The sequence below is a fragment of the Oenanthe melanoleuca genome, chromosome 1, assembly GCF_029582105.1.
Source record: "Oenanthe melanoleuca isolate GR-GAL-2019-014 chromosome 1, OMel1.0, whole genome shotgun sequence".
Lineage (NCBI taxonomy): Eukaryota > Metazoa > Chordata > Aves > Passeriformes > Muscicapidae > Oenanthe > Oenanthe melanoleuca.
Window position 1 is genome coordinate 79,901,459 of NC_079333.1, and position 102,646 is coordinate 80,004,104.

Below are 102,646 nucleotides of genomic sequence, written 5' to 3' on the forward strand. Positions count from 1 at the left end.
CGGCTGCTCCGGGATAGCCCCGCTTGAGCAGGGAGGCTGGACCAGAGCCCAGTCTTGTCCCTTCCACCCTTACCCACTCTGATTCTGTTTGCCTCCGAGCTACTCGTTACTAACCTTTCTCGTCTAAAACATTTAAAAGCTACCTTTATTTAGAAATCAACAGTAAAGTTTGCAGATGTCCCCTCAATGACTTAAACAACCTTTTTTTTTTTTTTTTTTTTTTTTTTTTTAATCTCTGCATCCCGGCCGTCAGGACGCCCCGCTCTCCGTTGCCGCCGGCGCGGCCCCGCCCGCTCCCCGCCCGCTCCCGCCCGCTGCGGACAGGATGTCCCGCCCGCCGCCGCTCTCCCGATTGGCAGGGAGCTCCGCTGGCGCACGGGGGGCCGGGCTCTCCCCGGCTCCAGTAGCCGAGGAGCGAGGGAGGGACCGGCGAGCGGCTCCGCCGGCGGAGGGGTGGGGGGTGGGCGGGCGAGGGAAGGAGGGGCGAGGATTACCCGGGGCCGAGCGGGCGGCGGCGGAGGGAGAGCCGGAGCTGGAGCCGCCGTCGCTGCCGCGGCTGCCCGGTGAGTGTGAGCGCCCCGCCGCGCTGGGGGCAGCGGGAGGCAGGGGCGGGATTGCCGTGCAGCGGGGGTGGCGGGCGGGCGGGGGGAGCGCGGCCTCGCTCCGCATCCCGGAGCCCCGCGGGAGGGGAGGCAGGCAGCGGCGGCCCCCGCGCCGTGTGCGGGCAGCGCTGCCCTGCCCGGGCGGGGCTGTGCCGCCGCCTCCCGCCCCGCTGTGCCCGGCTGCCCGGGGCGGGCGGAGCGCGGCTGGCGGCCCTGAGGGGCGGTGACAGCGGGCCGAGGGCGCGGGGGTGGGATGCTGCCGGGAGAGGGGCAGCCCCGGCCTCGGCCGCCGCCGGGAGGAGGGGGTGCGGCTGACCCTGATAATCGCTTTATGTTGGCCTGCGGCTTGCGTAATCTACGATCAATTATTTATTTCATGCACCACTTACGGGGCTGAGGGGCAGCGTTGAGGCCTTTGGTGTGGCTCAGTGCAGCAGAAGGGAGGCTTCCTTCCCGCGGGTGTGATGGGGAGGGATGTGGGGGTTTTTTTCTAGGTTCAGGTAGTATTCCTAATGCGTGTCCCTCTCCCCGTGCGAATTCAGGGGATGTGAACGAGGGAGGTTCTTCTTCACGTTACATTTTAAAGATCAAGTAGAAGCCGTCCTAGTCTGAACAAAAATAACCTTGTGTGGTTTACTTCATGTGCTAGATTGTTTTTTTTGGGGTTTTTTTTACATTTCTTTTCCCCCCCCCTCTCTTTCTGTAGCAGGTTGGGCTGCTCAGCCAGCCTGGAGAGAAGGCTGAAGAAGGAAACATGTCTTCTGATTCTTTTTGTCTGTCTGCTCAAGCAAGGTTTGACTCCAAATGGTTGAAGACAGACTTGCAGGTAAGGAGTTTGATGGTCATATTACGTTGTGACCTTTCAGGTGCCGATCAAGGATGCTTTTGGTCCAAAAAGCTGGCAACTCTTGAGGTAGTGTATAGGTTTTCCCAAGTATGCTGATTTATTAGTGGTTTTGAAGAAATACTAAGTTATTTTGAGCTGCAGATAGATCAGTCCAGTCCCTTCTGCCTTGAAATAAGCTGGGCTACATACGTGTGCTATCTGTGTATGTTATCTATGTTATCTTGTGCTGAGTGTCAAAGCCCCTAGTAGATGTGTGACATTTTTGCTAGAACTATAAATTCTTATTTAGAATGTTACTAAATGTCCTGCCTACATATGAGCTAGCAGTTTTAATCACAGGAGAACTGAAGCGAAAGGCAATGAAAATGTAATTTATATTTTGAAGAATTCAAATTAGATTTTACTGTAGTTGTTTGCATTATGAGTAGATGGTTCCTTTAAATTTTGTCCTTTTTGAAGGGAGTTAATTTTTTGTCAAAGGTACAAGGTTTAAATGGAAGTGGTCTTCATTGAAATATACCAGTATCTGGTGAAAGTTTTTTCTTTTTCTTAGAAGATTTCTTCATTTTGCAAAGTTGCGTGATATGGGGAGGAGGAGGATACTAACATGTTCTCCCAATTCAAATTTTATGAATAAGTGGAAAATCTAGAGAAATAGAGTAGTTTGAGTCAGTTGTGTTTGCTTTAGATGGAATAGGTAACTAGATTAAGTACTTGTCTCTTTTTCTCCTTTACCCAGATGTTGCATATAGATCCCTTACTTTGAATAAACTTTCTAAGTTTCAACTCAAAAGTCTTCAATTCTTTTTTGGGATGGGCCAGCCAATGTTATTCTTTTGTTACTATTAGTAACAGTGCTGTTGAAAAACTCTAAAAAAATTCCGTTTTTGTGACTTTATCCCTGATTACCTGCTGATAGTCTACATGCTTGAGTTGAGTTGTTCTTATGGTTAGGCAGGGATTTTTCCCCATGCTACTGTGATTTGAAAGCAGCCTTTCCCCAGTATTTTGCATCAAACAAGATAAATTGGAATCAGAAGTGACAGATATAGCCCAAGAGGTTCCATTATTTAGTTGGTCTTGAATGTAAATGCTGTGAAATGACAGGGCTTGCTCTTGATTTGGCTAGATTAATCCTATTTTCATCTTTTGTTCCTACCAAATTAAAAGTTTTAATCTAAAGTCAGATGTTTTCTCTAATGTAGTAAATAAAGATGCTATACAACACTTTGGAGATAAGCATATTAAATAATATGGAAATATGTTTTTGTTTCCAGAAGGGTGGCTTTTAGATTACAAGTATATTGCTTCAATGATTGTTGAATACAGAAAATTTATCTGAAAAAGTGGCAACCTTTGTTTGTAACACCTGCTGACTATGCATTGCCTTTTTTTCCTTCTGTATTATGTGGGGTGAAAAATGTGGCTGTTCATGTGATTTATCAGATTTTTCCTTTTTTGTAATGCCTTTTTTCTTCATCCCTTTTTTCCTATTTATTTAAATTTATGATAGGAGGGTTTCAGTTGTCATCCAAAGTTTTAAGGGTTATTTTCAGCTGTGTTTATAAATGCAACAAAATTTTTGATTTATGAGACTGTAGTTTAGTTAATGTGTTACAGGACTTTCTTTTGATAATAAAAATCTTCATTTGCAGCATATTTCTATGAATAAATGATCTTACTTAGATGAGTTCTTTATGAGTAATAACAAGTTAGACTCTTAATTGCCAGAGTACTCTTTTTTTTTTTTTTTTTTTTTTTTTTTTTTTTTTTTTCTTTCCCTTCCAATCAAGCTGTAGTCAAAATAATGAGAATAATGAAATAAGGGAACAACAATCATTTGTGATCTGCTGGGCACAAACATCACTTCTCTGGAATCTGAAGAAAAGCCAGGCCTCCTGGGTATAATATAATTTTCTTATTAGGTTACCTGTTTTTGGTATTACAGAGGTCCTCATCACAGGACTCTTAATTGGATGCGTGTGTTCAGTATTTTGGAAAATTGATCTTGTGAATGTTGAGTAGCATCTTTTAATGTATTAAATGGCAAATCCTTTCTGTAAAGGAAAGGGGTTTTAGGCTCTGGGGAATTTTTCTACTACATGAATGATTATTTTAGCTGCTGGTCGGCTAGCATGACCTAGCTGTGTGTGGTTATTTTTTTAATAGGTATAAATCCTGTGTCTTAATCTTTTAAGTTCTGTGTGTACTGAATATGTAGATTTCTTAACGTGCATGCTTTTACTGGCTCAGCTGTAGAAGAGCCCTATTGGTGTTCAAGAGACTGTTAGCTGGAATTGAAAAGGTGAACACAGTGCTATGAGAGGTTTGAAGAAGACACTAAATTTATGTAAAGGGATTAAGATGTCTATGAATTGTTTGGAATTGGACCCTGAAACTTACCACTTTGCAGCTACATTTTTAACTTCTCAGTGTGCAACACTCCAAGAATGAGTTGGTGACAGTCCTTGGAGAAACAGAACTATTCTGGGGAATTACCCGAGGAGACACACAGAGACTGATTAGTTTTTAAAATAAATTCTGCTATACACTTGGGGTGTATAGCTAGGATTAGAAGTAAAATGGTTTCATTTGCTGGCCTAGTAGTCTCCAAAGTACTTTTTAAAACTTTTTTCCTTTGTCACTATTGTCAGAGAGTTTGTTCTTTAGACTTGATAACTGGCAGTTATTGTAGATTAAGCCTATGAAAATTATTGTATTTTTTTTTGTTTTAGCTCCAGAAGATGTTGCATGAATAATGTAATACACAATATTCTAGTACTATTTGCATTAATGAGTATTCTATTGAGGTATTAATACAATAAGAAGAGAATGACATGTGGATTGTAGCATGGCTTGTGTTTAATCACCTGTATGCGTCACTGTTGCAGCTGGTGTCCAGGCCAAATTGAAATGTTCTTACTCAGTTTTGGGATGTTACTGCTGTGAGACAAAGGCAGTGTGATGTAGCATGTTATTACTGTTCTTAAGTGAATATCAAAGGCACGAGTCCTTTTGTAGTAGCAGTGAGCCTCTGGCTTGCAAGATTACCTGATGTGGTGTGCAGTGTTAATGGAACTGTATCTTCACAATATTTTTTGCTTAATTTTTGTGAAACTGAACAATACTATTTTAGGAAACTGAATTTCTCTACAAAGATCCAAATCCAATCTGTAACTGATCTGAGTCTTTTTACAAAGTTTGTAATTATTTGTACAGTTTACAGCTACTAGTGTAATTTTGAAGTGCTCAGAAACATTTATTTTACTTAAAAAAATCTAAATTTCCTGGTGGAGCAAAACAAGGTGCTCTATGTTGCCTGAAAAAGTAAACTGTTACAGCAGCTGAAAAATCAGAGTAGTTCAGCTGAATATGAGAACATCAGTGTACAATATGTAGTATGTTCTCCTGTGACATATGTTAATAGGATGTGTATAACATCACCGTTAATAAAACAGTCCTATGAGGTTATAAAATAGGTGAATTTTAGTGCAGGCCACTTTTTCATGTGTCATTCTTAAAACAGTGTATTATTTCCATTTCTAAGTTATTTATTTAGATTTGAATTAATACATTAAAAGCACTTTCCTATTGATGAATATTACCAGTAGAAACCATCACATTTATAGCAAATACTGTGTGTAATGGGAGATTGTGTTTCAATTACTGTTTCTAAGAAGACATCCTTTATTATAAAAAGGGAATATTAAAATTGTTTACTTAGACCTGGGAACCCAGTTTGCAGAATCAAACTGTGCTTAAAATAATTCTGATTAAATAGATGTACTGTACAACTAAATTAGAATCTTATGCAGAGACCTTTAATTAGTGATGGATGAATAACTAAAAACTAGAATTGCTGTGAGCTAATGGGATGCATGTGTGTGTTCAAATGGAGTTTAATTAGGCTGCTTATTCTGGATCCTGTGGAGATCTGTTGTGATTAATAGCAGGAGTTAGAGGGAAAAACTTTCATTTTCCTGTTGTGTGGAGAAAAACTTTAGGCAACAGTCAAGGTGCAAAAGCTGTCTGCAAGACGAATATGAGGCATTTCCATCAGTTTTCATTGAGTTCATGGTTGGCAGACTATTTCTGTCATTAGCTTTAGCTACAGAGATGAAAATGAGTTTTTAAAAATGAAATAGTCACCTTTAAGAGTTGCACTGGTTAGAAATCTTTTTATCCTTACTTCAAAGTTACATTTGTCGTTTTGATTTTCTTGAAAATCCCACTCTTCTAACATTTAGATTAGTGTCTTTACTTGTGAGATTATGTAAAGAAATGATGTCTTGGCTATTAAATGCAAGAAGTTGGTAAAAGTTGCCTTCTCTATTTTGTGGCTTTCCTGTTAGTCTCATTTGTTTCGATTTTCTGATCAAAAAAATCGAAGGGCTTATTTGGAAGTTCTTAAAGCAAACTGCAAGTGAGGACTCCTTTGTATTTAAAGGAAGTGAACTTTGCAATAGCAATTTTTGGAAGTTCTTTTAAAAATGAAGTAATGCTGTCTCTTTGAAATAAGTGATTTCCAAATGGACGGACAAACACTATATGTGGTGTGATAGGTTTGAGAAATTAGATTTAACACATAGGTATGAATATTTGGGCTCAGACAGAGCTATTCTTGAGATGCATAGAAATAGTTTCTAGGTTTGAGGGAATTGTATAATTTTTCTTTGTGTGTGACTATTAGCTGTTAACTTTTCCAGCAAGTGGAAGACCAGCACCCTGCTATTATGGGGACATTTCTAGTTTAACCCCAAATCTGCTGAAGTGATGTGGGGCTGTTGAACTTTTTGACTTTGCTCTCCAAGCTTTTGGGCACTTTCTAGGTCTAGTGATGTTGCACTGTGCTCTGCATAGGTGTGATAAGCAGCTGTGGTTTCAGGGCATGCTTCGTTCAGCAGGGAAGGAAGGAAGCTAGCACAAAATACTAAGACAACAATAAAAAAGGAAACACAAATTGAATGGATTCAAAAAAGCAAAAACAAAAGAGAGACTTAGGAAAGGACTTTTTGTTCTGTGATTTTCTTCACTTCTACTGGGCTGAAAATGTTTTTCGCTTAAATATTTTTCTAACGAGAAGTTTTTTCATGTAGTCTTTAAAATACAGCCAGTGGCTAATGCAAAAATAACTGAATAAAGGAACAGATTCTCCACTACCCTTGGCAATTCTGAGGTGAAGATTATTTAAGTAGCTTATATTTTAAATCCATATTGATCTTCTGTGGTTATGAAGTCAGTTTCTTAAATTTCCAGTGCAGTTTTATAGTTGGGAATCCTACCTGAGTTAATCCTCATCCTTTTGTGTAATTTTATTTTCCTGGCTTCATTTTCCTTGAATTCAAGTTAACTTTTATGAAAGCTTCTATACTTCTGCAGGGAAGCTTATGAGACCACACTGAGAACATAGTCTAATGTACCGCATAGAGTTTGTCTAATTAAAGTAGTTGACTTCAAAACAAAATCAGAGCTGCTGATTATTCTTAAAATGACTTACTGAAAGCAAAATTGTAGAAGAGCTTTGAGAATTCTCAGGAGCTTACCCAGTTATGGTTGCAAGATGTAATCTTCTTGAAATGGAAGGAAATGTTAACGTCAGTGTCTTACTGTCTAGAGTTAATGGGGATGCAGGGGAGTTTCACTGCCAGCCCTGTTGGAGGTTGGCAGCAGCATATGTCAGCAACCAAACTAGATACCCCTTGGACTTAATCAGATGTTGTACCAGACAGAATAAATTACAGTTCTACTGCAGAGATAAGATTAACAAAAGATTAGAGTGGAGGCAGCCGAGTTTACAGCAGAAGTTCACTTTAAAGTCTCCTTAGGCCCTTGTGTTTTTAGTTTGAGATTAGTGAGCAGGGCTGAGCCTTGGGTCTGCGTGGGAAGTGTGGATTTGTTGAGATCCATGGCTTTCAAGTGCAGAGATCAAGACATGGTCTGGGGATGAGAAAGTGTAGCAAATGATGGAAGAGGCTTGGGGTTTCTGAAGGTGAGATGTGTAAGAGATGGGGATTGAGAGGTCAGTAGATGTCATGGGAAAGGACAGGAGATTTTTAGCCTGGGGAGTGAGTGGGAGGATTAAGAACATGGGCCAAAGTTGCAAGGCAGTGGATAGCAGTAATGGAGTATAGAACTGCTGTTGTCCTGGTCTTTGGAAGGAAGCGTGTAAGTGGTGAGGAAGTACAGAGGTACATCTCTGATACGGTTGTCAGTTGCAAAAGTTCAGTGAAAACTTCATTATTTTTAATTTGTTAATTTACTGAGTTTAAGTTCATCCCTTTAAGCATTTACAAATGAAGTTACTAAATTATTAGAGGGAAAGATGTTCATATGAATCAAGAGAGAGACTTTACAAAACACAAGTAGCAGCTCTTGTGTTTGGAACTCCAGTATGTCAGGAACAATGAAGACACCAAGTATGTTTTTCTTCTCTTGTACTGTACCACCAATTGCCTTGTGAACATTCTTCAAATAATTTAGTGGAAGTACCTTTTTTCTTTTTTTTTTTTTATTTATTTTTTATTTCTTTGGAAACAGGAACCAGAGAAATATTTTCAGATTTGTTCTGAAGGAAGTTTTAGTTCTCTAGTTTGAACACTGAGGTGTGTTGGTAGACTCTTTATGCATGACTGAATGTGAGAGGTATTGGTGGGAGCAAAGGAAGAATGTCATAAAATACTATAGTAAGAAAAAAATGCAGGATTGAGCAGTTAAAGCAGACACTTGATTTTTCTACTACACAGAAGAATGTTATCTTCAGCTGCAAGTTTCACAGGGTCACAAGTGTTTGAGATTGGAAGGGACCTCTGGAGATCATCTGGTCCAAATCCCCTGTTCAAGCAGGGCCACCTAGAGTCCAGTGCCCAAGTCTGTGTTTGAAAGTCTTCTGAATATCTCCAAGAATGTGTTTCCTGGTGGTGAAAGTGAAGCTCCTGTGTTTTAGTTTACACCCATTCCCTCTGGTCCTGTCACTGGGTACCACTGAGCAAAGCCTGGATTCATCTTTTTTGTACCTTCCTTTCAGACTATATATATTTCATTTATATATATATATGTATAAGCTTTCCTCCCAAGCCCTTTCTCTCTGCCTTTCCTCATAATAAGGATGTTCCAGTCCCTTAATCATTTTCATGGCTTTTTGCTGGGCTCTCTCCTTGTTGCTCATATCTCTAACACTGTGCCCAGCACTGGACCTGTACTGATGCCTGAGACTGTTCCTCCCCTGCTGCAGGACTTTGCACTTATGAGGTTCCTGTCAGCCCATTTCTCCAGCTTGCCAAGGGCCCTCTGGGTGTCACCATGACCCTCTTCTGTATTGTCCACTCCTTCCCATTTCTGTTGGCTAAAAGAGATATTTCTCTTAAGAGAGCTATAAATTTTCTATTATGATCATGTAATTTTGAGATAATGAAAATAAAATTGTTTAAATAATTTCTCACTGAAAAACTCAGACTTTTCTTTCACTTTTGGCAATATATATAGAAAATATAGATATCTGTTGAATGTTGAGTAGATTAATAGTCATTTTGTTACGGCTGGAATTAAGTTGTGCTCAGTTATGACAGATGTATTGGTTGTAAATACTGCTTCTTAATTATCCCTTCAGCTGGTTGCTTTGATTATTGCTGTAAAGTCAGTCCAGTGTTTCTTTACTTTCAAATTTGTCTCCTTTTTCCCTTCCTCCTTTTACTGCTGACAGATGTTAACTACAACCTGAGTAGTAGGCAAAATTGTTTATCTGAAAGCTGCTTATGGTATTTAGAGAAGGAGGTGGAACTCTGTGACCCATAGCCTTGGTAGTTGCTCTATCTTTTTGCAACATACCAAGAAAATTACTTTGATAAGACTTTGAACCAAACCCAAGGCCAAAGAAATTTTGTTTACTTTTTCAGTTTTTAGTTGCATGGAAGAGTTGAGTGAACTTTGTGCCATGTAAAAGGATTAGTGGTTGAAGTGGAGAAAACAGTTCCTGATTCTGCTTTATATGAATGCCTTTAAAAGTCATAAGTAAATTTTCTGAAATAGAACAGTGCTACATTATGAAAAATTTGGCATTCAAACCTGGAGACATTTAGATTTTAGGCTGTGAGAATAATTTTCCATACCAAGGTCATCTGAGAATGTAAAGTAAAATGTGTGAAAAAGACAGTTTATTAGAGAAAGATCTTTAATTTGTGAAAACTATAATTTATTATGTAACCCATCTGGAGGGTTGCCTCACTTGCTATTTTCCAAGCTTGTATTTTACCATAGGTTAGCATTTAAGAGGTGGAAGTTTAAAAAATAATCTATCACCACTATATGAACCAAAATCGGTGAAACAGCTGTTTTACTATTTTACACGAGATAAAAACTATAAAAAGTAAATTTCCTAGATGCCCCTCTAAAGTATATGACCACCTCTAAAGAAGAAAAAAGTGATCATCATTTATTGTTGCAATATTCATAGGCTGGGAACAATCAAGAAAATCTGTTAATGGTGAATGATCTTTTTCATTGTTGAAATGTAACTTCAGATTATTCCAATTTTTGAAAAATGGAGTCAAACGTAAAGCTCTTAACAAAACAAATCTTTGGAAAAGCTCCTTATGCTGTTTAACACTGAAGAACAGGGACTGTACCTTTCAGTAAAGGATGGACAGAGTTTGATTCTGATGCTGTACAATTGATAAATCATAGATAAGATTAATAATGTCTAGCTCACACTGCATGATTCTGCCCCGATCAGGTAATAGTAAGTGACAGACATGTACAATGTGTCAACTCATATTTTATGCTGAAAGAAGAATTATTGGAATCATTAATACATGTTGGAGTGGATTTCTCAAGTATGCAATATGAAGTCAAGAAATTACTATGGTCGTTTAGTGTTACAATGGTGTGAAAAGCATTTTAATTCGTGTTAAAAGAAAAAAAAAAAAAAGCTGGGATGAGCTGGAGCAGCAAATGTCTTCCCTGCTGGTGGGTGTGTCAAAATCTGTAAACCTTAATCATTACAATGTATTTTATTTTGAGCTATTTTATCAAGACAAGTGGACTTCTGTGTAGAGGTAAATATTTTGTGGCAGTTGTTGTAAGCCACATCTTTGTGTTACTTCTCAGCTAAAACACTTTGGATTTTAATGCTAGTTACATAACAAAGATGCTTCTGAATAAGCCTTCAGCAGCTGGTGGTTTTAGTTTTTTTAAATTTTTTATTTATTTGTTTTGTGGTGGTGGTGTGGTGTTTTTTTTTGTTTTTGTTTTGTTTTTTTTTTTAATGTGGTCCACTGCACTGCTTTGGTATGCAGAAAGTATTCTGTTTTTCAGTTTAATGTCCTGCCCTCTTCACTTACATTATACAGTTGTGAATTTCAGCCTGATTATTATGAAATTTATTTGGGATGTAGATACCTGTTTTGCAGCATTTTATAAAGCAAAAAAACAACATCCATAGAAGAGAAGTTATCCTGGTCATTAGGATTCTCCAAGGGAGATCCAAATTCCTAAATCATTAGGAGACTTGTGTTACAGCCAGTGCTTTTGTGAGTGGTTCCAGCTAGCTGAGTCTATGTTCTGTTGCCAGTATTTGTCCCCTTAAACACAAAGTGTATTGAGAACTGACCTGGGCTGAGGCAGCCCTTTGCTCTTCCTCTGGGTGCTGCTGGTTTTAGGCTTGATCCATCCCATAATCTGGCTCTTCATGGGAGAGGAGGCATTGTAGCAGTTGGAAAGAAAAGGGACGGTTGTGAGAGATGCTTTGCACAGCAGGACCAGATTGAACTGGCTGAATTCATTTACAAATCTGTTCCTTGATGTCATCATTCTGGTTAAGATGCCCAGCTCTTCAGCTGCTGGTTGGCGAGGGGACTGTATGCTTCTCTGTCTTGAGGTTTTTATGCAGCTTGACTTTGTTTGAATAGCTTGTCCTGTGGAGAAAAAGGACACCTCACACCCTCTCCCTGCCCCCCAGCCCCCAGCTGATGTCATCTTGAATGGGTGGATAGTTCTGAAGTGCTTTTGATAAGAATTTTTCACCAAAAGAAGTTCATTTTGCTGGACTTGAACCTATCTAAAATGTACCATTTTGCAATTTTCACCTGAAAATAGCATAGCTAGACATCAGGGATTCTGAGGATTGTTTAAATCCCTGTCATATATACACATACAATTTCATTTCCAATGAGATGGTTTTCTCATGTGTTTTCTTTCTTCTGGGATGGTATATCAAATCAGGTGTCTTTTAATTGTTAGCTTGAGTTGCCTTGAGAGAAAAGTGTGTCTAACTATATATAATGTATTTTTAACAGCTTGCTTTTACACGAGATGGACTATGTGGCTTGTGGAATGAAATGGTAAAAGATGGAGAGATTGTATATCCTGGAACAGAATTAATACAGAGTGGTGAACTACCTCCAAGAAAAGGTATGAGTTTTAAATTTCTTTTAATTTGTTAATTTTTTTTCTTTCATTGTGATGATGAAAATGGATTTTAGCTTCCATACTGTCACAAAACTTTATCATCACGTCTATACAATTTGCAGGTGTTAATGTTTTGAATTAAATACAATTGAAAGTGTTTTCTAGTGTTCAAGCCTCCAAATGAAGGCTTAAATCTGTTCCAGCCTTGTGAAATTTAACTTTATAACTAGGCATGTTATTATGAGAGAGGCCTGGCAGTGTCTCTTTGTTTGGTATGCTTGGTGTGTTTACAGCTGAAGCCTTTGTTTAAAGGAAGTGGACTGAGGAATGGGATAAAGCTGATACTGCTATTTCTAATTTTGTTTACAATCTTCAGAAAGTAACTGAAAGGTCATCTTAAAAACTGCCTGAGAATGTAGTGTGTGTTTTTTTTTTTTTTTTTTTTTTTAAAGTTTTCCAGTGTACTTGAGAACAGTTCTAACACTGCAAATACTGCAAATGGCAGAGTAATGCATCTACTTAGATTACTTTGGTGGAGGTGGATTTTGTTTTGTGATGGGCAGTGCTGGAATGAGGGGATTTCTGCTCTTGCCTTTTTTTCATCTTCACCCAAAGTGGTGCTCTTTTGACTCTTTACTGAACAGAAGATTAAACTGGTGAAAAAGAAAAATATTTGTTTCTTGATCTGGCTGAAATGGACTCACCAAATGGTCAGATAAGTTTTGTCAGTAATTTGTAAGATTCCTAGATAAATTAGGAGATGGGTAGAAATACTGCCTTTGGTGATAGTGAGCTATTATTTTAGCATCTATTACTTCCTGAACTGTATTGTGGGATAGACATTATATTTCAAACCAATAATGCTCAATTACTCATGGAATTTTCATTCCTATAATATGTCTCCTTTAAAAATAGGAGGAATGGATGTGTTTTTAACTAGAGGAGGTAATTTTTACAGGAATTAAGATACAATAAATAATTTATGAGAGATGAATGAATTATGCATTTACTTATCAAGAGTATAAGCTTTGTAGGTTATTGGTGACTGCGTGCAGTGGTAAAAATCAGGTTATGCTCCTAACTGTTTCAAAGTTAGAAAACTTTTGTCTTCCCTATGCTGCTAGCCCTTTAGAATGTTATTGTTGACACTGGGTGAAAATACAGCTGATCTTATCAGAAGGGCTGCTACAAAGCTGCTCATGAAATAAGTGCAGGCAGTTTACTATTTTGTTCTTTGGGTTGGCTAGTTCCATGTGTATTAGTGGTGGTGTAAACTTGATGCAATAAGGAGAAGGATTACCTCCTAAAGGAATTGTAGGAAACCCTTTCCTGTTCACTGGCAGCTCATGATAGAGGTGTTATTGTGGTTGTGGTATAACAATACAACACACTGTGCTTTCATTTAGAAGAAGGATAACAAACATCTGTAATACTGTAGGGTATAATAAAGTAAATACTTGCTTTGCAAATGAAATTGATGGATTGCTCTTTTTGTGCTGGATACTTACACATTGTTTTTAGAGTTGTACCTGTACTAGTCTTTGACAGAAAACTGTTCTTCCAGTATTTTTATAGCTAAGTAGCTGCAGTGAATTGAGATTTTTAGTTAGTAGTGCTGTAGTGCTTTTAGTAATTCTGAGAAAGCTTATATAAAGATGTCATGGTGTAATTGTTTTTTGTTTTCAGTTTAATCATTGAAATATCAGCTAGGAAAATGCAATCTGTCACTTCTGATGGAAAATATAGACAGCAGTATAAAGTAAAAATCCAGAAGTGCTAAGTCAATCATCTGTGACTTCATGTTTGTCCACACTTAGGACACATATTCTGAACAGTGATGAGAATTTTTTTTTAATGCTGGATGTATGTATGTAAACAGAAGTAACTGTAAACAGTATGTCGTAGAAGGTTCAAAAAGGTGTAGAGTGTTAAAGACTATAGAACACTTATTTAAAAATACAGAATTTTTGACACTTTATTGTATATATAAGGTTTTTATGTTACCCTAATATGTTTATGTTACCAGTCCAGGCTGTGATGAGGCTTTTGAAAGCTTTCTGATATGCATAGTGTGGTGGTGGTGAAGGCAGACTGCCACTTGTTTCCATTGCTGTATTGTGGTGGGTTGACCTTAGCCAGGTGCCCGCCCTTCCAGCTCCTTGCTTGCTGCCCCTCCTCGGTAGGACAGAGGGAGAAAATAAAATGGAAAAGCTTGGGGGTTGAGATAAAGCCAGGGAGATCACTTACAAGTTACTGTCATGGGCAGTAACTCTTGGGGAAAATTAATTTAGTTTATTTTAGTGCCAATTAGGATTAGAATTGGATGGTGAGTAACAAGAGTAAAACTAAAATGCCACCTTCCACTTGTCTTTACTTCTGGAGGAGTTAAGTGTAGGTATTACGTAGCACAAATCACATCTGTTCCTTTCTACAGCTGGAGGGTGTGTGTTCTTCTACGTATTTCTTGAATCCATGCAGTAGTTAAAAAATTTAAATAACAGCTTTTTCAGGCTCTTAACTCTTAGGATTAATGTATGAACTGTGTTTCAGTGAAGTTATTGCTCATAAATGCTATTGTGTTTGCTACAGGATTCTAAAATACAGCCTATTTACCAGGCTTGAATTTTGAGGAAAAAAAGGCTAATCAAGGCTATTTTTGGTCACTATCAGTCAGGTTGTATGTTTGATTTTGCTAGGCAGTAGTGAATCATGGAACCAGAAAAATTGCTGGTCAGTTTTACACCTCTGAACTTGCAGCTCAAGTTGAGTTTCATGAAATTAAAATCTAAAGTATTTACGTCTGTTTAGTTGGAACTTACTTTTTTGCATAAATGATATACAAATATAATTCAAGAGGAGAGGGAAAAGTACATACAAGTAATGAGATATATATAAAACCCAGTAGTTTTATATGAAAAGTAATATAGGTTAATGTCAATATTCAGAGTTTGCTGCTAAATTGACTGAACTGGAGATGAACTAGAGGTTATTTTATGTAGTCCCTTTTATTCAATCTTTTATAAGAAGTTTTGATTTAAACCTATCCACTATAAATCTATTTCTTCACTAGTGCTGTAGCTCTCTGTTGATGCTGACTGGACTGTTCAGAAGAGGCACTTCATTCTGTCAGTGGATATTAGCAGTGGCAGCAGACTGGAAGAACATGCTATTGATAGAAAAAACCATTCCTTTTCTCTCTAGGAAGAATACAGAAGTAGTGTGTTTTTGTTTGTTTTTTTTCTTATGTTAGCAGGAAGGTTTTGTTAGGAATAAGATTTTTGTTTTGAATTCATGGCACTTTAAGAAAAACATGTTTGATAAATGTGTTCAACAGAATGTGTTTGTATGTTTCCAAGTATCATGTGAGGACACAGCTGTGACAGTAGTGATGTCCAAATACAGGTGCACTTGCAGCATTGCATGTATTTCAAAGACAATCAGGCTGCCCTGAGGAAATTTGGATTAGATTAATACCTTGTATATGAGAAGCTATGTTCTGAAAATAATAAAAAGTATTAAATAATATTATTCTTACTAAATTTTCAAGTTAAGAGAATTGTGTGAAATTTTAAGACATACTAGTCTCTTTCAGACATGCAGTTCTCTTTTGTGTGGGTTGCTATTTCTTACTTATTTTTGATTCTTCAAACTTCATAGGTGGAAAATTCTGTTCCAATTAGCTGTTTTAAGTTGCAGGACAAAAATGTAGAATGGTCAGCTTCATACCTCTGTCCTGCCTTTGGTAAACACTGTGGGTGGGCTTCCTCTTCTGTTCCCCCTTTCCTGAAGGTTGGACCTTTCTCAGCCTGGTGCCTCTGAATACACAAACCTCATTCAGTGTTGCACCTGCAAGCAGGTCAAATGAAGTCCAAATGCCACAAGCAATTCCAGAGAGGCTGGCAGAAACAAAATATTTATGATGAGAATAACAGTATGTGGGAATTGGTTATGGTGGCTGCTGTTCAGACCACACTATAAATCAAGCTGTAATAGTGTGTAGGGATGTAGGCTGACTCCTGCTTTGATCCTCTTTTTTTGTGTAAGGGAGAACTTGTTAAAAGTGAGCAGTGCCACTTTCCTCTTCTGCTTCCCCTGACCCAGCTGTGAGCTGTACCCAGTGGCTCAAGAATTTGGTGTATTATGATATTCTCTGCAGGATGGGGAAGTCTGTAGTCACTCTGTTGGACAGTCTGACTTCAGAAGTTTACATTGCTGTATTGCTCAAAAAATAATTTAATGCAATAAAAAAAAATGTAATATACCAGGGAAGAAAAGAAATTTTATTTATGATTAGGGTTAGGAGATCAGAATCTTAACATCTAGCCTAGAAGGCTGTATACATATGGTTTGCAAATAGTGAGGCCTGTATCATTCCCTCACAAATAACTATCAGTTTTTTGTATGTAGGTATATATTTGTGTGTGTGTGTAAAAAATGAAGGGTTTTTGACCGAAAAAATATATTGCCAAAATATTTCCTGTATCTGGGACTGCCACATACTGGTTTAGGGTGGTTGTAAGATATAGCAGGCCTTGGCTAAAGCACACTGTGTGACTTTCTGCCCTGTCAGTGGCAACATCTGTAGGGAAACTGTTGCAGGCTTTCTCCCTCTGTGGAGGGATTCCCAATTACATGAGTTCATTGGCATTTCAGGGCAGCACAAGACCATTCTATAACAGGTGCTGGAGGTGACTGTGCAGTGTCAGGTTTTTTCTTCATTGATTATGAAATGTAAGTTCCATTTTTAGTGCCTCCTTTTTATCCTCTGTTTATACCAGATTAGGCTATGGCTGTGCAAGATAGTGCACACATGGTGAGCTGCTGTGTTTTGATTTGGGAGCTAATTTCTAGTTGAGAATGGTTACTTCAATTACTTAGTTTTGCCTGCTGGCTGTGCCTACCTGCCTCAGTGTAGAGGCATAAGGCTGTAAACTAAATAAAGAGAAAGGTCTTTCAGGCAGATGTTGTGCAGTTGTTTCCCCCACCACAATATTCACAAAATTAAATCATGCTGACACACTGCACTGTATTTTTGCATGCATTGTTTTGAAAACTGTCTTACTACTTGTTACTTTGGTCTGTTCTGGTGTTGCTCAAGATATTTCTCTTCCTCACCCCTCTTTCTGAAAAAAATTTGGGTCGTCCTGTTTTAAAATCTTTCATGAAGCATAATAGAAGTTCCATAATTATGATGTCTGTGTTGCTGCTTTTGATCTAGACTGATACCAGCTTGGTCTGTTATGTGGCAAGTGGTTTTGTTTTTTTTTTTTGGTTTTTTTTTTTTTTTTTTTTTTTTTTTTTTTTTTTTTTTGTTTTTGTTTTTTGTTGTTTTTTTTGGGTTTTTTTTTTTTGTTTTCTTGCAAGATTAGGGAACTGTCTTTATGGAACAATTTAACATGGTCTTTTAACATGATTCTTAGCTAATTTCCTTCCCACTTTTTCTTTCAGTGCTCTTCTTCTTGGTTTATAGAGACAATTAAAAAAAAAAAATCCTCCTGTGGATTTACAGGCCAGAGTTGTTTTTATTCCGTTCAAAGCCTGAGTTCCCACCTGGCTTGGGATCTTCTCTATTTACAGTGAGGAGTTTGATAAAATGACTAAGTTTGTAGCCCTTGGTTGTCATCCTTTGCCAAGGATCTGTTAAAAAGCTTAACAAGTTCTCCTACATCTGCCTGCAGAACTGTCTTGGCACAGCACCCTTCTACCCACTAGCTAAAATTCCAGACCCTGCAAAGTGTGTCTCTAGACGTGTGGGTGAGTGGAGAAACAGTGATTATGGTGTTACTCTGGAAATATTCTGAACCACTGGGGCTGAACAAGGTCCTTGGTCTGTAATGGGTTCTGTTCTTCTAATGTTGTTTGCTTGTGCCTTGAAAATAAACAGCTGGATTGAATCACATTTTGGACATTGTTATCAAACTGGTGACTCACCAGCTGTTCCTCAGTATTTGAGGAACACAATTAGGTTCTGTTTGCTACTTAGAACAGGTATATCCAAATTGCATTTTCCTGTTCTCAAGTGGCTTTGCTAGGTCTTCCTTGGCCTACAATCTCAGTTCTATCATGGATACTGAAATTATGCTTCCTTTCCTTTTTTTCCTGCCCTTCAGTCTTCATCTTCCATCTCCTGAGCACTAGTGTCAGTTATAGGTTAAGAAACAGTGCTTTAATTTAAAATTTGTATAATTAAGGCTCCTCCAAAAAGCTTTGAGAGGTGTTATTGTCTGCAAGTTAAAAAAAAAAAAAAAAAAGAGGCAATCACAGATCCAGTTCCAACCAGATTAAGCATTAATTTTCTGTTAGGCCAGACGGAAAGAATAGTTGAATATTTTTGTACATTGTGATGTATTTTTTACATTCTGAGGTAATGAGAGCCTTTGATCTCACTGAGTGTGATGCAGTCTGCAGTCAGATATTCCATGTCTGGCTACTGATGTAAACCTCTTGCTTACTATTTTCTTCTGATTTATGCTGATACAAATGCATTTTTTTGGTGGGATGTGGAATGAGAGAGGAAAAAAGACAAAATACTAGTGCTTATGTGTCATATTGTGGTTGGGACATTTAGGGAGGAAGTCTCTGGACTACATTGGCACGTAGGATTGAAGGATTGGTGAATCCGAGGAGCCAGGTAAAATAGGCTGGAACTAAACTCTTAATGGACAAATTTCAAATGCTGGACTTGAGAAATTTTGAGTGGTATGGTTTGGAAAGAAGGTCAGGGTGAGGAAGGTCATATGTCCCTCAGTTGCAAGGCCATCTTATGCATTGAACCAGCTGGAGGTGTGGATATGGAAATTCATAGTCCCAATGTCAATGAAGAGAAACTTCCAGCTGTCAGTTCTACGGTGTTTAGAAAATTGAGACTTTCAGGCAGTCTTTGATTACAGAGATAAGTGACTAATATCTGTGTTCTGACTTTGTGAAAGTAGTCTCAAAAGGATTGCACATGCTGTTTTGTTGCTTGGGTAGAAAATGGTTGTATTATTTTCATTACTTGCTAGTAATTACTAAGATGCTAGATGTTTTACAGATGTTGACATACTGCTGCATAAAATTAGTGTAAATGTCAATATATAGCTTTCCTTGATTTTGAAATTAAGGCTATTGCTGTCTGTTCTTATTCTGTTGGAAATGGAATATAAAGCCAAGTAAATACTACAGCAATATGGATAATTGGGAGCACAATCTGACTTCAAGTGCCTCCTTTGCAGTACTGTGTATTGCAAATCCTTTGCAATTCTTACATGATGGTATCTAGATTAAGTCCTCATCCTGAGGAGGTTACAGAGGTGATTTCTGGATTGTAAGGTCACTGTCTTATGAAATGTGAGGCCCAGCACCTGTGGCAGTTAACATGGTAAAATACTACTTCCCCCCCTGTGTTCTCCTAATGATAGACAGTATTTCTGTAAGCTTGTGGGCTGGGGATTTCACCTTTACATTTCTAATCTAGACCTGAATTCCAACCTGAATTGGAGGTAACTTAACTAAGGCCTTTTTTTTTTCCCCTCCCTTTTGTTTTCTTTAGATGATAGCACTGAATGCCAAACTGCATCAAAGAAAGAAGAGCAAAACGACAAAGAAAAGAAAGATGAAGAAGAGACTCCACTGCCCACTTACAGGGCCAAATCGATTGTTGAGAGTTGGGTGTGGGGTAAACAACCAGGTATTACAGCTGTTTTGGTCATTGTCACTGACATTACATATTCTATATTGATCACTACTTTTGGAGCATCACAAAGTATTTGTACTTGCTGATAGATGCATCTGTTAGGCTAGTGAAATAAGCTGGTTAAGTGTGATTGAAGTTAAACATTTGCTGTATTTAATTTCAGGTTTAATTAGACTCTTTACTTGAAAAGTCAATTTGCCCATTCAGGCTGCTTGAAGGCATGATAGACTGACTTGGAATAAATGAAGTTACCCAGTGAAAAGTTCCAATGTCTTCAGAATATTTCTTTTCAGTTGCAAACGTTATAAAGAAATTGCTCGGTTTCTAATGCCTGAATTTTCTGCAGACAGTAATGGTTTAATAGGTGATTTTTCTCTTTGGTTTCATGGTCTGGTAGATAGGTTTGTGTGCATCATGGGAGGAAGGTTGAAATGGTTAGTTCAGTTAACTGTTTTTCCTGACCTTTGCTGACAGTAATTGCACCTGTGGAGGCAGTGGAAAAAACAGTTTGTATGTTCACATCTTCGTTTAGGGGTCTATAAAATACTACTTTTGATACTGAAGCCAGTTAAAGTTTTATTTGTTACTGTAGAGCAGCAGTTCATTGTCTAAAATTGTCCATGTGTAAAAATAGCAGATCAGAAGAAGCCTCAGTTCAGTAGTTTATTTTACAGTTCCTAGTACATGATGTTGCCTGATTCAGATGTTGGCATGTACAAACTTCAGAGACATCTGTTGTGCCACTTGTCCTTTCCCCTCACCCAGAAGCACTTGAAGATCCCTGGGAAAAGTATTACCTCTTCAGTGCCAGAATCTGCATCTGTGTGGCTGTGTTTGCTGGGGGAGATACTTGTTTCTGTTGAGCCACAGGTCAGCTGCCAGTCTGCTGTCCTCTGCTCTGTGCCAACCTGCTTGCTCCCTTTCCTTAAGGGCAGGAGAACAGATGGATTTGCTGTCACTCTGGTAGTGGGACAGAATCTTGCAGTGTATCAGGAATGATAAGAATTGCCACTACAGTGGAAGAGGGAGCGACAATTGAATGTGCTGGAGAGATGTGAGCTGAAGGTCACATTATTTATGTCCTATATTCTTATTTAATGTGTGTTGCTGAAAAGTAAAATAAAACTATTTTACAGAATGGTAATCTAAATGTCAGAAATCTTACCAAATTTCTTCCAGCTGACCAAAGTGTTTTGGACAAGACTTGGCCTTTAAGCTCACCCTCCAGTTATTTTTTAAAAAATTGAAAAAACAGTTTTTCAGAATAAAAAGGATATATGTGTGTTGGAAGTTTTCAGAAAGAAATAGCTTTCTGTCTAATTTTAGTGCTTATATATAGTATGGTTTATTGCCACATGTATGAATTCTAAATCTAGAAATAACGTGTGTAGACTTCATAATTTGTCAGAAATAAATATTTATTCCTTGGTCTCTGTTACCATTTGTGCTTGAAGTTTGTATCACCTAGCTATGACAAAAATCGTTCAACAGTGATATGAACACACTTGTGGTTTATTTATACAATAAATATACTTACTGTATAAATAAACCACAAGTGTGGCTTTTGTTCATGATTGCAGGTTACCTTGTTAATTTTTGTTTTGCATTTGTTAGGAATATAGCTAACAGCTGCCTTTTGAGCCATCCTTGTTTTTGTGGTTTGGTAACTAATTTTGAAAAAACTAGGCACAGTCTCATTTTGATACTTTCTTTAATGTTTCATAAAAAGAAAACTGTTTTATGCATTTCTTCTCTTATCCTTCAAGAAAGAGACTTTAAAATATTTTCTTATCAAAACCATGAATAAACTTTTAAAAAGGAGAATTGTTTCTTAAATATATCATTGCTGATCAAGTAAGAATTAAAGACGTACTATGTCTTCAGTTATGGTTTATATTCCTTTACAAGTAAGGTATAAATCAGAGATGGACATCTGAAGATATATTATCAGAAGAACTGAAGAGGCATTTAAAGTTAGTGTTTCAGGTCAACACACTGAAGTATTTCTACTGAGTTTAATGATTTATAGCCTTACATTATGAAAATAGTAACTAGATATTAGACACTGTATGCTTTAGAAGTGCTGTAATGCAATCTTATTTTGCCAAGTGTGGAGGATCTTGAACTTCAACAGGCTAATCTAGGTCAGTGGGCCTTGTGACACCCCTCCCCCATGAGGGCTGAGGGATTGTGAGACCACAGGGAAAAACCTGCTCATTAAATGTGTTGAGAAAGAGTACTTCATGTGCCCCTCAACTCCAAGCTTGTTTTGTCATCCTGGCACATATTCAGAGAAGCAAAATGCTTTCTCTAGGTCTCTCTTATGCTGAGATTACTGTGCTGTCAGAACATGGCAAAGATATCATAGTTCTTTTCTATCTTTTGTTTTTTAAATTTTGGTAAGGGTCCTACTATTCCAAGTACTGTGAGAATACATAAGATAATAATAAATACATGTGTAGATCATTATTTGTTTTTTTTTCTTTCTCTATTGCATCTTACTGTTCTTCCATTTCATATTCAGCTCTTTCATGATACCACTGTAAAACTGTTCATTTTTTATGTGAATGTTCCCTTAAAATGCCTTCTGCCTACTGTATTCATACCAGGTTGAGTATATTCATAAAGCAGTTCCTCTGATTCTTCCTAAAAATTCTGGTTTACTACCTTCATCAGTTTTCTTTTCTGAAGATATTTAGGTTTTAACATCTTACATGATCTGAGGTTTGGGTGTTCAGCCCTAGGTAGGGGGGGAAAAAAAAGGAAACTCTTTGAAGTGGCTGTTCAAAGCCTACAGAAAATAGAGCAGTATTTTATCTTCTTGGGCTTCTTTTTCTTAGTCATAATATGCTTGAATCAAGCTGTTCGCAGACAGTGTTGCATCTAATTTTTCTGATATTTTTAGTAGAGCTGATTGCACCAAGAAGTGCTTTATAGGCACTACTTAAGAGGCAAGGTTAAAATTAACCATGTGACTTCAGTGAGCTTGTTGAGATACCTGTCATTACCAACTGCACTTGTATTCCTGCATTTGTGTTGTGAGAGGAGACAGGCAGAACTTCCATCCTGTAATGGGCTTTTAGTTACATGGCTAAATCTAAATTTGCACTGTGTACAGAAATAATTAAAAAGTAGTCATGAAAAAACCTTTCTGTTAGCCTTCTTTATTGGGACATTTTTTGCTTTTATCGAATTTCTTGATTCATACTTTCAAATTTAGATTTTGAAATGCTGAGTCAAAGGATGAAAATTGACACCCCCCCTCGTTTTTACATTGCTCAGAGCTCCTTCATCCCTGTATTTTCTTTTACACTTTTTGCCTTTGCATCATCATCCCATCATGTTCCCTCTACCCCAGCTTGAAACTTCTTGCCAGCTCCAAATATGTTTGGTTGCTGTTTACACCCTTAAGGATGTATGTGTTAGTGTGTATTTTTACACACAGGCAGGCATTTAAATTCTTGCTATTTTGTTCTGTGCATGAGTATTAGAACATCAATTTATACAAGTTTTGCTCATGATCTAAAACTTTGAAAATTAAAGAATCATAGAATATGCCGAGTTGGAAGGGACTCACAAGGGTCACTGAGTCCAGCTCCTGGCCCTGGCCAGGACACCCCAATAGTCACACCATGTGCCTGAGAGCATCGTCCAAACACTTCTTGAACTCCAGCAAGCTGGTTTGAGTGCTGTGACCACTTCCCTGAGGAAGTGCGGTGCCCAACCACCCTCTGAGTGAAAAACTTTCCTGATATCCAACCTAAACCTCTCCTGACTCAGCTTTATGCCATTTCCTTGAGTCCTGTCACTGGTCACAAGAGTGAAGGATAAGTACTTGCCCCTCCAAGTCTCCGAACAAAGATGTTGAAGACCACAATGAGGTCTCCCCACAATCTCCTCCAGGCTGAACAAACCAAGTGTTCTCAGCTGTTTCTCATAAGGCTTCCCCTCCAGATGCTTCACTGTCCTGCACCCAGCCACAAAATGAGATGTTTTCTGAATGCACATGCAGCTAGTTGATCACTGTTTCTCCTGCTGAATACTGCTAAGGTGAAGCCTGATGTTCATCTTTTGAAAATGGGAGCAGAAAGCTAAAAGCTAAATGCCCTTTTGGCATAACATTCTTTGTTGGTATAAAATAACATTGAAAGCCTATTTTGGTTTTATTTCTGAAGGAAATTATGTGTATGTGATAGCATTTTTGTTCTTCCCCTCTAACTTTTGAATTTGCTCATTCTAGAGTTTTGAAGGGTTATTAGAAGCCAAACCAACTGCATCCTTTATCTCCTCTTTGTCCAGTGGAAATAGTGTGTAGTAGAAAGGGAGAGAGAAGACAAAATATTAAATTCTCTAGGAAATTAGAGCACATTAGTTCTGCTGGTGACAGGAATGTGTACTCATTATAACAGTAGATTCATGCCAAATTCTGCTTGAAATGTGTTTCCACATTGAAATCTCTCCACGCTGTAGCATCTATATTTGCTGTTATTAAAGTTTGTGAGTCAACCTTGCTTCAGTCTGTTATTGGCATTTTTAAGGTGCCTATCTGTGAGAAGCATGAGGTGTTCCCTAGAACAGCTAATGAAATGAGAGTTAAGGAACCACAAAGCATGGTAATTTATTTCTTTGTGCTGCTAAAATAGGAGCGAACTGCCTTTGGACATGCTACCTATCTTTGGCTTGTCAGGTTGGTGTTCTATCTGTGACTGAGATGGTTTTAGAAGCTTCTGTCTTCACCTGGTTGTTTTGTCCCATTCTGCTCAAATATCTGAATAATGTAACTTCTTAACACTGTGTCAAATAGGCTGGGTTAGACAATTGCAGTGTTTTTCCTTCTAATGCGGAGAACTTTTGGCAGGAGGAATTGAGCAGTGTAGATACCTAGTTGTGTTGTTTGCTGAGGGGATGGAGAGATGTGATAAATTTAAACAGAAGAGGGTAAAACCCTTACCTATCTCTACTGCAGCAGCAACATACCTGACTGTAGCTGCCAGTTAACAAGTGTTTTGCTAATGGTGGTTTGAGAATTTAAACTGGTGTGGTATAATTCCAGCTCCTACAGTGCAGGTGCAGAATAGGTAAATAATGTGTCTCCACCCTTTGCAGAACAACTAGCAAAGCATAGCATTGCAAAGGATGGTTAACATCAAGGGCTGGTGTGGTGACATATGAACAGTTTTGTTTAAAGAGTTCCCTGTAACCTTCTCAGATGAAATTTGAATCGTTACTATGAATAACCTATTCTCTCACTAGACTGTTTAGTTCATCAGTTTATAGAAATGAGTTTCACTGTGTTGATTCCCAGATGTATTTAAACCTTTTGAAAGATTAACTGAATTTATTGTAAAGATAAATTTACTTATGGAATAAGACAAGATTTAAAGTGAGGAAGTGTACAGATATATCTCACTTAAAAATAGTATTACTTTTAATCAAACAAGACAGTCCTTGGTTCAGTTTTTAGGTGTCTGGGTTACAAGGATACTATTACCTATTCCAGCCTTTACTACACTTTGCATATGAACTTTGTTTTGCTTTCTTGAAATACTAAGGAAGTTTATATGAAATATTTACAAGCAGAATTGTTTAATTTTGGTAGGAAGCTTTTTTAAAATTGTAGCTATTTTTAATTGTGAAGGCACAGCCTTCTCCCCCAGCTTTCTTAGCCTCCTGCTAGGTCTGAGATCATTGAAACCTGTTAAACCCTAAACCTTAACAAGGCTATTCTTCTGACAAAAAAATGTATATTTCTTAATTTATGTAACACCTGGATGTCATTGTGTGTGAATGAAAGTGGTTTGAAAGATGTGCAGTTTCAGACTTTCAGGGCAGGTTCCTCCTGAAGTAATTGCTGAAGGATTGGTGAGTGGGTGGTCTCTGCTTGTCCTAAGTGTTTCTTTCTGGCAGTCCATGATGGATTTTGTGTGTGTTTTGAAACAAAGGGCTTTTTCACCTAAGTCTTCAACTCTTAGGAACAATTTTAGAGAGTTTCCACAATTAGGTAACTTGCCAGGAAGGAATAAAGGATGAATGCTGTTGCTCTGTATTACTTGACAGACTGCTGAATCTATCACTCAGTGCTTGTTTGCTGTAGCACCAAACGTAGCCTTTTCCCCAAACATAAGTGTTGAAGTGCCTTATCTTTTCTTCATTGACTATTTCTTTACTTCTATAGATATGAGACCATAATTTGGGAGCTGAATCTGCATGATAACATTATTTATCAAAACAAACAGTGTTAAGCAAAGTATCTTTATGAAGAAGAAACCATGGACATTTTGTCTTTGGTGTTGTAGCCTGGTGGTATTTAGAGAGTGATAGGACTTTAGTGTTCAGGAAGGGAGAAAAAAAATCCTGATTTTTATGTCTTTGAATAGTTTGCCTAGAGGGATCATGGAACTGGAATGTCAGTATTGACTATGTACTGTTGGGGCACTCTGCTAATTTTTTTTTTTTTTTTCCCGTGGTATGTGTTTTTGCTCTGTGCTACATAGTTGTTTGGGAAATTTTGTAGAGCTAAAATTAAGCATGGTATGGCTTTTTGTCTAATTTCATGTTGGTTTTGTCACATTTCTTGCTGTTTGAGTCAGGATGTATAATTGCTGCTGTCAGTTTCATCTGAGAGGTCTAGACTGCAAGGAATATTTTTTGATCTGTTCTTGTTGAAAAAATAAGTCCCTCATAGTCAGGTGGAAAGATGTGAATTGCCTAGGGAAAGGAATCTAACACATTATGAAATGCTGAAATGTGAGTAGCAATGCTGAAAACAGGCTGGGGGTGATGGCTGCCAGCAAACCATAAGTGACTGCAATGTGATCCAGTGGCAGAGAGGACTGCTTGAATTCTTTCCTGGGTACACAAAGATGAGGGACAAAACTTTGAAATACCTTTTGCAGCTGCAGTTGCAAAAGAAGTTTTATGCCTCCTCAGATAAAACCTTTAACCATAGAGATTACCATAATGTGTCTAAATGTCTGTAGTTTGGAGGCACTTGTTGCAAGGAATATGTTGATTTTATATAGTTTTGGGGTTGGTTTTCTGGAATTATTTTGAAATGTGTCCATCTTCTCACAAACCATTGTTACATATATGCAGACATATGTGGGTTTTTTTTTTTTTTTTTCATACTACTTAGTCAGGTGTCATTTAAAACAAAGATACTTCTGTGTAGCTGCCAGGCAACAAATGTGGCTGGCTTAGGAACAAGTATAGTAATGCAGTGCAAAGCAGAGTGGTGTGGCTCAGTGATCAGACTGTTAATGAAGGGACAGAAAAGAACCCCTTTAGGAATGTACATTGTTGATGCTTGTCTTAGAAATTAAAGCTACAGAGTATATAAAAACACAGTTTCCAAATTTTTGTTTTAGAGTAGTTTTTTGTCATCATTTTTGACACTGTACTTCTTAGCATCCATTATTAGATTAATAGAACTTTGGCGTAATTGCTGAGGTGAAGAGAAAGAAGAATTAATATTCTAGCATTGGTACATAAGGCAGGTCTTTTATTTGCTAATAGTACTTGAAAGCATCTTAAATTTCTGACATTACTTGTTTCAGAAGCATAGCAGCTCTTGGCAATGATTCTAGAGCTTCTGAGAGCAGTTTTATGACTTCTGAGGAACTTATATGTATCAGTGCAAAATGAAAGCAAATTCTTGTGGAGACTTGCAAGGGACTTTCCTGCACTTAAGAGAAGTCTGAGGTTGGATTATAACAATTTGTTGTCTAACTTGTTTTATTGAAAAGACAAAATATTTCCTGTGATGCTTTCAGACATGAAATATGGAGGTTTAGATCTGTTTAGACAAAATCAGTTTTGATGATAGCCTTTGTCTAAACACCTGTTTTAAGTATGGTTGTATTTATGTCATACCGTGTGCATTAAATATAGAAATCGGGAGTTTCACTGGGTTTAGACTTCTGGTCAATTTACAGTTTGCAATTTGCCTTTATTTTTCTTGATATTGTATATAACAAAGATAAATGTTCATAAGATGGTATCTCTCTGATTTTCAGACGTGAATGAATTGAAGGAATGCCTTCAAGTACTAGTAAAGGAGCAGCAGACTCTGGCCACACAAACTGCAACGACAGCTCTGTCAGCTATGAGGCTAAAGCAGAGGCTGGTTATCCTGGAACGATATTTCATTGCTTTGAACAGAGCAGTTCTTCAGGAAAACGTCAAAGTCAAGTGGAAAAGCAGTAGTGTTCCTCTGCCTGCTGTGGATAAGAAAAGGTAATAACACATGCATGAACAAGTTAATCCATTAGAAAAGCCATAGAAAGGTTATCAGCATGTCTGTGAGGGCTTAATGTGATTTATTCCTCCTTGTGAAACATTAATGGTAAAGAAACTTATTTCTTAAGATACCTTTACCGTGTTATGTGGTGTTAGCTGCCATCAGTCCTTCTTCTTGCTTGGTGCTTTCTTCCAGTGTTTGTTTGTACTAATAGGATTTTATTGTAGTACATTGCTGTAGATATTCAACTTTGAGCCATAAGTATACATTTATTGAAGTATTTATTTTGTTCTGCTCAGCTAGAAAGTATAGAAACCTTTTACAGAAATGGTGTTGATGGGAATTACATAGTTTGAATAACATTAATGTATTTTTGTCAATAGTTGCTCAGTTAAAGCACAAATTAAAAATACAAAAAAATCAGAGTATAAATACATAAAATACATAAAATCAGAGTATAGAACCTTAGTTTGGGTTAGAAATTATGTAATTGTGCATTTTATATGCAACTATTTAATACAAATACAAGAAAGCTGAACGTGGTTTTCTTTAGTTTGAGTGAGAAATGATGTAATTATGCATTTTATATGCAACTATTTCAAGAGAAGTAACTGACTAAGGAACCATCTGATTACTTTTCATGTCTGGATAGCTATCTAGACCTAAAAATAGAAAAATCTATCAGATAAGGCATTAAAGAAAGTGTTCAGTGTCTGTCTGACAGAACAAGTAATTTGGCTAGGAAAATTTGTTAGATTGTCTCTAGATTCAGATATGAAAGGAGAATGTAAGTAGATAGCACAACTAGTTATTATGGGATTGGAGTTCTGACAAGGATATCTTTCCCTGAATAGACTGTTCTCTTGAATTTTTTTTCAGCTCTGATTAAAAAGAGCACTGATGTGTTTAAGTTATCAGATTGCTGATAATGAAAATGTAACTTCTTGAAAAAGTCCTAAGTTGTTCACTTTCATTGTAATCTCACAACAGAACAAACTAGACTTGGTGGTTCAGTGTTGGGAGTGGTAGGGAATCTCTAGTTGCTGACTACAAAGGGGAGCTTGCCAAAATTAATTTGGTTGTCTGTATTAGAAGTTAACAGAAATGAGTCCAGTGGATATTACCAAAAGTTGAAGCTACCTCTCTCTTCCTTATACAAGTACAGCAACTGCAAAGAGAGATTTTTAGCATTGACACTTGAGTAGAAAGAGAAGTAATGACCAAATGGCTGGAATTATCAATAATTAAAGATGAATATTAAAAAGTCTGCTTAGTTTATGCAGTCCAAGCTGACTAAAAATAGAGACTTCCCAAGTAAATAACTAGTACATGAAGTACCTTATGTTTGTGTATTTTGAGTAAAGCATCATAATTTCACTTTGAGTAACTATAGGCATTTTTTATGGCAGTCCATTGTTCTTGTCTGGTTTATATTTTTCTCTGTGCAGCTTTTTGTTATTGGATATTGAATTGTTTCTTTGAAGTGGTTGAAGTTGAATTTTGGTTGCTGACATTTTGATGTTGTTCACCTTGTTTTTCAAGTCACAGCTATGCTTCTTCACAAATAAAAATTGTGTAATTGTATACGCATGCAAATGGCAAAATTATAAAATCATTGAATATATGTTACACAAAATAATCATAACGTAAATATATATTATTATAATACTAACTCATTGAAACTATTAATACATGATTTTATTTAGCTCAAGGCCTGTAGGCAAAGGTGTGGAAGGACTTGCACGTGTTGGATCCCGAGCAGCACTTTCATTTGCATTTGCTTTCCTTCGTAGAGCCTGGAGATCAGGTAGGTCTGCTCTTGAACATATTGCATACATATTTCATTTGAAGCCAGATGACTCATTAAAGTGTGTGTGTGTGTGTGTGTTAAACATTGGCATAGAACCATAAATTTATGAATGATAGATTTGCATAATTGTGCTTATGTGATACTATGCCCAACAGTGTTGTTGCTGATCAAAGCCACCCAAGCCAGTATCAATGTTGGGTTTTTCTGGGATATTTTATGCTGAGGAAGGTATGTTGGGATTTCTTGAAAAGCATGTATATTTCATGCTAGATTTCAGCAAAGTTAGATTTATTCTTCAGACAAGGTCAAGCCACTATATTATTACATGGTAGTAGCAGCTTATAAAAAGCTTGGAGTGTGAAGCTTGTGTTTAGTTTGTGTACTTGTCAGCTGTTGTCAAATTGTGGAGGTTTGGCAGAATTGTCACCTGTGCCACTAAACCTGCCTGTCTCAGTCTGGACTGTCTGATCAGATGGCAGGTGTAAGATTATTCCAGCCAGCCCTAGTTCTGCTCTTTTCTCTGCATAGTGAAATGAGCTGATTTGGGTTTTCACCTCTCTAAATTTTTTTTTTTTTGAAGATTTCTTTATCATCTTGCAGTCAAATACTCATGTGAAAACTGAGAACTTTGTCTGTAGGGAGTAACTTATGTTGAAAAAAAGCTCCCCAAATTATTGTGTACAACAATTTCTCTAACTTCTGTAAAGGTGGGACTGTAACTGCTCTTGCTGTGTTCCTTAGGTGAAGATGCAGACTTGTGCAGTGAATTGTTACAGGAATCACTTGATGCACTGCGAGCTCTTCCAGAGGCATCCCTTTTTGATGAAGGGACTGTATCTTCTGTGTGGCTGGAAGTGGTAGAAAGAGCTACTAAATTCCTAAGGTCTGTTGTGACTGGGTAAGTTTCTTTTTTTGAGCTGTTGCATCTTGCAACCTTGCATCTCTCAGAAGCTGGTGGTATGAACATAGAAAATTTGAAAGATTTCCTTCATTTTCTAATGTTGTTATACAAGCAAGCAAAAAATTAATGAACTATTGACATGATGCACTTTAAATATGATTTGATGACTTTAACTGCTTAAGAAGAATCTGAATTGGGATATTCTGAATCACTGCATGAAGACTTAGCAAAAGAATTGTGTTTTACAAATGTGAACATATCCAGAGAAGAATACTTTGGTAATACTATATATGTGCACTCCTAATTGTGGCCTTCAAGTATAGTAGAATAACACAGATATTTTGTGCATGAGAGGAAATAAACTCATGTTGGACTTGAAACAGCTTTTCCGTCTTAACTAGGCTTCACGTTGTTATCTTTTCACAGTAGTTACTAGAAATGTCTTTTCGGTACTGGAACTACATCCTTAAGGTGAAAAATCATAAAACATTTGAATTTCACCTGTGAAAAATGTTTTTAATGTTCTTAGCATCTTTAATAGAACTGTAGATAGGTGGTGAATCTTAGGGCATTTTTAAAGCCTAGCTGTCCTTCTAAAACTTGACCTAGTTTGGAATGTGTGAGCTTTACTTCTCAGCTGCTTTCATCACCCCTTTGGTATTTTTCTGTAAGTTTAGTGGTTCTTGGGGTGCTGTAGGTGCTTTTGGTAAGCAACTGTGTATTATTTCCTGTTTGTTAATGGATGTTGTTTGACTTCTAATAGAGATGTGCATGGAGCTCCCAGTACCAAAGGGCCGGGAAACATTCCTTTGCAAGACCAGCACTTGGCACTTGCCATATTGCTTGAACTGGCAGTGCAGAGGGGTACACTAAGGTGAGAAGCACGAGCACTCCAATTTTTAACTGTTACTGCTGGAATGGGCTGACAGTCTTCAGTTTTCATGTATTTGGGTTTAATATAATAATTGTGGCTCAAAGTATGTGCACGTTTTTGGTAAGGCAGCGGTTATTGAGATCTAATACTATCTAGATTGCAAAATCCATTTTTAATATTTTGATAATCTGTTTTAAACAGAAAGCACTGACATCTAATTTTGTTAAACTTAAAAATTTAGAGATTTAAGTGTATGAATAATCTAACCCAATGATTTTAGGGATGCTTATTAATAGAAAATGTTAATTCCCTCTTTCAGCCAAATGTTATCTGCAGTTATGTTGCTGCTTCAACTTTGGGATAATGGAACAAGGGAAACGGATAATGAGCGATCTGCACAGGGAACAAGTGCACCCCTTCTACCCTTGCTACAAAGATTTCAGAGTATAATATGTAATAAAGACATGCCCAATACTGAGGAAGAGATTCAGGTACGTATTCTTGGATTATTTAAAAGGGGCATTATGTTGGAATCAAATCTCATTTGCCTAGCTAAAATAATCATAAAATTATCCAAACCAAATTGGTGGTGTTTTCCATGTAAGATGTATATATACACCATGGTCGTTTGGTTTTCATGTGAGCATTTGAGTTTCTTGAGGTGGGGGAAGAATGTCGCAGCATTATTAGAGGTTAAGCATTGTGTTTCATAGTTAATGCTCATGTGATAATGAATTTAGATGTGGCTAAGTAACTTTTCTTCATATTTGGGTTGTTTTTATTATGTGTTTAAAATTAATTGAACTATGACTCTTAGTGAATATTTCTAAGGTTGATAAAGTGTAATAAATCAATTTTATTATGCTTGTAACTTTCTATTATATGCACAATATTTTGTCAACATTCATGTTTCAAATTTTTCTCTAATGTAAAAAAAAGATGTACAGAGTTAATTTTCTCTTACACTTGTGCAGATAGTCATCTTGTCTAAACTTTATCGTGTATCTGTATGTGTACTCTCATAGATATACCTTGAATGTTTGTCTGACTGCTCTTTTCTCTTTTCCAGCTCCTGACTTACCCTCTAAGTCCAAATGAAAGTTTTCTGAGGTATCTGACTTTGCCACAGGACAATGAGCTGGCGATTGATCTGAGACAAACAGCTGTGGTGATCATGGCCCATTTAGACCGCCTTGCCACCCCCTGTATGCCTCCACAGTGTAGCTCTCCTACATCTCACAAGGTAAGTGTCTGCAATATCAAATACAGTAAGGTGTTTTCCCTAAAAGCATAACTGAATTTCAGAACACAAAGAAATCAGCTCCTAAGATTCTCCAAATCCTGATTTTCACAACATAACCTAGAGTTCTGAAATTTGTCTTACTTGGGTAACTTTAATTACATCAGCCCGTTTTCAGTGAGCCTTAGAGTGCAGTTTTATGGTTTATGAACCATTCTGTCTTACCACACTGTGACTAATTCTGCCATATTTTGAACTGTTCCTTGTGTTTCTCAGAGTAAATTCTCAAGACCAGACTTTATAAATATTGGGGGTCTGATGTACTGAAAAAATAAAAGAACAAAGTAAATGCCAAACTTTCCAGCCTAAAAAATTTCTGAATCTCTTTCCATAGATATTTATTGCTCATTTAGTACCAGATTGAACTGAATATGATGAATGCAAGTCTTTATTTTTGGTGTCTTCTAATTAGTAGGTTTAATTGAGTTTTGGAAAGAATGATGGTCTCAGATTTGAACATATTTGGCATGTAAAAGTTTAAAAAATAACTTATTAAGCTGTGTATTTCAAAATTTGTACTTACAGAATTTCTTATTTCCTAGGGATCACTGCAAGAGGTCATTGCTTGGGGATTAATAGGTTGGAAATACTATGCTAATGTGAGTGGTCCAATTCAGTGTGAAGGACTGGCCAACCTTGGTGTTGTACAGGTTGCTTGTGCAGAGAAACGTTTTCTGATATTATCTAGAAATGGAAGAGTTTATACGCAAGCGTATAACAGCGATACTCTGGTAAGAGTTTTTTACGTATTTTTAAAAATTTGTTCTGTATTACTTTCCAAGTTTCCTCTTCTAAATAGCTGCAATTTCTTAGGAGAGTAGATGGAGACATGCTGATTTTTGTGAGCATTGTGTAGTGTTGTATTGGAACTTTGAGAAATAGTGGTGTTTGTCTCTTGGATTGATTTGATGAAAAGCATATGAATTCTGTAATTTCTGCCAGGCTAGAGGTATTGGATACAATGATAATTGCTTTTATTGATATGCTGGATTTGGTAACTTCAGAAATTGGCAGATATGAAATGTATTTCATTTTATTGATATAACTGTGTCTAAGCTGTGTAGTTTCTCAAACAAAAATATACTGTAAATAGAAGCCTTTGTCAGTAAGGTAGCCTGTAATGTTAAGATAAATAGCATTTTCATATGTACTGAAGACCTGTAAGAATGGGAACAAATAACTTCAAAGCATTACATTTGTCATATTTGACCATTTTTTTTCTTCATGTCTTCACCTCATTAATTTGAGAACATGGACATAGGAAACTGGAAAAAGGAAAACTGTACCTAGTTATGTGATGGAAAATGTCAGCAGACTTTGTAAGAATATTGCTTTTGCTTGGTTTACAGGGGCCACAGCTGGTGCAGAGTCTAGCTTCCAGAAATATTGTGAAGATAGCAGCACATTCAGATGGGCACCACTATCTGGCTTTATCAGCAAATGGTGAAGTTTTCTCTTGGGGCTGTGGAGATGGTGGAAGACTAGGTCACGGGGATACAGTGTATGTATGAAAAATAATCATAACATTTATTTGCAAGTGTTCTGAATTCATAGTAAAGATTATTTTTTTGTGTATATAAAAGTTCAACATTTGACATGTGGCTCTGTTACTGAACAGAACTTACATTCTCCTTGCATATTTTCGGTCAAGAATATTCCCACTTCTCTATTAATTCTACTTTCTGAAATACTTTTAGGTGGAGGGTGTAGTGTAGTGGTGAGCAGTGTTATTAGACCTTTTATTAATGGTTTTATGAATCCAGAGCACATTTTTTTCTGAAACGTTAACAAACATGTTGAAGCAGGGTGTTGTACGTTACTCCGTTTTTCCTGGACTTAACTCTCCTGCTTTTGTGTAGAAGCAGTCTCCTACAACAATATTGTATGGGGGCGTACATCAATACAGTTTAGAGATTTTAAGTGTCTTCCCCCAGTGCAGAATCCCCTCTAAAGCAAGAGAAAGACTACACAAGGGTTATCAGTGTCATGAAATTAATTGTTCAGATACAGTAATTAAAGGTAGTATTTTTAACAATAGACAAACAGTTTTTAAAAAAGTTGCATTAACTCAATTGGAAACAGAAGTTGCAGTTGTTAGAAGTCCCTTCAGTGGTTTGTATATTGCTGACCAATTTGAACTTAATTTTGGCTTCTAACTCTATATTTTGTTACTTCAGACTAATAATAAGGCTTGCAGGTAGAATTGCTGCAATTCTGATGACTATGTCACACTTTTTATCAACTACTTGTCGAATCACCTTTTGTGAAATATGTCACCTTCTCTTTAAACAGGCCTCTGGAGGAACCCAAGATGATATCTGCTTTATCTGGGAAGCAGGCTGGCAAACATGTTGTTCATATTGCATGTGGAAGCACCTACAGTGCAGCCATTACTGCTGAGGGAGAGCTGTACACATGGGGACGAGGAAACTATGGCAGGCTTGGTCATGGTGAGTTAGTTGATACCTTCAAATAAGTTGTTGAAGAATTTGGTGCCTGTCACAGATGATCTTTCATCCCACCTAAATCTGATTTGAGAACCTTATGTGGCTTCATGTGAATTGAAATAATTATGGGAGGAATTGTCTCAAACCCATTAAATTCCCTGTGTTTTCTGGAAATAAGTGATTGGATGGAGAAGAAAAATCTGTGATGTTCTCTGTTCCTTTCCTTGTGAAGCTTAGACTTTTTCATGGGTTAAATCCTTGTTGGCTATCTCAGAAACAATACGGGAGCTTAGTCATGATACTCAGATCTGAAAACAAAACTAAACAAAGCTGCCCTACACCCACACAACGCAACATCCAAAAGCAAAGAAGCAAAAAAACAAACAAAAGAACCTGTCAGGCCTTCTGGGTTTTGCTTCTCACAGAATCACTTTGTTTTGAAGGTTCCAGTGAAGATCAGACCATCCCTATGCTGGTCACGGGGCTGAAAGGACTCAAAGTTATTGATGTGTCGTGTGGGAGTGGAGATGCTCAGACTCTTGCAGTTACTGAAAATGGTTAGTAGCAAAACAAAACTTAAAGTTTTAAGTATGGCTGCCTGGCCTTCTTTTTACTCTGAAGATATTTATACTGCAGATGTGCTTATTTCTAGCAGCTTGAATTCTGTAAGAATTTGAAGCTGAAATTCCTTCTAGGGAAATAAATGTGTATGTTTATGCGTTTTGTATATAATGTTGCAGAGGTATTTCTGTGTGTAGATATGCAACATGTTCCTTATGAATATGTAAATATATTGAGTTATGGTGTATATTTCATGTAAATATGTTGTGTATTTCATGATATGGTGTATTTCATGTAAATGTATAATGGACCTGTAAAACAATACATACATGTGCATGTGTCTAAATTTTATTCATTACTATTTAAGTGCAAATATCTCATTGTCACAAGAGCCAGAATTCAGAGTAGGAAAGCTGTCACTGTTAATGCCTTGGAAGTGTCAAAGAGAAGCTGCATGGAAGTTCATCTTTCCAGCATCCCTGACCAAGGTGCCTGGGATGAGACAAATTCAAAACCTGCATATCATTGCCAGATCAAGCCCCAAAGTCATCTCTTAGAAAGCAGATAGTTCTTTTCCTTTGAAATATAGTTTGTTAATATGATGTACATTATTTAAAAACTGAAATACACTATAAATATTCATGTGTGAATACCCATACAGGAAATGGAAACTCAGATTTTATCCATTTTTCTCTCTTTTTGGTCTCTGCCTAGCATGCATATCAGAGTACCTTAAGGGACTCTGCTTATGCAAGTAGGGAACACAAATACATCAGAATGTAAAATGGGACTTTAATTTTGGCCATGCATGGGTTGCATTCTTGAATCATAATTTTATTTACTGCAGATGCAGAATGACTTGGCTGTTTCTAAGCTCCTACACCAGGACTAAGAGTTAGTAGTGTATTTCAAAAGAACGTGATAAATGTGGTGGTTTCATTTCATTCTGAGAAATGCTTGAATGATACAAACTGAAAATAAAAATAGGTTTAACAGACAATCTGGCCATTTGATGTGGAAAACATTTTGTAAGTTCTTATAAATAATAAAATTAAGCAGTTTTTAACTTGCTTGATTTACAGTAAATCCTATGCTTCATGCATTTTTAAGAGGGACTTTCCATACACGGATAGATTTTCAGTGCATATTATATGTTGCACTTTCTATGTTTAGTTTTTTCAGCTTGAAAAGTTTTCGAATACTGTTCTTTCATATTGTCACAAATGCTTAGAAATTAATTTGGAGCTGCTTTTCTTAAAATAAAATTTAAAATTTATGCTTGTTATAGAATCTTGCATTTTTAAGTACTTGTTAAAACAGATGACTTGATTACATGAAAAAGCAGTCCAATTATTTTTTGTTTTCTTTCTTCTGATTTAAAGGCCAAGTGTGGTCTTGGGGTGATGGAGACTATGGAAAACTGGGAAGAGGAGGCAGTGATGGTTGCAAAACCCCGAAGCTGATAGAAAAGCTTCAAGATCTGGACATTGTGAAAGTACGCTGTGGGAGTCAGTTCTCTATTGCTTTAACCAAAGATGGCCAGGTCTACACCTGGGGGAAAGGTGACAATCAGAGACTTGGGCATGGGACAGAAGAGCATGTTCGATATCCCAAACTGCTGGAAGGCTTGAAAGGTAATTATCAGAGTTGGAAATATTCCAGACCTCCTTCTGTTGGTGCTTTTTACCCAACACAAATTAACTCTACTTTGAGTGATGATACTGTGCACTCTGTCATATTTTATGCCAGTAGCATTGAAAAAGGTGATAATGTGCATTTCTCATCACTTCTGTATTTACACCTACCAGATTTTAGCAGACTTAAAGATACTTCATTATGACTACTTTAAATGCTGCATGCTTTGTGTTCTCTTTATTTTTACTGCTTTTCTTTTATTGGGTTTACAGAAATGGTTGTTTATAGCAAGTATGTTTGCATTGTCATGCAAATAAAAAAAAATATATATAATATAAGCTTAGATTAAGGCAAGTGAATGGAATAAACAAAAATAACAGGCAACAAATAATGTCATTAAAGTTATGTTTGACTTTTGACTTGTTTGTAATAGAGTGAAAATAGTTTCTTTCATTTATGATAAACATGAGGGGGGAAGATGAGAAACCCTTTTTCATGCTTTGTCTTTCCTTTAAATTATTATTCATAGATGCTGAATGATGCAAATGAGAACAACTTTGTGGTCTCTCATCACAGATAGGGAGATGTTTAAATAACTCTTTCCCAAAAAAGTTTCTAAGTAGAAGGGACACAAAGTAGTTTTTTTTAAAAACTTCTAAGCTTTTGTACTTACCTGTGTCTTGGTTTATGTTTTGCTGTACTCTTCCAATCCACTACTGAGGCAGAAATGAGAGTCTTGACATCCATAATATGTTCCTAGTTAAGCATGATTGTAATTAGCGTAGTTTTCATTACCTCTGCTATATTTGTCATTGATTGTAATATCTAAGTTATATTTTCAATATCTAACTTTCCTACCAGGAAAGAAAGTGATAGATGTGGCAGCTGGATCTACCCATTGTTTAGCACTGACTGAAGATAGTGAGGTGCACAGCTGGGGGAGCAATGACCAGTGTCAGCATTTCGATACTTTGCGTATCACTAAACCAGAGCCTGCGGCTCTCCCGGGCTTAGACACAAAGCATATCGTTGGAATTGCTTGTGGGCCTGCTCAGGTAGGTTTTGTTTTTGAATTACTTGGTTTAACCTCCCACTGAGGTTAGTTCTGTATTCTAATCCTGGTCCTTCACTATGCGCTTGAATGACTTTTTGTATTCTTCCTTATTCTGAGTAAATCAAGGCTTTGGAAAAAACAAATCTTGTGCAGTTGTTCTGCCAAAAAGGGGTGATTAGCTTTCCCTCTGTTGGGTGTTCTGAGAAGTAGCTATTTACCTGTTTTGTTTTATGTGATACAGCAATTGAGAAGTTGTCAGCAGAATGTTTCCTGTCACAGAAATAGTGAGGTATCTGGGTATGAGTATGTCAACACACTGGAAAATGTAATGAGGGAGTTCTGGATTTGTATTGGTTTATGTATGTTTACAAGGATGCAAGTGGAGCATTCTCTTTGACAGTTGTGCTGGTATTATTTGCACATCATCTATTACTGTTTGAAGGCAGATTTAGCTTTGCACTCCTATCTGTAGTCAGTGTTATATTTAGAAATTAACTGTGGAACTTTGTGTATTGTTTCCATTTATAGAGTTTTGCTTGGTCATCATGTTCAGAGTGGTCAATAGGCTTGCGCGTACCTTTTGTGGTGGATGTTTGCCCCATGACATTTGAGCAGCTGGATCTGTTGCTGAGACAAGTGACTGAGGGAATGGATGGATCCTCTGACTGGCCCCCTCCTCAGGAAAAGGAGTGTATGGCTGTGGCAACATTAAATCTTCTAAGACTTCAGGTACCTTCAATTTCTTACACTTTGGGCAGTCACTGAGCTTAATGTTTTCACTGAATTGCTTAGATGGAAACTATAACCTTTAATGTGCCTTAAAACACTTTCATTGATTTAGAAAAGTGAAATAACTAAACTATCATTTTATACTCTCTGAAATTTGGCATCTAGTGGTTGTTTGTTGTTCTTGACAGCTTCTGGGTTTCATTAAGAATGATCTATATAAACAATTTCTAAATGGATTAAGCCCTGTATACTCAGATTTTGAGCATTTAAATGAATTTTAAATAGCATTTTTAAAAGTGAATGACCTCTTTAATTGGTGTTTGACAGTCACTGAAAATGTGCTATTTTTTCTAGCATCATTTAATGATGCAGAAACAGTTTAGGTTATTCTTTAGATTTACTTCAGAACTTTGGGGCTTACACCTACCATTCATAATCTTTGAGTATTGGTTTAAATTCAGGATGCAGGCAAGCCAGCATTTCCCTTTAATTTTACAGATTTTCAGGTGGAAGTTTGTATATTGGTCACTGAACTTACTTGCTCCAGGAATGACTTTGAAATTCATATCACTTGTTAATTAAAATTTTTCTTCCCTCCCTCTCTTTTTATTTTTCAGCTTCATGCTGCCATTAGTCATCAGGTGGATCCAGAATGCCTTGGCTTGGGTCTGGGCAGCATGCTGCTGAACAGCCTGAAGCAGACAGTGGTAACGCTGGCCAGCAATGCCGGGGTTCTGAACACGGTGCAGTCGGCGGCGCAGGCGGTGCTGCAGAGCGGCTGGTCGGTGCTGCTGCCCACGGCCGAGGAGCGCGCCCGGGCGCTCTCGGCGCTCCTGCCCAGCGCAGGTCGGTCCTCAGGCTGAAGCCTCTCGCTCTGGGCCTTGCATTTGGACTTCATTAAGAGCTTCTTCCATTCTTAGTTTCAGGGAACGAAATGAATGTGAGCCCTGGACGTAGATTTATGATTGACCTCTTGGTGGGCAGCTTGATGGCTGACGGAGGCTTAGAGTCTGCGCTGAACGCTGCTATTACTGCAGAAATTCAGGTATGGTTCATCAGCTTTGCAGTTCAGGTTCTTCTGCAGGGGACTAGACTAGTTACTTCTAAAATACTAGAGTAAATGTACCTTCCATTATGAACTGTGCAGCAGCTACTGTCATGTGTCCACCATGGTTTCGTGGAGTTCCCTTACTCTTTTTTACCCTCACCGCCCTCATCCCTCCCTTCGCCTTTCTTCTTTCATTGTAATGAAGTTCTTTCATTATAATTCTATATATATATAGAATGAATGAATTCTGTAATGCATCCTATAGCTATAATGAATTCTTTCATTTTAATTATATGACCGTGTGGTTGTTACAGAATATACAATACACATTTTGTTTGGTATGCAAACATATTTTGTTTCATTTTTGCTGTAGGTAAAAGTAACTTGATCTTATTACCATGAATACTTCTTAGCAAAATGTTTCATAATCATAGTGTAAGTTTGTGTGTTTTCTTTTACCTGATTTACTTTTTTAGGACATTGAAGCAAAAAAAGAAGCACAGAAAGAAAAAGAAATTGATGAACAAGAAGCAAATGCATCAACACTTCATAGGAGCAGAACTCCACTGGACAAAGACCTTATTAACACTGGAATCTATGAATCTGCAGGAAAACAAAGTTTACCATTAGTTCAGTTAATTCAGCAGTTACTAAGGTAATTGTTTGGAATTTGTCTTTTACTTTTGTATAGAAAATGTACTTAGACATGCTGTAAACTAGTCAGCTAAACAATGGTTAATTTTGGCTGCAAATGAAGTCTCTTGCCAGCTTTTTTAGCTCCTCAGAATTCAAAATAATTGAGCATTCTTGTAGCCAGTTCTGCTTTGTTATGTTTGTTAAGGAGTAATGTTCTGTATTAAATTACCCAATTTTAGGACTGCCTTGCTTTTATGGATTTTGATAGTTTATCTCTGAAAGAAGTATCTGAAAGTTTTTGTACCAAATGTATGCCAAATGTTTAAAAGACTGTCCTTGCAAAGTGTGAGAATCACTGCAAATTTGTTTAGACTGAGTATTCTGTCCTATTTGTTTAGAATTACCTCAAGGAGACTGTAAGTGGGGAAGGAACTTCAGTTTTAAAATCTTGACTGAGGCTTTTGAATGCATGACCAATTAGGGTGCTAAGAACAAAGCTGCTTTATATCAGCCAGAGAGCTACAGGAGAACTTAACAGAGAATGTATAGCACAAAATAATTATGAATTTACCAAGAAATTTATTTTACTTTTTCACTTAACTGTGATGGCAACCATTTAATTTAATCATTACTGAGATTCTTTTGAGCTGTGTAGTGTCATGGCTTTCACTGCAGCCTCTCAGTAAAGATTGTCAGATTGTGTTTTGTAGTGAGTGATGACAAAAAGCATAAGCTTGAAGTATTTTACAGATCCTTTTAGCTACAGTGTATACGCAAAGCTGTTGATTTTCAGAGTACTGCAATGCAAAGGAGTGAAAGTTCTGCATATAAACTTTTCAGAGGTTTCTTATATATTTATGTGAAATTGTAGCAGAAGCTTAACCCATGGGCTGTCTTCACTGAGCTCCTCTTAAGTGATTCTTTTATACCACTTAGGAACATCGCTTCACAGACCATAGCCAAACTAAAAGATGTTGCTCGTCGCATTTCTTCCTGCATGGACCAAGAAATTTATAGCAAGGAAAGATCTGCTTCTCTGGACCTGTTGCTCCGTTTTCAGCGTCTGCTTGTTAGCAAACTTTACCCAGCAGACTGTGTTAGCCAGGTCCCTAATACATACAGTAAGTTGTGGTTTTAAAAATAAAAGCATCTCACTACTGACCCCTCCCTAAGTATTTCTGTAATAGATTTTGCAGGATAGTAGTTTCTTATTTTAGTTTATCCTCTTGTCTCATTTATCATACTAGTTGCTGTCTGAACAGTATTTGAAAGTAGTTTATTTACATTGTTTTCTGCAAGTGAAATCTCTTTTTTGTTAAGTAATAGAATTTAGATAATAAACGTCTTAAAAATCTTTAAAAAAAGTGATTTCCTAAATTAGTGCTAATATCAAGAGGCATAATTTCAGAAGAGTTTGTCAGCTTTTGGTATTTGTTTCTTAAATATAACTATGTAATGGTTTTCTGTACTTCTCCTTTGTTTTTATACAGGTCCTGACCTCTTAGGTGTTGGTTCTTTACTGAAGAAATACACTGCTCTTCTGTGCACACACATTGGTGATATACTTCCTGTGGCAACCAGCATTGCTTGTACTAGTCACAGACATTTTGCAGAAGTATCTTGTGTCGTGGATGGAGATTTAACAGGTAGATTTTTTATTTGTTGTCCTATTTTCTTCCCCTTCCATGGAATTTCAAGACTTCCTTGAAAGTTCTAAATGGCTAAGAAGGAGTCAGTTTAATTTTTTGGTTAATGGGAGAGAAGGAGGGAAAATTCAATGAGGAAGGCAAGAGTTTTATAACACTCAACCGTAGTCAAAGGCAGAATATATTAATGGCTATTTATTTCTGCAATGCAGGGAATTTAGAGCTTGAACTAATTGTGAGTATCTTCTGTGTTTGTTTTTTGTTTTTAGGCATTCTTCTTCCAGAACTGGTGGTTTCTATAGTGCTACTCCTCAGTAAAAACGCTGGATTAATGCAGGAAGCTGGTGCCATCCCTCTGCTGGCTGGCTTGCTGGAACATCTAGACAGATTTAACCACTTAGCCCCTGGAAAGGAAAGGGATGACAATGAGGATTTAGCATGGCCAGGAATAATGGGTATGAACTTAGCAGCATCTGGACTGCTTTCATAAAGTAGCTGTATAAAAATAGTAGCTGTTCATTAACTACTCTTAGGAAGGGAATCGTACTTCACAGTACAAAGTTTTATTAACCAAATTATATGGCAGTCATAAGACAGTATTTATTTCTGTCAGTACATTCTTAAGGAAGTTACATGTAGTGGTAGCATTAAGCAGAGTATAGATGCAGCTTTTTCACTAATTAGTTCACATCATTACGCATTTTTAGCATGAAAGTTGCAGTGAAAACCTGAATAATACATCTAGGCATTTTATTACTAAATTCCGACTGTAATACAAAGAATGAGTAATGTGAAACTTTGAAATAGGGAATTTTTATTTTGTCAGGGCACTTTGTAATATGAGCTGTGTCTATGGTCAAAAGAGAGGCTTCTTTTATATTAAATTATCTGAATTTAAGCTGAAATGAAGTATACAGCAAATTCCTTGCTTGCAAGTGAGTAATAAAACCAAAGTAATTTGGAGGAAGAAGCGATTTGAGCAGTGATTTAGCAAAAAACTGATTGCTCTGCTCCACCTCCACAAAAAACAGCCATCTAGCTGGGCAATGCTAGGTGACATTGAAGATTAGTGCATAAAAGAACACAGTATTCAGACAGTTTAATTGCACAATATGTAGACAGGAACATAATAATAACCACTTTTACTTTGGAGCATATAAAAAAATAAGCAGCTTTTGAACAGATGTGAAGAATTGGATTAGGCAACTATTAAAATAATGTTCACCAAAAAACCCTTACTTTATTTCCTGTTGATAAATTCTCTTTTCTGTTTTATATGGATAGGTTCATTTTTTACTGGCCAGAGTTGCAGAAATAATGAGGAGGTGACACTTATACGTAAGGCTGATCTAGAGAACCACAACAAAGATGGAGGATTTTGGACAGTGATTGATGGAAAAGTGTATGATATAAAGGACTTCCAAACCCAGTCTTTAACTGGCAGTAGCATACTTGGTGAGAATTGTCATCTGACTTAAAGACACAAATTACTTTTGTTTCAAAACCAGGTAGAATTAACATATTTTTAGATACTGTATTGACTACTTCATTCTTTCATTAGCTCAGTTTGCTGGTGAAGACCCAGTTGTTGCTTTGGAAGCTGCTTTGCAGTTTGAGGACACACGGGAATCAATGCACGCCTTCTGTGTTGGCCAATACATAGAGGTAAAAATGTTATAATGGGTAAATGCTTACTAAAGTCAAGCATTGCTTTGCTGTCAGATTTCTTGTTGGGGCTCAGTTCTAATTGTAAGAATAGCTTACAATTGCTATTTCTTTTGTGCAGCCTGACCAGGAAGTGATTACAACACCAGATCTCAGCACTTTGTCATCACCTCTGATAGACACAGAACGGAATTTGGGTCTTCTCCTTGGACTGCACGCTTCCTACCTGGCAATGAGCACTCCACTTTCTCCTCTGGAAATTGAATGTGCCAGTAAGCAGGATGTCATTTTGAGCTTTAATAAGTGATAAATGTTTGTCAAAAACATGCAAGAAAAGGACAAAGGACAAATAAGTTAACTGAAAACTTAGCACTTCTTTAGACTTGGTATCTTCTGTAGGAGTTCTTTTTTCTTAACATTAACTGCCACACTCATCAAGATCCCAAAAATTTAGCAAGACTTAAATAGGGATTAGATAATTTTGAGCAGTTGAATTCAGAATTTCATAGTATGCAACATAAAATATAAAACAATGCTACACTGTCTCCAATCTCACCAATTTGTTGTCAGTTAAGAGTGCCTGGATCATGTGGTATTGGATGTTTTCTTACAGCGTGTCTTGATTTGGTGAATAGAAAGTATAATTCAATATTAATGGCAGAAACATTTCTGAGGCCCTTTATCTCTAAACATATGATGGCTGCCCTGTTAGATAATTGTTTCTTGGTTAAAGATCTCCTCTTCTTCCCTGTGAACAATTTTCAGCAAATGAGAAACTTGCTTAGTGTTGTTGAAGCCTGTGAATGCATTTTATTAGAGGAAATTGAGTCTTGATAGCTTAGTCTTTGATCAGAATATTCACTCATGTTTTCTTTATTTTAGAATGGTTGAAGTCTTCGATCTTTTCTGGAGGCTTGCAGACTAGTCAGATTCATTACAGTTACAATGAGGAAAAAGATGAAGACCATTGCAGTTCACCTGGTAACACTACCCCAAATAAATCAAAACTATATACACATCGACTGACTTTGAGTGACCATTCACAACCCTTTCTCCAAGCCATTGCAGACAATAATATTCAAGATCACACTGTGAAGGTAAGCTCTCAGTAGTTCTGTGCCAGACACTGTTTCTGGAGGGTGGTAGTTGGTGGTGAAAATTCTGCAAAGGTTAGAGCAAAACAATTGAAAAAGTTATTTCAGAATTATTTTTTGTGAAAGGAATGGTTGAGTATTGCTAATGGATAAAATATGTATATTTCACTTAAGAAATAACATACTGTTATGCTATTCCGAATTTTTGAGTGGGAGAACTAAATAATTTGAACATTCTTACAAAAAATTAATAATGCATTACTTCTCCTGTAAAGTTTCAGTAGCATTGTGAGATCCTGCTCACCTCCAGTTGAACTGAGATGGAGTTTTTTTGTCAAGATGCAAATGTATTTTATGTTTTAGATTCACGTGTATCTTTGTCTTAAAATCCCTTTAGGCCTTGAGGTTCAGGTTTTGCATGGTTGGAATTGTGGATATTGTGAAAAACCCTGTTATTTACATTGATCACTATCTTCTGTGATACATTCTGATTTCTAACCCTCTGAGTTCAGCTCCTTTATGAAAAAACCCTAAGTCTGTCTTTGGGAATAGTGATAATGGTGAATTATGATTTATCAAAAGACAATTGAAAATTGTGTTAGGTGACCTGACTATCTCATGAGGAGATCAAAGCAGTAGTAGCTTCTCTCTTCATACAGGAGCAAGGATGTAGGGTGTTTATAGTATTGGGTTATAGTTGCTGTCTATTAAATTGCACACACTGTATTGTATCTCAGCAATGTTTCTTCAGATTGTGGAGGTTATTCAGTGTTATTTAAATGCTGCCTGTGCTATTTTGAGTCCTTCCATTGTATTTTAAAACCGAAGTTAAACAGAGGCTGTTGTGTGTTTTCTTAGGACTTCTTGTGTCAAATAGAGAGATACTGTAAGCAGTGTCACTTAACAACACCAATCACATTCCCTCCTGAGCATCCTGTGGAAGAAGTAGGACGTCTGTTACTGTGTTGTCTTCTAAAGCACGAAGATTTGGGTAGGTAGGCTTGTGGTGTGTTGTTTTGACCAGTGTAAACTCTGCTTCGGATGGATATGGAAATGCATATTCAAACATTGTCTTTTCCCATTAAGGTCATGTAGCACTGTCTCTTGTTCATCCTGGTACCCTTGGAGTTGACCAGGTAAAGCACAAAACCTTACCAAAATCTGTAGTGGATGTGTGTCGCGTTGTCTACCAAGCAAAATGCTCACTGATTAAGGTAAGCCTCTTAGCTGCTGATGTTAAGAATAATTTTAATTTGAAGTGTTTTATTTAAAAGTTATATGTTTTTCATTTTATTATGTATTATACAATAATTTAATCTTTCCATGTCTTTTGTAGACACATCAGGAACAAGGGCGTTCTTACAAGGAAGTTTGTGCTCCCGTCATTGAGCGTTTGAGATTCTTATTCAATGAGCTGCGTCCTGCCGTTTGCAATGATCTCTCTATAATGTCCAAATTTAAACTTCTTAGTTCCTTGCCCCGATGGCGAAGGGTAGCTCAGAAAATCATTAGAGAAAAAAGGAAAAAAAGAGGTAAGGCAGAATTCATGTTGTATTCTCTTTGAAACAATGGAAATCCATCTTATTTCAAGGCTTGCTGCTATATGGGACTCTCCTTAGATAAAGCATCAAAGCCATTTGATTTCTGTTGCTTTTTCTAAACCATTGGTTTAATGTTTGATCCTACAGCAAGAACTGGCAAACAAAAATGTCAAGTTGAGGTGTGTTTCTTCATATTCCAGTGTATTAAAAAGGATCCTTCAATATCATATCTGATTTGGTTTTAGTAACATGCCACTGGATTTTTAGAAATCATGTTTTATTAAAGTGTAGTCAAAGAGTAACTTAACTGGAAATAAATTAATGTGGTGAACAGACACCGAAGGGCTTTTTAAGTTTGTCTTTAAAGATAAAAGCATATTGCAGATAATACCAGAGTTAAGTTGGTAATAGTTAGACATACAGTTCAGCAAGAATACATTTCCATTTTATTACAGACAGATCTTAAGCATTGTGTGTGCTTAGGTTATCATGCAAACCCAAAAATGTGACTCTGTAAAATCTAATCGGACTGCGTGAAAAAATACTACTTTTTTTTATAGTGCCAAAAAAATCTGAATCTGCTGATGTAGAAGAATCCAAAATAGGAAATGAAGAAAGTGATTTAGAAGAATCTTGTGTGGTACCTCACAGTCCTGTACCTATAGATAAAAAGCCCATACCAATCAAATCACCCAAGGTAGGATATCATATTTTGAATCAAGCTTGTCAGTAAAAATAAAAAGAGAAAAAGAATTAGCTAAAGCATGAATGCTATAACTTGACATTCAATGTTCTGATAATGGAGTTTGGGTTGTATAATTAAGTATGTTAACATGTTGTTTCAGTGAAGCCTGGAATGGCTTTTAAAAATAAGGTTGTACTATATATTTAGTGTATGTAGAGATACTTTCTCTAATTTTTAAATTATTGATAACCTTAGATAAAGTTTCATTTCAAAGTAAAATGTTGTGACGGATTACTTCCTCTTTTTTGAACATTAACACACTTGAAATTTTATGTATCAATAGTAAAAAAGATCATGAATTAAAATAATAAGTTCTTTCCTGACTTTGAGGAAGTTTTCATTTTCCCCCTAGATCCCCCTAGTATTTTAAATTTGGAAATTGTTTTACATGAAATAACTTTATATTTTCAGTATTTTGAAATAGTTTTAGAAGTTTTAACATGCTACTCTCTTGTTTTGCAGGATAAATGGCAGCCAATTTTGAGTACAGTTACAGGTGTCCACAAATACAAATGGCTGAAGCAAAATGTTCAAGGCTTGTATCCACAGTCTGCCCTCCTTAACACCATTGTTGAATTTGCACTTAAGGAAGAGCCAGTGGATGTAGAAAAAATGAGAAAATGTTTATTAAAACAGGTAACATGAACAAAAAATGTGCCACTTACATAATTATGACAGTTATTAACAGTTTACATAAGTATGACAATTTGTTTTTTCTCTTTGACAGTTGGAAAGAGCAGAAGTTCGTCTGGAGGGAATAGACACTATTCTGAAATTGTCAGCTAAAAATTTTTTGCTCCCATCTGTGCAGTATGCCATGTTCTGTGGATGGCAGAGGCTTATTCCAGAAGGAGCCAATATAGGGTAAAACTTCTCGTTGCTTTTGCTTCCACAATTGTTTAATAAGAAAACAATACTTATTTTTGGCGTTGTTTTTCTTTGAAGGGAGCCACTTACTGACTGTCTGAAGGACGTCGATCTGATCCCGCCGTTTAACAGAATGCTGCTGGAAGTGACTTTTGGGAAGTTGTACGCATGGGCGATTCAGAATGTCCGGAACATCTTGCTAGATGCTAATGCCAAGTTTAAAGAACTAGGTGAATCTCATCTTGTTGCTGTTTTCTGTGGGAAAACTGTTTTACATTCATATTACTTCTTTATTTTTTAAAGTTCCCAATAATTAGGATGTTGAAATTTGTTCCCTTGATTTATGTTGAGAATTACTTTGACTTGGTTTCTGTGTGTTATTCTAACCTCCCCACTTTGCCTCCTGTTAACTCACTTTTCAATGTTTGAGTATATTGCTGATTTCCCAGCAACAGGTGACTGATTACTCATTAGTAACATTTTAGCAGTAAAATAGCAAGTATAATCAGTTTTTGGAACTTCTGCTTGTAAGTTCTCAAAGCCAAGCAGGAAATAAAAGATATTTTAAACCATCAATCAAACAAATCTACAGCCTATTCTACTGTAGCTCTCAAATGTCAGCTGACTTTGTTATTTATATTACATTTGAACTAGGTCTGCAGCCTGTTCCTCTTCAAACAATTACTAATGAGAATCCAGCAGGACCAAGTCTTGGAACTATTCCACAAGCACGTTTCCTGCTGGTCATGCTGAACATGTTGACGCTGCAGCACGGCGCGAACACCTTGAGCCTCCTCCTCAATTCTGGCATGCTGGCCTTGACACAAACCACGCTGCGGCTGATAGGTACAGTCCCTCCTTACTTGCAAGACAGCATTTGCTTTACAAATCTCCTGTGTTTTTTACCTGTTGGTGTACCCAAATTACAGAATAACTTTGCTGCTTGAAGATAGTGCTTAATGCTATTTGCCTTTACCCTGATAAAAAAAACCACATCTGCAAGCATGATTGAGAAGGAGGTTAATTTAATTGCAGTCTTTATTCAGACTTTTTCATAAAGTGTTTGCTTTGGCCATACTTTGCTAAAATTTCAGTTAATGTGTAGCTTTGGTGGAACTGTTGCAAATATATTAAAAATAGAAAATTTAAAATGAAAGTAATAAAAACTGCCTGCTCTCTACTCTCCATTTGATTTGTTCTACATATGAAAAATCTTCTCAGTCTGCGTATTTAAGCTTGAAGCTTTCTTTGTTTTCTTATACAAGTTCTCTGGTATCTTTTGCTATGATTCGAATTGCCATGGTTTTTCTCTCTTTGTTTTCTTAGATAATAGCAAACATTTGTTCCTGTAACTTGTGTTTATCTCAAGTGTTTACCAAAAATTTTTCCAAAAACTTTTGTTAGTAGAACCATTGAGCCAATTGAGTCATCATTATTAATGTCTTATTTGTCATTTGTTTTTTCATTCAAAATTAAGTATTTCAATTCCTGTGCATTCAAAACAATTACACCCAATTTTCTAAAAGGTTGTTTGACTTACCACCTGCTAGTCAGCTTTCCTGTTTATTGCTGCTTTTCTATTACAAATTTAAGTGCCTGTAAGTTTATGTGTGACAAAGATACTTATATACACATGTAGCTGGATTTAATCTCTTTCATGTTCGTTCCTTGTTAGGTCCCAGTTCTGATAATATTGAGGAAGATATGATTTCCTCTTCTCATGGGGCTTCTGCCACAGTCCTAGAAGAATCCAGAAAGGAAACTACACCTGTTCAGCTCCCTGTTTCTGGACCAGAGCTGGCAGCCATGATGAAAATTGGTACCAGAGTGGTGAGAGGGGTAGACTGGAAATGGGGTGATCAGGTACAACTTTTTTTCACACAGATTTTGGGTGTGTTATTATTTAAAGTCTCTGTTCAGACTATGTGAAGTTTCTGGTCAATCAAACTTAAGAGCGTTTTGCATTCCAAAAATGTTGAATTAAGGATGTGGTAATTTAACAGAAAATAGATCTTGCATTCCAGCTGGTCCTTAGAGAGCAGAGGGGCTTGTTGCATCTGGGCTGAATTTCTGATTGTAGCTCACTTTGGCATTGTAAGTCTGGCTGAGTTTGGAGGAGAACTTGCATGAGCACAGAAACAGAAACAGTGCAGTTCTGTAGGTCTGCTGGATTCAGTAAGGACTTGCATGATTCCATTTCACAAATAGTGTGGTTAATTAAAGCACCAGAAAAGCAGGCTCAGGGTTGCTGGTGATAAGTGCACTAACTACAGAGTCTCAGGATCTGTTGTGGCACAAAGTGTAATAGGAGATCTAATAGCACTATACACACACATACATATCTGTGTACATGTAAGTTAATATTCCCAATGCTGTTGGAGATGCAAAGCTCACATTAAGGCTTTTCTCTGGGAAAAGAAAAGAGAAGTAGTCTGTCAACAGATTCTGAGCAGGCAGAGTTTTCCCCCTCCAACCCTTTTTGCCCCTGAAACCACTCTTTTACACTGTAAATCTTGGCCTGTCCAAATGGGATGGAGCAATCATGTTATAGGTGGGCTTTGGTGACTTTGGCAATACATGTATTATTACACATCCAATGTTTTCCTTCATCTGCATCCTGAGAGATGCTGAAGTTAATAATAGGGCTTAATGAGGTTACCTTTGTCAGAATTTATAGTTGACAATAGTGGTAGAATAAACCCTTTGGTCCTCCTCCATGTACTGAGGCAGCATTAGGAACTCTCTCACTTTCATCAGAAGGTCTTTGTGTGCATCCTTATCTCCTGAATGAACTGTATTTATACCAAGGCTCGTTTTTCATGGTGAAGGGAGTGTGGCTGTTAATTGGGCCTAGGTGCCCTTCTGTGCCTCACTGAAACAACATCAGTGCATGCGAGCTCTGTGTCATTCGAGATGTCACTCAGTTAGGACTGGCTTTGCTAGAGACAGGTGCAAGATAAGCAAGAGACACAGCTTGTTTTTCACAACCAGCTTTATCAGTCCTTCACTGTCTTACAGCAATGCTGTGCAATTCTGACCATTTACCACAAATTAAAGAGAGAATTAAAATATTTTAAATGTTTGTTTAGCATCATTTTTGGAGATGTTTAAAATTCTCTTTTAGTGAGACTCTACTAATTTACCATTTAACAGGAAACTGAGTAACTTATTTGCTATGGTAGTATACATTTTCAACTATGTAGGACTTATGTAAGTCCTTATGTAAGACATAGTAAAAGAGATTTAATCATGAATGTCCAAGTATGCAGCTTACTGGGGTTAATCTTTTGAAAATTGTGAAATGCTTTCTAACTTTATGCTTGATTTTTGAAACCCCATTGAATGTTTACTGCCTAATCATTAAGTTAGCAGCAAAAAGGAGCAATTGCATTATTATTTTATGAGCTTTGGGTAAGAATTAGTGGTGTTGATTGTGTAACTTCAACCTCTTTTTTCTGTCAGGATGGACCCACACCAGGGTTGGGTCATGTGATTGGAGAATTGGGAGAAGATGGCTGGATTAGAGTGCAGTGGGACACTGGAAGTACAAATTCTTACAGAATGGGAAAGGAGGGAAAATATGATCTCAAACTAGCTGAGCCACCACCTGCAACACAGCCAACAACAGAGGATTCAGACACTGAGGATGATTCTGGTAAAAAAAGATAAAATTGTAAAAGTGGAAGCACAGTTACAGTTGAATTTTAAAATTGGCATCTTGTAATATAAAACAGTTTTCTCACAGGAGCAAGTGCTTCATCAGAGATGATTCATTTAATAGGTGTGCACTTCTGACCAGAATCTTTCTTAATATAACTTTACTGTGAGAAAGGAAGATAGACAAGATAGTGTTACATTTGCTGCATATTCATGGGCCAGACAAAATAGTATTATCCAGTTGAAATTGTTTCAGTTACAGATACCTGGAGGTAAACCTTTTAACATATGTTAATAAAATTCTGAACTGGGATTTTTATATGGCCTAATTATACATTTAGTTAGTGTTTCCTTGTTCTTGACAATAATTCGGAATTTCTTTCAGCTGGAGAAAAACTTGAAAATACATATGCAAAATACCTGGTTTATATTTTGCTTTTGTAGTTGGCAGTACGGAATCTTCATGTCAAATCTTCTCAGAGGAAATATTTATGATGAATCATTCACATAATGTTTGTTTGAGAACATTCACAAAATAAAATAACTAAGTATTGACATATTCCTTTGCCTTTTGTGTCTCCCTTCAGAAGGAGAACAAGTTGAAAGGAATCTCCACCCTACTTCCATGATGCTGACAAGTACTGTGAACCTGTTGCAGACACTGTGTCTCTCTGCTGGTGTCCATGCTGAAGTCATGCAAAGTGATGCTACTCGGACTTTGTGTGGCCTTCTCCGTATGCTTGTGGAGAGTGGAACAATAGATAAATCAGGTATATTACATAGCAGCAGTCTGAGCTGTGTGCTTCTGTGTTGTGTTTTGTTGATTTGTAAGTTTGTAAACCTTTTCTTACTAGTTTTTAATCTTTTAAGGCCAAAGGCTGGAAAATGTGTTTTCAAGGCTTTTAAAATCCTAATTTTTCAAGGCAATATTAGTGGTCCTGTGCATTCTTAGAATATAAACAGTAAAGCAGAAGAAATGCATCAGATATGAATTGTTGGCTTAGACAATTAATTTATTAGCAGCCTTTTTGTGTTTGGCAACTGGGTGTGTCATACTCTTTTTTGTAGCTTTTTTGTAATTTCAGAAGTCATGTTGTTAACTACTTTGAAATGAGGAAACAGCATAATGAGAATTGTTTTAAAGACATATTTTATGAAATTAATTACAGGCTCTAAAATGGAAATTAATATTTTATGTAAAGACATGAAATAGCTTGCTGTTCTGATTTGTCCAAAAAAGCCCCATATAGCATATATAGAACTACACAGCAGGTGAAGAAGTCAACTGTTACATGTATATATATCTTTTTGTTTTTAGCCTCCTTGCCAAATAAATTAGTTTATAAAGAACAGCATAGGAGTTGGTGCACGTTGGGATTCATTCGAAGCATAGCGCTCATGCCTCAGATGTGCAGCACTCTTAGTACATCTCAGTGGATAACTTTGCTAATGAAAATTGTTGAGGGGCATGAATCTTTCACTGCTGCTTCACTACAGAGACAGGTAATGTGTGTATTTACAAATTAATTCAATAGGCAATAAAATGACTAGACTTTAGTTGTCTTAAAACAAAAGGTGTATTTTACAAAACAGCTGGGAGATGTCCATAAATCATTATTAGTTTGTTGGGAGAAAGGTAACATTTTCTTGATATTTAATAATTACTGTTTTAAATTTACATCTCTTGAATTTTGAGCCTTCAGGATACTATGGACTCCCTTGTTGAAAGAAAGGTCAAAATAGTGTTCCAAAATTGTGCTTCAGAAACTCCCATATAATGTTTCCTATGAGTTGAATAAATGAAAGAATAACAGTATGGTTAGGAAGTAGTTACATTTCATTTAAAGTTACCAAATTATGTATTGTCTACTGTCCCTCTTTCCATCGGAAAATATAATTTAAATTAAATCTCTCTTAGGAAGCTACATCTTTGCATCTTCTTTTGGTATTGTATTTCCCTTGTTATCTTTCCCCTTTTCTCTTTTCCTTATTTTCTTTTAATTTTTTCTTTTCTTTTTTTCTTCTTTTGCCATTTCTTAGCATTTTGTTAATTCATGGGACTGAAAATTTATTATGTAATAACTACCAAATTTTAAGGCTTGGGGGCCAAACAATCATCTTATTCTTTTCCTTGATAAACCATCAGCATTTCTTAACTAAAGCCTTGTATCCTAAAGGCCTATTCATTTTTGTGTAATATTCTAGTAAATCCTTGCCAGTTTTACTATGCTGAGACTTCTATTATCATCCAGGACTTAGTGCAATAGAGTCATCTGTACTGTTTAGGGAATACCCAAGAGAAATTACCATTCCTTATGTACCAGCACCTAACTTAAGAACAAGGAAAAGATGAGACCTTGAAGTTCTTGTAGAGACATGTTAATGACACAAGTTTGCAAAGGGAGAGTTCTCTTTGCTGTTAGTTGCTTGTATTGGTCTTCTGGGTAGAAGATGAGTAAGCTCAAACCCTGAAGTGCTCCTACTCAAAATATGCAACCCCCTGTGTTCTTTGATACTGCAGAGCTGCACCTTCCCCTGTCCTTTGTCAGTGCTGCACTGAGTGTTTTGGTTCAGAGATTCAGCCTGTTCTTCTGGACTGTGTTGGAGGCCCTGGTTTCACAGTGGCTTCTTTTGAGGGTCACTGTGCTGTTGTTCCACCATTCAGCTTTATATCTCATGAATTTTAACTATTATAGCTTCTTTGCAGAACACTAGGAAACTTCCATTCTGAAATATATCTTAATTCTAATTTCTGAGTCTCCAATCTGAACAACCTTTCCCATTCTGTATTGCTGTCTTTCCTATTTACTTCTGTTTCTTGGTGTGCATGTGTGTCTCATGTCCTAAGAGATTGATTCACTAATATAATGTACCAGTAGAGTTGTTACTGACTCTGAACTGCTTCCACTTATTTTAAAATATCCCTTAGCAAACTCAAGATCAGTAGCTTTTTAATTTCCACAGCTGGAAAGAAATCAGCATTGTAGAAAGAACTACAAAGGAAAGCAAACTTTAAAAATGTCATTCTGTACTTAGTAGGTTTGAGAGTTTCTTTAGTATTGGATGATGTAGACTAGAATAACACTATTTTTTTTTTCTTTTTAGATCCTTGCTGTACATTTATTGAAAGCAGTACTTCCATCATGGGATAAAAATGAAAGGTCAAGAGACATGAAATTTCTTGTGGAAAAGCTGTTTGGATTTTTAGGGAGCCTGCTTAGTACTTGTTCTTCGGATATCCCACTACTCAGAGGTAGAGGAATTTTCCCTCCGTGGCTTGTTTTTATGTATGGGACATGTGTGCATTAAACTCATAACTGTTGTGCCACTTTTTTTTTATTGTGTTGTCTTTCCAGAATCTACTCTGAGGAGGAGAAAGGCCAGGCCCCAAGCTTCTCTAACTGCCACTCATAGTAGTACTTTAGCAGAAGAGATAGTGGCACTGCTGAGGACGCTGCATTCGCTCAGCCAGTGGAATGGACTCATAAACAAGTACATCAACTCTCAGCTAACCTCCATCACCCACATCTTTGCAGGAAAACAGTCAGAAGGGGTAGTTTCCACGTTTTAAAATAAGCTCATTTTTATAGCAATATTTATTTTGAAATTATAAATACTAAATCTTTGTAAACAATATTAAGCTTAATATTGAAACCATTTTTCTATTTTTATATATATTTGTGTTGTAATTTTTAAGTTGAAATATATGTGATTAACTTTGTATTTTAAAGCAGATAGAAGGGTATATTTTCTCCCTACAGTTAAATTTCATTGTTCTTTGTTAGGCTGTGTTGGATGACTACTTCCCTGACACTGAGAATCCAGAGGTGGGAGCTCTGATGGCAGTGTTGGCTGTGATTGGTGGCATAGACAGCCGCTTGAGACTGGGAGGACAAGTAGTTCATGACGAATTTGGGGAAGGCACAGTGACACGCATCACCCCGAAAGGGAAAATCACTGTGCAGTTCTACGACATGCGAACATGTAGAGTGTGCCCTCTGAATCAGCTCAAACCAGTAAGTTTGTTATATGAAGGCTTTAGTGCTGGAAAGGTTTAAAACTCTAATATGGACCAAAGAAAGCATTTGTTCTTCATTGGCTGAATACACTGACATTCAACACACACAATGCTTTGAATGTAAGATGGTTCTCATACAAACTTCTGGAGGACCTTTAAATCCTCATCATCATTTGCTGGAGAGGTGAAAGAAAAGAGGTTTAAGCTGGAGTTGTTTGTCTTGTGGTAAAATCCCAAGTTATTGTAATTTGGTTTATATTTTCTCTTAGATGAGAGAAGCTTTCTGTTTAACTTGATTTGCTAATTAATGTAGAAAGTTTTGGATATTTGGAATTGAATGTTGATTTGGTTGATACAACTTCAGTTGTTGGCCAAAATGCCTGGTCTACTTCGGAGTCTGGAGTTCTTTCTTGTTCTGACTCTGTTGTGCTTTTTCACCAAGACCTGCAATTTTGTGGTGCAAATGCAGGCTTAGGAGCTGTGTAGGGAATAGAAATCCTGTCTAGCTGTTCCTGGTCAAAAGCAGTAAAACAAATTATACTTTTCCTCTTCTGCAGTTAATAACCATTGAAACTTTTAAATGACTTTGTGAGATTTTAGGAAAATGCTTACCTGTTTTGTTTGTTGGTTTTTTTTTTGTCTGGTTCTTACCCTGCGTCTAGCTTCCAGTTGTGGCTTTTAATGTGAACAACTTGCCTTTCACTGAACCTATGCTGTCCATTTGGGCTCAATTAGTAAATCTGGCTGGAAGTAAAATAGAAAAACAAAGAATGAAGTCTCCCAATCAAGGTCTTTCAGGTACAGTTGAGTGCTTTTTGCTGTTCGATTTCTTTGGAAGTAGATGAATATGCTCTGAGAAAAATACTATTATCAGCAAACATAGATAAGAAAAAGGATTTCCTGGAACCTTACCTGTGTTCTTAGCACTGGATAATAGGCGCTGAAGAGACAAGTTTAGCTAGAGGCTGAATTGCTCTGCACTGCAAGTGAAATGTCTTTGATGGGAAAATGTAAATAAAATTTGGGGCTCTTACTATACTGAGTTATTTAAAATACTGGATCCAAGTAACATCTTAGCTGCACTTCCTGTGTTATAAATCAGCTGTGTGATTGTCCAGGGTGTGAAAAGTAGAAAGATAGTATTTTTAATACCATGAGACATACAATATGTGCACTTTTGATCCGTGTGCTGTTTAAACTGGCTCATGAGATGTGCACAGTGAGTTAAGATGTAAAGTGGTGTTTGGGCTGAGGTTGTATGAATGGTAATCTTTCTTCTCTAATATAAGAGATTTCTAACACTAATGGTTGCTTAATATTTCTGATAGGTCAAGTTGATCTGGATCTGCTGCGGTGCCAGCAGTTAAAGCTGTACATCCTAAAAGCAGGACGAGCTCTGCTTTCTCACCAGGATACACTAAGGCAGATCTTATCTCAGCCAGCTGTTCAGGAGTGTGCATTAAATCCTGCAGGTATTCTGAAATTCTACCTGACTGTGCTGGTCTTTGTTTTGATGGTCAATAGAGTATGTGACCATAACCCTTGCTAGTGGCTGTTGGATGGTAGAAATTCAGTTTGCTCTCTAAACATTAAAAATTAAAATTCGTGTATGTTTTAAGCTCCTATGTTAAAAAGATTTTAACTTTTTAACTCATGATTTGGAAACTCAGAATGCCAGCTGTTTGCAGCTTGAAATACTGGAGTTAGCTAAGTTTATAGGTCTTCTGTAGTTAGTAAGCTTTGTAAGTAACTTTAATATACTTAATACTTTTTGCTGTGGTTTTATTTTTCTGCTTCAAAAGTTAAAATTGGCTATTGATTTTACTTGAAATATCTTGCAGTTTCCAGTGAAACAAGTATGGAAAAACAATTTCTTAAGCACAATATTAAAGGAGTTGAAGGACTTGTAGTTCTAATAATTAGAATTATTTCTTCTACCTGCATTCTACATATAAAAATAAATACAGTAACTGTGTCAGCTTTCAGGATAGCTATCAATGCCTTTGGAGTATTTATTAATTCTTTTTGTATTTGTGAAGTATGCAATATCTTTAAATGTAATAGTATGTTTGCCTTATATGGATATTTCTGTGGGGATTTTTGTCAATTGCCAGATTTTAAGTCAACAGAATCTAAAGGGTTTTTTTTAGGAATGGAGCATGATTTCACTCTTACCATTGTTTTTAAAGGGAAAAAAAAAAAGTAACAGTTTTTTTTAGAAAAACAGAACAACATATGTTGAGGACTGTTAACTGTTTTATTATTGTTTAATGAAGAGAGAATATTTTTGTGTGATAGTCACAGTAAAGATTTAGGAAACACGAATGTTTATGCCAACAGGAATACAAAATTAAATATGAAAGGTGCAGAATTGTGAGCAAATGGATTCAATAAAAGTACCCTGTTTTGAAGGGACAATGAATATCTAAAGGGAGCTCTTCCCAAGAGGTACATTATGGAGAAAATAACTCCAGTAATTAATGCATTATATTTTGAAGGAAATCCAGAAAGCATACACCATGGTTTTGGGATCACTAAAATTCTTGGTTGTCTATATCTAGTGGTTTATCCTGGAAGTACCTCCTACTAATAGTCCTATTGAAAAAAAGGTGGACTCAAAAGATACAAGGTGCAAATCCACTGTCCACTGAGTGGTTTCTGTTAGACATGTCTTAGGTGTATTTTAATAAATATATTGTTTATCTACAAATTTTATACTTGCTTTCTTGTACGGAGATTGTGGTACATATGACTTAATTTTAAATGCATTGTATCTCTGGAGAAGAAATATGTGAAAAATAACAGTAAGCCCTAGAATAAGTCTCCTGATTGACTATGTTACATGGCTTTGGTTAAAATAATGTTTTTCTTTAAGAGGATGGAGCAGTTGCCTCTCCTGACATAGGAGATATGTCTCCTGAAGGACCTCAGCCTCCCATGATCCTTTTGCAGCAACTTTTGTCAGCTGCTACACAACCATCACCTGTGAAAGCCATATTTGACAAACAGGAGCTTGAGGTAGAGTCTGTGTTTTCTGCTAAGTAACCTAAGAAATAACTCTTTATAATTCACATTCCAGTTGAAGCTTATTAAACTATAGCTTTGAAAAAGAAGTGGCACTGAACCCTTTTGGGCAAATAATGTTTAATTTAAGGCATGCATGTTCTCACACACAAACCTACTAAATATTCTAAATATTCTTGTTTTGCTTGGACTGATTTATTTGTTCTCCTCTAGGCTGCTGCTTTGGCAGTGTGCCAGTATCTGGCTGTAGAGTCTACACATCCTTCAACTCCACTGTTTGAGGACTGCAGCTCTAGTGAAGCTACAACACCCATTACAGTACAACATATCCGACCAACAAAAGTGAAGAAACGCAAGCAATCTCCAATTCCACCTCTCCCCATTGTAGTTCAACTCATGGAAATGGGATTTCCTAGGAAAAACATAGAATTTGCACTAAAATCTCTGTCAGGAACCTCTGGAAGTGCTTCTGGATTGCCAGGTATTGTGTTTAGAAAAATTAATAATATTAGAAGAAGAAGAGTTTCAAGCTGATTAAAAGTACTTTTGAGGGAGCAGTTGTTATCCTCTTTTTGGATACAGTCTTAAGGATGTCAGAGAATCCCTTGGAGGCAAACTGAGTTTGTTTTCTGTGTTAGGAGTGGAAGCCTTAGTTGGCTGGTTGTTGGATCACCCTGATGTTCAAATTACGGATCTTTCTGATGCTGATACTATCTCTGATGAATATTCAGATGAGGAAATAGCAGAAGAAGTGGAAGAAGCTGAAGCTGCTTGTCCTGTTGTGAGTATTAAGTTAGTAAACCTAGCTAGCTTCAAATTTTGTAATTCTTCCCTTTTTGGGAAAATGGTGAGAGTACAGGGACAATCTGCTGTCTCAAGCTTTCAAAACAGAAAAAAGGATCATATTTGCCCTGTGTTTCTAAGACATGACATAAAACAAGTGAGAATAATCCATAAATACTTTGTGAGTTATATATGTATCCTTGTGAGAATACAGGTAGATGTTTCACTGGTGGTATCTCCAGGTATCCCTGATAGGTGCTCTTGGTTTCTTCAAAAATAGTTGATGTTATAGTGTAATATTGGTAGAGGAGTTCTCCCTTCTCCTTTATCTTGGTCTGAAAAACAAACATGTTACCTACAAGGAAGGACTTAAGAACTAGTGAATAAATGGAAAAAAAGTCTATTAAATAACTTAGCCTTTTCCTTATAAAAACTTTTCCCACTTATTGATAATAAAATTACTGTTACAGTGCCTATTGAGTGTGATAGCTTTAAAGTTTTTTATTTATATTAGTCTTCTGCTGACTTTCAGAACTGTTTCATAAAAAGACTTGCCAATAAAATTAAATGGGTTTCATATATCTGTTTATCCTTGAAGGACTTAAGTTGAGTTATCTTGCACATATGGGATTTTAAATTAAAATTAATACATTATATTTTGAAGGAAATTAACGTCACAGCTTGTGCTATCTTTATCAGTATTGCAATGAAAATCTGCTATATATTGCCTTTAATGAAAAAAAAATTAATACACAGAACAGACCAAAGTTTTCTGAAAATTCTTCTCATAGCTGGAAAGCAGTAGTTCTCTTAAAAAATATAAGCTAATCAAATCTTGAAAAGAATAATTTTTAATAACTACAATTTTTAAACTTGTTATTTAAAGAAGTACTCTATATCTCATTGTACTGTCTAAAGAAAAGCTGGTAAGCTTTATGTTAGAGATTAGCATAAACCACTTTTTTTTTTTCCTCTCCCAACAAATGACCTAAGAAGAGGAATGTGAATGTGTATCTTCATGGCTAATTAGAGTGGTGACAAATCCTCTGTGTTCTGATTTTCCTTGGCAATCAGGTTTCATAAAAGCAACTTGCAGGTCCTTTCAGACATTTTGAAAATTTGCATCTATATTCCTTGAGAAGTAATTTTGGAAAGTAAGCTTTAATTTAAAATCAAGTAGATCATAAATGTTATTCTTATAGTGAATTGAATCTATTGAAGATTTTTCCCATTTTGGCATGCAGCTGGGATATTGTATGTGTTTATTTTTGTTTGGTTGTCTTCAGTCTTTGCCCAATGATTTTATTTATCTGAACTGAACACAAATTTTGTAACTGTTTCATGTTTATTTTGGACTTTTTTCCAGTCAAGTGGTGCTGTTGTAACAGAGAGCCAGACCTATAAGAAACGAGCTGATTTCTTAAGCAATGATGACTATGCTGTCTATGTTAGGGAGAATATTCAGGTAAGTATGATGATCAAAAGCAATATTGGAACTGCTTTTCTCTTGGTACTAAAGCCTTTACAGAGCTACTGCATTCTGTTGTCCTTTTTTCCCTAGGTGGGGATGATGGTTAGGTGCTGCAGAACCTATGAGGAGGTTTGTGAAGGAGATGTAGGCAAAGTTATTAAATTGGATCGAGATGGATTGCATGACCTGAACGTGCAATGTGATTGGCAGCAGAAGGGTGGTACTTACTGGGTCAGATATATCCATGTTGAGCTTTTAGGTGAGTTCATTTCTGACTGCTTTTTAACTACAAAATTGAATGGTAGACTGAGAGATGTATTTTTGGAGAGGGAAACCCCATTCACTGTACATTTATTCTTGCCTCTTCAGGATTCCCACCACAGAGTTCTGCCTCTCATATCAAGATAGGTGACAAAGTGCGTGTGAAAAGCTCTGTCACCACACCCAAATACAAATGGGGATCAGTTACTCACCGAAGTGTGGGCATTGTCAAAGGTAATGTGTACTCAAAACTCAAAAACTAATAAACTCAAAACTACACAGACTTTCTTCCAGACGCACTTACAAATCACAGTTTTGTGGAGTATTGTATGATGATAGAGAACATAGAGTGCATTTGAAGTCTGAATTCACAGACATGTACTCTGTGGCAGCCCATTTTGTTAGCCTATCCATCTGCTTTTGAGCCACTTTATTTGCACACAGTAAAAGTCTTTAAGCATCTGTGCAGCTTCTTGTTGTAATTCTTTTACACTTTGGATGAACCACAAATGGTTTTCATTTAAGAAGTAATTGTAACTTGGAGGCTTCATAAGGAAGCGAGGAGAAAGTGGCATGTATTGGTGTCAGGCTGGAAGGGATGTTATTGAAGTAATCTGTGAAGCACAGGCTTTTTGAAGAGGTACAAATTTTGGTCATAGTGTATTTGTGCTTAGAAATATATGCTTGCTTGGGACCTGTTTCTAAAAAAAACTAAATCAGAATAGAGAAATTCAAATGGAATGCTAACTACTCTCAGCACTTTCAGCTTTATTTTATAGAGATTTACAACACCTTGTATTTTCTCCATGTTTTTGTCACAGCATTTAGTGCCAATGGAAAAGATGTTATTGTAGACTTTCCCCAGCAGTCTCATTGGACTGGCTTGTTGTCAGAAATGGAATTGGTCCCTAGCATTCATCCTGGAGTCACGTAAGTGATGATTTATTTTAGTGTATAGGGGTTATCCATTATTTTACCATCTTGATTCTCTTACCTTGTCTCTTGTTAATAATTAACTTGTACCATATATGTATATATTGACTTGTTCTTCTCTTGTCAAATCAGGTGTGATGGCTGTCAGATGTTTCCTATCAATGGGCCTAGATTCAAATGCAGAAACTGTGATGATTTTGACTTTTGTGAAACGTGTTTTAAAACTAGGAAGCATAACACCCGACATACTTTTGGCAGAATAAATGAACCAGGTAAGTTTTGCAGTCCAAGTGTTTCTTAGATTAATTTAAAATGCATTTGTTTTGAAAAAAAAAAAAAAAAGTTTTAAATTTCAGCTCCTTAATGTGATGAATTTAGTCTTCAGATTGACCCTGTAGACAATAAAACATTTATAGCACTGCTACAATTGCATGTGATGGACTGCAACAAAACATTAACCCCTAAGTCTTTTTTGTAGTGTTAAAAAGTTTTAAAAATGTCTATGTGACAGTAACTGCATGTCAGAAAGGCATTTTTACCTACAACAAGAGTAAAATGTGTAATTTTCTGATCCTCTTGCCTTTTGCTGTCAGGTTCCATGTGGATGAATGGAATCCTCATGGTGCCAAGGGCAGCTGGCAATACCTAAGATGCCTTATTAAGCCTCTGTTGCTCTTCAGCTATTTTTCCTATCAGTGAGGCTGTTGCCTCATTTCCTCTGTGGTGTGGGCACTTCAGAGGAGTGTGGTGGGAGATGGAAGCCTTTTAAGACTCAGAGTCAGAGTTTTTTTTTCCTAGGGCAAGAACAAGTACAGCCATTTTAGTTCCAAAAATTTTGGGCTTTTCATTTCTTGACATTTCCTTCTATTTCTTTTCCATCCACCTGTCTAACAATTAATCTTATTGTAGTATTTGCAAGATGATGTTGGACTTCTGGACTAAATTTATTTGTAATTACACATTACCAGTGTAATTATTTTGGAAAATGAGTAAACCCGATTCCCCCCTAGTGTTCATAAACATAGATTGCCATGTGCATGATGGTTTGTCTGATGGGCTAGAGAGACATTCCTTTAGTAAGTCAGTTGATATGGCTGTGCTGCTAGAATGGTGTGAATCTATTATCCTTTTCCTTGCCCTGTGTAGGGCAGAGGAGGTACGATATTCTTTTCATCAAGATTTCTAGATGCTGCAAAATAGTGAAGGGAAGTGGAAGTAAGGTTTAAGTGAGGAGATCTACATCTCACTAAACCACCTTCTTCTGGAACAAGATTTGATTTTTCCAGCGTTCCAACTTTCCTATTTCTGTTCTTTGATAGGGGATTTTTGTTGAGGTTTAGTTGCATGTTTTTCATATGCCGTAATGGTGTAAAAAATTTGTGTGCTGTGGGGCGGTATTTTAAATTACATATTGTCATAAATTTTGATCTCTATTTTAAAGGGAATGGACTTTTCAAGTAGCTGTCTAGTCAAGAGCTTGTAAAGTTGAAACTCCTTTTAAAAAACAGGAGCTACACCCTCTAAACATGCGTGTTATGTACTAGACATTGTCACCATGCCGATGTGACATGCACCCGTGTTCTAAATTAAGCCTACATACTCCAGATACTGGATTTGTTACATTTCCTTTCACCCTTTTGGATTGATTTCAAAGAAGGAATTTTCTTTGAGAGGTGCATGCTTAATGTGTCACTTAACCATGCAGGTCAGTCTCCTGTGTTCAGTGGGCGCTCTGGAAAGCAGCTGAAGAGACGGCACAGTAGCCAGCGGGGAATGTTACTGGACGATTGGTCAAGGATAGTCAAGAATTTGAATGTCTCATCCTCAGTGAATCAGGCTTCCCGTCTTATTGATGGTAGTGAGCAGTGCTGGCAGTCTTCTGGTTCACAAGGAAAGGTAACTTTAAACCCTAAATGCTTTATTCTAGTACACTTCATGCTTAAAAGGATCTCCCCTGAGCCTTTCCTTCTCCAGATTGAACAACCCCAACTCTCTCAGCCTGTCATTATAGCAGAGGTTTTTGATTGCTTTAGTGGCCCTCTTCTGCCAGGTCCATGAGGGTTTTTTGTGCTGAGTACCCAAGAGCTGGATACAGCACTCCAGGTGGGGACTCACAGGAGCAGAGTAAAGGGGCAGAATCCCCTCTCTGACCTGCTGGTCACTGCTCTTTGATGCAGCCCAGGATGCAGTTGGCTTTCTGGGCTGTGAGTGCACACTGCTGACCCATGTGCAGCTGTCATCCACTAGAACTCACAGCTCTCTTTCTGTGGGGCTACTCTCCAGCCTCTCATCCCCCAGTTTGTAAGTGTAAAGGGGATTACCCCATCCCAGATGGAGAATGCCACACTTCCCCAGGTTAAATTTCATACTGTTGGAGTTTATGGTTTGCCAGTTTCATTGACCTGCACTAGTGCTTTGTGACCAGCCTAGGCACCAGGATTTGCAGCTGGAATATGTTTTGATGCTCTGTTGATGGCATGCTGAGAATATCTCCAAGTACCCTTTCCAGGTTTTCTACAGACTGTAACCTAATACTTACATTATGTCCCATTACCTAACCTCCAGTGGTACTGTGCTTTCTGTGTTCTCAATGGTGTTGGTCTTGGTAAATTGTTTGCTACAATTGTTTCTCTTGTAATTGGACATAGGACAAGCAAGAAGTTCACGAGATCATTTTGCTTTGGCCAGTTGCCATGTATTGCAGCTGTTCAGTACCATTGAGAGGTTTTCCATTCTTTCTTCAAAAACATTGCATATGTATTCTTGTTAATCATATGGTGGTCATAACAATACTATCTAAAAATGAAATTCTGTGTTTCCATTAGCACTGGATTCGCTTGGAGATTTTTCCAGATGTTCTTGTTCACAGACTAAAGATGATAGTGGACCCTGCAGACAGCAGCTACATGCCCTCCCTAGTTGTAGTTTCAGGTATGTGTATGTTCTCTAAGAAATCACTTTTTTTTTTTTTTTTTTTTTTTTTTTTTGCACCCAACAGCAGGTACTTATTTGGTTTTTGTTAACATAATCATCTGTTTAACATGCACAGTGTGCCTGTTTGAAGCAAACGCCATATCCTAAGATTTTTTCCTTCTCTGTTTTGTTTTCTAGGGGGCAATTCCTTAAATAACCTTATAGAGCTAAAGACAATCAATATAAATCCTACAGACACCACAGTGCCTCTTCTCAGTGATTGTACTGAAGTAAGTGAAGTTCATGTGCAAATTACTCTTGTGTGCAACAGAAAAACATTGTGCTGCAAGAGATGGATGAAAAGCATTGTTGTGATAATTAAAGCCTGATGTTTTATTTTTTTCCTCTTAATTTAGCAGTATTTCTAGCAAGTTAGTAAAGTTTTACCATAACCACAAAGTAACTTTATTATAGACTTAGATATTTTAGAGGGGTTTATGTAAATCAATACATCTTTGAACCAGCAAGACATTACAATAAATTTTGGGGATAATTTTGGATAGCAGTTCTGATCTTTTCTAGCAACAATAAGGAGAAATGCATAATGAATTCTATGGGATTGAAGCTTCTCCTATGAATGAGGCCATATGCTAATGATAAAGCATGAATTATTTAGAGCTAGAACAACAAGCATTTAAGTTACTGATTCATTTTCTTAAAGTGACAGTCAAGCAAAAGTTTTAATTTTTTACTATGTTTGTGAAGTTACATTGAACCCAAAAGATGTCAATAGAGCATTTTTTCTTCTTAGTACCACAGATATATTGAGATTGCAATCAAGCAGTGCAGAAGCTCTGGCATTGATTGCAAAATCCATGGCCTCAGCATACTGGGACGCATACGTGCTGAGGATGAAGATTTGGCTGCAGTCCCTTTCCTGGCTTCTGATAATGAGGAAGAGGATGATGATAAAGCTAACACTGGGAGGTGGGTAACTGCAGTGGTGAAGGCAGGGGGAAGTGGTAAAGAACCTTAATGTCTGTATATTCCTATAACTCTGGAGATGATTGGAGGAAGAACACATTAATTAGGTTGAGTGCTAGTAAAGACAAATCAATATCTTAGTTTATTGGAATTGTAAGTAAATCCTTTATCAGTAAATGCATTCTCTGAGATGATCACTCTGGTGAGGTGTAATATTTTGTATGACTCATCCCCTTTTGCAGTATACTTGGGGTTGGAATCTGAGCTAAAAGCTTGATGTGCTTATATTTAATACATGGCCTGAGGTTTGGTTTCCTTTTTTTTCTTTTTTTTTTTTTTTTTCCAACTGTGGTAGTGTAGTTTGAGTCCTAAAACTGTTTCAAACTGTAAAAATCAGTACCTACAGTAAAAAGGTGCCTATGCTACAACATGCTGTTATCTAATCTGACTGTGTTTTCTTTTCTCAATGTGTCCAGTCTTGTTAGAAAGAAGGCAGCTGGGCTTGAATCAGCAGCTACAATAAGAACCAAAGTTTTTGTTTGGGGACTGAATGACAAAGACCAATTGGGAGGGCTAAAAGGTTCCAAGGTATGTTGTTTTCACACTTAAGTACAAAAGAGAAACAGTGGAAAAATGAAATGTACAAGTTACACAGCTTAAAATTAATTCAGACTTAATCAGAATTTTACAGTTCATTACTGAAAGCTACAAAGGTAGGTTTTGGTAACTTCTTAGTGTCAAGACATGTAGATGTCTCCTGGGTGGAAAATTGGAGAAAATTTGAGTTTTGGTTGGTACTCTGAAATCTGGCTTGATTTTTAGCAGCCACTCAGTCATTTTAGATGGTAACGAACTAATATTTTATTCCTGTTGAGTTTGCACACATGAAATAAAACTTTTGATGAACTTTCTTTTGTATTACTTGTACCTGGCAATTGTACAATAGGAATTTCAGCCCAGTGTGCAGCCATTTACATGTAATTTTGATATAATACAAGATGAGTTTAATTGCAAATGCTTAATCAATTTAAGAGATCATTCATTAATCTGAAAATTATATTAAGAGCCTTTCTTCAATTGATGTGGTAAAAATATAGTTTTTGTATCCATAGAGTACCTTGAAGAATCAAAAAGTTAACCTTTCCTGTATTCTTCAGTTTTCTCAAGAAAACTTTAGTAAAAGGAAGTCTTTGTTTATATTGCCTTTCATTTTCTATCAGGTTTTATATTTATCATAGTTTCAGTATTAATCTTTTAAAAATTGTTTTTGTCCTTTGCCTGGTGTAATATTGATCGGCATGGGTGAAGCATCTGAAAGTACCTCGTAGATTAACTGGTTTATCACTTAAGAGCTCCTCTTTTTAGAATGTAAAACATTAAAGTGAATTGTAATGATTTTTATTTCCTGTCTTCTCTAGATAAAAGTCCCTTCCTTTTCTGAAACCCTGTCTGCCTTGAATGTTGTGCAAGTAGCTGGGGGATCCAAAAGCCTTTTTGCAGGTAACATAAGTTTAAAATAAATAAAATTAATTAAAAACAGAAATAGATTTTTGAATTGTGAAACACTAATGGTGTTCCAAACTTTTTTTCTTCTTTTTAGTGACTGTAGAGGGTAAAGTGTATGCCTGTGGAGAAGCCACAAATGGAAGGCTGGGTTTAGGAATATCTAGTGGAACTGTGCCTATTCCCCGCCAGATTACAGCTCTCAGCAACTATGTGGTAAAGAAGGTGGCTGTTCACTCAGGTACTGACTATTGCTATCCTTATAAACATAAATGTAACATATTAAGCCTGAAAATGGTTGTTTGGCAGTTTTCTTAAGTGCTGTGATGCCCTAGCATATCAGATTATTTAAAAAAAAATAAATACAGGTTATTGAATTCTGTCTGTTGTATACAAAGTCAGATTAAATCTAATGGTTCTGTATTAAAATCTGTGAATTTAGACCATACGAGTTTTCTTATCTGCTGGGAGGTAGCTTTGGTGTTTGCATTTGATTGAAAGAATATGTTTTCATTTTTAATACTTCCAAATGGTGGGTTTGTTTTTCTCATTATTTTTTCTTGCACCTCTGAAAATAGAAAATGGAATGATTATTGGTTTGGTGGGAATTTTTTTTTTAGTATGTGCCAGGAGACCTACTGTCACAAAAGTTCTTTATTTTAAATTAAATCACATAAAAGTTCCAAAGAAAATAAGTAATGTCTGTGGAGCTGAAAGGCTTGTACAGTTGCATTGTAGAAGAACACCAATGTCAAATTATTGCTAAGACCTGCTGCTGCCTGCTTGAAAGCTCAAAAATGTAAATTTATGTTTACAATTTCAGGTGGCCGGCATGCTATGGCATTAACTGTTGATGGAAAGGTGTTTTCATGGGGTGAAGGAGATGATGGAAAACTTGGTCACTTCAGTCGAATGTAAGGATACCAAATTTATCTGTATTTCAGTAAAAGATTTGTGTTGAGTGTTACAGCACAGCTGACCACCACTACTGGCAACAACATTATTTTTAATACAGTAGGAATAAAAAATGTGTTGTAGGAAGACTTTTTTTTTCCACAGCATTTACCAATTTATGGTGTAGCATTTGTAGCAAGCTTCAGCCATTTAGTAAAGAGGCATTTTATCAATTTTATCAATTAATAAAATACTTAGGAAGATGGATAAAGTCTTTACTAGTATTTTCAAATTTCACCGATGAAATTCCATATTTTTGGACATGTAGTTTTTGGTTACTTCGATAAGGTATGGTTTTCAGAGATGCCTTGAGGAACAAAAGCATAGCAATTTCATATTCCTGAGCTGTAAGAGCTGTAACAGTTCATAATTTAAGCCATCATTTTATAGCTCTTTTCTTTAGACTTCCATTCACAGACTTGTTAGCCAGAAATAAACTACTTCCACATTTTAGTAATACATACTTTAATCTTCCACAGCTTGAAGGACAGCTTTGAAAGAAATTTGAATTTTCTCAGATATTACTTTGTATGTATCCACAGAACAGTATCTTGAAAGGAAAAAAAATCCTGATAAACAAAACCCATGTATAAATATTTTTGTCATTCTGATATATTTTGAGGACCTGCCCATAATACAAAATGAAAGCAGATGGTTAATATGGTACAGCAAATAGATATTTTAAGACTGGGTCAGACTAATCAAAAGGGAAGTCCAGATGAGAGCAGTATTACTGTTTATTGCTCAACTGCCTCATGTTTTATGTAATTTTACTGAAAGTGAGATTTGGAACTCCTGAGCATTTCCCAGTAGCAATATTTCCAGAGGTCATGCATAATTTTATGGAGTCTTGTTAATGGTTCTGGTACAGCCAATATTAGAAAATCATGAGTGGAATCTTTTTTGGGAATTAAGAGAACACTGTAACTGCATGAAGAATAAATGTTAGCAGTACTCACATTAATGTCTAACAGTAACTTCTAGTTTTGATTTCTCTATTGTGAAGAGCAGAGTTGGGATGTGAGTGTCATCTCTTAATCTTACTGTGTATCCACTGCTAATAAATCACTCAGCTTTGGGCAGTGACAAGAAATTGGTTTTCACTTTCTATTTTGCACTGTTTAATTGATTCATCACATTGACATTTTGAATTCCTCACCTAAGTTTGGCAGCATATACATAAAATATTCTTTGAAGTACATTAAAGGTGGGTAAATTTTGGATTTATGGTGCTGCTAAAGAGTACACCTTGGAATCAGTGTATGGCATATTACTTTATCTTGAGATTACTGTTAGTCATTGCACAATTTGTGTTGCAGCAGTTGGAGTATATTGTGTGGCCATTTCATGATTAGCACAATGTATTTGTTGTTCACTTTCTCCAGGAACTGTGATAAACCCAGGCTGATAGAAGCGTTGAAAACCAAACGCATCCGTGATATTGCCTGTGGCAGTTCCCACAGTGCTGCTATTACCTCTAGTGGGGAGCTGTATACCTGGGGTCTTGGAGAATATGGAAGACTAGGACATGGAGATAATACCACACAGCTGAAGCCTAAGATGGTAAAATCAATGTTTCTTGTTTCTGATGGAATGCAAACGTTTGTAACGAATGACAACAGCGTGAAGTTAAAGTAACAAAAAACATGCAGGCAGTGTGAAGACACTGTTTTGGAGTGATCTAAATTAGGTTTTGGTAACCATACCTCTAGTGAAAGTGAAGCTATTTCAGAAAGGCCAAAAAGATCCAGTCTCTTTCTTGGGAAGCAATGTAGATTGGCAGATGCTGCTTTCAGCAATCATGTCCTACATCTACTTTGATACATAGCTGGAAGCTTCTAAGCAATGTTGGATTCTGAGCATGGCTGGGCACAGTGACCAAGATGAGTTATAAGACTTTGGAAATGTCTGTAAGGTTGGAAAACATAATTTGTTTGAAAACTTCTGACTTCTTCTGTTTTGTAGGTTAAAGTGCTCCTTGGCCACCGAGTCATTCAGGTTGCTTGTGGAAGCAGAGATGCTCAGACTCTTGCTTTGACAGATGAAGGTAGGAGTGTCTTGTTCCATAAGTTTTCTAGCCCATTGTAGTACTGTGATCATTTTTTGACCTGCAATCTGATGTTTATTAGGTTTGGTGTTTTCTTGGGGTGATGGTGATTTTGGAAAGCTGGGCCGAGGAGGAAGTGAAGGATGCAACATTCCCCAGAACATTGAAAGACTGAACGGCCAAGGCGTTTGTCAGATTGAGTGTGGTGCACAGTTCTCGTTGGCACTGACCAAGTCAGGAGTGGTTTGGACATGGTATGTTACACTTGCCAGGAGGTATTAACAAAGCACTTGCTAACTATGTGCTGTATTTAGTGCTTTTTGACCCCATTTGTGCCCTATCTGTGTGCTTTTTTTAAACTGGCAGTTCTTCCAGGTGAGCTGCACCCATTCAATCACTCTGTGTCTCATAGCATGCTTTCTTGTTTGCTGTACTCTGTTAGAATGCCTGGCTCCTATTGAGTTAGTGTCAGAAGGGAAGATCATTTATTCTCTTGTCACCATGACATGTGTAAAGGAATGTTAAGAGTAGAGAGGAAAAAAGAAAATTTGAGCGCCATAGCTTGGACTATGAAGCCTACAGCTTAAGCAGAGACTTGAGAGAAAGGATGTATGAGAGTAAGTAAGCTGAAATTCAGAGCAGATGGGAAGAGCTTCCTTGGGAACACAGGAACACAACAACAGCTTGTTGCTGCTCAGAAGGCCACTGAGTAATGGTGCCTTGGAGCAAGAATTGGTATGAGATGATCACTGAGAGCTACTCCGATATGGTTTTATTTTTCTCCTATTTGCCTGCTTGCTTCTGATTTGTTTTGAACACAAATCTGGCTTTTTGAATATATAAACCTTCTTGTAAAATCTGAGAGCTTACTTCATGGCACTAATCAGATCAAGGTCTTACCCCATCCTTATGTAATAAGACTGTGACCTATTTGATGTATATCGAAACTAAGTAGACTTAAACCAATAATTTTTGTTGTGTTGTCAGCGGTGGCTGAATAACATGAAGAGGAAATCCTTAAACCTTTCATTTTTATAAGTTTCTACTACTGTTAAAGGGGAGAGAAGTTTTTAACAGATATTGTTTTTCAGAGTGGCCATTGGAAAATGTATTTCTTTCTTGTTCTCCCTCTAATTTTTATTTTTTTTGCAGTGACAAAAGGAACAAGAGCAAAGATAATTTTTTTTTTTTTTTTTTTAATTAAGAACTCATGCCAAAATCTTGTTTGTTCCTTCCTTGCCCTAGTTTTTCTTAACACTTATGTCTAGTCAAAAGTCTACAGCTATTTCATGACATTACAGGTCTGCAAGATTTTTTTAGTTCTGTTTCAGCTGGGAGTGGCTGAATTGATTTTAAACTTTTATTCTTCTTGAATTTGTAATGGTTTATAGAAAAAAAAAATCATCACTTCTGAGTTATAACTTTAGGTATATAACAGTACTCTGTATCATATTTCTCTCCAGCATAATATAACCTTGCTTCAGAAAAAGTGGTGGTGAGCAAAAGAACTGAATGAGTGGTTACTAAAAACATAGTTGGAAGAAATATCAGGGTTTTTTTCTTCTTTACTGACATTCTTGGTAGAGGCATTTTAAGGTGTTTACATAACTTTCGTGTATACTGGATTTTTTTAGTTTATGTATATAACGATTTTGGAAGAATTTAAATTATGGAGGCTTGAGAATATATATTGAGGCTTCCAGCAATGGGAAAAGACTCAATTTTGAAGACATTTTTAGTTCACTCTATTTTTTCCATGGAAACAGACTTCTAGATTAAAGGTTTTGTTGTTAGGTTTCTCCTTAGTAGTTAAGTATGCCTAAGTCTTATCAAACCACATGAATTTTGTCAGTGTTTATAATTGCATTGTTTCTGCAGAAGAGGAAATGAAATGTAATGCCAGTTGCTTTGCATATAAAAAATAGTCATAATCATGCTCTTCTGTATTGGGGTAAGAAACTACAGTGTAACAGAACTGCAGTTATCCTCATTCTTATGCCTTTGGGATTGAGTTTTGAAGAATTTGCTAGTTGATGTGTGTGTTTCAGGCAGCAATAAATGAAATATATTCAGTTGGGAGCCTGCATTGAAGAGGAATGTGTGAACAGTCCAGTTGTTCTGAATGTTATTGTTTGTTGCAGGGGTAAAGGTGACTACTTCAGGCTAGGCCATGGCACAGATGTGCATGTACGAAAGCCACAGGTTGTGGAAGGACTGAGGGGTAAAAAGATTGTGCACGTGGCTGTGGGAGCCCTCCACTGTCTGGCAGTGACTGACACTGGACAGGTAAGTTGTGCATCACCCTCCTTTCCCCTCTTCCCTTGATGCAGAAGGGAATAAACTATGCAGGAAGGAAAGTATAACAGTGCTGATTAAATGAAATAAGAATCTCTAATTTTATGTATTTGCTTTTAAAAGTCTTGCATAAATGTAAGCATGATTGTAATTTAACATGTATTAGTATTTAAAATACTAGTATTGGAGTTGAAATATTTTTGTCATGGTAGCTTTTGTAGTGTTTTCCTTGTATTATCTTGTGATCAGTTTTCTGCTTCTTACTCTGGAAATGCAGCAGCAGTCATAGAGTTCTGGACAGATTTTTCAGCTTTATCATAATATTGTTTCAGATCTTCAATGTAATTACTAAGCAGATAATTTAAACTTACTGTGAACATTGAGTGATTTATGAATCAGCTGATCAATTATGATTCAGAAATAATTTATGAATCATCTGATAAAGTGTTGATTTTTTTTTTTTCCTCTCCTTTTTTAATAATGCCTGCACTATTTAATGGGGCAGGGAAATTTCATGACAATAGATTAAAGTGTCCTAGATTACTAGCACAAATCACAAATACTCCTTTTAGAAATTTTCCAGAAAGCATTTAAATGAGATAAGCAATGAAGATAAATAACATGTGGACATTTTTCCTGGCAGGTTTATGCTTGGGGTGACAATGACCACGGGCAGCAAGGCAATGGAACTACTACAGTCAATAGAAAACCCACTCTTGTCCAGGGCTTGGAAGGGCAGAAAATCACTCGGGTTGCTTGTGGTTCTTCCCACAGTGTAGCATGGACAACAGTGGATGTAGCTACACCTTCTGTTCATGAACCAGTCCTTTTCCAGACTGCGAGGGACCCTTTAGGTGCTTCTTATCTTGGTTGGTATTTGTTGCCTTACATTGTTTTTCCTTTACCGCCATTGGAGTGTTTGTTTTGTGTGTGGTTTAATAGGTGATAGAAACGTGCAAAAGAAAATGGTTAAAAAAAAATAAATCACAAAACAACAAAATATACTTCTGGTAAAAAAAAAAAAAAAAAGTCCAACCAAAACTTCTCATGAAAGTGGAACTTTTAATTTGAAATGTAACATGCTTTCTCAAACACCCTAAGGAGTTTCCCTTTATTGAGATAATGATAGATGAATGCTACACTATTATTAGTCTTCTTGCACGTTACCTCTTGTTTCTAAGGTAAGTGACTTAAGAATTAGAGAATCAAAACAGCAGTGCTTTGTGTTGAATATAAAAGCATCAAACATCTTGATAATTAAGCTTTTTCATGACCAGGCCAATTTGTACCTAATAAAAAATTCTCATTTGTGTAAATAAAACTTGTTTTAGGTGCTGATCACTAAAATATTTCAATCTTATCTTAATCCTCATAAGTGAGTAACAAGATCAAATACTATTTTGATCTGCTTAGGAAAGCCCTTGTTGGAAAGACTCAGTATTAACTTTAATGTTGTAACTGTAGGCACTGCAGTTTAAGAATCTCCTGCAGACTTAGTTTCAGTCATCTCTTCTGATTTAACAAGAAATTAGGTAAACCATTTCCTTTTATGTTTTATGCCATTAAGAAATGCTTACCTTCTCTCTCCCCTTGCCTCTTTTTAGGTGTTCCTTCAGATGCAGATTCTTCTGCTGCTAGTAACAAAATCAGTGGGGTGAACAGTTCCAAGCCGAATCGCCCTTCCCTTGCTAAGATTCTCCTGTCACTTGATGGGAATGTTGCCAAACAGCAGGCACTGTCTCACATACTGATTGCATTACAAATCATGTATGCCAGGTAGGCATGGAGACATTCTTCCAGTGGCAGAGCAAAAGATGGCATAGCTTGCCATCTATTAGGGACTCTTGAGTCAGGTTTAAATTGCTTTAACAAGTTTGAACTCCTCAGGATGGGCCTAAGCTTCATATTTTTTTTTTTTTTTTATGTCAATGTTAGCTTTATGTTGTTATGTTTACAAAAGTTTCCATTGCCTGGGGAAAAAAATCATTCATTCAGAAATACCCATGTAAATAATGTGGAAGCTGTGGAAGTAAATCATGATGGATGATATGGGGGGAGGAGTAGAGGGCAGAGTGGAAATAACAATAAAACTTTGCAGTGCCATCATTGTTAGTAGAGAGCAGAGCATTTGTGCTAAAATTAATAAAGATAAACTCATGTTAAATATTGAAGCATCAGGCCCAAAGGAAAATGAACTGCCCTCTATAGTGCAGAGATTGGAAACCTTACCTTATTTTATTAAGACAAGCTAATAAAATTTTTCAAGTTCAAAAAGAGAGTATAATTAGTTTTATGTTAATCCATCCTAAATGATTTCAGGGATGCAGTTGTTGGAGCACTGATGCCTGCAAGTATGATTGCACCAGTAGAGTGTCCCTCTTCGTCGCCAGCCCCTCCATCAGATGCTACTTCTGCAGGAAGCCCTGTAAATGGAGATGAGTGTGTGCTTGGAGATATCGAGGAGAGGCTGAGCCCAAACCCATGGCAGGACAGGAGAGGGGAGGTAAAGTGTCACATTATTTTTTTTCATTAGTTTTTAACTGTAAAGCTGATACATATCTCAATTAGTCTGATAGTATCAGAGATTAAAAAATTCCTTTCTGCTCTAATTTCAGGACTTGGTTCTCTGCACATGTCAGATTTGAAAAAACTAAAATTTTAGTGTAAGATCAGTTTTGAACTTTCAGAAAGCATTTGTCATTTAAATGCAATTGTGATGATTTCTAGCAATATTTTAGAGATACTGAATTCATTTTACAGGAGTGATATTGAGAGAAGTCAGGAATAGCCAAATATTTGACCATTATGTAATGAAATTTAGTTGTAAACTTAGATCAACTGCTTTAGACATGAAGCTCTCAATGAAATTCTACTGTGTTGATTCCCAACTACTAATGAAAGCAGAAAAAAGAAAAGGCTTGCTACTGAAGAGATCTTTTGCATTTATAACCTGTGAATACATATTGTCAGGGCTTTCCTTCTGCTTTGTAGACTTTTCTGCAGGCACTGATGTTTTATTGTATATTTTTGTAGCAGCTAGCTTAGAGGGGAGTATCTGTTGTTTTACCCACACTAGGAACATAAAATAGAAGCTGAAAAAACAGGCAGTGAATCATGTTAGTTTTGAATTTATGGCTGTTTATAAATTGCTGCTTTAAGCAATAGCCCTTCTTATAAATAGTTAAAATCTTAAAGGTTTTACAGTGCCTTGTTGAAGATTTCATTTGTTGTTGTTTGTTCTGGCTAGGTTGTTCCTTCAGAAGATGCTGTGACACCATCTGCTGTAACTCCCTCAGCTGCTGCTGCCTCTTCCCGTCCTTTCATTCCAGTCACAGATGATCCTGGAGCTGCCAGTATTATTGCAGAAACCATGACAAAAACCAAAGAGGTAATGTTGCCCATGCTCTTCTCAAAACTTAAGTCCTTACCATGCTTTTATCAATCAGTTTTTCTGGTTTTTGTGCTTTTGAAGTTATTCTATAAATGACTGCATTTTTAAAAAGCTGTCTGAAGTCAGATGTATGTTTGTTTGTTTTGTAGGATGTAGAAAGCCAGAGTAAGGTGTCTGGCCCAGAACCACAGTACTTGGATGAGTTTACAAGTCTGCTGGTACCAGATGACACACGAGTCATGGTTGACCTGCTAAAGCTTGCGGTGTCCAACCGAGCGGGAGAAAAGGGGAGAGATGTTCTCTCAGCTGTGCTGTCTGGCATGGGCACAGCTTACCCACAGGTCAGCTTTTGTTTCTGTTGCATTTTAACTGGGTCCTTTCCATTACTAGCTTGCTGGAATATTTTCTTGTGTTGGAAGTTCTGGTCAGCATCCTGAGAAACTTCTTACACATGAAAATTCGAGTTGAACTTAAATGCATGTGAGCTTTAACTGTTTTAATGGAAATAGTACATGAATACATGCATGTGCTGCAGATGTCAGTAGAAGACAAATTTCTCCATTTTTCATGCTGCAATTAAACATTAAGATAGAAGAATGTATTTGTGTATTGACTAAGTGTCAGTGAGTATTGGAATTAAGCTGAAATAACCAAGCTCTGTTTACTCTGTGTAGAATGTTAGTTAAAAAATTTCCATTATGGCAGTTTTTTTGCATCTGAGTTTATTTTTCAAATTGATGCAATCACTATTGCTAGCTAAAAATGCTGCTAGTATATTGTATTGTTAAGATTTACATTTCATTTTGCATTACATTGAAGCTTCTAAGCTTCTTTTTGCAAAGTATCCACAGGTGGGGGTTTTTTTGGCATAGTTGGCAGAACGTAACAAATCATGAATTACTTATAGAATATGTGTGTTCAGTAATGAACTGAAAGCTGTTTACTATTTCTTGTAGCTTTACCTTTCAACTAGTAATTTTCCTAATGAGTAACAATACATTTTTTTTTAAAGATTTCTAAAACTGTTACTCCCCCTGCCCAATTTGTGGTGATTAGCTATGTGTATTTATGTTGGGCTGAGTTTTCCCAGTCAAATTATGCACATATCCTATGTGCACTTTTACATTAATTCTGGGTGGTTTTTGTCATTAATAGTGGGTAACTGAGCAGCTTTGGGTTTGTGTAGCGTTTTTGTGTTTTGGAGTCAGAATTCTTACTAGAAACTCTTAAAATTAGTACTTTTGGCATTTCATCCCTAAACAGCATTTTGCAATATTACATACTGGTTCATGATTTATACCTTTCTATGCTGGTGTGTGCTCTATAGCTAGATTCAATAGTTCACTTTTTCTGTAAGGGAAAACAATTATTTGTGTTGACATATACTTACTGAAAATTGAAGTTTTTTGGCTTTTAGTTTTAGGAGTTTTTCTTGCTCCAACATTACCAAAAAGGGTATTTTTGAGTCAATATGAGGGTTTATGAATCAGATTTCCAATATGAAGTTATTTATTTTAAATTTGGGAAGAATGGTAATTTACTTAGATTTTTTGGTTTACTTAAATATACAGTTTGTAAAGTGGATATTTTTCTTTCCTTAGGTTGCTGATATGTTGTTGGAGCTTTGTGTTACAGAACTAGAAGATGTAGCAACTGATTCACAAAGTGGTCGCCTCTCTTCACAACCAGTTGTGGTAGAGAGCAGCCATCCATATACTGATGATACATCTTCTAGTGGCACAGTTAAAATACCAGGTACAGAATTCTTGGAGTTATGTTGCTAAGATTTGATTGTTTTTAAGCCTGCCTGCACTGAGTTGTTCCTTAGCTTACAAAAATATGTATTGAACTTTTAAAGCCACATTATGTGTCCTGTTGCTATAAAAAAGTATTTCCTGAAGTTGATTTCTTACACACTGATGAAAATCTCAGTTCTATACAATGGGCATTACTGGGTTCACTGGGTGTGATTACAGTTGCATATCATTGCTGTTCTCCCTTCAGTTATGAAGCTGAGAAAGCCTGAGTCTTTTTCAGGTTTAGTAAATGAAAACTCATCTTCTAGTCTTGAGCAAGGGAAATACTTCTTTATTTTAATGCTGTCTTTTCATTTAGTGCTTCTTTCAGTAATTCACCTAGTAATTACCAAAAGTTACAGATAACAAAGAACTATCTGCCTTAGGTGTAAATAGGCTTTTTTTTTTTTGTCTTTTGCAGCTTTAGCTTTGAATGTTCTGGTATGGCCTTTTGTCTGCTATCCCCTACTCACATAAGCTTGCTGTGATTTAAGACTTGCAGTGAGAAGAAATTACAGGCAAATAATGTCATTAAATCAAAAGTTATTTTTGTTAACGGGTGCTATGGCTTCCACAGCTGTGTTTGATTTCATGTGGATTTCTAAAACGCTGCATTTGTCTGTGATGCTGCTTGCTCTGTTGAAGTGTGTGAACTCTTGCTGTTTAGGTGCTGAGGGACTGAGGGTGGAGTTTGACCGCCAGTGTTCCACGGAGCGGCGCCACGACCCACTCACCATAATGGACGGAGTCAACAGGATCGTGTCCGTCCGGTCAGGTGCGGACAGCCAGGCCCCTCAAGTGTGCTGTGTGATCCACAGGGTCTTCTGTTATTGATACTGCCTTTTTAACTAAAAACTTCCTAGCATCTAGACACAAAGGTTGATCTCTGGGAAGTGCATATTCGATTGTCCAGTTCTTCCAAAGAGCAAATAGAGTGTAAAGTTCAGTGTTCAGCACCCCTGCCAACATGTGTGAATATCTATATAATCAAAGTGCATTTTAACAAATTGGAAAAGGATACTTACTTTTCTAGCTTTTTCGTTTTTCAGGTAGTACTTAGAGAAATTTCAGCTTTCATACAGTCAAGACAAATGCTTTTCTGCTGTCAAATGTCCAAAATAATAGCTTGGTGTTCTTTTTTTCTGTTTCCTGCTCTGGCCTTTGTATGTGACACTACACAAATTCTTCACATTTTTAATCTTGGTATTTCTGATATAATTTTTAGGCCCTATTAATTTGTAATAGCTTTTGGAGGAATAGTTACTGCCTGTGCAGTCGTAATGTGGGCTTTTCATTTTGACCCATTTTTCCCCAAAGGTATTTCAGTACTGAGATATTTCTGGTTGGTTCCTGACTGGAAGCTGTAAAGCTTAATTTAATGAATAGATTGTTATATATTTTTATAATGTGAAAGATAATTTGAAAATAGGACAAGCTCTGGTAGTTGCCTCCTGATTGTGGTACTAGTCTATCTGCTAGCAGTGCTAATTGAACTTTTTAAGACTTGGTTTTGTACTTTTTAACATTTTGTAACATTTTACATTTATGCTCATGTACTTCACATAGCTTTTTTTCTTGAATGCCGTTGTGTGATGTTTACAATATTTAACCAATTGCTATTGATGAGTGGCTAACACTGTCTCAGACAGTATAGCTGAGTGTGTTTGTCTTGCCCACTGTAACAGGTCGTGAGTGGTCAGATTGGTCCAGTGAACTGCGAATTCCAGGGGATGAGTTAAAGTGGAAGTTCATCAGTGATGGGTCTGTGAATGGATGGGGATGGCGATTCACAGTTTATCCTATCATGCCAGCTGCAGGTAAGGTAGCACATACAACATTTACAGGAGGGCAAGAGTAGATTTTATTGTTTGCTTTTTTACACTGCACTTATTGCGTGGTATATTAATGTCAAAGTTCAATAGTTCATTTACATTTCTACAAAGGAAATGTTTTCATTCTTATTTAGGAAGCATTTTCAACTAAGTCCTGAGAGGTGCACTTGTACATAGAGAAGAGACAAAATATTTTGTAGTCACTCTAGTTTGCCTTTTCATCAGTAGAGAGAGGATACTTCTGGGACACAAGTCATCTGAAATGCCCTTATTTTTTAAAATCCATCTGTTTTAAAATAATGTAAATTAAGTCACGAAAGTGCATCTTCTCTTCAAAGAGAATGAGAATAGATAACTCAAGCAGACTGGCATTCTAGAGTGCTGTGTTTGGTCAACTAAATCCTGCCTGTGTTCTGTTCTTATTTCAGTATGAGGACAACCTTCCCTAGCTTTAATTTTTAATTGTTCATTTTTGTTTCTTGTAGGCCCTAAAGACCTTCTCTCAGATCGTTGCATTCTTTCATGTCCCTCAATGGATTTGGTTACGTGTCTGTTGGATTTTCGCTTAAATTTTGCTTCCAACAGGAGCATAGTTCCTCGCTTGGCAGCTTCTCTTGCAGCTTGTGCTCAGCTGAGTGCCTTAGGTGAGTACAGTCTTAAAACTAGGTCTGGTTTTTTGAAGTGACAATGATTGTTTTAAGTGCTTACATTCTTGGTGTGCTTGTTTTTCCTTAGCTGCTGGCCACAGAATGTGGGCCTTGCAGAGGCTGCGGAAGCTGCTCACCACGGAGTTTGGCCAGTCCATTAACATCAACCGGATCCTAGGGGATAACGAGGGAGAAACACGAGCTTTGGTAAGGAGGCAGAAGTGCTCTCCTCTCCACATTTTTCACATTAAGATTAAAAGGTGCTAGCCCTGATGGACAGTGTTTTTTGTGTTCATGGCAAAATAGGACATGGACAAATGAATAGTCTTCTTGCACAGGTCTGCAAGTCTGTAAAGGTACTCCAGTTTAGAAATGAAAAAATGGCTAAGACTTCCAAGACTTAACAGAACTGTGTGAATTGAAATGGTACTTCACACAGTAAGCTGTAATTTGAGAAGTTATTAATGTTCTGTCACAGTCATCTAAATAATGTACTTCCTGTAATGCATGCACTATGACTGACTTTCTAATTGTGTGGTGTCTCTAGAGTTTCACAGGGAGTGCTTTAGCTGCTTTGGTTAAAGGTCTTCCAGAAGCTTTGCAGCGACAGTTTGACTATGAAGACCCCATTGTGAGAGGTGGCAAACAATTGCTCCACAGCCCTTTCTTTAAGGTAATGGTGTACAATCAGTAAAGAACACATTAAAACAGTTCTGGTTTTTTTTCTTGAGCTGTGCTAAGGTCACTTAGTCCTATGTCAGTAATATCTACTGACAAAATTAGAATACTGCTTCTAAAAGGAGAATCAAATACACAAATGAAAAATAAACAGTACCTAGCTAGGCAGGGGAGCTCAGGAAAACATCTTGTAAGCAGACTTTTTGATAAGTGATTTTGAGTTTTCCTAATAGGAGTGTTGCATATTTCTATTTAGTTAGTTTAGTACTCTGAAGGTTTTATTTACATCCAGTTGGAAAAAATGACGATGTGTTTAATGGGCCCTGTACTTCAAAGTAAAAATAAACAAGCTGAGGATGTCTAGAGAAGAGTAAAAAGAATAAAAGATGAAAAGCCTCCTTTGTAGTATAAAAGTGAAACAAAGAGGGTGTACCTATCTTAACAGAAAATCTTAAAAGTTGTTCATAGCTTTAATCTGAAACATTGATTTGAAATTGATTCAAACTGAAAATAAATTGAAAATTCATTGAATTGTAGAAAGGAAACTTAGTTTAGAAATGGAAGGTAAAATGTTAATCACATGGGATTTGATGTGGAAAAGGTAATTAATCTGGCAATGTTTTTCACAAGGAGGTTATGAAAATTTCTGGATTGAAAGAAGAAATTAGATACCTAACCATGTGAGATAGTGGGGCTACAGTTGATGCTGTAGGGGTAATGAAGATGGCTCTTAGTGACTTTGCATGTCTTTGAGACTGTACAAGCCCTGCTGGCCTATGTGCTGTTCATCTCTCTCAAAAACACACTGATTTTTATTGTATATTTTTGATGCCTCTCTAAAATGGGTTTTTTTTTTATTATTATCTGAAGGTGCTTGTGGCTCTTGCATGTGATCTGGAGTTGGACACTCTGCCTTGCTGTGCAGAGACACACAAATGGGCCTGGTTCAGGAGGTACTGCATGGCATCCAGGGTTGCTGTGGCTCTTGATAAAAGGACACCCTTACCTCGCCTTTTCCTTGATGAGGTACTGCAGGAATGCTTCAGATGGTTAATGGAACGTGTGACAGTGTCTCAGTAAAAAGATACACTGAGTTTGAATTATTTTATGCCAACTGTGATATGAATAATTGAAATTTGAATAATGTTGTTTAATGCAAAATATTTCACAGGTGGCAAAGAAAATCCGAGAATTAATGGCAGATAATGAAAATATGGATGTTCTTCATGAGTGCCATGATGTCTTTAAGAGAGAACAGGATGAGCAGCTTGTCCAGTGGATGAATAGGTAATTTCTTTCAACTGTTACTGGCTTGATCTTGTGGTGCTTTGTTGCTGTACAGTGATAAACTGCATTTTTTGGTGACTTTTAAAATGCTCTCTTAAGATTTTGTTTGTTTTGCATTTCCTGCAGACGACCTGATGATTGGACCCTTTCGGCTGGAGGCAGTGGAACTATTTATGGTTGGGGTCATAATCACAGAGGGCAGCTTGGTGGAATTGAAGGAGCAAAGGTCAAAGTCCCAACTCCATGTGAAGCCCTTGCCACCCTTAGACCAGTGCAGTTAATTGGTGGTGAACAGACTCTGTTTGCAGTGACTGCTGATGGGAAAGTAAGGATAAAACAAATGATTGCTTGTTTGACTCTCTTGCAATATTTCACCCTCAGTCAGGTTTGGCTAAATGAAAAACAGTGTGCATAGCACAGGTTAATTATTATTGGTGGTAGTAACTTTTAAATTTTTTTTTTTAAAAAATCTGAACTGTACCAACTCCACCAGTATTTTCTAGGATTACATTTAATGCAATAGCATTAAATGGCTGAAGCAAGAAACATATTTGAGTTCTCAACTCAAAAATGTGATCAGATTTTGTCAAACAAAGCTGGTTACAAGCAGCATGCTCACAGAGTTCCTTAAGATAGGAGTGATTATTTTTCTCTAGCAGGGAGGAGGTCAGATTGCTCACAGTTGGCTACATGTAAGTTAGATATTGCAGGAACTAATTTCCAGGTGCTCGTATCCTGAGTGAAAAGAAATCTCAGTGTTTAGTGTAAGGTATAGGAGAAAAAAATCAGTTCATGAATTTAAAGTTTTTATTTTTATGCAGATGGCAGCTGTTAAGGACATGATGGAGAACTTTAGTTAGAGCTTTTTGTAACAGTTGCATTCATCTAGTGAAGTACTGTAATGATTCCTTGGGGTCAGTGTCATCCTTGCTAATAATTCACAGAAGGGCGAAGGGCAGATTAGTTGCATTTCTTGACATCGTTCTGTTGAAAGAAGTTATTTTCAGAGACAAAAAGAGTGGAAAGCGGTAATTAAAACTGTATTTATGGGATGGAAAGGAAAGAAACAACTTTGTTTATGTGTGTATATTCTACAGAAGAAAGAATACTAGACTACTGCTGCTTGGAAGGAGAGTTACAGGCAATAGGTGATTTTGTAATGCTATCAAGCAGAGCTATTGTCTTTGAGAGTTTTGCAAAATAAGCTTTAGTATTTCACACTAAATGCATTAAGTCAGTGAGAGTTCTTACTGACTTGAATGTACCTTCATTTTCCCAAAGTTTTTTTGTGAAATATTTCAAATTATTTCTTTGTTTTCCAAAAGAGAGAAAATAAGAAGCTTGTAAGAAACTGGGTTTTTTTAGACTTTCCTTGAGCTGCATTCTGACATATATACATTAAGAATACTTCTCTAAAATTCATTTCTAGAGAATGTTATGCATGAGGCAAACAAAACTAAGTTTTATTCTTTTCTTTAAAGCTGTATGCCACTGGATATGGAGCAGGTGGTAGGCTTGGAATTGGAGGAACAGAATCAGTTTCTACTCCAACTTTACTGGAATCCATTCAACATGTGTTCATAAAGAAAGTTGCAGTGAACTCAGGAGGAAAGCACTGTTTGGCACTGTCTTTTGAAGGAGAAGTTTATTCTTGGGGTGAAGCAGAAGATGGCAAACTTGGTCATGGAAACCGAAGGCAAGTAACACTTGAAAATTTTATTCAAAAAAATTATTGGATACTTATCACAGGTGCTGTATATTAGTGAATTTTTCTAGTCAAAAATAGATCCTTAGGACATTAAATTGGAGCAAAGCAAATACTTAGCGATTTTAGGTGTTCTCATTCTGGTTTTAAAAGAGGACTCTCTGTACACTGATGAATGTGGATGGTCTGTCCCAGAAGTTTTGTCCAGACAGGTGTTTTCTTTTCAGCCCTTGTGATCGGCCTCGTGTGATCGAGTCTCTGAGAGGCATAGAAGTGGTTGACATTGCTGCAGGGGGAGCACACAGCGCTTGCATCACAGCTGCAGGGGACCTTTTCACCTGGGGAAAGGGACGCTATGGACGCCTTGGCCATGGAGATAGTGAGGACCAGCTAAAACCTAAACTGGTGAGAAACCCTTGGTGCACTCAACAGTCTTAGTTCAGTTGATATCTTCTGATTTATTAACTTTTTGCCTTTCTGTGTACAAAGAATGAAAGGGAAAAACAGTGGCATGTATTTGTAAGAAATGAACAAGCTGCCGTGATTGAAAGGATAAAATGAAAGAGGAGCTGCAAAACTTTGCTAGTGGTCACCAAACAGCTTACAAGGAGTTTATTTTAGAGATTTAAAGAAAATTTAAGGAAATATGTGATGTTTCATGCTGCTTTGAATGATGGATTGGGTCACCTGGAATCTATTTCTAGTGGTAGCAAGGCTAGGAAGGATGTGATGCATGTGGGTCTCCAGCCTTTTACTTTGTGGTTCCAAATCCCATACTTCATCACTAGGTGGCATCATTTCAAAAGATGTCAACTAAATTCATATTATGATGCAAGTGCTCAAAAATTGTAAATTAGTAAAAGACTATTCGAAAATAACACTTTTTTCCCCCCCCCCCCCGACTGTATTCAGTACATGCCCAGAGTGCCTGAAGTTATTTCAGCAGAATAACCTTAGGTGTTTTGTATTGTTTTCCCTGACATTGAGGTCAAAAAATTCAACTAGTTCACCAATAAAAAAAAAATATCCTGTGTTTAAAATACATTGTTGGTTTTCATTTTGCTGTTAAAAAAGAGCAAAGCTTTTAGAGTTGCCTTTATTTCCTTGTTCCTGTGCTGTTTCAGACTTGTAGTTCCAATCATTGCCTCTCCAACATGAGTTTGTAATCTTTTGTGAAATTAAATAATCAAGTCTTTTATGGTGAACAAACATGGGTGATTTCATTGCAGGTGGAAGCTCTCCAGGGTTACCGTGTGATTGATATTGCCTGTGGCAGTGGAGATGCACAGACACTGTGCCTCACTGATGATGATACAGTCTGGTCCTGGGGTGATGGAGATTATGGAAAACTTGGGAGAGGAGGCAGTGATGGCTGTAAAGTACCAATGAAGGTATTTCTAGTAATTTTTTCATCTCTTTACAAACTATGATGTTGATGGAGAATGCTGAAGACAGATTTGTCAATATGTGCGAACTTTCATCCATCCTGGAACATCAGGATTCTTCTGGGGGTTGTTAAGAATGAACTTTGTAGGCTCCAATAACAAGAATTTAAGCTTTGTGCAGACTGTTCAAGTTGCACTTGAAGGTTATTTTGGAAAACATTGCTGGTTTAGATAATACTTCTCATTTTAATTTTGGTTCCTGTCAGAACATTAGGTTTTGACAAGAAATCTTCTGGTTTCCTTGTCTTAATAAATTTACAACAGTTCAGATGGTCAGTCCAGAAAGGAGTATCAATTCCTTGAAAAGTAAGTTTACTTTATATTAAACCCTTTCTGTGAGTGCATGGAATTTCTTCACATGTTGCAGAGGAAATGTACGTAGCGATTAAATTTGAATTCTGGCATTTTTTTTGAAGGTGAATGTTGCTTGTGTTTGAGAAATGTCTCTGTCACTGTGTATACCCATGCACAGTGGATTTTAGATCCTAAATCCAGAATCACACTTAATTACTTGGAAACAGGTATCCCCATTCTGTTTCCAAATGTTTCCAGCATGATGTAAAATAATGTAAAAATAGCTTGTTTACGTTTCATCAGTAGGTCCCATAGGACTGATGGTAAAGCAGCATAAGGTCCTACACAGAATAAATACGAAGGGTCTGCTGGAGATAGAAGTATTTTTTCAATGTCAGCAGCATCATATCCATGTTATACAAGCTAAGGATGATTATGAGTGTTAGTAGATAAAGCCTTCTCATTTCTTCTCTGGGCAATTGCAGAGTAACTGCAAAACATACTGGAGGTGATCTTCAACAGTTTGTGAAATTTGAGGGTTTTTTTAGTATTTAAGCAGTAAACAGTACAAAGATGAAAGGAGTGGAATTCTTCTAAATCATCTACATAAACATTTTAATTTGTAAATATATATATATAGAGAGAGACATACAGTAGTGTTATATTTTACTTAAGACAGTTCACTCTACAGTCTCCTTAATTAACTCCTTTAATTTTCATTTGATATTATTTTTCTAGATTGATTCCCTTACAGGCCTTGGAGTAGTTAAAGTAGAATGTGGATCACAATTTTCTGTGGCCCTTACCAAATCTGGAGCTGTGTATACATGGTAAGTATTCTGTATTTGTTATTTCAGCAGTGTTAGATGTCACCTTGTCTGTAACTGTTATCAGTGTTTTACACTTTCTTCACTGTTTTGACCTTCTCTTTCAAAATTTTTGAGTTCCTGAGTTTTGATTAGTAATAAAATCTCCCACTTCGGGGTGCGTTTTCTAGTGCCATGAATGAAAAATCCAAGTATTTTCTCTTGGAAACCAAAGTACAGGGTTATTATTCCAGACACTGACCCCTGCAAGATGCAGAACTTCCAAGGAGGTCAGTAGGATTATAAGCATGAAGTATCATGCAGGGCAGAAGGTGATAGCATAAGTAACATTCTCATGTATTATCAAAATTGTGTTTAGCTTGTGGCTGTAGTCTGAGAATTTGATATTAGAAGTCATTGTTTTAATCTTCCTTACACCATTCCAAATTTTGTAGTTTAAACTGCTAGGCTGAGATGTTTAAAAAGACTTAGCAAAATACTTTCCCAACTTCTCTCAGCAACCTTGTTTGTATGACATTTAGGTATCCTTAAACTGTATGAAGTTCCATACAGTTCTCTGAGAAAAGCCAATACACTGTGTTAGCCATGAATGCTTCTACTACTTGACTCCTTTAAGAGTTAAAAATAAAGACCACCCTCTGGAAAAGTGATAAAAGGAAGTACCCTGACTAAGTAGGAACATTGTATTGGAGGTGTGAGAATCTGTACTGAGTCAGCAGAATCACCTCCATACAAAGTAGTGATGATTCGCATTGAATGTTTGGAGAATATTTTGGTATTTGACTTTATAACTACATCTGCAAGTCAAATGTCAGACATAGCCTGTCATTACATTTTTTCCACAGTTAAGACAGTTTTTAAGTGTTTACTTCTCCTTGCAGGGGCAAGGGAGATTATCATCGCTTGGGCCATGGATCTGATGACCATGTTAGAAGACCACGACAAGTGCAGGGGCTGCAAGGAAAGAAAGTTATTGCAATTGCTACAGGATCTTTGCACTGTGTTTGCTGCACTGAAGATGGTATAAAAATCAATTAATTTACTTAGTTCTTAGCACTGAATGTGAAAAAATTGAAACTGTCTTTTAGTCAAGTGTTGGTAGGTTGTCCTTTCTAAAAATGCTGGTTCTCTGTGTGCATGGACATATTTTGTATTTGCAAATGTTGCATATTTCTTGAGCATCAAGCATGACATTGATTTAAATTGATCACATATAACTAAATTAATGAAAATTAAAAAATTCAAGTTGCATAAGCACTGATGAGCAAAGAAGAATATAGAGCTCTAAAGGTGATTACAGAATGGTCAAGCAGTAGCATTAACCATTGACTTGGCCTTTTTTTTTTTTTTTTTTTTTGGCAGGGTCTTGTGAGTTTGAAGTGTTTAACTTGCTAAATGAAGCACTGCACAAATAATATTGCTTCTTACATGGCAGGCTGAGATAGTGAAAGTGCTTTGAAGCTGATTCACTCCCCCAATTAACCAGTCTGCACAGTAACTGTGTGTTTTTAGGTGCTAGTGAAATACAGATGCTGAAAATGAGTGTGAGCAGTGAATATTGCTGCAGAAAATGAATGCTCAGGAATGAGTTCGTTACTTGAAAAGTATTTCCCAATTATGTTGCAACAGCAAGCGCCTATTTTAATATCTTGTGTAGTAATACAGCTTATTATAGGATTTCTGTCTTATACAAAATACTATGCCTTTTAATTTTTTTTCATATTGGCTTTGCTTTTGCTATGAAACTGTCAAATGCAGTCTGTTCCTGATATTCTGTTGCAGAGTATGGTGCACTAGCATCTCCTGTTCTGGAGCAGAACTTCTAGTTACACAAACTGTGAGGAAAGAAATGCATCTTATGCTAGCTGCTCTATAGAGACTGTGGACCTGACTGTGTCAATTAAGATTTATCTGCACTAGATTCTGGATTTCAGGATGGCCATCAGTCACAGAAATCTTGTTTACAGCCCAAGGCCTTATCTGGTCAATTAATGGATAATTTTGTAAAAAGGTTGTTTATTAGCCTCAGGATAATAAATTATTTTTATTGGTTTAGGGGAAGTGTATACATGGGGAGATAATGATGAAGGGCAGCTTGGAGATGGAACAACTAATGCCATCCAAAGACCACGCCTGGTTGCAGCACTTCAGGGGAAAAAGATCAACAGAGTGGCCTGTGGCTCAGCACATACTTTAGCTTGGTCAACCAGTAAACCTGCTAATGCTGGCAAGCTACCTACACAGGTAATGTTTTTGGCTTATTGAAATCAGACTTTAAACATACTTAGTGTGCTTATTTCTGACCTTTCAGTAGATGTATTTCCTTTCCAAATCCCTGCGTAAGCTCAGTGTGCTTTGGTTTGACTTCAAGTTAGAGCCAGTTACTTTCACTTCTGTATTTCCAAAGGATTCCATTTTTTCTGAGCTGAAAAAGCCTCTTCATTCAGTTTTTAATCCAAATGTGGAACAGTAAAGTTTGAAAATTGGCAGGAATTTAATTCTGCCTTGCAGCTATGAAAATGTTACGCCTTTCAAGGGAGTTTTTTGAATATTCTGTATTTCAGCTATGCCTGGAAGTAGTTATGACAGGATGTAAAATGTATTTGTTTATGGATAAATTGTAAAATGTGGAACAGCACTTGTATTCTAGCTATCATAAAATACTTAGTTCAGTTTAGAGGGATACTATTAGTATCTTTATAAACAACTGAACTCCATGCATGAAGTTTTGACTATGTGACTAAGCCAATTTCTGAATTTCTAATACAAGTTTACCTGCAAAAAAAGATTGTTGTTCTGTTGAATATAATAAAGTGTATAATAATTCTAATTTATGTTTGGATGTCAATGCCTTATCATAGGTTCCTATGGAATACAATCACCTGCAGGAAATTCCCATCATTTCATTAAGAAACAGGCTTCTGCTCCTGCATCACATTTCAGAACTCTTCTGTCCTTGCATTCCAATGTTTGATCTTGAAGGAAGACTTGATGAAACTGGCCAAGGACCCTCAGTTGGATTTGACACATTACGGGGAATACTGATTTCACAGGGAAAGGTATTTTATCAAAATGTTTCTAAGAGAGAGATTTGTAACCATAGCAGAGAAGTGCTGTTTAAGTTGTTTCTGAAGAAAAAAGAGCTGTTTATCTCAATTTGTTCTGTAAGTTGTGTATAAAATATTTGCAACCTGATGATGCAAACTTCCTCCTTTTTGTTCTTTTCTACGGTGTTTTTTTTCAGTTTTTCGTCACAGTACTTTTGTGTGTTGATCTTGAAAATAACTTTATGCTGTAAATCTTCAGTTTGTAGTATAGCTAAGTTCTTCAGGTCATATACTTAGTTAATGCAAAGCTTTGTACAGGTACAGGCTTGTTTTAGAGTGAGCTAAAAGTGAAAATAGAATACCTAGGAGTTCAATCTCAAGTGGTAGTAAAAGGGGGTTTTTGGAGTTAAGTCAGTCAGGAGAAAATGTAGATAACTGTAATGCTTTAAAGCTGCAGAACTTACTGAAAACTTCAGATATAATAAGCCATAAAAACATGATTTGCCTTCAGTATAATCATCAGTTTTGGGTCTGAATTTTCTCACTGTCACAGTGATTTGTCTAACTGAAGAAGAAAACATTATACAAATAGACAGAATCTGCTGGGAGTAGAAAAGAGAATTAAGTTTCCCCTTGCAGTGCTGTTTTATGTCCTTAAATAAGACAACATGGCCTGTAACTAGACTTCTTAGTATCTGTTGTCTCAGGGTCTCTTTCTCTAGACTCCAGTAAAATTGTGTAGCAGAACAACCAAGCCGTGTACATGCTTCACAGACCAAGGGAAGTCATCAAAACCTAAACTAGAGAGGAAATCCTTGCTGTTCCATTTATGAGGCTTTTATTTGTTAATGCTATTAATTCTGAGTTCTTACATATGTAATGTTACATAAAAGAATGGCACATTCAACCTTACTTACTTGAGTCTGCAGAATAGTTACAGAAGGGCTTCAGACATAAGGCAAAATGGGATATCAGGCATAAATACATCAGAGGTTGTGATGCCATATTCATATCTAGGCATTTAAATCAAACTTACCTTCAGAATTCTAAAGACTTCAAAATCTGCTTAATCTTGCTTGAAGTTGACTGTAAAATTATATCCAAATATTTAGTGAGGGAGCCTCAGATACTTGAATTAGCTTTTAAGGAAAATTTATTTGTTGTTTATTTATTACTTTCCATAACAAGTCATTCTCTGATGTTAATTACTCTCTATATACTTACATTTTTCTGGTATAAACTAATTTATACTTGTACTCAGCAGTACTTTGGTTGCTTAATAATTGTATCTGGGTGCAGTGCAACCCTTCAGGCTGTGGTTTTAAGTGATATAGATGGGACTTTCTTCTTTACTTTTTTAATATCCCCACTCTTTCAGACATGAAACATTAACACAAATAACATGATCATTGAGTTACATCTGGCACCTTCATATTTTGGTGCTTTTTTGCTTCCTGTATTGAACTGTGTGTTTATCTGCAGAATAGGTGCAGGGTTCTTACTTGATTTCAGTTTTGCCATTATCTGTTTTTTTGTTTGTTTGTTTTTTAGGAGGCAGCTTTCAGAAAGTTGTGCAAGCTACTATGGTGAGAGATCGTCAGCATGGGCCAGTTGTGGAGCTCAACAGGATACAGGTATCTTCAGCTGAAGTTCTGATTCTCTCTCTGTATGTTTAGCCCACAGTGCTGTGTTGGTCAAAGCCCTTTCTTTGTTTCAGCTGTTAGGTATCTGAATGCTAGAGAGTTGAATTTTTATCAGAGAGTCAAATAATGAAGAAGTGAATGCAATTTCAGGGCTGTTTGTATTCTTTTCAGTATGATTTTATCCATATTGGGGAGAGGTTGACACTTATTGAAATGTTAAGTGAATGATTGAGACTCTTAAGGAGCAAAATATGTCCTGCTTTATATAGGACTGCCTTTACAGAACTCACTACATTAGATAGTTTGAGAGAGTAGTGATTCTGATGCTTTTCTTACCTTTCCAAATGCTCAGCTGAATAAAGGGAAAAAAATAAGGGTAAGAAAAAAAAAGGCAAGGAAGGAAAGCTCTTGAATATAATTAAATTTCAGGATGATAAACTCTTGTCCTTTGCTGGTCATCACATGTAGTCATATTGATTGCAGAAGTCTTTGATACAAAAAGGCTTTTTTCTTTATAACTGATGTTAGAAAATGTAATGTTGTGCCTAAGGCCAGATATGCCTTTTTTCCATAGATGCTTCTATAACACAGAATAGTAAAACACTGTTTTCATTTAAATGGACTGCAGCCTGATCTTAGTCCTCATGCATTTCTTTCCTGTTGTGGTGGGTTCTAGTTTTTTTTTCCCTTAATATTGCAAAACCGTTGCCATTTGTGAGGTTAGAGTGGAGAAATAGTGAAAATTTAAACTTGGTATTTTCTGTTAGAAAATTCAAAAATACAGAAAAAAAGCCAGAAATACATCCTGTTTTTGCTGGACCCTGTTTCTACTTCTTTACAATTTTCTGTGGACATTTAAAATTTCTAGTGCTAATGTTCTGTGACTGTGTTGTTCTGGTTTATTAGAATCATAGAATTGCTAAGTTTTTAGTTACTATTTTGCTTACTGTGTCCAACTGTATTATTTGGGAAGCTGAAGAGAGTACCAAAGATTTTCAAATTTTTTTTTAAGTGTGTGTTCAGAAAGTCCAGTAAATATTGCTGGTATTTTAAGCAGGAGACTAGTGATGAGTAGGTTTTGGGACAGTTTCCTAGTGTCCTCTTTCATTAATTGGTATAGGCTTTCTCTTGTATTTCAGGTCGTAATTTAGATCTGTCTTGAACCCTAGAAAAGAATTGGCAGCTTCCCTTTTTCTTAGCTTCTGGGGGAAATAAAATATTGGTGTAACTAACTCTGTCAATTTAGCCAAGTGAAGACTGAAAAAGGTCATGTTTGTAATGTGGCCTGATTACACAGTACCAAATATGGCTTACAATTTCTTGAGTTAACTTTTGCTCAGAATAAAAATGTGGATTCTGAAACTGTTTGATCCTTTATAATATTTAATTGAAGAGTCAAGGCTGCTTTATGTAGTCTCAAAAAAGCTAAATGTCAGTATTAAAAATTCTCATCTTATTTGCAGTTGTAAGTTAAAGTTCAGCTGGGCTTTAAGACCCTTGGCTTTCAGAAGACTCTTCTTGCAGTTTATAGATTATATGGTACAGTCAGTTCAGTTTGTCTTCCTTGGTGTAAAGAAAACAGATGAGTTTTTAATTTAAGCTTGTTTTTGCAATTCTTCCTCAGCATCCCTTGATGTTTAGTGGTTTCTTTGGAAGTACCAGAACTGAACATAGCAGTGGTGTAAACCCAAGCAAAGCAACACTCCTTGTCCTGGGGCCCAGTGTTACAGGGAACAGATTGCTTTAGAGTAGATCACATTGACCTTACATACTTCTTGGCCCTAGGCCCTTTCTCTTGGGAACCTTGTAATGGTGGAACATGGTAGTTTTCTGTATTTTTTCTGCTCAGGGTATGTGAAAAACAACGTGATGGCTGCACTGTAACTCAACTAAGTGCCAGCCTGGTGTTTCCATAGCATAAAATGGAGTGTAGATGTTTTATGCTTTGAGCTGCAGCATGAAGGCAGGCTTGGGTGCACAGAAACAGTATGGGGTGCTGTTGGAGGACTGCATAGGGCAGAAGAAACCTTGCATGCGGTTTATCAATATTACTCTTTGGGTATAGTCATTAAGTAAAATGTTCCAAAACAGTGCCTGGGCCTTGTTCTGGAAAGGTGTAATATGAATGGTCAAAAACTAAGCCAGAAGTGAACTTAAAGTTAACTGACTAGACAGGGTTCTAGTGCTCAGGTTTACTTACTGACCCTCTTACTTGCAGATCAGATTTTCCTAGTGTTTAAGTTGTGCTGTAGTTCATGCAGTGTCAAACGGACAGTGTGTTTTAACCTATAAATAGATACTTCCATAATGCTGTTAAAACACATCTTTGCACAGCAGTTGAAAATAATTTCTTTCTTTTCAAAAGGAAGTGAATTTTGGTTATTAAGGAGAATTTAAGTCTACTTTCATGAATGTAATATGGCAGAGAATCTCCTGATTTTAATGTTCTTTACTCTCAAGGGAGGAATGTGATTTGTATGGATATATGAAGTACCACATACATGATGAGTAAAAATGATCTGATATTAAAGTAGCCACACCATATGAATGAATTAATGATTTTTTTTTTCTTTTTGAGTGTCATTTCAGATTAAATAACACCTCTCCTTCCTGGCTATTGTCTTCTCCCTTATCAAATTTACTTCTTAAGAACACTCATTTTATGATAGCCTTCCTTTTCCTACACTGATCAGGCTGAGGTTTTTTTTTAATCTTCATTTGTAGAACGGTCTTTTCTGTACTCTTCATCTTCTTAGACTCTTACTTATTCAGTAGCATTTAAATTTGAGCATAGAAAACTGAAACTCAGGGTACAAGTGAGAACTGCCTGCTTTTTAGAATTGTTACAGTGATACTTCTTTACCTCTTCTTTTCTGACATATCTTTGAATTGTGTTTGTTTACTTCATAGATGTCTTAACTGTATATATTTCTTTCTTAGCTGATTCCATCCTAGAAGCTGTCATTTTTTGTACTCCTTTTTTGTTAGTGACTGAGTGCATGGCTTTATTTACTAGATTTCTCCCAGCTTCTGGGATAGAGTTCTTCTGGGTTGAAGAGAGTCTCCTAGGATAGCCAGTGTTTTTCAAGCTGCTTAAGACTAATACAAAGATTCTCAATTAAAAACTTCTTGGGCATACAAATTTCTCAAAAATCCATTGAATTAAAACCAGGTTGTGTTGACAGAGAAAGTCTTAACACATGAGGAGGATCTGTGAGTCACAGCCTTTCATTAAAACCTGAAAGGAATCTGGTGGTTGTTCTGATGTCCAGAGCCATGAGAAATAAATAGCATGACACCAGCTGGATTTTTGAGATGCACTGTAGCTTGTAGTGTGACTAAATATAGTGGGATAAGTTTTGGCTATTTCTGAATGGACAGTCTCGTGGATATCAGTGATCTCTGTGCATGTAGGAGTCCATTTGCAGTCAGGACAGGTTGAGAAGATAAACTGCAGAACACCAAAAAATGCCTTGTGTATTTTCAGCTCTCTGTTCACTTTCCATTTCTTTCCTCTCTATATTGGTGAAATACTTTTTGTATTCTTGCCCTCTTTGTGCATCTCTTGCAGCAAAATCCATGGGAATTTAATTGCATGCCAATCTTAGGGATCTTCATCAAATATTAAAGTAGACTTTTCTGTAGCTGCCTAAGAACACATTACTTGTGTATCTATAATACGTATTTTGGTAGTATTTTCTCATTTTTAGAGACTCCTAGTAAGTATCATAGATGCATGTTTAGTCATTACTGTTAATGAATATAAGAATAACACATGTTCAGTTTTCTGGCCAACAGCACTGAGCAATCTATCTTGTGTGAAAAACATACCTGGATTTGTCAGTTGAATCTATGAGTAGAGATAAGATGAATTAACTAAATGGGAATCAGAAAAACTGAATTAGCCAAGTCATCTGCTGCTTCTTTAGTAACAAGAGAAGTCTTTGTCATCAGACTTCATCTATGCTATCCCTCTGTCTTTCCATTTCCCTTTAAAGATGAATGGATATAATGCTGATCAGTGAAAGATGAACAAAGAATGCTTGGAAGTTAAAGATAAGGTGTTGGTGGTTGGGGAAACTGAAAATTCTTTATTTGTCTGCACAGTGATGCCAATTGAAATATGTTCTTACAGTGACCTTTATAATGTGCTTACTCAAAAGGTCAAGCGTTCCAGGAGTAAAGGAGGACTGGCTGGACCTGATGGTACAAAGTCAGTGTTTGGACAGATGTGTGCTAAAATGAGTTCCTTTAGCCCTGATAGCCTTCTGCTTCCTCATCGTGTTTGGAAAGTCAAGTTTGTTGGTAAGAAAAATCTCAACACTCCACCCCTTCCTACTCTGCACTTAACTGTACAGTTCTCTTGGGATTTACTCTTTTGGAGAATCTGAAGGAGAGAAGAAGGGGATCCAGAAAAACAATGTGTGTGTGTGTGTGTGGGGCAGAGGAAGGTGCTTAAAATGTTTGGAAGTAAAAAACCTTTTAAAATGGTTTTATAAAACCTCTCAAGATTAATGGAACCGTGTCTCTAATTCTCTTCAGGTTCTGGGACAGCTCTTCTGTTTACAACACACGTTCTGCAAAAGCTAAGCCTAATTTTTCAGCTGTCTGAATTGGCAAATAATGCTGGCTAGCTAGTGTTACTAGTAGGGCTGTTTTTACAATTCACCTACAACTCTGAGCTTTTTAATGAAAAATATTTTAGATTGAAGAACCATTCTATCTATTGTATATCAGCTAAATAAAACATACCTACTTTAAAATGCCACTCCTGAATAAGCAACACTATTCCTTTTCTATTTCTGTTATATGTTATTGTGAATTACATATGGTGCAAAATATTTTTTGCACTCTGTTAAAATAGTATTTTTGGCATTGTGATACGTCGTATAATCTAAATGATACGTTTTGCAGGGAACTGCAAACATCCAAATGCAGAGCCAGCCTTCTAGGGTTTTTATTTGAAGGGACACAGCAGTGCAGCTTTTAGTAAAATTTTGCTTGCTCCGTTATCCCCGGAGAGGAAATACAGTTTGTTTCAATACTTCAGTTATTTTGAAAGACTATTTAATTTTGAGCCTTTTTTCTTCTCCAAGGTGAATCTGTGGATGATTGTGGTGGAGGTTATAGTGAGTCAATTGCAGAAATGTGTGAAGAGCTTCAGAACGGGCTGACCCCTTTGTTAATTGTGACACCAAATGGAAGAGACGAATCTGGAGCAAACAGAGATTGTTTCCTGTTAAATCCTGCTGCCAAGTCACTCCTGCATATGAACATGTTTCGCTTTCTTGGTAATTTCTTAGCAACTTTGTGACATTCTGTGTGCTTTATGTGTAGTCAGAAAATTGGGAATCTAACCAATGAACAATGTTTAAACTTACAGGTGTACTTTTGGGCATTGCTATCCGGACTGGCAGCCCTCTGAGCCTCAACCTGGCTGAGCCAGTGTGGAAACAGCTTGCAGGAATGAACCTAACAATTGCTGATCTCAGTGAGGTGAGAAGGTTAAGTTCCCTAGCTTACAAAAGACAAGCAGACTCTAGCACTAACTTCTCAAGTGGTTTATTTCCCTGGTTTTCATGTGCTTGTATTTTGACTGGCCTTTTATATTTTGAGCCACTATACAAGGATAATTTGTAATGACTGTTAAAATTATAAATTTAAGTTTTTCAAGAGTAGTTAAATAATCTATTTGAATTCTAGAGCATTCTCAAATCTTCTCATGGGTTTGACTAGGCAATCTTGTGGTTCAATTCCCACTTCCCAGTAGACTTTTCTGTAGCTGTTACTTCTGTTGTGCCACGATGCCATAACTGATTTGAGGGCACATGCCTGCACTGTTTTGAGGTAAAAGAAAGTGAGTTTAAGCTGTTGCTAGTTTGTGCTCACATACTGAGTTTTACAAGCTTTCAATTTCTGTTTACCAAACTTGATAAATGTGGAGTAAGACTTAGGTCTTTGCTATGAAGAAAAGTTCCTTTGTTGTCATGTGGAAATGTACTTCCTATAAAAGCTTTGAGTCGTTTACTTGTCAGGGGCTTTCCTTTGTACCAAACCCAGTGCTGGTAAGGATGATTATGCTTTAAGCTTTAAATCCATTTTCTTCTATGATACAGTTTCTTGGCAAATGCCCTCCAAACAGATTGAAGTCTAGAATATGTGCACTGTCCCACATCCAACATAATGAAATTTTATATAAAGTACTAAGTCATTTTATGGCTTTCAATTCAAGTTAGATGAATTGTGGTTAGACATTGGTCAAAGCTTGGGTAGGTGACACATGATGTACTGCTTTTGGTATGCAAGAGATGCTGTTGTATACTGCTAGTAAACTGGCTTTAACTTGACTTTCTTACTTTCAAAGGTTGATAAAGATTTTATTCCTGGGCTTATGTACATTCGAGACAATGAAGCTACTTCAGAAGAATTTGAAGCTATGAGCCTCCCATTCACTGTGCCTAATGCAAGTGGTCAAGATATTCAGTTGAGTTCCAAGTACACCCATATTACACTGGATAACAGAGCAGAATATGTGAGGCTGGCAATAAACTACAGGTTTGTTGAATAAATCATTAAAATTACTGATATGAATATGCATTTTATTTTTGAAAATATATATCAGCTTTTAAACAATATGCTACTTTAGCCTATTGTATACAGGTATTTTAATATTTTCATGTGATTGCATGTGTGATTTCTGATTTCACTTACTGTAGTAGAAAGTAAGAAGGAGAAAAGGAGAAAAATCTTAAACTTAATTTTTAGGAAGCAAAATAAATGAGCAGGTGTGCCTCTAGATTTGTCCTAAGCAGTTTTGGCAGCCAATTTTACTGGTAGGGAAATGTGCCATGCATCTAATTCTTCCTGTGGGCTAAAGTAATAGGCTTAATCTTTGTGAAGAGAGCTTAGATCTAGTACTGCTGCACTCAGACCTTTTCATATCATCAGGTGCACTCAAGGGCAGTATCAGCTGAATTCTCACTGCAAGTTGGAAGGTACAAACCAAAATGTTCATTCCTTGGGTAGGACACTGATGCAGAGCCATGGGTGCCACAAGCTGAACACTGCACAGAGATCAGTGGGAAATAACTGCTGTGTTTGAGAGGACTGGCCTTTGGTTGCTTAAGTGGCCAGGTAGCTAATCTACATGAGTGCATCTCAGAAACAATCACAAGCTTCTTGTACCTGAAGCAGTGGGCCTAGTGCCTACTGTAATATGTAAATTTAGATAATTTGGATAAGAACATGGTTCAGGCTTGTTTTATGTTCAACCCACCATATTCCTCCTGTTCTTTAGAGAGTGCTTGAGCAAGACTGTACATCACAGTCTTATATAGTTCATAGTTATAGTGTTTGCCAGCAATTATGAATTAGAGCTTTAGTTTGTTTTTTTTCTTCCCCACTGTAAGTGCTTATGATCCAATACTTAGACCTGTTTCTCACAGTAAAGAGAGATTTTTCATTTGGAGCTGATATTCCTTTGAAGAAATGTCTTTGCTCTCTTGCCAGTTCTGGCTGTCCTCAGAGGACATGAGCATTTCTAAAACATATTACAGTTAAAAGGTCTTGTGAAGAAACATTTAAAGGTTAAGTTTTAACTTAATTTTTTTAACTATATGAAACCTTTGAGAGGGAAAACTAACACCTGAATAGAGTGCATGTGGAAAAGTGGTTGCAAAATCCCAAACTTGTCCTGATATATTTGTTTATTATGGTGATAACTAGACTGAGGACAGAACTTCAGAGAGATGTGTCTCTGCCCTGGAGGGCTCTGTAAAACATCTCAGAAATTACTTGACAGGGGAAAAATAAGCCAAATACAAATCATGTGTGGCATCAGAAGCCAAAAATGTTACTTATATATGCCTGTCTTAAAAATCTAAAAAACCTACTCAGACATCCTGTTTTAATTCAGACACTTGTTTTTTTGGATATACCATAACATCTGTCTAGTGCTGAGAATGTTTGAAGTTAGAGTTTGAAGATACAGCCACTTTTTTTCCAAGAGCACATTGTTCCAAATGAAATATTGGTTTGTTTTTGCCAGCCCTAGCTCATGAAAAGGACTGGAAATAAAATATCTAAAACACTAGAAGATATCTCCTCCATATTGAGCTTGCTGTGCAATAGGAATTAGTGTAGAAAGTCAAGTAGCTTGTAGTAAGTGTTAATGTTTTTTGGTAAATAGCTGGATATTTGAGAAGAATGGTTAAAGCTGCTTTGATAACACAGCAACTGCTGTAAGTAATTGCTAGAAATGACATTCACAGAAACTCTGAAAATGTTTCTTTACAGGCTTCATGAATTTGATGAACAGGTTGCAGCAGTTCGTGAGGGGATGGCCCGTGTTGTTCCAGTTCCTCTACTTTCACTCTTTACAGGATATGAACTGGAAACTATGGTATCAATTTCTACTTTTTTACATCTGTCAGATCAACTTGGAGTGGGATTATTCATTCATTTGTTTCACTAATACAAACCCCACATTAAATGCTGTTTACAATGATTGTTGTGTAGTTGAAAACATCAGTTCAAGGAAAGACCAGAAAATATTTAATTGCCCTCTTGGTATTAGCAAAATTATTTTGACATATCTGAGAAGTGATGTAATCAATTATTTCAGGAAGAAACAAGCAAAACCCAAAAACCCACATGCCAGTGATCTCATGAGTGATCTAGAAAGTAAATTGAAGATACTTGTCCTAAATTCAGAAGTATGAAAAAAATTCATTACTGTTGCCTGATGGGAAGATGTATATTTAGTATTATTGTACTAAGAGACTATACACAGCATTTCAAAGGTCTGAATGCTCAGTTTGTCAGTGTTACAAGCTGATTACATATTTTAAAGGAAGGGAGGTAACAAATCACATGTAATTGAGTTGATTTGACTTGGGTAGCCTATGACTGTGTTTTATTTTTCAGGTATGTGGAAGCCCAGATATTCCACTTCATCTCCTGAAATCTGTAGCAACTTACAAAGGCATTGAACCAACTGCTTCCTTGATACAGTGGTTCTGGGAAGTGATGGAGTCCTTCTCCAACACTGAACGGTCTCTCTTCCTGCGCTTTGTGTGGGGCAGAACAAGGCTGCCCAGGACTATTGCAGACTTCAGGGGGAGGGACTTCGTTATTCAGGTAAGGTGTGTGGGAGGGGAAAGTTGGGGGCATCTTAAAAAGCTGGTAGTGGAAAAGTAGCAGTGTGATATAACAAAAGTCTGATTTAATTAAACTGTTACGCAACTTTATTTTGTAGATTCAACAGTGCAATATTTGAATGATGTCTGTGACAGTTACATAATGTATAGAACTATTCTTCTCTCTTGACTTGGACAAGTGGATATTCCTTTAATTTCTCAGCCATTTGTTCCTGTGAATTTGGATAGTTTTCCACTGTCAGACAGCTTTTTTTTTTTTGCTGGCATTTATTCAGCATTTAATTCAGTTTACCTATTAATTTCAGCTAAATTAAAACCACACAATCTTCAAATAATCTTCTAATGTTTTCTGAAGTAATAGCGTCTTTTTTAGATTGCTCCTAATCACATTTTTGTTATCAAAGCAGCTCATACATGTCTGTTTTTTGGACACTGAATCAAAAATAAAAAAAAATTAATCCTTTTTTTTTTTCTTTTTTTGTTAACAGGTATTGGATAAATACAATCCTCCAGACCACTTCCTTCCTGAATCATACACGTGCTTCTTTCTCCTGAAGCTGCCCAGGTATTCCTGTAAGCAGGTGCTGGAGGAGAAGCTGAAGTATGCCATTCACTTCTGCAAGTCCATCGACACGGATGACTACGCGCGCATAGCGCTGACGGGAGAGCCGGCGGCCGATGACAGCAGTGACGACTCCGATAACGAAGATGCAGATTCCTTTGCTTCAGATTCTACACAGGACTACTTAACAGGCCACTGAAAAGTAATACAAGGAATAGTTGTTAAAAGCACTGAGGCAAAATGCCAAAATGACAATGAAGCCAAGGACAGTTTGGGTTTCAGAATAGAGGCTGTATAGTCAGAGGGATGATAATCTTCTGAACATGGGGAAAGTGTGTTTGCTACTCACGGTAGGACATGAGGATTACAGCTTAGTCCATCAGCTTAAAATAAATGGCACAGTATATGGGCATTTAACATTTATTTTAAAAGCTGAAAAGGGCCCCCCATAATGCTGCACTACATTTAGAAACTTTGTGTTTACTGAAGTGTTGTAAATGTTTATATAAATATGGTAGTGCAGCACCAAAAGGCAGTGAAACCTTCAAATTGTGGGTGCAATAGGTTTTTTCATATTAAGTGTTGTGTTTTGTGCATCTTCTTGATTGTATATTGGAAATACTGTGCAACAATGGAATAGTATTATAAATATTTCAATTAACTTTACTAGAAGTTTGTTAAAAGTTTTTGAACATTGAATAAACATTATTCCTTGAAATTCTTCTATAGATAATTAAAAATGGCCAATAGTTTCACCTCCACCCCTGGTTTGTATATTTTAGCTTATGCATTATTTATCTCCAATTTGATACCTTTCTGTGAACAGCATCATAATTCTTATCATGGAAAGTGTACTGTATATAATTGGTGCCATGTAAATGCAAAAAGTTATAATTTCCCTCTAAATAAAAGTTCTGCCACATTAAGAACCAAGGATGTGTTTTTTTCATGGTAATGCAGCTTGAACACAGGAGGAACATTGAAACAGCTCTGCTAAGAAACGTTTCTGCAACTTACAGCTTTTGACCAAACTGCTCCACCAATAGTAGGTGCATTGCCAGAGAGATTTTGTGAGCTACACAATAAACTTGAGCAAGTCCAGATAATATGTTAATTGTAGTGATTAAGTGCACCTTGTTTATGCAGTTGGCATAAGGCTGCTGTTGAATAAATA

At 36.8% G+C, this 102,646-nt stretch overlaps 1 protein-coding gene across 1 annotated transcript; it reads left to right on the top strand.

The window, feature by feature from the left end:
- The first annotated feature begins 454 nt into the window (after positions 1-454).
- On the top strand, positions 455-102,401 carry HERC2 (HECT and RLD domain containing E3 ubiquitin protein ligase 2). The gene is made up of 95 exons (XM_056491813.1): positions 455-563; positions 1,309-1,428; positions 11,739-11,853; positions 19,382-19,519; positions 27,541-27,760; positions 29,471-29,571; positions 30,316-30,472; positions 31,239-31,349; positions 31,669-31,840; positions 32,419-32,592; positions 33,192-33,380; positions 33,999-34,150; positions 34,942-35,099; positions 35,540-35,653; positions 37,040-37,291; positions 38,154-38,347; positions 38,875-39,075; positions 39,693-39,921; positions 39,996-40,120; positions 40,600-40,778; positions 41,696-41,880; positions 42,250-42,405; positions 42,675-42,860; positions 43,690-43,860; positions 43,967-44,070; positions 44,192-44,342; positions 44,953-45,167; positions 46,023-46,155; positions 46,251-46,378; positions 46,501-46,696; positions 47,266-47,402; positions 47,913-48,086; positions 48,178-48,314; positions 48,396-48,547; positions 48,972-49,163; positions 49,993-50,180; positions 51,780-51,972; positions 52,562-52,744; positions 53,293-53,477; positions 55,080-55,227; positions 55,331-55,527; positions 55,760-55,990; positions 56,655-56,790; positions 57,321-57,464; positions 58,868-59,010; positions 59,230-59,497; positions 59,655-59,797; positions 61,166-61,264; positions 61,361-61,529; positions 61,640-61,765; positions 62,353-62,461; positions 62,597-62,736; positions 64,170-64,360; positions 65,290-65,395; positions 65,576-65,667; positions 66,189-66,364; positions 66,838-66,949; positions 67,780-67,861; positions 67,962-68,105; positions 68,688-68,778; positions 70,204-70,381; positions 70,784-70,865; positions 70,948-71,119; positions 73,007-73,151; positions 73,804-74,029; positions 74,765-74,936; positions 75,480-75,663; positions 76,408-76,548; positions 76,701-76,892; positions 78,153-78,306; positions 79,015-79,122; positions 80,033-80,164; positions 80,665-80,823; positions 80,915-81,033; positions 81,374-81,499; positions 82,375-82,530; positions 82,676-82,791; positions 82,918-83,116; positions 84,273-84,487; positions 84,724-84,901; positions 85,726-85,887; positions 86,974-87,065; positions 87,944-88,083; positions 89,119-89,306; positions 89,924-90,121; positions 90,307-90,356; positions 91,592-91,596; positions 91,661-91,743; positions 95,916-96,057; positions 96,849-97,043; positions 97,136-97,248; positions 98,117-98,307; positions 100,048-100,153; positions 100,678-100,890; positions 101,399-102,401. Exons 2-95 carry the CDS (start codon positions 1,357-1,359, stop codon positions 101,669-101,671), a joined length of 14,571 nt encoding a protein of 4,856 aa, XP_056347788.1. The 5' UTR covers positions 455-563; positions 1,309-1,356; the 3' UTR covers positions 101,672-102,401.
- Positions 102,402-102,646: the final 245 nt, after the last annotated feature.

Excerpts from the sequence above, each read along its gene's own strand:
- HERC2 (XM_056491813.1), top strand. The coding sequence starts at position 1,357 with ATGTCTTCTGATTCTTTTTGTCTGTCTGCTCAAGCAAGGTTTGACTCC. Across the intron at positions 35,100-35,539 it reads CTATGGCAGGCTTGGTCATG|GTTCCAGTGAAGATCAGACC; the intron begins GTGAGTTAGTTG and ends TTTGTTTTGAAG. Across the intron at positions 61,766-62,352 it reads AAGTGTGGGCATTGTCAAAG|CATTTAGTGCCAATGGAAAA; the intron begins GTAATGTGTACT and ends TTTTTGTCACAG.